This window comes from Elephas maximus, chromosome 8, assembly GCF_024166365.1.
Source record: "Elephas maximus indicus isolate mEleMax1 chromosome 8, mEleMax1 primary haplotype, whole genome shotgun sequence".
Classification (NCBI taxonomy): Eukaryota; Metazoa; Chordata; class Mammalia; order Proboscidea; family Elephantidae; genus Elephas; species Elephas maximus.
In genome coordinates this window covers 41,910,401-42,045,722 of record NC_064826.1, presented here as the reverse complement: position 1 = coordinate 42,045,722, position 135,322 = coordinate 41,910,401, and the positions used below count along the sequence as shown (strand labels likewise).

The following is a 135,322-nucleotide window of genomic DNA, read 5'->3' as shown; positions in this document are numbered from 1 at the left end:
CCTATGGGGCAGGTCTACTTTGTCCTATAGGGTTGCTATGAGTTGGATTTGACTAGATGACAAAGGGGTTTGTTTTTTTTTTTTTGGTTTTATACTCAATTCCCACCACTCGTCTGTAATTTTGTCATACTGTGAGGGCTTTTGTGCTGCTGTGATGCTGGAAGCTATGCTGCTGGTATTCAAATACCAGCATGGTCACCTATGGTGGACAGGTTTCAGCAGAGCTTCCAGAATAAGGCAGACTAGGAAGAAGGACCTGGTAGTCTACTTCTGAAAAACTGTCCAGTAAAAACCTTATGGATAGCAGCAGAACATAGTCTGATACAATACTGGAAGATGAGCCCCTCAAATTGGAAGGCACTCAAAATACAATTGGGGAAGAGCTGCTTCCTCAATGTAGAGTCGACCTTAATGACATGGGTGGACTAGAGCTTTAGGGACCTTCATTTGCTGATGTGGCATGACTCAAAATGAGAAGAAACAGCTGCAAAAATCCATTAATAATCAGAACATGGAATGCACAAAGTATGAATCCAGGAAAATTGGAAGTTGTCAAAAATGAAATGGAATGCATAAAGATCAATATCCTAGGCATTAGTGAGCTGAAATGGACTGGTATTGGCCATTTTGAATTGGACAATCATATAGCCTACCATGGTGGGAATGACCAGTTGAAGAGGAAGGATGTTGTATTCATCGTCAAAAAGAACATTTCAAGATCTATCCTGAAGTACAATACTGTCAGTGATAGGATAATATCCATACACCTACAAGGAAGACCAGTTAATACAACTATTATTAGAATTTGCACACCAACCACTAAAGACGAAGAAATTTAAGATTTTTACCAACTTCTGCAGTCTGAAATTGATCAAACATGCAATCAAAGTACCTTGATAATTACTGGTTATTGGAATGTGAAAGCTAGAAACAAAGAAGAATTGGTAGTTTAAAAATATGGCCTTGGTGATAGAAACAATGCTAGAGATTACAGGATAGAAGTTTGCAAGACCAACAACTTCTTCATTGCTAATACCTTTTTTCAACAACATGAACGGTGATTATACATATGAACCTCACCGGATGGAATACACGGGAATCAAATTGACTACGCCTGTGAAAGAAGAAGGAGAAGCTCAATATCATTAGTCAGAACAAGGCCAGGGGCTGTCTGTGGAACAGACCATCAATTGTTCACATGCAAGATCAAGTCAAAGCTGAAGACAAAACCTGTCCACGAAGCCCAAAATACAACCCTGAGTATATCCCACCTGAATTTAGAGACTATCTCAAGGATAGATTTGACGCATTGAACATTAACAACCGAACACCAGACCAGTTGTGGGAGGATGTCATACATGAAGAAAACAAAAGTTTATTAAAAAGACAAGAAAGGGTCATCTAAGATAGTCCATTGGTTTCAACCCATATGGAGCAAGGGAGAATGAAGAAAACCAGAAACACAGGAAAAGATTAGTCCAAAGGACTAATGGACCACAACTACCACAGCCTCCACCAGACTGAGTCCGGCACAACTAGATGGTGCCTGGCTACTACCACTGACTGCTCTGACAGGCAGCACAATAGAGGGTCCCAGACAGAGCTGGAGAAAAATGCAGAACAAAATTCTAGCTCAAAAAAAAAAAAAAGACCAGACTTACTGGTCTGACAGAGACTGGAGAAACCTCAAGAATATGGTCCCCCAACACCCTTTTAGTTCAGTAATGAAGGCACTCCTGAGGTTCGCCCTCAGTCAAAGATTAGACAGGCCCATAAAACACGACAAGACTAAATGGGCACACCAGCCGAGGGGCAAGGACGAGAAGCAAGGGGCGGCAGGAAAGCTGGTACTGGGGAACCTAAGGTCGAGAAGTGGAGAGCATTGACATGTTGTGGGGTTGGCAACCAATGTCACAAAACAGTACGTGTATTGTTTAATGAGAAGCTAGTTTGCTCTGTAAACCTTCATCTAAAGTACAATCAAAAAGAAAAAAAAAAGACCAAAATGGATGTCAAAAGGCACTCTGAAACTTGCTCTTGAATGTAGAACAATTAAAGCGAATGGAAGAAATGACGAAGTAAAAGAGCTGAACAGAAGATTTCAAAGGGTGGCTTGAGAAGACAAAGTAAAGCATCGTAAGGACATGTGCAAAAAAGACCCAGAGTTAGAAAACCAATAGGAAAGAACACGCGTGGCATTTCTGAAGTTGAAAGAACTGAAGAAAAAATTCAAGCCTAGTAAATTCACACAACAAAAGACCAGACTTACTGGTCTGACAGTGACTGGAGGAACTTTCGAGACTATGGCACCTGGACACCCTGCTAACTCAGAACTGAAGCTACTCCCCAAGTCCACGTTTCAGCCAAAGATTAACAGGCCTATACAACAAAAAATAACACACATGAGAAATATGCTTTTTAGTTCAATCAAGTACACGAGACCAAATGGACAACACCTACCCAAAGTAAAGACGGGAATGTAGGAAGGGACAGGAAAACTGGACGCAGAGGACCCAAGGTGGAAAGGGAAAGGGGGAGAGTGCTGACCCACTGTGGGGATTGCAACTAATGTTACAAAACAATTTGTATATAAAATTTTTGAATGAAAAACTAATTTGCGCTGTAAACTTTCACCTAAAATGCAATAAAATTAAAAAAAATTTCAAGCCTTGAATTGCAGCATTGAGGATTCTATGGGCAAAATATAGAACAATCCAGGAAGAATCAAAAGAAGGTGGAAGGAATACACAGAGGCACTGTACCAAAAAGAATTGGTCAATGTTCAACCATTTTAGGAGGTAGCATACGATCAAGAACCAATGGTACTGAAGGAAGAGGTACAGGCTGCACTGCAGGCATTGATGAAAAACAAGCCTCCAGGAATCCACAGGATACCAACTGAGATGTTTCAACAAACGAATGCAGCATTAGTAGTGCTCACTTGTCTATTACAAGAAATTTGGAAGGTAGCTACCTGGCCAACCAAGGAGAAAAGATCCATATTTGTGCCTATTCCAAAGAAAGATGATCCAACAGAGAAAGAAAACTATCGAACAATATCATTAATATCACAAGCAGGTAAAATTTTCCTGACGATCATCCAAAAGTGGTTGCATCAACAGAGACTGCTAGAAATTCAAGCTGGATTCAGAAGAGAACATGGAATGAGGGATATCATTGCTGATGTCAGATGGATCTTGGCTGAAAGCAGAGAATATCAGAAAGATGTTTACCTGTGTTTTATTGACTATGCAAAGGCGTTCAAATGTGTGGATCATAACAAATTATGGATAACATTGCGAAGAATGGGAATTCCAGAACATTTAATTGTGCTCATGAGGAACCTGTACGAAGACCAGGAGGCAGTTGTTGGGACAGAACAAGGGGATACTCCATGGTTTAAAGTTAGGAAATGTGTGTGTCAGGGTTGTATTCTTTCACCATACTTATTCAAACTGTATGGTGAGCAGATAAACCAAGAAGGTGGACCATGTGAAGAAGAACGAGGTGTCAGGAATGGAGAAAGACTCATTAACAACCTGTGATATGCAGATGACACAACCTTGCTTGCTGAAAGCGAGGAAGACTTGAAGCGCTTACTGACGAAGATCAAAGACTATAGCCTTAGGTATGGATTACTCCTCAACATAAAGAAAACAAAAATCCTCACAACTGGACCAATAAACAACATCATGATAAATGGAGAAAATATTGAAGTTGTCAAGGATTTCATTTTACTTGGATCCACAATCAACACCCATGAAAGCAGCAGTCAAAAAATCAAATGACGTATTGGGCAAATCTGGTACAAAAGACCCCTTTAAAGTGTTGAAAAACAAAGATGTCACTCTGAGGACTAAGGTGCACCTGACACAAGCCATGTATCTTAGCCTGAGTTCTCTAGAGAAGCAAAACCAGTAAAGCGTGTAAATACACGTATATATATAGAGAGAGATTTCTATCAAGGAAACAGCTCACACTATTATAGAGACTGGAAACATCCCAAGTCGGTGGATCAGGATAGGGCTTCTCCTGATTCTCGTAGCTGCAGGGCCTGGCAAACCCAAGATCAATAGACCAGAAAGCAGGGCTCTTGCTCAAAAGCTGTGAAGATTGACAAACCCCAAGATCACCAGGCAAGACCACAAGCCTTCTCCTGATTCACGTAGCTGCAGGAGCTGGGGAACCCAAGATCAGCAGGTAAGCTGTTAGCTCAAGTCCTAAGAACTGGAGGTTAGACAAATAAGAGCTAGATGCAGGACCAGAAAGTCCAAAAGCCTTGGCAAGATGAGCAGGTGGCAGAGGGCAGAGAGATGAAGGCTGAGGGGTCAATGAGCCACCATAGCTCTGCTCCTGCCGGTACCACTCAGCGGATTCCATCATGGGGTGATCACATATCAAATTTCAACAGGGAAGTAATCACAGCTGAGAATCATGTCCCAGTCAAGTTGACACACAATCTTAACCATCACAGCGAATCCTTTGTCACATCTCCCTAAACCATACATACATAATCTCTGAATAAAGACAAGTACAAAGTCATACTTGTGTCTAACATGATACAACTAACACAAGTAACACTGAAAATTCACTAGCCCTGTTTACATCTTATAAGTGAAGAAAACAGAAATATTTGAAGCACACATACAAAGCAGAAATACTCATAACAATTACAGTCCTGGTTTCTGCAACTGGTCATGTGGCCATAACTGGTATTTAGAACTACCTTCTTCCACCACCCATTCCACATTGTTTTTGCCCTCACCAAGTACGTCAGCTGGTCCTGGTTCTTTGCCTGGTGGGGTGACCCAAAACTTCATTCCTATAAGGGTCCAGGCCATTAGTAGTCATGTCAGAATTGGCTTGCTATACTTTTCCAATGACTTTAATCACAGGGTATGGTAGTACTAAGAGGCACCATAAGGGATCTCCTCCATCCAAGACATACTCTTCTTTACCTCCATTATACAATATCAATCCGATTTCTTCTTGGTAATCTGGATCCATCACACCAGCCAGTATGGTAACTCCCTTCTTTGCCTGTTGATCCAGAGGCACAAGGAGCCCAAAGTGGGCGGGTGGCATTCTTAGCTTCCAGTTCAATGGAATCAGTGATGTGTCTCCAGATGGGAGCATTCCCCCCTTTGGAACTAAGACCTCTACACCTGAAGAGCATAAGGTCGTGGGGACAGGAAGCAAAAATCTTGTGAGTGGGACACTAGATGTAGTGGTGAGTGGAGCTATTCCCATTTCCACTCCTTGATTCCTGGACCCATGAATCCTGGCTATGGCAGAAACAGCACCATACACTGGATGCTGGTTTACAGCATATACAGCCTCCCGGAGAACATTGCCCCAACCCTGCAAGATGTTGCCACCTAGGTGGTGGCATAATTGTGTGTTTAGGAGGGCGTTCCATTGTTCTGTCAAGCCAACTGCTTCAGGATGATGGGAAACACAGTAAGACCAGTGAATTCCATGAGGATAGGCCCACTGTTGCATTTCATTTGCTGTGAAGTGAATCCCTTGATCAGAGGCAATGCTGTGTGGGGTACTGTGATGGTGGATAAGACATTCTGTAAGTCCATGTATGGTAGTTTTGGCAGAAGCGTTACATGTAGGGAAGGCAAATCCATATCCAGAGTAAGTGTCTATTCCAGTAAAGATAAAATGCTGCCCTTTCCATGATGGAAGTGGTCCAATATAATCAACTTGCCAGTAGGTTGCTGGCTGATCACCTCAAGGGATAGTGCCTTATTGGGGACTCAGTGTTGGTCTCTGCGGCTGGCAGATTGGGCCCTCAGCAGTGGCTATAGCCAAGTTGGCCTTGGTGATTTGCAGTTCATGTTGCTGGGCCCATGCATAATCTCCATCCTTGCCACCATGACCACTTTGTTCATGGGCCCATTGATGGTTTTCACAGAATGCATCATCCTATCCACTTGATTATTAAAATCATCTTCTGCCGAGGTCACCCTTTGGTGAGCGTTAACATGAGACACAAATATCTTCACTTCTTTGGCCCATTCAGAGAGGTTTATCCATGTATCTCTTCCACATAAATTCTTGTCTCCAATTTTCCAATCATATTTCTTCCAAGTCCCTGACTGTCTGTCTAGCCAAACCATTGGCCACAGCCCATGAATCAGTATACAATTGCACATCTGGCCATTTCTCCCTCCAAGCAAAGTGAACAACCAGGAGCACTGCTCGAAGTTCTACCCATTGGGAGAATTTCACTTCATTACTATCCTTCAGGAAGTTCCCAGAAAGGGGGTGTAGTGCTACCACTGCCCACTTTTGAGTGGTGCCTGCATATTGCACAGAACCATCTGTAAACCAGGAACGAGTTTTCTCTTCTTCAGTCAACTGATCATAAGGAACTCCCTATGAAGCCATAGGTGCAGACTGGAAGATGGAAGATAATGCGACAGGAGTGGAGAACATGGGCATTTGGGCCACTTCCTCATGCAACTTACTTGTGCTTTCAGGTCCTGCTTGGGCCCCATCTGGTATATACCACTTCCATTTAATGACAGAGTGCTGCTGTGCATATCTGACTTTATGACTATGCGGGTCGACAACACTACGTTCATGACGGACAGCTCAGGCTGTCTTAGTGTCCCATGGTTAAGCGTTCAGTTTCAACTAAGGCCCAGTAACAAGCCAAAAGCTGTTTCTCAAAAGTGGTCATCTGCAGAGGATGGCAGGGCTTTGCTCCAAAATCCTAAGGGCCTGCACTGGGATTCACCAATATGGGCCTGCCAAAGACTCCAAACAGGATCTCTATCTGCCACTGACACTTCAAGCACCATTGGATCACCAGGATCATATGGCCCAAGTGGTAGAGTGGCTTGCATGGCAGCCTGAACCTGTTGCAGAGCCTTCTCTTGTTCTGGGCCCCACTCAAAACTAGCAGCTTTTCAAGTTACTTGACAAGTAGCCTGGAGTAGCACACCCAGATGAGGAATATGTTGCCTCCAGAATCCAAATAGTCCCACTAGGCATTGTGTCTCCTTTTTAGTTGTGGGAAGAGCCAGATGCAATAACTTTTCCTTCACTTTAGAAGGAATATCTCAACATACCCCACACCACTGGACCCCTAGAAATTTCACTGAGATGGAAGGTGCCTGAAATTTTGTGGGATTAATTTCCCAACCCCTAGCACACAAATGTTTTACCAGTAAGTCCAGAGTCATTGACACTTCTTCCTTACTAGGTCCAATCAGCATAATGTCATCAATGTAATGGACCAGTGTGACTGATGTCTTGTGGAAGTGAAAGGCGATCAAGGTCCCTTTGGACTTAATTATGACATAGGGCTGGAGAGTTGATGTAGCTCTGAGGTAGGCAAGAGAAGACTTATTGCTGACCTTGCCAGCTGAAGGCAAACTGCTTCTGGTGATCCTTCAAAACAGGTATGGAGAAAAAGGCATTAGCCAGATCAATAACTGTACACCAGGTACCAGATGTATTAATTTGCTCAAACAATGAAACTACATCTGGAATAGCAGCTGCAATTGGAGTCACCACCTGGTTAAGTTTTTGATAACCTACTGTCATTTTCCAAGATCCATCTGTTTTTTGCACAGGCCCAATAGGCAAGTTGAATGGGGTGTGGTGGGAATCATCACCCCTACATCCTTCAAGTCCTTGATGTTGGCAGTAATTTCTGAAATTCCTCCAGGAATGCAGTGTTGCTTTTGGTTTACTGTTTTCCTAGGTAGGGGCAGTTCTAATGGTTTTTCCTACCATAATAACCCTTACTTCATTTGTCAAGGATCCAATGTGGGGGTTCTGCCAGTTGCTAGGTATATCTATTCCAATTATGATTTCTGCAACTGGGGAAATCACAGGATGGGTTTGAGGACCCACTGGACCTACTGCGAGATGGACATTGGCTAAAATTTCATTAATAGCCTGACTTCCATATGCCCCCACTCTGACTGGTGGGCCACAGTGACATTTTGGGTCTCCTAGAATTAGTGTCAGTTCAGAGCCAGTATCCAGTAACCCCTGAAAAATATGATTATTTCATTTCCACCCACAAACAGTTACTCTCGTAAAAGGCCATAGATCCCTTTGGGGAAGGCTGGGAGAGAGATTAACAGTATAAAATTTTGGCAGTGTATTGAAGTCCTTCCTCAAGGGTACCTGGCCTCCCTTTCATTCAAGGGGTTGTGGGTCTTTAAACTTGCTCAATTCTGAGAATTGATTGAGGGATCGTTTCTCTCTATTCTGGCGATTTGAGTTAGACTACTGTTCACCTGACCTAGAATTCATCCGCTTGTACAGATCAAGTAAATATTTAGTAGATTTCCTATCTATTTCACTCCTAGGGACATCACGACTAAGTAGCCAATGCCATAAGTCCGTACAACTCAGACTATTCTGATTGCTGCTTTGACTCCACTGTCTATTATTATAAACATGCCCACCATGTGTTTGTTGATTAAGTGCAGCACTTAGTCCCTACTACCATGGGGCCCAATCAGCCCCGTTGTAGTTAGGTGTCTTAATTCAGTTAGGGCAGTTCCCACTGTCAAATCTGATTTACATAAAATAACAATCACAGCAGTCTTTAAGGGTGCCAGAGCTCCCTTCACAAATTTGTTCCTCACAGTTGTGGTAAAAAGTGTGTCCTGTGGGCATTCCATGTGTGGACCTGTAGATCTAACCTGATAAACCCACTCTAGCATGCCAATTTCCCTAAGCCTTTGGATACCTTCTTCTACAGTATACCAAGCCAGATCTGGTATTTCAACTTGATTTAGCATAGGCCACTTTGTAATCCATGCTTCAGCAACCCAATCAAATAAACTATTAGATCCTTTGCTAATTTCTTGAGCTAAAACATTGAAGGAAGAATCTGTGCTTAGTGAACCTATATCGATAAACACAGACCAGTATATCTTCCTGTTCCTTGCACCTTTATCCCACACCCTTAATAGCCATTTCCACACATATTCCCCAAGTTTGTTTGTACATATTAGAAAAGCCAAGCAGTTCTTTTGGAGTGTAGCATACCTCCTCCTAGGTCACACTTTGTACTTCACCTTTTGGGGCTCACTGAGACTTAAGTCTAGTTATAGGTCTAGAAGCCAGAATAGGTAGTGTGGAATTGTTTTGAGAACATTCAACATTGTCTTTTAAAGCATCTGCCTCTGGCAATACTTCAGGCAATGACTCAGGCAAGGGCTCTTTAGAGGCATCTGGGCTAGGACTAATCTAATTAGATGGGAGTGGAGGGGCTAATGGTTTTTCTGGGCAGGGTGGTGTAGCAGACAAACATGAAGCAATCTCTTCAGATGGGAGTGGTTCCATTGGCAAGAGTGATTCAATAGAATTTAGGGCTCAGTATCTCCAGCTTCCTGATTATCTGCCCATATGTCCCCATCCCAGATTTGAGGATTCCATTTCTTCCCAATCAATGCCCTCACTTTAACTTCAGACATCTCTTGAGGTTGGCAGTTGAGCTGGCATTGTAACTCAGCCACTCTTACAATAAGACTCTGGGTTTGGTTTTCAGCAATGTCAGCTCTGTTACTACAGGAAATAAGTCTTTCTGTCAAACACAAGTGGAAACTTTAAGGTTGTTTATGCGGCACTTCAGCTTTGGCTCTGAAGCCCTGAGCTCATCTCTTTCTTTCACCACTTTGTCTACTGAAAGTAGGACCAAACAACCAGCTTCCTTATACTTCTCATTATGACAAATTATAGGAAGGTATCAGATATGCAATCACCCAGAGCCTCACCTTTCACCACTACCTGATCTATTGGTAGTGATATTTTGCATATTTGAATTATCGCCTCACGCTGTGGATTAGCAGTGCCCTCTTTACTACTGGAAGCAGAATCATCAACATCTTTAAGACTAACCAGACTTGAGAACCAATTTAGAAAACTCATCCTTACAATTTTGTTTCTCTAGAACCACTCTCAGTACCAAATGTCTTAGGCTGGGCTCTCTAGAGAAGCAAAACCAGTATAGTGTGTAAATATATGTACATAGAGACAGATTTATATCAAAGAAACAGCTCATGTGATTGTAGAGGCTGGAACATCCCAAGTCCGTGGATTAGGATAAGACTTCTCCTGATTCATGTAGCTACAGGGACTGGTGAACCCAAGATTGGCAGGTAAGCTGCTAGCTGAAGTCCCAAGAGCTGGAGGTCAGACAAACAAGAGCTAGCTGCAGGATCCAGAACAAGTCAAAATCCTTGGCAAGGTAAGCAGGAAGGAAGTAGGTGGCAGAGGGTAGAGAGATGAAGACTGAGGGGGGAGTGAGCCTCCACAGGTCACCCTAGCAGGTACCACTCAGCATATTCCATCATGGAGGTGATTGCTTATCAAATTTCAACAGGGAGGTGATCACAACATTATACAACTGCCAAAACAGAGAATCATGGCTTAGCCAAATTGACACACAATCTTAACCATCACACCATGGTATTATCAATCTCCTCATATGCATTTAAAAGCTGGACAATGAATAAGAGAGACTGAAGATGAATTGATACCTTTGAAATGTGGTGTTGATGAAGTATATGAAATATACAGTGGACTGCCAGAAGAATGAACAAATCTATCTTGGAAGAAGTACAGCCAGATTGCTCCTTAAAATCAAGAATGGTGAGTCTTTGTTTCACATACTTTGGACATGTTATCATGAGGGACCAGTCCCTGGAGAATGACATCATGGTTGGTGAAGTAGAGATCAGCAAAAGACAGAAAGACCCTCAATGAGATGGACTGACACGGTGGATGAAACAATGGCTCAAGCATAGCAACTACTTAGAGGATGGTGCAGGACAGGGCAGTGTTTCATTCTATTGTACACAGCATCGCTATGAGTCGGAACTGACTTGTAGGCATCTAACAACAACATACTCTCTCCATTCTTCTCTTTTGTGATCAGAGGAAGGAAGGCGAGAAGTAGGAATATTTATTCCCCCAGTTCCCTCCTTGTTGGGCCTGGAATTAGCAGTGACTCCATTCCTCTGCTGAAAGTCACAGTTCTTGTTGGGCAGCCCTCTCCAATAGCACCTTGGACTCTGATAACAACTCCTTAAAAGAGGAGGCTAGGATTGTTGACAATTCCCTTCTGTGACCTCTGACAGCACCCTTCAGCTAATCCTGGTGTTTTTTCATGCCTTGTTGGTTTTCCTTGTCCCTGTTACACTGTTATAAACAATTCCTTCATCATCTCCACTTAAGTGTGCCATCTGTTTCTTGCTAGGATCCTGATAGATATAATATACAATTTTATATTCCCTTCATTTGTACATAGGGTCACTATGAGTCAGAACCAACTTGATGGCACCTAACAACAACGACATATAAATATGAGCATATCATTACCCACTTTTTGCACCTTGCTTTTTGTTTTTCATCTACAATACACCTTGGATTTCTTTCCAAGTCTGTATATATTGAGGTACCTTGTTAGTATTCCCTAGTATCCCATTGTCTGTATGGTGGCATGGTGGTTAAGACCTACCGCTGCTAACCAAAAGACTGGCAGTTCAAATCTACCAGCAGCCACTCCTTGGAAACTCTATGGGGGGGGGGGCAGTTTTACTCTGTCCTATAGGGTCTCTATGAGTCGGAATTGACTTGATGGCAACGGGTTTTTTTTTTTTTTTTTTTTGACTGTACTTTAAAATATTATATCAAAAGAGGGAAGTTAAAAGCTGAGACTTAGAGAAGGGCCCATGAAGCCTGGATTGGGTAATAGAATAGGGCTGGAAATCCTATGATAATATTGTTGAGGAAAGATGATGTTGCTAAACACCTGTATACTTTCATAGTATTTAAGAATGTGAGCTTTGGAGTCAAATTGCTTGGGTTCATGTTTCAGCTTGGTGAAGCTGTGCAATCTTGAGAAAATTACCTGGCCTTTCTGCATGTATCTCCTCATATGTAAAATGGGAGTATAATACCTACCTCAACATAATGCTTATGCTCAAAAGCTGTTTAGTTTTCAAATTAAGGTTCAAGTCAGACTACACTGGGCAATGTGGCACATCCAGTACAAATAATGCCACAAGCCTCCATCCTGGTCTCTCTCCCCTGTCTTGGTCTATGGTTCTTTCTCTTCTACCTCCCTCAGCTTCTTCCTTCCCTCATTCTTCACCGCCCACCTGACCAGCCTGTCTCTTTATGAGTGATAGGCTTTCTCTCTGTTATTATTTAAGATTCATTTTAAATGAAGAATTTGATAGTAGATTTTAGGATTGTGTTGTTACCAGTTTATAGTTCAATAAAGGAAATATGGATAAATTTATAAAGCATTCTTCATAAAGCGAAGTAGCTGCTAGCCAGCCAAAAAAGATAAACTGCCTCAGATGGTATGCTCTGCTGTTTTCTATATAAAGTAGTTAGTGTGACAGCTTGGATCAATTTCTTCTCAGATCTACATGAGTTACCTTGACTACTAAGGAGAACTTAGTGTAAGGTACCACCATTACTGAAAAAGTGAAGTTATTGATCACACATGTAATAATCAGAAACAATTGAATAAATTTTAAATATTAAGATTTTTTTCCTTTAAATGTGTCATTAAAAAAAAAGCTGCCAAAATAGTTTTATTTAGAGAATAGTTCTCCAAGGAGTTCCAACCTTTTTTAGAGCTTTTTTTTTTCTCACCATCTGAGTTCAAAGATTATCTGCATTTCACAGAAGAAAAAAAGCCTCTCTTCCTCCTCTATGTGACCTCTAAATGTTGGACTGCCCAAGGGCTGTGTGTTGTCCTTTTATCTGTCTACTCCCTCTCCTTAAATGCCTAGTTTTAATTGCCACATACATACCAAAGACTCCGGGTTTACTATCTCCAGATCTGAAGTATCTGAATATCAGCCACACTAGCTCCATTCAGCCTTCTCTGTCTCATCAGCGGGTCAGCCCCTTCTGTCTTTCTCATCCCCATGCACCTGGGGCTAGGCCAGCGGGTACCAGCCCATTCTGTTTTTGAAGACAGTCTCCTGTAAGGACCTACAAACTCCAAGGAAATGGCTATCCTTAATTTAGCAGAAAAAAAGGATACAGATACATAGGGCAAGGTCTAGGAGGGCTCTTGGCACAAAGTTTTTATGTCCCCATGAGATTCACTTATCCTCCCAAGACCCAGGAAGCCCCACTGAGCCTCCTTTTTCCAAGGCCTTTATTGGTCTCACCATGTGGCCATGATAGATTACATCATGGCTTCTGAGGTTTAGTCTGCACTGGCCTCCATTGGTCCCTCCTGGTCTGGTCAGCATTCATTGACCTCAGGTGCGGTACAGCTCTCAGGAAGCAGAACCAAAGGCCAAAACACCTTGCACTGGCCTTTTTTGTTTCTTAAACATATCAAGCTCTTTCTTGACTCTGGTTGTTTGCACTTTTTCCCTTTTCCAAGAAGGCCATCTCTTCATCCTTCAGGTTTCTGGTCAAATGTTATTCCTCAGAAAGAAAAAAGCCTTTCCTGACCACCCCATCTATAGCGGTCTTCCTTCTCCTAGCACTGTATACTACCCGCCATTAGTTATTCAGCAAGACAACCTCCTGTTTGTTTCTCCTATAGCTTTTATTATAATTGAATATTATCATTTATTTATTTGCTCATCACCGTTGTCTTCCACTGGTCTATAAGTCCTTTGAGTACAGGAACTTGGTCAAACTTATTAACTACAGTATCCCTTGCACTTATGGTAGATCTAACACAAATAGAGGGCTCAATAAACCCTCACTGAATGAATGAATAAATAAATGAAGAATGAATGAGTGGAATACTTAAACATCCCATGTCTGATCACACAGCACGTCACTGTTTACTTGAACTAGCCCTCAAATTTCCTTTTTCTCACTCTATTATCAAACCATCACCTACTGGCTGAGACATTTATTGTATTACATAAAAATTAAGTTTTATTTATGCTGAAAATTGTTTTAAATTGCAATGAACTGCTACACAAGGTTTAGAAAGAATTTATCTTTTTTTTTAAAAGATGGATTCTTATCTTTCTAAATTAGTTTCATTCTTATCCAACCATTTCTCAAGATCCCATCATTCAACAATCAATCAATAATTTAACAAGTATTTATCTAATACCTATTATATTGTCATAATTTGCCAAGGTACTGTGTAGGGATACAAAAGAAGAGTGGCATTATAATTTTACTTAAAATGTATATACATGGCTGCATAGAAAGAAAAAAAAAGATCAGAAGGAAATAAGCAAATGGGATAAGAAGTGATTGTATTTTCTGTTTTATACTTTAATAATATATTTTTCAGAATTCCATAACACTTAATTGTGCTCATGTGGAATCTGTACATGGATCAAGAAGCAGGTGTTTAAACAGAGCAAGGGGATATACTGTGTGGTTTAAAATTGGAAAAGGTGTTCGGAAAGGCTGTATCACTTTACTTACTTATTCTATCTGTATGCTGAACAAATAATCCAAGAAGCTGGGCTATCTGAAGAAAAACATGGCATTAAGACTGGAGAAATACTCATTAACAACTTGCAATATCTAAATGACACAACCTTGCTTGCTGAAAATAAAGATGACCTAAAGCACTTACTGATGAAGGTAAAAGATTGCAGCATGGATTACAATGCCTGAAGGTAAAGAAAACAAAAATCCTTATAACTGGACCAATAAGCAACATCATGATAAACGGAGAAAACATTGAAGTTGTCAAGAATTTTATTCCACTTGGATCAATAATCAATGCCCATGGAAGCAGCAGTCAAGAAATCAAATGATGTGTTGCATTGGGAAAATATGCTGCAAAAGAATTTTTTAAAGATCTAAAAAGCAAAGATGTCACTTTGATGACTAAGGTACACAGGTGCACCTTATATGCCTGTGAAAGCTAGACAATGATGCATTTGAATTGTGTTGTGAAGAATGTTGAATATATCATGGGTAGCACTGGTTGGGTTTAGTGGTTAAATGCTATGGCTGCTAACAAAAGGGTCAGCAGTTTAAATCCGCCAGGCGCTCCTTGGGAACTCTATGGGGGCAGTTCTACTCTGTCCTATAGGGTCGCTATGAGTCAGAATCGATTCGACGACACTGGGTTTGGTTTTTTTTTGGTTTGCCAGAAGGACAAACAAATCAGTCATAGAAGAAATATAACCAGAATGCTCCTAAGAAGCAAGGACGGCAAGACTTTGTCTTGTTTACTTTGGACACATCATCAGGAAAGACCAATTGCTAGAAAAAAGCATCATGTTTGGTAAAGTAGAGGGTCAGCAAAAACTATGAAAATCCTCAGATGGGTTGACATAATAGCCTCAACAATGGGCTCAAAAACCTCAAAGATCATGAAGATGGCACGAGACAGGGCAAAATTTCTTTCTGTTATATATAAGGTCTTCCTGAGTTGAAGCTGACTCCATGGCAACTAAGAACAACATATTTTTTCAAATTGTCCACTATAGTCCTTTTTTACTTTTTAATATAATAAAAGACATATAAGATTTAATTGCTATCCTTAGGGAGTATATCTTATAACTGGAAAGGGGAAAAAGTAACATACAGGAAACAAATAGAGAACAATTGAATTCAAAACTACTTGGTTACTGAAAATAAGCCCGACAAATTGTTCAGAGAAGGTGAGATCAGAATAGTTGAGAGAAAATGTAAGTTCTTTTTTTGAGCAGAAATTTAGCATCCATTGTCCTGAGAAAATTAATAATATAATTAAAAGTTCAGCATTAAGGCTTAATTTTGCCAGAGAAAAGGCCAATTTCCCAGGCCATTTTTTTTTTAGGACTTTAATTGATCAGTAATGCCACGCTAGAATATGAAGCATTTCTCTTTTAAATGTGGATAACAGTGGCCTCCAAAACCTGCCTCCAAACAGAAGCGATTCAATTCCATTCTACATAAAAAAATAATAAATAAGCTACAAATGTTATAATTCAAAGATACAGAGGGAGAAGAATCCGAATCTAGATTGCTTTTGAAAACAGAATTATTTTGGCATTATTTGCATATTCCCTTTCTTTTACAGTTCTTCTGATCAGAGGACTTTTGAAATTTTCTATTTATATATAAAGAAATTCACACCACAATATTTGTCCTTTAGGCCAGAAGAAAGTAGCAAGACTGACTGCCCTCAAATTAACACCAACCTCAAATAATTATTGTAACACACATAGTCACTCAAAAGCATAGGTATACTCATTAACTTAAAAAGACCCATATTTCATCAAATCTAGGGTGCTGTTAATTATAAAATTCACAACTATTTTATGAATTACCAAGACAGAAAAAAGTTCTGCTAATGAACTACAGTGTACCATCAATTGTTAGATGGATCCTAATAAAATGTGAATAAATGTGCATTTTAGAATCAGTGAAATAGTTTATATATTTTTGGGACCACACGTGAGACCAGGGTCTGTGCTTCTTTTGTTCATCACTGTATGGATAGCAAGCCCAAATAAATTCTAATAAATCTTTTTAATGAATAGGAGAGTGAGTGAATGAATGAGTAGATCTAACAGTAGATTTCGTCTTACACTCCAAATGCCTAAATGATAAATAACAAAAACATTTTAAATCAACTTTAGCTGCTAAAGAAGTACAGAAAAGTAACAGTAATATTGTCTGACACTCTTTTAAAGAGATACATCTATCATTTTTAGAAAAACGCTCTGGAAATGATTAAATTCTGATAAATAAGAACCATCTACCTCTACGTGAAACAGGTGAAGCTTGATTTGTAAAACAAAAATGAGTAATCTGCAGTGTTTAATATGACAAATTAACTGGGTGGGGAGAGCAGGCTGCTATCACCCCTACTCCTCTCTGTTTTTAAAAGGCAGGCACATTCAGACACTGTGTTTTACCTATATGAAAGCAGCTCTATGCTTCTATAAAAACCTGTGGGGGAGATGCCATTTTGTCCATGTACCACTTACGTCGGCTCAGAAAAGACATTTAACAGGTAAAAAAACAGTCTGCTCCCCCAGATACAGGAAGGGCTTACTACAATGTGATTACTGCACCTGAATTCTTATACGACCCACTGCCGTCAAGTTGATTCCCACTCATAGCAACCCTATAGGACAGAGTAGAATAGTAACCTTTACAAAGGCAAATTGTCAACTCTTTCTCCTGCACAGCAAGCAGCTGGTGGGTTCGAACCTTGACCTTTCAGTTAGCAGCCGAGTGTCTGATCATTGTACCACCAGGGCTCCTTGAATTCTTATATAGACAGGTACAGTCCAAAGCACCTAGAGAAGGATTCTGTCTATGCTCCAAAGGAAGTTACATCTTTGACTCCTAGTGCTATTCAGTAGCCTGTTTTCTTCTCTGCCCTTTTTCCTCTTCTGCTCCACCCTGTGAGTCCCTGGGTGGCACAAATGGTTAATCGCTTGGCTGCTAACTGAAAGTTTGGTGGTTTGAACCCACCCCGAGGTACCTCAGAAGAAAGGCTTGGTTGATATACTCCCAAAGATGACAACCATTGAAAACCCCATGGAGGACTGTTCTACTCTGAAACACATGGGGTTGTCATGAATGGAAATCCACTCGAGGGCAAGCGGGTTTGGTTCGGTTTTGTTTTTTACCCCACTCCTTCTTGCTTTGAATCACCATCACCACACCATCACCAAGTTCAGATGCAAAGTGATCCACAGGGCTGACTGAACCCAACTAAAAGTGTTCAAAATAGCAAGAAACAGGGAGCAGAAAGCCCTACCAGTGGGATGAGTTATATAAAAATGCTTCTACATCCATTCAATAAAGAGTAGTGAGTCATCTAGGTGAGTTACTATGGAATTATGAAGATGTTATAAAGATGAATCAATATTCTGGAATCCTGGGAAGCCATAGACAAGGTTAAGAAAAATCCATATGTACTGACCTGGAAAGATATCTGTGATATGGTCTTAATTGAAGAATAAGAAAAAAAAAGTTGTAGACTGATATGTGATTAATTATGGGGGCTTTAGATATGTCTGCTTAGAAAACATTCTAAAATGTAACTATCATTGGGGGAGGCACAGTGCTTGTCTTCAAGAGGTTTTTAGTATAGTGTGAGAGATAAGACTTGTCTGTATGGAAAATGATGATACTGACTGAGGTAGATAGTGAGATATGTTTTAACAGAGGACGAGATAAGATACTGAGAGGATCAGGAATGTTCATGGGGGAAATAATGTTTTAACTGGACCTTAACGGAACCAACTCCACCTAACAATCTAAAGTATGCATGAGGGTGTATGGAGTGGGTACAGCCAGAATCTATAACAAATAAAACCAAAAAAACCAAACCAGTTGCCGTGGAGTTGATTCCAGCTCATGGCCCCGTGTGTTTCAGAGCAGAGCTCTGCTCCACAGAGTTTTGAAGGCTGTGACTTTCCAGAAGCAGATATCCATGTCTTTCTTCCAAAGCATCTCTGGGACGGTTTGAACCGCCAACCTTTCAATTATTAACCCAGTGCTTAAACATCTATATTTCAGTGTAGTTGAGCTGCATATTCAGCAATCATATGCCATTTAAAGGTATACCCACTAAACCACTGCCGTTGAGTCAATTAGGACAGAGTAGAACTGCCCCATTGAGTTTCCAAGGAGCACCTGGCAGATTCCCTTTAAAGGTATATATACACACAAAGAGAGAGAGAGATGCATATGCTTGGCACATGTAACAATTAATAATTAAATAAAATTTAAAAATCACATACATAGCCTTAACGGGATGTTATAGGGTGTATAGTAGTGCCCCTGGCCTGTACCCATTGGATCCCAGTAGTATCCTCCCAGATGTGGCAAGCATAAATGTCTCCTGACATTGCTAAATATTCTCTGGGGCATAGAATAGCCCCCAGATAAATAAAGATCACTGATATATGTGAACAAAACATATACCATGGACTTTTTTCCTCTCCTTGGCAGGTGGTAAGAATTCCAGAGTTCATGGCCTGGATTATCTCACTTTCCTTTTTTTTTTTTTAAATAATATTTTATTAGGTGAAAGTTTACACAGCAAATTAGGTTCCCCTTTAACAATTTTTATTCAAATTGTTCCATGCCATTGGTTACAATTTTTACCATGTGTCAGCATTCTCATTATTTCCATTGTATTTGTTCTGTTTGGATTGATCTAGCTTCCCTTCCCCTCCTTGCCTTCTTGTCTTTGCTTTTGGGTAACTGTTTACTGTTTGGTCTCATATAAGTAGTTGTTTAAGGGAGCACATTACTCACAGGTGATATTATTTACAGGCAGCGCCCCTGTTCCGAACGTTCAACTTACGGGCAACTTGCACTTAATAATAGACTGCTATAAAGACTATTAAGTTAAAAGTTTGAGTTAAATACATATAATGGTTTGTAATAACAAATGCATGAACTACTTTGTGATGCTCATGAAAAGATTGCGCTGTTTGGAACTGTTTAAGCATTTTATATGCATAGAAAGGTAAAATATATGTTATATACTAAGACAAACATTTAACTACCTGAAGCTACATAAGAACCAAATGTACCTGTTCTGATTTACCTACAAATTTGTCTTAAAGACAGACTTAGTAACAAATCTTCATAACCCAGGGATCGCCTATATTTTACAAGCCAGTCTATTATTAGGTTGAAAGGTGACCTGTAGAAATAGCTTCAATTCCAAGTTTAAAGGGTATCTTAGGGCAATAGTCTCAGAAGTTCCTCTAGTCTCTATTGGTCCTGTAGGTCTAGCCTTTTTTAGGAATTTGAGTTTTCTTCTACATTTTTCTCCCATTTTATCCAGGACTTTGTATTGTGTCCCTGGTCAGAACAGACAGTGGTGGTAGCCACACACAATCTAGTTCTTCTGGTCTCAGGTTAGAAGAGGTTGTGGTTCATGTGGGCTATTAGTCCTGTGGACTAGTTTCCTCTTTGAGCCTCTGATTTCCTTCATTCTCTTTTGTTCCACGTTGGCAGAGACCAATAGCTGTATCTTAGGTGGTCACTCACAAGTTTTTAAGACCCCAGACTCTGCTCACCAAACTAGGATGCAGAACATTATCTTTGTGAACTGTGTTATGCCAATTGACTAAGTTGTCCTCCAAGACTATGGTCCTGAGTCTTTTGACCCAGTAAGCCAATCCCCTAAGTTGTTTGGATATGTCTAGGAAGCTTCTGTAACTGTGCCCCCAAGTGGATTGTTCTGTATGTGAATATATATGCAGCACACACAAACGTGTGTATACACATGCTTACAGATACACTTATACATGCATGTGCATTTACTTACATACGCCTTCATATACACACACATGCGTCCATATCTACCTACATAACCACACATTGTTTTTACTGCTGCTGCAAAATTGTGTATGTTATAGTATTTACTGAAATTGTCCTTTTATCTTATGTCTTCATTTACATTAGTCAAGTTGTGCTGACTTCACCCATACTGGGATTACCTTCCCTGGATTTTCTTTCCAGGTTCCTTCCTCAGTGGCTCTTAACCTCATTTGGGTCAAATAAGCCTTCGAAGATCTGTTGAAAGCTGTTGACTCATTCATTCCTCAGGAAAACACACATGCTCACTCCATGATGAATACAATTTCAGGGGATTTACATTAGGGTTCTCCTGAGAGTTCTGTTTCCTGGAGCTCGTAGAATTGTCATGGTCTACATAATCCTGCAGATAACAGAAGGCTGGTATCTAGAAGGTCCATATTTTGCAGCCTTTTCTGAATTTAAGAAAGAAAAAGAAACCTGTTGCTGTTGAGTTGATTCTGACTCATAGCAAACCTACAGGACAGAGTAGAACTGCCCCATAGAGTTTCCAAGGCTGTAATATTTTACAGAAGCAGACTGCCGCAACATTCTTCCATGGAGCAGCTGGTGAGTTCTAACCACCAATCATTCAGTTAACAGCTGAGCGCTTAACCATTGCACCACCAGGGCTTCATGCTCAGAACACTAATAACCTGGTGAGAATTTCCCCTTTCTTCTTCACCTAAACCCTACTTCAGTTCGTTTTAGTAAGATTCATCCCAGAAAAAGACAAAACACAGATGGAGTAAGACCGATCCAACTCCCCCTCTCCCTTCTTAGATCTGATTCTGGTCTAGTCCAGTTTATTGCCTCTCTAATTTTCCAGATAAATGAGAATGAAGAGGAAGGAGAGAGACAGGTAAGAAAGGGGCAACATGAACACTTTATTTTGATAAATATACGACACACATATACACAAAAAATGCATAGAATATGTATCTAAAATTTATGACTAATACAAAGTGAACCCCTCTATAACCACCACTCTCTGGGTACTCTTAAAGACTTTCTAGAAATCCAAAGCCAAACTGGTCACTGCTCTGATCCCCCTTTCCTCCCCACCTGGTATGAGCAGGCGTGCCAGAATATGGGGCACCCTGATCCTTTTTTTTCTTTTGATCCTACACGACTTAGGAGTCAAGGTGAACACTCCAGCAAATCTGACCCTTCCCCAAGGCGGATCAGACCTCCGGTAACAAGTGTCCCAGGACCTAGCCTGGCCCTGATCCTGCAGCCTGGGTTAGTAATTGAGGAGTGAGTGAGGATCCGGGTGGCCCCTGCGTGACAGTTAAGAAGCCTCAGCCTTCCTGGTTCGGGAAGGGGAAAGAATGAGGGAGGGGTAGGATTTCTTTCCGGGTAGAATAGGGAAAGGACTGCTTCTACCTGTGTCTTTCCTTTTCAACCAGGGTGTCTCTGTTGCTCCATAAATAAACGTCCCACTGCCCTCGGCAAAGGATATAAAGGCAGCCGAACAGCTGTCCTGGAGGCATTCCGGGCCCGGCGCGAGCCTAATCAGGTGAGCTCGCTGCGTGATGATGCGGTTCCCATACCCTCCCACCCGGCCCTGACTTAATTCCCGAGGAGGCCACGATGGTTGGGGCTGTGGCTAGTGAAGGGGCACGGAGCGGGCAGGCAGGGGCCAGAACAGCCTCCTTTCTTAGAAGCAGAGAGGGAGAAGGAGGGTAGGAAAACAGGCCCGGGGAGGTGACCTGCTCCACTTCTCAAAGTTCTGCGCCCTGGAGAGCTGCGCCCGGCTGTAGAAATTTGCCCGGAGCGCACGTCGCCTCGGGACCTGGGGTGCGCCCTGAGGGTCCCAGTGCTGGCCGGGGACTGTGCAGAGGGTCCAGAGCGGAGCTGGGTGGGAGTGAGGCTCAGGACCCCCTTCCCACCTCGCACGCGCCCCCTGGTTTAGGGAAATTTCAGGACGCGGACAGCGCCCCAGCTGTCCACCGGCAGGGCCTGGGTGGCGCTAGGGAAGCCCCCAAAGTGGGACTCACTCCCTCAGGTGCAGGTCATGGGACCCACAGATACCCCTGCATGCTGGCCGCGAGCGCCCAGGGCGGCAGGGTGCGGCTCAGGCTCTCCCCGATCTGCTTCAACAGGCCGGGCTGCTGAAAGGGGTCGTCTCTTCCTGCCCCTTTCTCTTCACCTCCGATGTTCCTCCCGATTCCATCTCCACCCTCATCCTCGTCGCACTCCGCCTCGTAGGTCATGGCTGCGCCTGGTAGCAGGTCCGAGCGGCCACAACTCCCAGAGTACAGCGGCAGCTACGTGGTGTCGCGGCCGGTCTACAGCGAGCTGGCCTGGGAGGAGCAGCACGAGCGGCGCCTGCAGGAGCGCAGGACACTGCGGGAGCGCCTGGCCAAGGGCTGCAGGTAGCGGCGCCTCGCTGCAGCGCCGAAAGCGTAGGCGGCCCCGGCTGCGGGGCGCGCAGCTCCTCCGCGGGCTGGACTCTGGGGATTCCAGGGCTGTTTCCCTTCCCGACGCGGTCTTTCCTGGGCAGAGGGTGGCTCCATCATTCTTGGCCCCGAAATGGACTCTCGGAAACTTGTCTTTGGGGAGATTGTGTTCTGGGAGCCTCGTCTCTCTCTTTCCGCTGGTGAGGAAACCCAGAGTGTGCCTGGAGATACAGCGATCCCCAATGCCTTCTTGGTGAAGTTCAGGCTGAGGAGAGCAAGGGAGGAAAGGGAATCATTTAAAAAGAGATGATGGGTAAGCCCATCACCTGACCGGGAGGTCTTGAAACTCCCAAACTAATCTAGGCAGGAATTCAGGGGCAGATTAACCAGAAAACAAGGTACGCACGGGTTTACTTACTAATCTGTAGTGCACAGTTTCACCACATCGCTAATATGGTGAAAAACAGGTGAACCTGTGCACTACAGATTAGTAAGAACAAGTAAGCCCGTGAGTGCCTTGCTTGTCTGGTAATTAGTCCCTGGGCAGGATATCATTCAGAGACACGGAATGAAAGCTAGAATACGGGAGAGGGCCCCGTGCTCTAAATTATTAACTGTGAGGCAGTAGGACCCTGAAGGGAACCATCATCCGTGCCTAAACCCAAATGCGCCACCTGTAATTAGTTACCGCAAACATAATTTAGAGAATAGTCAACTACTACCAGATTTTCTTTCTTTAACCCTTTTTTTATGGAACATTTCAAAGATAGACACAGTAGTATAAAGAACCTCCCCTCTTCCCCGAAGACAAATCATCAGGCATGAAAAGGACTGGTCAGTGGGGAGGAGAGAGATGCTGATGAAGAGTGAGCTAATTAAATCAGGTGGACACTGGAGAGTGTGTTGGCAACTCTTGACTGGAGGGGGGATGGGAAGATAGAGAGAGAGGGAAGATGGCAAAATTGGCACGAAACGAGAGACTGAAAGGGCTGACTCAATAGGGGGAGAGCAAGTGGGAGAAGGGAGTAAGATGTATGTAAACCTACATGTGACAGACTGATTGGAATGGTAAATGTTCACTTGAAGCTTAATAAAAATTAATTAAAAAAAAAAAGAACCTCCCCTCTAAGTTTTTAACCCCCCATCCAGCTTCACCAGTGATCAAACTCAAAGTTAATCTTGTTTCATCTGTCCCCACTGACTTGGTCGCCCCCTCCTGTATTATTTTGAAGCAAATCCCATAATTATGTTTTTTTCTGCATGTATTTCAGTATGTATCTCCAAAGACTAACTTCTAATATAGCCACAATTCTGCAATCACGCCTAAAAAAAAAAAAAAAATTTAACATCAGCAAATATTTAGTCATTGTTCAAATTTCCAATTGTCTCATAAATGCCATAATTAAAAAAAATTTATTTGAATCAGGAGCCAAGTAAGATTCACCTGCTGTTGATGATGTATTTTAAATCTCTTTCATATATAGGCTGCCAAATTTAAACAATACTAAGCAGCAAGGAACAACAAAGTATCCATTCATCACGCTAAGATTTCTGTAAAAACCGGCTCTAAGCTCATGATGCCAAAATATACACTGTGTTTATTTTTCTTAAAAAAAAGAAAGAAAAGTAAGAAGAAGGTGCCTGGGTTAGAAGTCTGAAAATTAATCTCCATTTAGAGACCCCGTGGCTGCACCATTAAATGGGTTCTCGTGTAGGGATATTTTCTCAGAGGATTAAAAAAGGTGGAAGTGGGGAGGGGACACTTAATCCTGTGTTTTCTAGTACAGTGCATTTAAAAGGATAGATACAGTTCTTGGCATCATGGTAAGCACTTCAGTGTTAGTATTTTCCATGTAATTCTTATTCTTTTTCTAAATAGTTATAAATGTAGAGTTCAGTTCATAACTTTTTGATTTGCAATTGGTGGTGACCAAGATTGGACTGGAAACCCCATCTGCTTGCTTTTTAACAGTTGTTCCAGAAAGAGAGCCCTTCATGTACTGAAGACTCTTCTGCCCATTTTGGAGTGGCTCCCCAAATACCGAGTCAAGGAATGGCTGCTTAGTGACATCATTTCAGGAATTAGTACTGGACTAGTGGCTACATTACAAGGTAAGATGCTGATGAGCCGGCTCCCAAGTGGCTGAGAGTCAGTCGCCAGCAGCAGTTCATGACTTCCCCTGGTTACCATGGAGATCTGTGCCAAATGCTTGCTCATCCTTCAAGGCCTTCATTTTTCCTCTAGAGGCCCTTAGTAGAGAGATTCACTTCTTTTCTTCTGTAGAATTCCCTTCCTGGGAAACCCTGTTGCTCCTCTCGCTGCATGGTTCCAACAGCAGGCATATCACCTAAGCAGTAGCTTCCCAACTTTCTTTGACCACAACCCACCCTGAGAAATACTTATGTTACATCATGACCTGCACACTCATATCTAAAGTTTTGTGAAATAATATCCTCACTACAAGTGATGCACTCTGAGCTTTTCTATTCTGTTTATTTTTTTTTATGATGATTACAGCCCTTTAAATCATTTCATATCTTACACATGGGTTTCAACCTACAGCTTGAAAGTGGATTAAAGAAAAGTGAAGGAAATATCTTGGCCTGGACCACACATGAGTGTCTTTTCTGCCCCCTCCTTTTTTTTTTCTTTTTAATCTCTTCCCTTTTTAAAATATCTAGAAAAATGTTCCTGCACGGGTAGTTATTATTTATCTATTTGTTTTTGCTAGCGCACCACAATTTATTTCATTTTGGTTCTGATAACATTTTTTTTTTCTGAATGGAAATGTTAACTGTAGAAAATATAGACGAAAACATACAGTAAAATGCAAATTATCCGTCATGTAATGTAGACATAAGGTGTATTAATATCTTTGGTCTTTTTCCTATTTGTTCCTGTGTGTAAAGATTGGGATCATATATACATAAGGTTTTTTTTTTTTTTATTGTGGTGAAATATATATAACAAAATGTTTGCCATTTTAACCATTTGAAGTGTACAATTGAATAACATTATACATTCACACTATTGTGCTACTATCATCACTATCCACTTCTAAAAGTTTTTATTAGCTCAAACAGAAACTCAGTGTCCCTTCAGCTGTAACTCCTTTTCCCCCTTTCCTTAGCCTCTGGCAAGAGTAATTATCTTTGATAATAGCTTTATACCATAATATTTCCATAAGAATCTTGGGAATCTCTTACAGAGTTGGTGCATAGCAATATGGCATTCTCCTCCTTTCCCCATCCCCGTCATCTTGTTTTTGCTCCCTACTTCCCACTTGCTAAAGCCTCAGGACAATGAAAGCAGAAATCTCATTTACTTACAAAAAATTTATGGAGCACCTAGTAGGGACCAGGCACTAGAAATGCTGGTATGAGTTAGATGCACTACCTGCTTTCAAGGAGCTCACAGTCCAATAAGGACATATATAATTACAATTCAGCCTGCTAAGGGATGGCAAATGAGTATACTTAACCCAGCCTTGGGGGACTGGGAATGGCTTCCTGAAGGCTGAGTTGTCAAAAGTGAATTTCCCTGAAGGATAAATTTGAATTTGCCAACCGATGGGAAGTTAGGTGGGGGCGGGATGTGTGTAGAAGGATGACTAGTTCAGAAGATTGAGCAATGTTGTGAGCCAAAATTTGACTGCAGAACTCTCAAACGATTACTCAGAGCAGGCCAGGTAGAGTCCCACAGAGAAGGAAGCTGTTCCACGGCCTCAGAGTAGAGCCTCGCCCTGATCATCGATGTTTGCAGTCTCAAAGGCAGATGGCAGATAGAGAAGGATGGAGCTGTGAGGTTCATAGACTAAACAATGCCAAGTGCCGGTGAGCATAGCAGACTCTAACAGCCATAACGAGGTACCACCCTGTGGCTTCTGAGAGACAGAAACCGTGCCTAATTCATGTTTAGTCAGTGCCTAGTACAGAGACTGGCACTTAATAGATAATGCCATAAATATTCAGTGAAAAGGATTAGATTGCATTCCTGATAATGAATCATCTTTGTACATGAAAGATGGTGTTTCAAGCCTCATGTCTACCAAGTTTTCATAAAGTATCTTATAATAATTAGTTTTGCTTATTAAGTATCAGACACTGTGCTAAGGGCTTTGACCAGTTATCTCATTCAATCCTCACAACAACCTTGCAAAGTAAGTACTATTATTATCTCCTTTTCAGTACATGAGAGATTTATAAAATCTTGCCCAGAGTTACAAGTTGGTAAGTGGTAGGGCTGGGACTTGAACCCAGAGTCTACAATTATCTTAACTAATGAACTATGTATTTCCTTCCTCTGTGGATAATAAATTTTCCAGAAACATCATCTCTATAAATTTTTTTTTTGAGGTGAATTTCCAGGAGGTTAACCTGCTTGCTTCATTCATTTAATAAATATTTGTACTTATTCTGTATGTAAGGTGTTTAGCCATGGGAATTCAGTGGTTAATTGACAGAGTTGCTGACCCGATGGAGCTTGTTTTTAATGGTAGAGACAGGAATTAAATGACAGGTAAATAGATATGATATCCAATATGGTGGAATGAATGTGATGCTGTCATAGGGATTAACTTGAGGAGGGAGTCTGTTTTTGATTGAATGGTCAAGGAAGGCCTTTCTGAGGAGGTGAAATTTAATCAGAGACTAGGGTAAGAAGGAAGACACAGCCATAAGATAAGCACAAGGGGCAAAGGCTCTGAAGCAAAAAGGAATTTAGTATTTTCAAGGGAAGAATGAAGAGAATTCTAGCTTGGGTGGAAAGGGTGGGTGAACAGAATGAGATAACTTTAGGGAAGGCTGGCCACTAGGGTGAGGCGAGTGAAGCACTCACTCTTAATGTGCTCCCTTAAATATTGCACCTCAGGCATCTTACTTGCCTTACCCTAGTCTCATCCCTGAGAATAGTTGTGTCAGCTTGAAGCCGATCAAGCAGGAAATGGAGAGAACTGCATGGATCTGAAATATATTTTGGCGCGGTAATCGCTGATATTTACTGTTGGATCAGGAGTATGAATGGCAATTGCACATGACTCCAAGGTGGTTGGCTTGAGCAAGGTGGTTGGTAGGTAGTTATGTCATTTATTAAATGTCAAAGACTGGGCGAGGAGCAGGTTTGGGATGGAAAATCAAGTTTCTTGTCTCGATGTCAAGTTTGAGATGTGTGTATGACATCTAAGTGGAGATGCCAAATAGAGACTTGGAGCTACTACAAATGTGAAGGTCAGAGGAGAGGTCTGGGCTAGAAATAAAAATCGGGGAGCCTCAGCTTAAAGGTGATACATAGAATGGGAATCCCTGAGATTACCTATGGAGAGGGAAAGATGAGGAAGAATGGAGGGTAGGAATACTTCGAGGTAGGACAGTGAGGAGGGAGCAACTAAGAACCTGAGAAAGTTGGACCTGGGACATTAGAGAAAAAGGACAATCAGAGGAATGTGGGGTCAGAAGTCAAGAGAGCTTTTTTGTTTGTTTTCGTTTTTTAAAAAAAAGGATAGAAGGGTTGATAATGTTGAACATTATTGAGGGGTAGAATACAATGAATGAATCCATACAACATTTTCCAAAAGTTTCGAGGAGCAGAGAAATATAATTGGAGGGAGATAAAGACATGAAGGTGAAGAGGGGATTTATTTTTCTTTTAACATGGGAAATACTAGCACATATTTGTGAACTAATGGGAATGACCTAGAGAAAGAAAGAGATCTGTGGTCCAAGAGATAGAGGAAAAACATGGAAAGAGTAAAGTCGTGAGATGGGGCAAGTGTGGATGAATTCTAAGACAAAAGTGGAAAGATTGCTTCTTCATGACTGGAAGGACATTTCCTGCATTTTAAAAGGAAGAAAGATGGACAAAATGGTGCAGGTGCAGGTAGGTTTGACAATTTGGTGAAAAGCAAATTGGAGGTATCTTTTATAGATTTTGATTTTTTTTTTATCATTGTAAAAAATATATAACACAACATTTGCCAATTCAACATTTTTTACGTGTACAATTCAGTGTGACCGATATATTAAGCATGTTATTCAACCATCACCAGCGTCTATTGCCAAGTTTTCTATTACCAAGACAGGTACTCTATGGTTTCTAGACAATGACTCCCCCTCCCCTCTTCCTCCTACCTGGTAACCACTAGTAAACTTTGATATCTATACATTTACCTATTCTAGATATTTCATTTAAGTGGGGTCATACAAAATTTGTCTTCTTTTGATTAACTTACTTTACTCAGCATGATGTTTTCAAGGTTCATCCATGTTGTAGGATGTATCAGGACTTTGTTTTTCTTTATGACTGAGTAATATTCCATTGTATGTATGTACCATGTTTTGTTTTTCCATTCATCTGTTTATGGACATTCAGATTGTTTGCACCTTTTGGCTGTTGTGAATAGTGCTGTAATGAACTTTAGTGTGTATGTATTTGTATGGATCTCTGCTTTCAAGTGTCTTGGGTATATACCTAGAAGTAGAATTGCTGGGTCAAATGGCAGTTCTGGAGTCATTAGGTGGGGTACTAACAGAAAGTCTGGTGATTCAAACCCACCCAGAGGCGCCTTGTAAGAAAGGCCTGGCGCTCTGCTTCTGAAAGATCGTAGCCTTGAAAATCCTACGGAGGGCAGTACTACTCTGAAACACGTGGAGTCACCATGAGTTGGAATTGACTCAAAGGCAACTTTTTTTTTCTTTTTAATGTTATATGTGCAACTTTTGGAGGAATTGTCAAAATGCTTCCCACAGCAGCTATACCATTTTGCATTTCACCAGCAATGGAGGAGGGTTCTGATTTCACTACATCCTTGCAAACATTTGTTGTTTTCCTTTTTTGTTTGTTTGTTTTTTAATCTTAGCCACCCTGGTGGGAGTGAAGTGGTATCTCATTGTAGTTTTGATTTGCATCTCCATAATGGCTAATGATATTGGGTATCTTTTCATGGACTTGTTGTTGGCCAATTGTGTATCTATTTTGGTGAAATGTCTGTTCAGATCCTTTGCCCATCTTTTGATTGGGTTGTTTGTCTTTTTGTTAAGTTGTAAAAGTTCTTTATATTTTCTGAATACTAAGCCCTTATCTGATATATGGCTCCCTCAAAAAGCCTCCCAGTCTGTAGGTTGTCTCTTCACTTTGTTTAAGTTCTTTGTTGAACAGAAGTTTTTAATTTTGATGAAGTTAAGTTTACCAATTTTGTCTTTTGTTGCTGTGCATTTGGTGTTGTATCTAATGGAGACTATGTTTTTAATGATATGAGTCTGTTAAATGAGAGTCTGTGTGGAGAAGGGATGGGCAGTTTGAGGAGAGTAGGGGAGGAGCCCTGGTGGTACAGTGGTTAAGAGCTTGGAATGGTTAAGTGCTCAGCTGCTAACCAAAATGTCTTCAGTTCAAACGCACTAGCCTCTCTGCAGGAGAAAGGTGCAGCAGTTTGCTTCTGTAAAGATTTACAGCCTTGAAAACCCTATGGGGTCAGTTCTACTCTGTCCTATAGGTTCGCTATGAGTCAGAATTCGACTCCACGGCAATGAGTTTGTTTTTTGATAGGAGAGGTTTGAGAAGTGGACTCAGAGAGATGAAAAGCACACTCATGAAGAAATGTAATTGGATTGTCAGACAGTGCTGAGTGCCCATTTGGGCCTTGTAAACACAAATTCTAAGTGAAACCGTTTAGCCAAAATGTAGATGTCTCCAGTTTCATTTATTTAATTGTCCAAAGGCTATCATGGATGGAAAAGGTGGATGTTTGCAGTCAGCTAGATTGAGGTTTTGCCAGACAAGGGAGAAAGACAAAGAAGCAAGGAAGTTAAGGGTATTTGAAAAATTCTGTGGAATCTGAGTTGGACAAGGAGGGAGGGCGATGAAGACAGAAGGGTACCAAGGACGGTGACAAAGTGGATCAGTTAGTAGATTAGAAGCCTCACGAGAAGAAAGTAATGTTGCAGCAGGGATTCTGGAGTAGGCCAGCTGGAAGGCTAGGAGGTGGTAGCTGGAGAGAGAGAGGCTGAAAATTGAGATTTCAGAGGGTGGGTCCGTTTTCTGATGATGATGAAGTCTATGATACAACCATGTGCTGGGCAGCTGAGGAGTAGGGGAAGAACTCATCAGAGGTGACATGCTCAAGTTACTGAGAAGCTAGGTTGTTGCTAAGGATAATGATCTTTTTTACTTTTGTTATCTGAAAGAATTCTCATCAGGCAGCAAAAGATCATTGCAGCTCTTTCAGTGCAGCTTTTATTTATAGCTATGGTCTGCTTTCCACTTTCTACTTTTGCTTTCTAAATGTTTCCAAATGTTTATTAGCATCAGCTTTATCTATATATATCAGAATTCTCTACATTATGTGTATCAACCCAGAGATCCCATGGTTTAAATTCATGGTTTAGATTTCTTTACGAAGTGTGTAAATTTCTAAATTGTTCTACCAAGTTCTCTTATAATAAAGATGCTGACAGTATATTTGAGCAGCATTTATCCATAAATAGGACACTATATAAGAAAACTGACAAAGTCCTTATTTTTCAGGCATGTGGAATTATAGAGCCCAATTTAGGGAAATGGAAATTTAGGACACGAAGCAAGTCCATAGGGAACAGACAGGTTGTGCTTTCATTTGCTGCTGCTCCTTTTTTTGTCTTCTCTTTGTGGAATCACCTTTCTATTCCATGTTCTTGAAGCTACTGATGATTGGAATTCCTTGTTTTAGCTTGTGTTAAAACAATTGATGTAAAAAAATGTTGAAATGACATATGTTTTGTTAGATATATATTTACCACAATAAAAAAAACTGCACCAGTAATACCTATGTTTCTAGAATGCAAACTCTACAAGAGCAATGACTTTATTTTTTCATTTCTGTATCCCCAAAGCCTAGAACAGTGCCTGGCACATGGTAGGTGCATAATCAACAGTTGTTGAATGAATATGAGTAAATACTTATTGTAGAAAACTAGAAAATACATGTAATGAACACGAAAAAGTACCTCCTCCACAAATTAGAAGTCACCTAAAATCCTATAACATAGATAGCCCATTAGTATTTTGGTAAATATCCTGCTAGGCACAAATACACGTTGTTGTTGTTATTAGGTGCTGTCAAGTCAGTTCCAACTCATAGTGACCCCGTGCACAACAGAACGAAACACTGCCCAGTCCTGCGCCATCCTCACAATTGTTGCTGTACTTGAGCCCATTGTTGCAGCAACTGTCTCAATCCATCTTTTTGAGGGTCTTTCTATATACCTATATAAAAAATATAAAGACATATCTAGAAACGATAAGCACCAAATTCAGGATAGTGGTTGCCTTCTGAGGGTAGAGGGAAGAAAGAAAATATGATAAGAAAGCTGCAACTGTAATGGCAATTATTTATTTCTTAAGCTGGATGGTGGATACATGGTGTTTATTATATTCTTTGTCTTTTTGTGTTTCTGAATTAATTCATCTTTATTAAAAATCTTTGCACATTTTTTATATACACAATATACATGTTTACTTTTACAAAAGTAATGCATACTTATTACACTTTGGAATCTTTTTTTTCACGGTTTTCCTTTTACTTCACGTCTCTCCGTGTCAGCAAATGTACTTTTGTAGATATCACATCCTTTTCATTTTGTAGAATTACAGTGTATGAAGCATAACTTACTCAATCACTTCCTTGTTTTGGGACATTTATTCAGTAAATAAATTTTGAGTGTCTGTGGGCCAGGACAGTTAGGTTGTTGTTGGTTTTTTTTGTTTGTTTGTTTTTTTAACTATCATAAACTTAATCCTTTATTAATGACTCAAGGGACAAAAGGCTTGGCTTTCTCTCACTTGATTGAGTGGGATGTGGGGAGATGATACAGAGTGAGTTATGACTGCCTACCTATGAAGCCTTCGGCCAAGAGGAAAAGAATGCGTTACCATCTTCTTGCAACCCTGTGTACACCAAAATATTGAGATTTCTCTATGAAGCCTGACATTCATGGACCCAGAGGCTGTTGGGATACCCTAGTGGAGGACTGGTCTCCTTCTCCAGGGTAGAGTTGCCTTGCCTGGTGTTATATAAAATTGTATTTTTTCTTTGCCTGGATCTAATTTCTCTTCCCTATCAAGGGGGAGGAAGGATAGTACACAAGAACTGTGTCCCTAGAACACAGAGACACTGACCTCAAACGATACTGTGTCTACGTGAAAAACTGGTTTGAGCCTTTGTACTGAATTGATCACGTTTTTAATCATCAGTTGACTGGTTTTTTTTTTTCCCACTGATCCGATCAGTTGAGCTAACTTATTTGAGCAGATGATGCATGTGGATGCGATCAGTGTCCCAGCTGATTGCGGCCATGGTCTGCATCCTGCCGTAGCCACAGACTGTGCACAGAACAAGGAGACCACTCAGGGCAGGCTGATGCATTGGAGCTGTAAACAGAACATACCAGTGAAAAGGTCTTTCTTTGTGTAGTAGAAATGATACCTTCACTTTTGTGAATTTAATAGTTTTGAATGTACTTTCAGGCATGGCATACGCTCTACTAGCTGCAGTTCCTGTTGGATATGGCCTCTACTCCGCTTTTTTTCCTATCTTGACATATTTTATCTTTGGAACATCAAGACACATCTCAGTTGGTAATTATAAACGTATACTACAATTACATTTGTTTATGCTTAAAGTGTTTTGGCTATGTTATGTGTATCACTCTTTCATAGCTTTTTAGATGTTTTCCAGGGAATTAGGGCTTCAGTGCTTTGCCTGCTTTTCCTATTCAGTGATTCAGTGGCTCTCCTCAACTTTCAAAATACTGTGCTTTTGGTTAGCTTTATACTTTATTTTTTTTTTAATTAAAAAATGTGAAAACTATAGTCTACCTTCAAATTTCACAATGTTTTCATTAAGAAGAAAAACTTAACAAAATTTCACTCTACCTCTAGAAAGTGCTCCTTTTCAAAATACAGAATGACAGAGGAAAAAGCCTTCAAGAGGTCTTTGAACCTACTGTTTTACTAGATTAAGTTAACATTCACTAAATTATGTTCTTCAAATGTATATTCATGATCTCCTTAAAAAAAGTTCTTATTTTACATCACTAATATTGGAAGACCAGCAAAGTCTTGCCAAAACAATTTAGAAGCAAAGCTTGGCTTTCATTCTTTGTATGGATCAAAATAGATTTACGTCCGGCTGTTCCCAAAATTTTAATTCTATGTTGTTAGACTGTTCTAGTAAATGAATGTTTTATGCTATTTTGCAACTTTGACATTTATACAAGAGGTAATTTTATTCTTACATCCATCTGCTGGCTAGATATGCCTACCTAGATGATCCTCTTGAAACACAAATACAACCATCCACTCCTCCCCCAACCCATACCCTCGTCCTTAGTTTTATCTTCCCCCTTATCTAGCATATTACCTTGTCTGTACAAGGAGATCAGCAATAAGTTGTTGATTGAAAGCATTTCCTCACATTGGAGAGTCAATCAGCATTAAATGCTTACCTAGGTGAGGAACACAGAAGCTGTTTTTTTCTGTGGTATTGCTACATGTTCGGACACTCCAGGTTACTGGATCTTGGTGTCAAGTCCTCTCAACCATAAACCCCTCCGTGATTATCTAACCATGGGACCATCATTATCATGGATTAAAATATCACTAGGGAATGGAGAAGTTGCTAGCAGGAAACAGTGTGCTTTTTTAACCTAATCCCAGGATGGTTAAGAGCTATGGCTAAAAAGCCAAAAAGTCGGTAATTCAAATCCACCAGCTGCTTCTTAGAACCCTATGGGACTGTTCTACTCTGCCCAGTAGGGTTGCTATGAGTTGGAATCGACTCGAGGGCAATGGGTTTTTGTTTTAATCCCATGAGAGATTCAAGAATAACACTGAAGAAGGCATAGCCCTTAACCAGTACACCACCACGGTTTCCACTGAAGAAGGTAGGCTTTGTAAATCATTGCTCTCAATTGTTAAACACCTATGATTAATACTTGATTAATTGATACTTTTTTTCACCAGGACCTTTCCCAGTGGTCAGTTTAATGGTGGGATCTGTTGTTCTGAACATGGCTCCTGATGAACACTTTATCAGTAATGAGACTACATCAAATGCTACCGTGATAGATTTTGCAGCTAGAGATAAAGAGAGAGTATTGATTGCAAGCACCCTTACTCTTTTGGTTGGGATTATACAGGTAATAAACTTATAAATAAAATGTAGAGTGATGTGATTTTTATTTGAAATAACTAACTGATTCACCTAAAAGCAAGAACAAAGCAATCTAATGGAACCCAAAATTATTTTCTAAGTTACATTGTTGTAGATCTGATGCTAAAATAGTCAACAGGACCCCAAATTTTTAAGGCTCACTTATCAAAGTCAGAGATAGAAAAAAAGACAAAAGCAGCAGAAGAGCATGTATGATTGAAATGGAGATAAGGGAAGGAAACTGCGAGAACCCGTAAAGAAGAAAAAAGTGTTCTTGTGAGCAGAGCCAAGGGACGTGAAAGTCAAAGAAACTATACGATTTTTTGCTTTCCTTAGGACATATCTAGAAATACTTCTAGATATTACACATGGTTTTAAAATTTTAGAGTGATAGAAGGGTGGGAAGGGATAGGGTATTAAATTCAAATTTGCTCTCCTACAAGTACTTTTATGCTATAGCTACAAGAGTTTTAGTTGGTGTTAGGCTTAATTTGTTAATATTTCAAGAGTGTTGATTCTTCTCCCAAGCAAACATTTCATTTTTCCTTCCTTTTTGTCCTAGTTGTTATTTGGAGGTTTGCAGGTTGGATTCATAGTGAGGTACTTGGCAGATCCTTTGATTGGTGGATTCACAACCGCTGCAGCTTTCCAAGTGCTGGTCTCACAGCTAAAGATTGTCCTCAATGTTTCAACCAAAAACTATAATGGAGTTCTCTCCATTATCTATGTAAGTATTGCCTCTTACTACAGAAAAAAAAAGAAGTGGGTCATTATTCATCCCCAAAAGAAATGTGTTCTTTCCCTCTTCAAACTGAGTCTGGAGAGTATGGATTCTTCCATGCATACTTTGGGAACCAAAAACAATGCTCTTCTCTGAAAGAAACAATAGATTCAGGAGTAACACTGAAGATGGCAGGTTTTGTAAATCATTGTTCTCAGTTGGTAAAAATGGCTTCAGAAATGTCACTGTACTTAAAAATTTAATAAAAATAAAGTGGTATGATGAAGTGAAGACTGGCCTGGGATTCTACAGAGTTGAGTTATGCTTAAGCTTTGCCTACAGTAAGCCGAGTAACCTTAGACACATCATGTAGGGTGGCTGAGAGCTCGGGTTTGAATCCAGGTGGACCTGGATTCAAAAGCTGACTTCTACTTACTGGCCATGTGAGCAAGTAGCCACGAACCAGTTCCCTCTCTGTAAAATGGGGTCGACAATAATATCTACCTCGTTGGATTGTTAAATAAGACAATGGATGAGAAATACTTGGCTCAGGGGCTTGCTTGTAACAAGTATTCAAAGTAGTCATTTTGAAATTGACATCTCAAGATCTGTTTTCTTTTTTATTATAAAATAAAATGGTTGGAGATGTGTCTTTAAAGCTCTTTCTAACTCTGAGAGTTTATGAAGTTTATAATGTAAATGTCTCAGCAATTATAGATGAAAACGAACATTAGATTCACACATGATTCAACATGCAAAAGAAGGATGAATAATCTTACTAGTTAGATTTGAAAATATTCCTGAATTTAAATAAGCGTTCTATAAAAAGCCTGTTACTGATGCTTGAAAAGCGGTGATTATAGTAACATATTCCTCAGCTTGGGGAAAATGAAACTATACAAAAATAATATGTCCACATTAAGAATGGAGTTTGAGTCCTTTAAAGATCTAGGTATTAGCTTCTAAAACAATGTATACATATATAAGATCTAGTGCAGTTGTCAGGAATTTGTTCAATTTCATAAAATGCCATAATCCCACATTATTCCATCCATCTAATAAATATTATCAAGTGCCTGTTACAGGCCAGGCACTAAAATGTGAAAATAGATCAAGGAGGCAGTATATCACATTGATTAAAAAAAATTAGGATCATGGATTTTGAACTTCAACAGACTTGAGTAGGTGTCCTGGTTCCACCACCTACTGTCTGTATAACCTTGAGTATTATACTATTATTATACCCATTTCCCTAAGTTGTAAAATGGGTATAATAATAGTAGCTACCTTGTAGAGTTAAGAGGAGTTGTGTAAAGCACTTACTTAGCACAGTGTCTAGCACATAGTAAGAACTCAATTTATTATTGTTGTTATCATGGATGAGTAGATTTCATGGAGCTTACTGTTAATTTCCAAAGACCCAGTCTGTTAGAAGATATTAACACAGGCTATTTTTTGATTCACCATTGTTTGTGTCACTGTTAACTTTTTTCCTTACCAAGTCCTCTGTTCTCTTTGAGACCTCCTGATCGTTTTATTCTGACGGGTTCTCTCATTTGTACCGTCTCTGAGTCATCTTTCTTTTACTTGCTTTCACACTTTCCTGTCAAGCGTTCATTCATTTATTCATTCATTCATTTAATACACCTGTTCAATAAGTACTTGTTGAATACCCACCATGTACCAGGTACTGTTCATTTCCTAAACACCCACTGACTCCTGACCACACCAAGACATCCCTTAATGAATTTACTCACTCCTTGTAGGAACATTGCATCCACACAGATCACAGGAAGCCTTGGCCAATGGCTAACCTGGGGCCCTGATTGTTGCTGGGCCTCTGAAGAACAGGAGGCTAAAATAGTCTTTTTGCTCTCTTATAACTATGCTTAAGAAGAAGCTTGCTGCAGTTGACCTCTCTTTTGACAGGGACAAAAGTGACTAGGAAACACTAGAACAAGGTCAAAAACTGTCTCTATACCAAAGGTTTTTCTTGTTGAACATTATTCTTTATTTATATATATATACACACACACGTTTTCTTTTTTTTAGAGTAATTTTAGGTTTACTGAAAAGTTGCTCACAAAGAAGCTTGGAGTTCTCATATATCCTACCCTCTGCATACAGTTTCTCCTATAATTATCTTGTATTAGTGTGGTACATTTGTTATAACTGAGGCACCAAACTGTTGGTGCGTTATTATTAACTAAAGTTCATAGTTAGTGTCCACTCATTGTGTTGTCCAGTTTTATATATATATGTTAATAATATTTTATTGTGTTTTTGGTGAGAGTTACACAGCAGCCTAGGTTCTCATTTAACAATTTTTACACGAATTATTCAGTGACATTGGTTGCATTTTTCACAATGTATCAACATTCTCATTAATCTGTTCTGGTTGTTCCATTTCCAATAATCTAGTTTTCCTGCATCCTTACCTTCTCATCTTTGCTTTAGGGCAATTTTTGACCATTTGGTCTCATACAGTTGATTTTTTAAAGAAGTGCAATACTCATGGGTTTTATTCTTTATTTTATGAGCCACTCTGTTATTTAACTACAATGTAACCTCAGGGGATAGTTTCGGTTCAGGGCTGGCATAATGGTCAAGTGCTACGGCTGCTAACCAAAAGGTCAGCAGTTCGAATCCACCAGGCACTCCTTGGAAATTCTATGGGGGCCGTTCTACTCTGTCTTGAAACCCAGACCCAGTGCCCTCTGTCTTATAGGGTCACTATGAGTTGGAATTGACTCAAGGGCAATGGTTTGGATTCTTTGGTTTTCCAGGGTGATAGTCTTGGAGTGCTCGAGTCACAACTGGTTCAGTAACTCTGGACTTTTTAAGAATTTGAGTTCTGTGCCACATTTTTCTCCCATTCTATCAGGATCCACCTAATGTGGCCTTGATCAGAACAGTTGGTAGTGATAGCTGGGCACCATCTAGTTCTGGTCTCCGGATAGGTGAGGTTGTGTGGTTCATGCAGACTGCTAGTCCTGCCCGCACGTGTCTGTCAGTTTGTCATACTGTGGGGGCTTGTGTGTTGCTGTGATGCTGGAAGCTATGCCACTGGTATTCAGATACGAACAGGGTCACCCACGGAGGACAGGTTTCAGCTGAGCTTCCAGACTAAGACAGACAGGAAGAAGTACCCAGCAGTCTACTTCTGAAAGGCATTAGCCAATGAAAACCTTATGAATAGCAGTGGAACATTGTCTGATACAGTGCTGGAAGATGAGCCCCCCAGGTTGGAAGGCACTCAAAAGATGACTGGGGAAGAGCTGCCTCCTCAAAGTAGAGTCGATCTTAATGACGTGGATGGAGCCAAGGTTTCGGGACCTTCATTTGCTGATGTGGCACAGCTCAAAATGAAAAGAAACAGCTGCAAACATCCATTAATAATCGGAACCTGGAATGTACGAAGTATGAATCTAGGAAAATTGGAAATCGTCAAAAATGAAATGCAACTCATAAACATCGGTATCCTAGGCATTAGTGAGCCGAAATGGACTGGCATTGGCTGTTTTGAATCGGAAAATCATATAGTCTACTATGCTGGGAATGACAACTCGAAGAGGAATGGTGTTGCATTCATGGTCAAAAAGAACGTTTCAAGATCTATCCTGAAGTACAACACTGTCAGTGAGAGGATAATATCCATACGCCTACAAGCAAGACCAGTTAATATGACTATTATTCAAATTTACGCACCAACCACCAGGGCCAAAGATGAAGAAATAGAAGATTTTTATCAGCTGCTGCAGTCTGAAATTGATCAAACATGCAATCAAGATGCATTGATAATTACTGGCGATTGGAATATGCGAAAGTTGGAAACAAAGAAGAAGGATCAGTAGTTGGAAAATATGGCCTTGGTGACAGAAACAATGCCGGAGATCGAATGATAGAATTTTGCAAGACCAATGACTTCTTCATTGCAAATACCTTCTTTCGCCAACATAAATGATGACTACACACATAGACCTCGCCAGATGGAACACACAGAAATCAAATTGACTACATCTGTGGAAAGAGATGATGGAAAAGCTCAATATCACCAGTCAGAACAAGGCCAGGGGCCAACTGTGGAACAGACCATCAATTGCTCATATGCAAGTTCAAGCTGAAACTGAAGAAAATCAGAGAAAGACCACGAGAGCCAAGATATGACCTTGAGTATATCCCACCTGAATTTAGAGACCGTCTCAAGAATAGATCTGATGCATTGAATACTAGTGACCGAAGACCAGACAAGTTGTGGAATGATATCAAGGACGTCATCCATGAAGAAAGCAAGAGGTCATTGAAAAGACAGGAAAGAAAGAAAAGACCAAAATGGATGTCAGAAGAGACTCTGAAACTTGCTCTTGAGTGTCAAGCAGCTAAAGCAAAAGGAAGAATTGATGAAGTAAAAGAACTGCACAGAAGATTTCAAAGGGCCTCTCGAGCAGACAAAGTAAAGTATTATAATGACATGTGCAAAGAGCTGGAGATGGAAAACCAAAGGGAAGAGCATGCTCGGCGTTCCTCAAGCTGAAAGAACTGAAGAAAAAATTCAAGCCTCGAGTTGCAATAGTGAAGGATTCCATGGGGAAAATATTAAATGATGCAGGAAGCATCAAAAGAAGATGGAAGGAATACACAGAGTCGTTATACCAAAAAGAATTAGTGGATATTCAACCATGTCAAGAGGTGGCATATGATCAGGAACCGATGGTACTGAAGGAAGAAGTCCAAGCTGCTCTGAAGGCATTGGTGAAAAACAAGGCTCCAGGAATTGATGGAATATCAATTAAGATGTTTCAACAAACAGATGCAGCACTGGAGGTGCTCACTTGTCTATGCCAAGAAATATGGAAGACAGCTTCCTGGCCAACTGACTGAAAGAGATCCATATTTATGCCTATTCCCAAGAAAGGTGATCCAACCGAATGTGGAAATTATAGAACAATATCATTAATATCACACGCAAGGAAAATTTTGCTGAAGGTCATTCAAAAACGGCTGCAGCAGTATATCGACAGGGAACTGCCAGAAATTCAGGCCGGTTTCAGAAGAGGATGTGGAACGAGGGATATCATTGCTTGTGTCAGATGGATGCTGGCTGAAAGCAGAGAATAGCAGAAGGATGTTTACCTGTGTTTTATTGATTATGCAAAGGCATTCGACTATGTGTATCATAACAAACTACAGATAACACTGCGAAGAATGGGAATTCCAGAACACTTAATTGTGCTCATGAGGAACGTTTACATAGATCAAGAGGCAGTTGTTCAGACAGAACAAGGGGATACTGATTGGTTTAAAGTTAGGAAGGTGTGCGTCAGGATTGTATTCTTTCACCATACCTGTTTAATCTGTATGATGAGCAAATAATCCGAGAAGCTGGACTATATGAAGAAGAACGGGGCATCAGGATTGGAGGAAGACTCATTAACAACCTGCGTTATGCATATGACACAACCTTGTTTGCTGAAAGTGAAGAGGACTTGAAGCACTTACTAATGAAGATCAAAGACCACAGCCTTCAGTATGGATTACACCTCAACATAAAGAAAACAAAAATCCTCACAATTGAACCAATGAGCAACATCATGATAAATGGAGAAAAGATAGAAGTTGTCAAGGATTTCCTTTTACTTGGATCCACAATCAACAGCCATGGAAGGAACAGTCAAGAAATCAAAAGACGCATTGCATTGGGCAAATCTGCTGCAAAGGACCTCTTCAAAGTGTTGAAGAGCAAAGATGTCACCCTGAAGACTAAGGTGCGCCTGACCCAAGCCATGGTATTTTCAATCGCATCATATGCATGTGAAAGCTGGACAATGAATAAGGAAGACCGAAGGAGAGTTGACACCTTTGAATTGCGGTGTTGGTGAAGAATATTGAATATACCATGGATTGCCAAAAAAGCGAACAAATCTGTGTTAGAAGTACAACCAGAATGCTCCTTAGAGGCAAGGATGGTGAGACTGAGTCTTACATGCTTTGGACATGTTGTCAGGAGGGATCAGTCCCTGGAGAAGGACATCATGCTTGGCAGAGTACAGGGTCAGCAGAAAAGAGGAAGACCCTCAACGAGGTGGATTGACACAGTGGCTGCAACAATGAGCTCAAACATAACAACGAATGTAAGGATGGCGCAGGACCGAGCAGTGTATCGTTCTGTTGTGCATAGGGTCGCTATGAGTCGGAAGTGACTCGGCGGCACCTAACAACGACGTTAGTCCTGTAGACTAGTTTCTTCTGAGTCTTTGGTTTCCTTCTTTCTCTTTTGCTCTGAACGAGTCGAGACCAAAAGTTGTATCTTAGATGGCTGCACACAAGCTTTTAAGACCCCAGATATTACTCACCAGACTAGGATGTAGAACATAAACTTTATGAGCTATATTATGCCAATTGACTGAGTTGTCCCAAAAGACTATGGTCCTAAGCTTTTAAACCCAGAAAACCAAACTTGCAAGGTGCTTGGTTACATCTAAAAAGTATTTGTAACTCTGCCCCCTTTGTGGCTTATTATATACGTGAATGTATATGAATTCGTACACGTACCTATATATACAAATACATATAGCTACATCTATATGTATATGGAGCCTGGGTGGTGCAGTGGTTAAGATCTATGGCTGCTAACCAATTGATTGGCAGTTTGAATCCATCATCTGCTCCTCAGAAATTCTATGGGGCAGTTCTACTCTGTCCTTTAGGGTCACTATGAGTCAGAATCAGCTTGATGGCAATGAGTTTGGTTTTGGTGTATGTGTATGAGTATGTATATACCACACACACACACACACACATATATATGTATGTATCCACACACACTTTTTGTTGTTGTTCTTGTTGCAAAATTATATGTTTTATCCTTTACCCAAAATATCTTTTTTTCTTGGATATTTCTTTGTGGCATAATTTACTTTGGTCGTGCTGTGCACACTTCACCCACATTTGGTGCTACTTTTCCCGTCACCAAAAATGAGAAGTGTCTACTGTCTAGACAGTGATTCCCCCTCCACCCATCCCTGGAAATCAACAATGAACATTGATCTCTGTATATATACCTATTTTTGTCTTCTTATAAAAGTACAATCATACAATATTTGTCCTTTTGCGACTGACTTATTTCACTCAGCATAATGTCTTCCAGACTCATTCACGTTATGATATGCTTCAAGAAGTCGTTGTTATTCTTTATGGCTGTGTAGTATTCCATTGTATGTATGTCCTACATTTTGTTTATCCATTCATCCATTGATGGGCACTTAGGTTGTTTCCATCTTTTTGCTGTTGTGTATAGTGCTGCAATGAACATAAGTGTGAGTATGTCTGTTCATGTCTCTTTTATTAGATATCTTGGATATATACCTAGGAGTGAGATTGTTGGATCATAAGATATTTCTATTTTCTAGTATTTTGAGGAAGTGCCATACTGTTTTCCGTAGTGGTTGTACCATCTTACAATTCACTAGCTGTGGATAAGTGTTCAAATCTTCCCACATCCTCATCAGTATCTGTTTTTTTTTTTTGTCAGTGCCATTTTAGCAGGGGTGAGATGCTATGTCATTGTAGTTCTAATTTGTGTCTCTCTAGTGGCTAATGATTGCGAGCCATTTTTCATGTGTTTCTTGGCTGCTTGAACGTCATCCTTGGTGAAGTGTTTATTTGAACATAATTCTTGAAACTTCAGTTTAGAATATGTTGTAAAATTTTGCAAGAAATTTCTTGCAGGCTGAATTGGATGAAGGATGAAGGCATTTCAGTTATCCCTGCATGACGAAAATGATTATATAGGGTTGGATGAGCCACTTAGTCTCTAAAGAATGTTCCTTATGCCATCGAAAGGTACAATCATTCATGAGAGAATTCTTCGGCAAATGGAGAGTAGTGGGGGATTCCTCCAGGGAAGATTGTAAGATTATTGTAAAATACTTTCCTGGAAGGTAGGTACCTTAATATCCCTTTTGTTTTAAGATTGTGTTTTGAGTTGTTTGTTCCCTTCCTTCCCCAAGGGGTACTGACAACTGGAAATAATGAATACAAAAAATTGAAGGAAGAAATAATAGAAAAGACAGAAAAATAAAAATTTAATTTACAGATGCCAGAGATGTTGGATCTATACCAGCTGGCAGAGGGGACAATGACAGGATGTTGGCAGTGATTTAGAATTAGTAATACTTTCGATGGCTACCAGATAACTACTCAATATGTAAGTAAATCTCAGAGTCTGTTTAAAAGTGATTATGTATCCCACCATTCATTTTGAGTGGAATAGTTTGTCTTCATAGATGAGGACAGCTTTTCTGCTTGCTTACTGAATCAATGCTATCTGCTGCATTTCTTCCCCTAAAGAGGAGGAAGACCGTATTAAAAAGTTCTACCCTAATGGTGAAAGTTTTGAAAGCCACTATTAAACTTGATCAGATTTGTTATTTTGAACCAATTTCAATATGTAAAATTTAAGCCATTGAAATAAGAGAATAACACTGTCTTGGTTATCTAGTGCTGCTATAGCAGAAATACAAGTGAATGGCTTTAACAAAGGGAAATTTATCCTCTCGTATTCCTAGGAGGCTAGAAGTCCGAATTTAGGGTGCCAGCTCCAGGGGAAGCCGTTCTCTCTGTGTTGGCTCTAGGGGAAGGTCTTTATCATCCATCTTTCTCTGGTCTAGGAGCTTCCCAGCACAGGGACTCCAGGTTCAAAGGATACACTCTGCTCCTGGTTCTTCATTCTTGGTGGTAGGAGGACCCCTGTCTCTCTGTTCCCTTCTCTCTTTTATATGTCAAAAGAAATTGACTTAGTATACAACCTAATCTTGTAGATTGAGTCCTGCCTTGTTAACATAACTGCCTGTAATCCTGCCGTATTAACATCATAGAGGTAGGATTTATAACACCTAGAATAATCACATCAAGTGACAAAATGGTGGAAAATCACACAATACTGGGAATCATGGCCTAGCCAAGTGGACATGCATTTCTAGGGGACACAATTCAATCCATAACAAAAACTTTAAGAATTGATCTATATATACACACAGGATCCAATAGCAGAAATACCAAATAGCAAAGAGGTTATTATGAAAAGTGTAGTATATTTATAGGAAAAAATGAAATAGAAGTAATTTGGCTTCTAAAGTTGTTGTTGTTGTTGTTGTCGGTTCCGACTCATAGAGACCAAATGCACAACAGAATGAAACACTGTCCAGTCCTGCGCCATCCTTACAATCGTTGTTATGCTTGAGCTCATTGTTGCAGCCACTGTGTCAATCCACCTCGTTGAGGGTCTTCCTCTTTTCCACTGACCCTGTACTCTGCCAAGCATGATGTCCTTCTCCAGGGACTGATCCCTCCTGACAACATGTCCAAAGTATGTAAGACTCAGTCTCACCATCCTTGCCTCTAAGGAGCATTCTGGCCGCACGTCTTCCAAGACAGATTTGTTCATGCTTTTGGCAGTCCATAGCATATTCAATATTCTTCGCCAACACCACAATTCAAAGGCGTCAACTCTCCTTCGGTCTTCCTTATTCATTGTCCAGCTTTCACATGCATATGATGCGATTGAAAATACCATGGCTTGGGTCGGGCGCACCTTAGTCTTCAGGGTGACATCTTTGCTCTTCAACACTTTGAAGAGGTCCTTTGCAGCAGATTTGCCCAATGCAATGCGTCTTTTGATTTCTTGACTGTTCCTTCCATGGCTGTTGATTGTGGATCCAAGTAAAAGGAAATCCTTGACAACTTCTATCTTTTCTCCATTTATCATGATGTTGCTCATTGGTCCAATTGTGAGGATTTTTGTTTTCTTTATGTTGAGGTGTAATCCATACTGAAGGCTGTGGTCTTTGATCTTCATTAGTAAGTGCTTCAAGTCCTCTTCACTTTCAGCAAGCAAGGTTGTGTCATATGCATAACGCAGGTTGTTAATGAGTCTTCCTCCAATCCTGATGCCCTGTTCTTCTTCATATAGTCCAGCTTCTCGGATTATTTGCTCATCATACAGATTAAACAGGTATGGTAAAAGAGTACTGCCCTGACACGCACCTTTCTAAAGTTAACTGATAAATTCCTCATACACAATATTGGATTTTTTTTTTCATTATGGTTCCATGCACCCAGATAATGCTGGGCAAGAATGAAGAAATTATCTAAATGAAATGGTCCTCAAATTCTCCAAACATGGTAGAATATGAAGTAACAATTTATCTGTTATTTAAAGCCCATTATCATGGTTTGAACTATTCGGAATACTAGGCTAAAGTACAGAATCATGTGTGTATCCATATTATTTTGAACATATTTTAGTAAATATTTTAATAGTAAACTAAATTAGAATTATGTTTCAGTGCTTTCTTAGAATCTCTTGTTTGTATCTTTGAGTTCAATCTATTTCGGTTTATATGGGTCAGTTTATTTCCACATAGATTATACTTTCTATTGTAAAACTTGCATAAGAGATCCTGAATGATTGCTCAATATATATAATTACTAACATAATTATATGCCTTGTTTGATGCAATTGTATAATATAAACTTTTTGTTTTTCACCTCAAATTACATTTTTAATATGCCAGAGGTACTTTTTATTCAGAGGTCTAAGTGACTTTCATAGATGTAAATGGGAATCCTGTAGTGAACACTTTTGTAAGGTAAAAATGTTTTTGTGAATGATATAATTATTCCAAAAGTTTTTTACAAATTTGAATTTTCCATTTTGGATTGAAAAGTAAGCCTTTATTGTGTAGCAATTAATCAAAATGTTATACCTGGCTCATTAGTTACTGAGGGTCATCATCAGAAAATTGATTACGTAGAGGGCCAAACAGCAATGATACCTTCACGACTGAGGTGTGTGGGACTGTTTGCTCCTGTGTTCAGTGCCCTAAGTTCTTGAGTTATTGCGTCTGCTTCTGGTGGGTTTCTGTTTTCTCTTTTTCACTGTGCTGTCAGCTGTTTTGGAAACCCTGGTGGCGTAGTGGTTAAGAGCTACGCTGCTAACCAAAAGGTCGAGGTTGGCAGTTCGAATCCACTAGGCGCTCCTTGGAAACTGTGTGGGGCAGTTTTATTCTGAGTCGGAATCCACTCAACGGCAATGTTTTTTTTTTTTTTTTTGATCAGCTCTTTCATCTTGTGCTGTCAGTGTATCTGTCTCTAGCAGTGTTCACTGTTCTGGAAAGCAGATAAAGTGAACTTGTTGTATTGGATTTAAAATAAAAGCAAAAATACTTTCTCTGTAAGTCAAATGCAGACTCTAGTTAAAGGACTTCGTGGAATGTATTATGATTGCACAATAACTGCCCACCCCTTCGCATTCCCTTGCTCTGAATGTGTTCAGGTTGCTGCCAAAATGACTTCTAGATTACTTAATGTTTACTATACATAATAATTGTTATCAGATTGCCATGATAATTATTTTAAGTATACCTATAAAAATAAGTAAGATATATGTTATAAACTATAAGATGCTCCATTACCTTTATCCTCATTTAAATGTGTATCTATGAAGAGACTCATTCAAAGAGAAGCAATCATGACTCAGAGATTACTTGTCTCAAATAACTGAGGAAAATCTTAAGTTATGCTTCCTAAGGGACCAAAATTAATATGACAAAGATGCTAGTGTTCTTCCCTGGGATTTTCCCTTGTTAATTTCCTTGAAGAACACTCTTGATTCCCAGAAACCTTCTGTTTACAAAAGAAAACTAGTTTTTCTTGAGCTGGTCCTGCTGAGAATTTGCATTTCCACCCTAAACCAAAAAGACCTGTTGCTGACTCATAGTGACCATATAGGACAGAATAGAACTGACTGCTCCATTGGGTTTCCAAGGAGTGGCTGGTGGATTTGAACTGCTGACCTTTTGGTTAGCAGTTTAGTAGTTAAAAAAAAAAAATTATTATGCCACCAGCACTCCGTTATTTCCACCTTAGATATACTGAAATCAGAATCTACATTTTTAAAAAGATCCTCAGGTGATTCTTATATATAACTTCCTGGGAACTTGTTAGAAATGCAAAATTCTCAGCAGGGGGTTGAACTACAGGGGCCTGGAGCCCTGGTTTGCCCACTTGGAAAGATTTATTTAAGCTACCTTGGTTCAAGATTTAACTAAGTACCAAATTAATTTCCAAAAAATTAATATGAGTCAGCATCAACTTGAGAGCAACAGGTTTGGTTTTTTGATTTAACTACTGTGCCTGTTGGCTCCCACCTCAAGCGGGTGCCCAGGGCATACACCCTACCTGCCTCCCACCCCCTAGTTAGGCCTCTGTCTGCATATGAAGTGTTTTAGGAATTTTTATTATTACCTATATCATCTGGGTTTAAGGAAGAGCTTTACCTAAAATACTGGGTAATTGTGACCAAAAAAAAAAAAATGGTTGAAACTTTTTGGTGTGTCAGCCTTTAGTCTCAATAATACCATATCAACATGGAGAAAATTGCGCCACTTAATAGAACCTATAATTCCACTTTAGAGTATAAACTTTTAGAGCTTTTCTGCAAGCAAAAAACAATGTATAGTGACATTTTTTAAAAAAGTTCTTCATCTTTATTGTAGAAGGTACCAAACCAAAAAAACCAAACCCATTGCCATTAAGTCAGTTCCAACTCATAGCAACCCTATAGGACAGAGTAGAACTGCCCCACAGGATTTCCAAGGAGCGGCCAGTGGATTCGAACTGCCAGCCTTTTGGTTAGCAGCCAAACGCTTAACTACTGCTTCCCATAGAAAATACAGACAGGCAAAAATAAGAAAGTAGAAATCGCCTATAGTTTTAGCACTCCAAGTTAACTAACCATCGTTAGTAACTTGGTATACATTTTTGGAGAAACTTGTTGCATTTAATGTTCTTTGTATTAGTCAACAGATTTTTATAATTTTACATGAAACTCAAGTGCTATTTGATGATGATGTCATGATTTTTCAGATAGATTCATGTAAGAACTAATTAAAAAAATTTTTTTTTTTGCAACAGGAAATACATAAATTTATTTTCTTTTAACAGACGCTGGTTGAGATTTTTCAGAATGTTGGTAGTACCAATATTGCTGATTTCGTTGCCGGCTTACTCACCATTATCATCTGTATGGTAGTTAAGGAATTAAATGATCGATTTAAACACAAAATCCCCATCCCTATTCCTATAGAAGTTATTGTGGTAAGTAGAATATGTAACTCAGAAAAGTCAACATTAAATGAATTGACAGGAAAGAAATTGTTAAAATCAGTAGAGGCTTTTTGTTTTTTCTCTCTCTGTTTTTTTTTAACCTCTTCTTTTGTTTTATTTCAGACAGTAATTGCTACTGCTGTTTCATATGGAGCCAACCTGGAAAAAAATTACAATGCTGGCATTGTTAAATCCATCCCGAGGGGGTGAGTATGACAATCTTAGGCAATACTAATGTATTAGGCCAGTAGTTTCTACTTAAAAATTACAAGCTTCATTTCACTGGTGTCCTTCAGTAGTCCTATTTGTGTGTGATCTTGAAGAAATACCCATTTGTGTAAACCATCAAACAAACAGTATGTGTGTAGATAAAGTTCAAGGCATTTATTTAAAAGCAGCCACCTTGTGCACTCTCTGTTTTCATTTTCTTAAATCTTGGCAGTACATGTACAGTTAATACTAGACTTTTGATTTAAACTCATATGTATAATTACAATTATACAATGGCATCTTGATTAGTAACATTAAGTGCACTGTGAACAATCTATTTAAGAAATCAGGAACATCTAGCTAAATTTTCCACCATTTAGTTTGATCTGTCTTAGATAATAATAATCATATCTTTTGTGCCTATCAGTAAAATGCATTATTTTCAAGAAGAGTTTCTACATGCTTGGTAGTTTGATGAATTAGAAGAATAAAAGATCAAGATCCTTCATCCACCTCTGTGGCCTTGGGAGGTTTTCCTATGAAACAAGGGTAATGACAGCTACCCAAGCCTCAGCTAGAGCTTGATGTGAAACACCAATGAGATCTCTCAAGAAAATGTGTAGAAGTGAAAAAAAGTGCCCTACACTATAATTTTATCACTTCGGGTTAAAAATGTGTAGTAGGCTTGGAACATTAACTTGTAGCCTTTATGACTAGCCTCGCTGTTAGATAACCAATAATTACCAGTTTCCTCTCCCTTAATACTTGCTAAGGGACATTATACCAATCTTTTTTTTCTCCATACTCTTATTAGAAACTCTTCAGGCAAGATAAGTCCCAGTGCTTATTCCACAAGGAGTTGTTGCCTTCATATTTGATTAATCTTATGATTTCTTCTAATATCTGTTCAAAAAATATTTTAAAAATTATAACTGGCTACGTGGGACTTTATTTATATATTATCTATTATAGTGTTTCTCAAACTTACCTTTTCAAAAGAATAATGTATGAGACTCCTGTGAAAAAAAATGGCTTCCCACCCCAAATCTATTCAATCAGACTCTCCAGAAGAGAGACCTGGGAATTAATATTTTTCAAGAGTACCCCAGGTGATTCTTAAGATCAGGAGAGTTTGGGAAACTATGTATTAGAAAGAAAAAACTATGTATTAAAAAAAAAAAAAGGACCAAAATTTTAATACTGAAATCTAATACAGGAGGAATTTAATGATAAAAGATGCAGTGTGGCCACTTGAGTTATGGGATTTTCATTCTAACAATTAGGTTATATGAGTCATTATAATTATGTAAAAATATTTTTTAGAGATCTCGTTGTCAGGCTTCATGATATATAACACTCATAGGTGGTCCACAGCAAAAGCCCTGACCCCATAAATCCATGTTCCATTCATTGATTAGGGGAACTTATTTTTGCTACCCTCAGTTACCCTTTCTGACCCTACAGAGAGGTTTTCCTGGCTATTCCTGGCTACTCTCCTCCTGGGACTCCATATATAGCCTCTTGTCCCCAGGCTTAATTAAGTTTAATCCTCTGACAGACCACCTGGTATGCTGGGTCAGGTAACCTTCCTGACCCCAAGGACTATAAATTCCTTCATTTGTTTTGCTCAACTTTGTCTCCCTAGAACAGTATCTAGCCCACAGTAGGCTCTCAGAAAATACCTGTTGACAGGATAAAATATGAAAGCCTGTGTCATTATAAGCAAGTCACAAGAGAGGCCTTTGTTACTTGTTCTCACTTGGTAGCACAGAAACAATTCTAATGATATTAGCAAACCTGAAAAACAGAGGGTGGCCTGAAGAGATTGGAAAAAGAGCAAGGAATGTAGAGTGGTTGAGGTGAATACAATAGAAGGAGGTGGAACAAAGAAAAATTGTGATATTCCACCCTTTCATCTCCCTTTTCCTAAAGGAACCAAAACAAGACTATGGTCAGCAGCTTCCTTTTATTCTATTGAGGGTCAGTATCATATGTTAGGGTTGCTTGATCCCCAATCACAGTTGGGCAGCCAGCCATAAACTATGACTCCATGCCCTTCTTTCTTGCTACCTTTTCTGGCAAAAAATATACAATTTCTCCATGTCCAGTCGGCACCTGAGTATCCTACTAGGATTCACCCAAACTGGGAGCCCTAATCTTCTTACTAAGGCTTTTTCTTAACCAGCAGACTCTAAGAGGGCCAGTCACAACATGCCTTTCTTCTTATGAAACTGATCTTTATCCTGTAGCTCTGAATGTGTCCAGTTCCTCAATCATCACAACCTCGGCTTCTCCTTTACATCTTCTGTCATTGTTTCTCCCCATAACAAGATGGATGATTTTCTGCTCTGTGTTTATAACCCTCTCCTGCCTCAGGGCGGAGCACACCAGTGACCAGTCCCCTCCTCACCAGTGTCAGGTTGTTATCATGTTTATTACCACTAGTTTTCTATTTCGTAAATGTTTTCAGCTTTGCAGGCCACAATGCCTCTGTTGCACCTACTCAACTCTGCCATTGTAATTTGAAATCATTCATAGCAAATGCATAAACAAATGAACATGGCTGTGTTCTAATAAAACTTTATTTACAAAAACAGGCAATGGTTGTTACCACTGTTTTCTAAAGTGATTTTCTCTACATTTGTCTTGAAAGTGTGGTACAGGGAAGAATAGCAGGGACAAGGACAACAAAATTACAGAGGCCCTTTCCTAGCTGCTTCTCAGGGGCCACTTTTTGTTTTAGCTGGAGTAGTTTTGCTTCAGTTTGGCCAACCTGAAGTAAAAATGTGCAGTTGGCATCATGTTTATCCTGCCTGCCTCTCTTTTATTGGCCCTTTGATCATTCAGAGGTTTACCTCTCTGTCCTCTTCTTTTTGGATAATTGTGTGCTCATACTCTTGTAGTCCTAGGTGCTATTGGTAATGTTATCTCATCAACAGGTCAGATAGGGAAGAGTTCCCTGCAGCCAGACAAGGCCACTGAGTGAGCATAGAATTTGGAAAGAGTTATGTCCACTGAAGGAGGGCAGGAGCTAGTGGAAAAATCTACTCACAGAATGAGATGTCCAGCCAGGGCATTAGGTTGAGTGGCTTGGGACAAATAATTGGCACTATTAAGGTTCAGCAAAACAGTACAGATGGGTGGCAGGAGTATGGCAGATTTAGGCTCTCCCAGCATTTACTGAGCACCCCACTTACTCCTCCTAGTAGCCCTAGGAGAGGAGTATGGAGTCTGTATTTTATAGTGAGGAAACTGGGACCTGGTAGGGTGAAATAATTTACCCAAAGTCATAAGGTTGCATTGTGGAATGATGAAGCCAGGATTTAGGCCCTTTGATTTCAAGTGTTTGCATTTTATCCTGTGTAGCTCTGGGAAACAAGGATCTGGCAGTATTTGGAGAGCTAGACAGGCAGGAAGGCAGTGGGCACTAGGCTGCTATCGAAAGTAAACTCCCTCTAGGACTGGAAAGTTATCATGACGAGCCCAAGTTACCTGAACTAGGGTTGACTGGGTCTCAGGAAAAAGTCAGGAGCCTGGTTTTAAAAAGGAAGGTCCAAGGTCACATTCAGACTAGCAGGTGATGTGATGCCAAGTCCTCAAGTGCTGAATCACAGCTCCTAACATCCTGTCTGCCTACAGATAGGATCCATTCCAGAGCCTACATGTGGGCTAAGATGGGAAGTGGTGAGAAAAGAAGTCTGAAAGTGGGGGGTCAGTTAATCTCGCCCATGGGGGGAGGAAAGATACAAGGGAAGAGAACCATGTAGATCTTGTAACCTAAGCAATCATCTAACATTTATACCTGCACTTACTAAATGGCCTTGAGCAAGTCACTTCATTCTTCTGGGTCTCAGTTCTTTTTTCAACAAAATGAGACAGGTTGATCCAACAATATCCTGGATGCTTGCTGGTTCTAAATTCCTATGATTTTCTATAAGAATCTTATTTCTAATAGAATTTTACCACTTTTCTCTAATTGTAGAGAAAAAATATGTATCGTTCCCTATTAATGGAACTTCAGGCATAAGTGAGGTAGGTGGTGGAGATATTTTTGGCAAGTAACCTCTAGAATTATACCATGTGGTTAGTCATCAAAATATAATTAAATGAAAGGTCATTTCCCGGATTTTCTTGCTTGGGGCAACCTCATGATTATAAACTTCTAGGTTTATTTCTAATTTCTTAATATGGCTTATACAGTAGCTCTGGTTTTGTCATTCAGATATAAGTATCTAACAAACAGTAGTCATTTTACCCTACAATTTTGGGGTATTTTAGTAACTGTAACTATGAAGTATTCTGAAGATTAAACAAATTAATTTGTGGGGGGGGAGGGACCTCAGGAAGATTTTAAATATCATGGCTCTTAAGATTTAGATGTTTCACTTAGCTCTTTTAGCATCTTATCTTTGTCTCTTTAACACACCTGAGAATACTTCATACAGAAGAAGTCTCACTTTATGGCTAGAATAGCTTTTAAATTCAAAGACTTTTAAGATGAAATTATATTTGTGTAAGGAGAAAGGGTCGGCAGTTCGAATCTGCCAGACGCTTCTTGGAAACTCTATGAGGCAGTTCTACTCTGTCCTATAGGGTCGCTATGAGTCGGAATCGACTGGAGGATGCTGGTTTTTTTTAAGGAGAAATGGTAATGTGTGAAAAGGCAGGGCATGGTGTTGTACGATATTAAAGAATCAAGAAAACCAGGTTTCTTCGTGGCAGAAGTATAGACTAGACAGCATATGTAGGCTCTCAAATAGCATACAAAGAAATCAGCCAGTGAGATACTATCAATTTTTAATTAAAAAGTGTAAAAATGATGCTACCACTTATGTATCTAATGTGCTTTTTTGTTTTCTTGAATCAAATGCTTTGACGTCTACCATGTGGCTGAGCTGATGTGGCATTTGGTGAAGTGGGAAAAGAACTGTGGTTGCATTGTCTTAGCACTCTTCATTTAAAAACTCACTAGGTTTTTGCCTCCTGTGATTCCACCTGTGAGCTTGTTTTCTGAGATGATGACTGCGTCATTTTCCATTGCTGTGGTTGCTTACGCTATTGCAGTGTCTGTAGGAAAAGTGTATGCCATCAAGTATGATTACGCCATTGATGGGAACCAGGTATGGTCGGTTTTTCTTCTGAGCTAGTTTTCTTTATAGGGCTACAAATGAGAAGAAGAAGGGGAAAAAAACTAAATGAAAAGAGTTTGGTGTCTGTTGAAGAAGGCATTGAGTTCTTCCTCCAGTCCTTATTGGGCTGGTTTCCCTTTGTGCTTGCTAATTTGAAGTTATTTTGGAATATGGAAGCTGCATCACTTTACTTTCACTTTTTTAAGAGATAAGTTGAAGTGATTGTCAGGGCATTCAAAATTAACGTATTAGGTCAGAGTTAGAATTCTTCATGCAACCCAGCATCTCCTCTAGGTCAGTTTTTTGCTAAGTGGCAGCTATAATATGACAAAATGGTGCAATTCACACTGTTAGTAATAGTTATGACCACTTTAAATTGAGGCAATTCAGTGTGCAATTAATATATACAGAAGAGTTTTTGTAGGCATATGATGCGTTGCTGATTTTATATTGCTCACAAATCTCCAAGGATGATATGTTCCTGGAAACACAACAGTTACAGCAGTTAAATGATTAGTAGTCAAGCAGAATAATAGCTCTCCTGGTCGTAATATACTTATTAGCAAATATTTAACCATAGAAAATGCCTTACGTTAGAGCAGAAAAATGCTTTATGTGAGGGTTGCAGATAAGCCACTCAACACGCAGTGAAATAAGCATTTTAGCAAAGGATCTGTTACTATCACTTGTCAGCCTTAAAAACTGTTGAGAGAAATGAGGCCTCTCTTGAATTCTATAGGCTCCAACCTCCTGATGTCTACAAGACCCCCAGGTACATTTAACAGTAAAGATTAAATTGGGGCCACCAGGAAGGTGGGTTTGGGAGTTTACTTTCTTAAACACTCCATGAGGGTCTTACAAAGGTTATTATATTTGTACTGTAGCATCACTGCAGCCCTGGTGGTACAGTGGTTAAGAGCTTGTTTGAATCCACCAACCATTTCCTGGAAACCGTACGGGGCAGTTCTACTCTGTCCTGTAGGGTGGCTATGAGTCATGATTGACTAGATGGCAACAAGTTTGGTTTGGTGTTTTTGGTAGCATCACCATTATCCAGTCTCTCTTTTAGGAATTCGTCGCCTTTGGGATCAGCAACATCTTCTCAGGATTCTTCTCTTGTTTTGTGGCCACCACTGCCCTGTCACGCACCGCCGTCCAAGAGAGCACTGGGGGAAAGACACAGGTATGGAACGACCTAATATGACGATTTTCATTTACGATCACAAAGAGCAAGTCAGGAAGGGTGTCTGAGAAAAGCTGGCATAGGAATTGAGCAGCACAGTTAGCGTATGAGAAGAAAGGGCATTGTGCTTCCTGATCTGATTCAACCTAGGTCTATCCAGCTCCATGGTCTGCTTCTTCACTGAAAACTTAAAAAACAACGTTTATGGTTTTCTGATGAAGCAATTCTTAAATCTCTTTGTGTTAGGGCTCACCTGACAGCTAAATTTACCTGAGTTTCTAGGCACAATAATGATTGACACGTAATTAGTAATAGAGAATGTTGGTTGTTACCAATTTGTTATCTGAGGATAAAGAGGGCCTAGTAAGAATACTTCATGGCTTAGTGAGTTATTATATTTATCAGGAAAATGACAAGCATACGTTGACGTTTCCTTTACAAGGATCAGTAATTTCCTCCAAAGGCCTTTGCTCCCACTGAACAGCAGTTTGGTAGCCAAGAATATATTTGTTGTAACATTTTGACATTTATTCTAAGTAAGGTTTTTGTTCCTAAACTTTGAATGCGGGATTAACCTTGTCTTTTAAAAAATCTCGTTTTAAGGTGTTAACTTCACAAGGTGACCAAAAATCCAGCAGCCCTGTTAATCTCAGGATAACCCCTCCCTCAATAGCACGTAAAGCTCAGGAGCTGTTCTTAAAGAACACCCTTTCTAGGCAGAGAGGGAGTTAGATATACCAAATCAATGGGTAAAGTCAGAGGCAGACTCTGGAATTATGTTTATGTTATGCCTGGAGAGCTTATTCCTTTAAACACAGAAAGAGCTATTATTTAAGAATAAGAGGTGCATTGAGAGCGTAAAGAAGAACAAACCAAAACTAAAGAGTGGTAATATGCGTACACATGCACGCACACACACACACACACACACACACACACACAGAGTCTTCAAATAGGGTTTTATTGAGGGAGAACCCATTGCCGTTGAGTTGATTCTGACTCATAGCGACCCTATAGGAAAGAGTAGAACTTTCCCATAGGGTTCCCAAGGAGCAGCTGGTGGATTTAAACTGCTGACCTTTTGGTTAGCAGCCAAGCTCTTAACCACTGTGCCACCACAGCTCCTATTGAGGCAGAGACACTTAAAAATAGCTACAAAAGGATATCATTGAGAAAACAAATGATTCCAATGGTGGCTTAGCCCAGGGAGCCTTAATTATCCTCAAGGTGCACTTGATGGTCTTTTTCCATTTGTGATAGATCTTTATGACAGAGTTGGAAGAATTGGCCTCTTCCAATTTCTTGGTTCTTTTTAAACAAAAATTTTAATTCTAGTTTTCAGAAATTTTCTCTTTATAACTGAGTTTACATTTTTTCTTCTTCAATTTTGTTTGTTTTTTTTTTTTGTAAACATTTCTAGATCTGAAGCAACAGGTAAAATAATACAGCCTTTTCCAAGGGGCATAACTAGAGATCTCTGATCAAGGGGATGAGGTCAGAGTTTATTGCTTAAGCAGTGCCCCTGTTCAGGCTGCAGCCATTAGCAGTGGGGGTTTCTGCTGCTTTCTTTTTAGACGGGGCATTGACAAGTTGTCCAGAGCTCATGGTCTTGAAATGGGTGGAGGCAAATCCTGAAATGCTGGTGTCCACTCACTGTCCTGCTATTACCTCCAGGCACGGGCTGGCCTCCGGAATAAGAATGCTCATGTAAAGTGACCTCCTTGGCAAGGGGCTTGGGGGATAATGGTCTTCTGGTAAGCTGATATCCCCTGTCACACACTAGTGTATTATACTGAGGAATGAAGGATGCCAGGATTTCAGCATTGAAGAATGAACCATGCTCAGAAATGACTTGATATTTAATTACTGAAATGTATACTAAGTTCTGAGGTTAAAAGTCTAAGTGTCTGCACTGAAATCCAGGGACTGAAGACAAATAAATTGGCAGGCCTCGCCTTATTGTGTAGCCTTTCATATTTTCTGTTATGTTAGAACCTTAGTTTCCGCATCTATAAAATGGGAAGATAATCGAATCCGCCTCATAGAGGTGTTGTGAGGATTAAATGAGGAAATGTTTGTAAAGTCCTGGCACATGCTTGTAAATGTTCATTTTTCCAGTCATGAGCAACTCCAGGGTAGGAACAGAGTCTTAGTACCCATGATACATATTTTGTGCCTGGCACATAAGAAGCATCCAGTGTCTATTTGTTGAATGGAAGAAGGAATATTGGTGGACATCAACTGTTTCGACACAAATACAGATTGTAGAAGAGCTGTTCTTCCTCTCCCTCCCCCATCTGATTCCTACTGACTCATGAAAAAATAATACTGATTAGCAAACTACTCTCTAGCTGATTATGCTCTCATTTAACAGAATAATTAATTTCCTAGCAATTGAATCTGCTCATAGATATAAAATCTATATTGTTTTCCTCAAACCAGCCTTATAAAGTACAGGTAACTGATTCCTGACAGATCTTAATACAGTGACCAAAATTAGCCTTTGGTCCCCATAATCGGGGGCTTATTGTTACGTATACTTGGTGAGTAGGTGACCACTCTCTTAATGTGAGCTGGGCAGTTGGCTGTGGTCCCAAATCTCCATATGGCTCTCCAGTTCGCAGTGAGATGCAAGTGGCATATGGGACACAATAAATATTGGTTAAGAAATTGCATGGAGGAGTCCCTGGGTGGTACAAGTGGTTAATGTGCTCAGCTGCTAACTAGAAGTTTGTAGGTTCAAGTCCACCCATGGGTACCTCAGAAGAAAGGCCTGGTGCTTTTTCTGAAAAATTAGGCATTGAAAACTCTATGGAGCACAGTTTTATTCTGACACACATAGGGTTACCATGAATTGCGGCCCCCATGAGTCAGAGTCAACTGGATGGCAGCTGGTGGTTTAACTGCATGGAAGGAAGAAGAGAAGGGAGGACGGGAGGAAGAAATGAAGGGAGGATATTAGCATCCTCGTAGCAGAGGGGAAAGCTCACCAAGGTGAGGGGAGCCTGAAGGTGTGGTAGTAGGTGGTAACACAGCCTAGGAAAGGGGAGCTAGCAAACAAAGCAATCTAGTCATATACATAATATTGCCTCAGGCTGGCCCAACTGTAATCTGAACATAAAGGATCAGTTTTCCAGGTGGAGCGAATGGGTGTGACTATGAAATTCCCTTACGTTTTCTAATTCTCTATTTCTGTTTCCTTTTCTCTGTCTCCTTTAACTCAAAAATCTTGCATGCGGCAGTAGCTGGGCTCAACGCCATCTTCTCTGTTGCTTCCTCCCTGATTGCTTTGCTTCCAGTTCCCTGTCTCCTCTTCTTTGTTTCAGAGCTTCTATTCTTCACTTCGGCCATGCCCCAGCTGTCTCGACAGAGAATTCACTGGTCATCTAATCAAACCAGAGAGTAGCCCCACCCCCTCAGCCTCTCTCCTGACTATCTTAGGAGAGCTTTTGGGCAGTGAAGGTAAAGTTTTTGAAGCTTCTTTTTCACCCCTGGTATTGCCTAGTCACTCTACAGTCGCCATTAAGAAACTGCCGTGGGGCAGAGCTGGGAGCCTGCTCAAAGCCTACATCCGTGGAAATGGCACAGGAAGCAGGAGACACAGCCCCACCTCTCGACATGCTAATGTGACATTTCGAATTTGTAATATGATTGGTAAATTTATTTTCTCTGAGACTTCCGTGGGAACCATGTGCTGTAAGTACAAAGTGTTACCAGGATTGCTAGTATGGCTGCTGCTTCAATAATTCAGAAGAATCGGATATGACATCATTAGAGCCGTGAGAATTTATTTTCCAAGAATATCACAATGATCTGTTATTGGGAGAAGGGAGGTGGTCATTGCTTCTTGGTATGGCAAACAACTAGAAGTTTGGTCCCCTGAATTGACACGAAGACTATAGGTCTATAATATATCCTGAGACCCTGGGTGTATAAATGGTAGAGTGCTCAACTGCTAACTGAAAGGTTGGAGATTCAAGTCCACCCAGAGGAGCCTTGGAAGAAAGACCTGGCAACCTACTTTAGAAAAAATCATCCATTTAAAACCCTATGGAGCACAGTTCTGCTCTGACCCACAGGAGGTCACCATGAATCAGCTCTGACTTCACAACAACTGGTTACTGGTAATATATCCAAATGAAAGTCAGGTCAAACTGGCTTTACTTTAGCAGGCTCAGTTTCCACGTTTTCTTTAGCTTCTCTGCCATAAACCGAACCAAACCCATTGCTGTCGAGTTGATTCCAACTCATAGTGACCCAACAGGACAAAGCAGAACTGCCCCATAGAGTTTCCAAGGTCGTAATCTTTAAAAGGAAGCAGACTGCCACAGCCTTTTCCTGCAGAGCTGCTGATGGGTTCAAAGCACTGACCTTTTCGTTAGCAGCCAAGCGCTTAACCTCTGCACCACCTGGGCTCCTTTCTGCCATAACTACTGTATTCATTTTCCATTTTTGTTCACTTCTGTATAGTTTTAGCAAATAATTCTCATTTCTCTCAGCAGTATTGAGCAGGAGGGGGAGGCAGGGAGTCATCAAGTATGCCTGTGAATGGGCCTCTCACACACCTTTAGCGAGCTGAAGAAGGAGGATGAGCCCTGTTCATGTGAGGTGTGTGTCTTTCAGATTGCTGGCATCCTCTCGGCTGTGATTGTGATGGTCGCCATTGTTGCCCTGGGGAAGCTGCTGGAACCCCTGCAGAAGGTATAACCCTGCTTCTGCGAACACTGATTGAATAATTTCCCTTCACTGCTTCTGAAACCAGAGAAATAACAGGAGATTTACAAATCATCACATCGTCACATGGAAAGCCATTCGCCTGAATAACACAACCTTCCCTGTCTCTCTTGGCAGTCGGTGTTGGCAGGTGTTGTGATCGCCAACCTGAAAGGGATGTTTATGCAAGTGTGTGATGTCCCTCGTCTATGGCGGCAGAATAAGGTTGATGCTGTAAGTCACCTACTGTTCGTTTTTCTCTGAAAAAATACTTTGGTGTTTATGCCTGCTGCCATATCACTATGTCTCCTTTTCTCCTAAATATTGTTAGCGCTTTGAGAACCCCAAAACAAAATAAGAATTGTGTGGATAAACCAAAGCAGAAGTCTTCCACAGGAACTGTCTTTTGTGAGATTCCTGTATCTCTGCGAAGATCCATGTCTAGCAAGACTCCCATCTGAGGCTTATTCATGCACTCCTGGCCTTCTAAAGCCAAAACACAAATAATATTTTTAAATACTGAAATTTAGAAGAACAAGCAAAAACAAAACACAAAACAATGCAAGAACAAAAATTAAAGACATAAACTCATGCCGATGATAATTCTGACCAAAGTAACCTTCATAGCTATTCTGAGAATTTACTGAAATCAGAAGGTAAATCCTTTAGAGTTTCACTCTGATTTAAACCAGGACCGATAAAAAGGGTGAGAAAACTTTCTGTATGCCAATACAAAAAGATCTCTAAGACAAACCATAATATGAAAAAGAGACCTATGCAGAGTGGAATAGTGTGTATAATATGATAAGAGGTGGGAATATAAGATACGCTGTATAGTCATATTTACTTACATTTGCAAAAAGAAATGCTTAGGAAAAGCATACATACGTACATACAAATAACAGAGGACACAAATAGGCAGGAGGATGGGGACTTGGTGGAGAGGAGAGAGGTTTTTCCAGTGTACGTTGTCTTAAGTATTATTTCCTTTTGAACCATGTGAATACACTACCTATTCAAAAATTAAAAAAAAAAAAAAGAAATGACACAGTTGGTCTTTATTCGGAAGGCTAATTTCCATTTTATGTAAATGTGAAACAAATAAAGTCAAAATGTATTTTTAAAAGGCCATAATTTGTTCTTAGATCATTGATCTTACTATTTTTACAGGTAGTCTCTCACCTGTTGATGATACCTGATGAATTAACGTAATTGTTTCATTTCTATCTTTTCGTAGGTTATCTGGGTGTTCACCTGCCTAGCATCCATCATTCTGGGGCTGGACCTCGGCTTACTAGCTGGCCTTATGTTTGCATTACTGACTGTGGTCCTGAGAGTTCAGTTGTGAGTAATATAAGAGACTCACATTTTCCCGTCGACAGGAAAATATACCCTGACCTTTCTTATATCATTTCGATAAGTGTAGTGAGACCATATTTCATAAAGTTGTTGTTAGCAACTCCAACTCATGTTGATATTAAGTACAACAGAAAGAAATGCTGCCCAATCCTGTATCATCTTCATGACCATTGATCATGAGACAATATTCTGTTGTGATTCATAAGGTTTTCACTGACTAATTTTCAGAAATATATCGTCAGGCCCTTGTTTTCTAGTCCGTCTTAGTCTAGAAGCTCTGCTACAACCTGTCCACCATGGGTGACCCTGCTGGTATTTGAAATAACAGTGACATAGCTTCCAGCATCATAGCAACATGCAAGCCACCACAATATGACATACTGACAGATGGATGATGGGTATTTCATAATAAACAAAAAAAACCCATTGCCATCGAATCGAGTCCGACTCATAGCGACCCTATAGGACAGGGTAGAACAGTCCCACGGAGTTTCTAAGGAGTGCCTGGTGGATTTGAACTGCTGACCCTTTGGTTAGCAGCCACAGCACTTAACCACTATACCACCAGGATTTTATAATAGTTATTATCTATTGAGTGCTTCTATGAATTAAGCATACAACATTTTACATGTGATATATTTAATCTTCAGAAAAAATGCTGTGAATAGGTTTTATTATCTCATTCCACAGGTAAGAAAACTAGAGCTCAGAAAGGTTAAGAACCTTGCCTAAGCTCACATAGCTAGTAACTGGCAGAGCTAGGATTTGAACCCAGGTCTATCTCACCCCAAAATCCATGCACCAGTCACATGCTCTACTGCCATGCTGTCCTTTGAAGTCATTGTGAGACTAAAAGACTCTGATTATTTTGTAGTTTCTTCTTCAAATGAGATGAAGTATATGGGGCCATGGCCCAAGGCTTGGGAAATGACAGTTGCTCAATATATTTAGCTCCTTTTCTTCTTTTGAGGCTAAGAGGTCACCAGTTCTGTAACCCAGAACAGGAGAACTTTACAACAGTTGACTCTAGGCAAAATTTGTTCAAATCTGCCACATAAGGCATATACCAAATAAACTGTAAGACAAGCTACACAATTATGTGAAGTAGGATAATTAGATCATATGCAGAGGGAAGCAGCAAAGACATGATTCAAAGAACGGGAAACAACCTGTGAGGAAAAGTTGGGGGCCTGTAGCTGGGTTTTTGTTGTTGATTTTGTTTTGAGTCTTGAAAGGGTTTAGGTATGTGCCCTCTGGGGCTAACGTGGGAACACAGTCTCTCCTCACACTTCCATGTCTTCCCAGACTTCTGGCCCCTTCTCTGCCTGCCCTGGGGCCATGAAGGACCAAGAAACCTGGAAAGACATCAACTCAGAAGTCTTCAGCTTAGCACAAGCCTCCCTCTCCTGCCCCACAAACCATTTCTCCCTCTTGCCCTCTTTCCTTACCCTGGCATGTTAGTGTTTACCCAAAAGGCTTGTGTTTACTGCCTCAACACCCTAAGTGGTTACCCAGAGGCCTAAAAGAGTTCACAAACTCCCAAAGTGCCCAATTTGCTGCTAGGGGATGACTTAGAAACTACTCAGAGGATGCTACATCTCACACTGCTTATTCTTGTGGGTGTGTGGTTGAGGAGAGAAGAGTATTATATAGAGACTGTTTTTTTTTTGTTTAGCTTATGAGCTTTAAGTTAAAAATTGGCATAGCAATGCGGACTGAAGAGAAATCGGTGGCATAATTTAGCTGTTGATTTGGTAACTAGGCTTTGATCCAACAAAAAGCAGTATCCTCTACGGTATTTAATTTCCTGTAATTATAATGAAGATCCAGAGAGCGCATTTTCAAAAGTACCCCAAACAGATACCCTTTCTTCACAAATTGTATTTAGCATTTGCCCCTAGTCACACTTGAAGAATCATGGAATTTACCTGATTGCATCAGGAACAGGAAATCAACAGTCTGGTTGACAGAAAGACTAATTTGATGGCCAACAGACTCTCCATACTTGTCAGGAAGTTATCATCATCCACAAGTGAGTGCCAGGCACTGAAGTCCCACAGGTTAAAGACTGCACTGCCACTCACCCCCAGGGCGAGGGTGAACCTTAGTTCACTTGCCTATAAAATGAAGATAATACTAGTGACCTTTCAGGATTATAAAAAACCAAGCCTGTTGCCATGGAGCCAATTCCGACTTGTGGCGACCCCATGTGTTACAGAGCAGAACTGCTACATAGGGTTTTCTTGGCTGTAATTGTTACAGAAGCAATTTGCCAGGCTTTTCTTCCTCAGAGCCCCTGGGTGTGTTCCAACTGCCAACCTTTAGGTTAGCAGCCGATCACAGACTGTAGCGCCTGGGGACATTTTCAAGGTTATGATGGGCCTTAAATAAGATTAAACATATGTGAAAGCATCTTGTTTATCCTATAAACTGTTATGCATGTGAACGTGCGATGCTTATTATTTCTCTCAGCTATCAGAAAAGAGTCACGGTTCGTCCTTCTCCCCCGCTTCCACACAAACACCAGCTGTTCATTTCAAAGTTAGCTACAGGAAAATGTCATCTGCAATGAAGAGGGAGTCCAAAAACACCAGAATGATGGGCTCTTTAATATCTTATTTCTTTTAACTTTTTATTCCAAAATATGCCTGTTTCAGAAAATCCTGACTTCATTTTTCTTCCTTTAGTCCCTCATGGAGCAGCCTTGGAAGCTTCCCTAACACAGACATCTACAAAAGTACCAAGGTTTACAAAAACGTGAGTGCTTTTGTGAGACATTTGCTGGACTTGGGTTTGACTAGCCTGGAATTTCAGGAGCTGCGTGTTCTCTTTTAGCCTATTAGGTACAGGTGGCCAAAAGGGAGACCCTGTCATATCATAAAAGTCCATGAGACCATTGAGACTATCATGGACTTTTGATCCAACATGCCCTCTGGTATCCAGGATTTATATAAATTTTATCCATGCTAATTGAATGTCACTAATCTTTGGAGCAGGCCATTTTAATGTAAAACCATTGTAAGAGGGGATTTTAAAAAATAGGCAATTAGATTATTTCCAGAAGTTGAATCAGAATTCTGTTTCTCTGCTATGTGAATCTTATCCTCTATGAAATTGTCTGAAATCCCTGTAAGATTTTCTTCATTCAATTCTAATAAGAAACTTTGTTTTCTGTCACTAAGAACCTTATTTGACATTTTGTTTTATCCTTGGAATATGAAAATGTAATATATAGTATTTGTTGTTGTTGTCAGGTACTGTCAAGTCAGTTCCAACTCATAACGACCCTGTGTACAACAGAATAGAACACTGCCTGGCCCTGTACCATTCTCACAATCATTGTTACGCCTGAGCCCATTGTTGCAGCCACTGTGTCAGTCCATCTCATTGAGGGTCTTTCTCTTTTTCACTGACCTTCCACTTTACCAAGCATGATGTCCTTTCCAGGGACTGATCCCTTCTGATAATATGATGAAGTCTCACCATCTCTGCTTCTAAGGTGTATTCTGGCTGTACTTCTTCCAAGACAAATTTGTTTGTTCTTTTGGCAGTCCATGGTGTATTCAGTATTGTTCTCTAACACCATAATTCAAAGACATCAACCCTTCTTCAGTCTTCCTTATTCATTGTCCAGCTTTCACATGCGTATGAGATGATTGAAAACACCATGGCTTGAGTCAGGTGCTCCTTAGTCTTCAAGGTGACATTTTTGCTTTTTAACACTTTAAAGAGGCCTTTTGCAGCATTTGCCTGATGCAATGTGCTGTTTGATTTCTTGACTGCTGCTTCCTGGGTGTTGATGGTGGATCCAAGTAAAATGAAATCCTTGACAACTTCAGTCTTTTCTCTATTTATCATGTCGCTTATTGGTCCAGTTGTCAGGATTTTTGTTTTTATATAGTATAGGAAATGAAAACAAGGAAGCTAAATGTCCCAATAGTGGGCCGTGCTCTCTGCAAATAAAATTTGCTTCATGACCACTACAGGAATATATTAAAAACAAAAATGAAAAAGCAATGAACGAAAATACCATTATAACAAAAAATGGTTTTTAAAAGCAAAAAAAAATTTTTTTTTTTTGTTTTTTGTAATATTTGGGCCCTAGGAAATAGTAGACTAATTCTACCATAACTTTAGAAGATGTCGAACACTAAACCTGTCATTTCAATAGGCGCTATTTTATTTATTTCCACAATCTATCTCATTTATATTGAGCCAACTGCCTTCAAAAGCTAAAAATGCTCCTGGAGAATCTTTTGGCCCTGGAGCTAGGCTGAGTTGGAGAGTTTTAGGTTCTAGACTCAGTCTTGGTGGGAGCTTACCCACACAGCCTCTCGGAGGCTCAATTTTCTCATTTGAAGGGGCTGGTCTAAAAATGCTATGCTTTCTAGAAATCACAGACTAGAAAAGTCTATGCTTCTATAATTTCACGGTTTCTACTTTTGGTTTGGCTACTGTGTGTCAGAATACAAACAAACAGATGACATCATACGCCTCAGTTTTCACAAATCTTCTTAGCTTTTGCTACTCTTTGCTAGTTAACATTTTAGGAGAATTTTAGCAAAATGAAGAGTGCTAGTGGCATGAACTTGAGGCAAATCATGTCACCATTCTGAGCTTCAGTTTCTGTATCTGGAAATGAGAGGGCTGAACAAATGGCCTCCTAAGGCCCGTTCTAACTTTGACCCTCTACCAGACTGTGACTTGTTGGGGTCCAGGAACTTTGGCAACTGAGGTGAAGCCCCTATTCAAGGAAAGCTGAGTGCAGCTGCATAATCCTCTGAGTGATTGTGAGTTGCCAGAAATGTAACTGAATATTTGAAATCTTAAATTGTGTAACTTCAGACTTTTTTTATTGTGATAAATATATAGGTAACAAAACATTTGTCATTTCAACAATCTTCTCATCAGATCTTTTTTTTTTTAATGTGTATGTTAGATTGCAGAACCTGAAGGAGTGAAGATTCTTAGATTTTCTAGTCCGATTTTTTATGGCAACATCGATGGCTTAAAAAAGTCTATCAAATCCACAGTAAGTATTTTATCCTTAGAAATTTGGATTCTAACCTCCGTTGAGACTTCACTCATTCATGGGTTTCCAACTAGGAGTAAGACTTTATGCCTTGTTCTGTTTGTGCTGGGCATTAAGAATTATAACATAACATCCTTGCCCTCAACTTAAAATCTATATGGGGATAGAAAAAAAATCTCTGCAGCAATAACTATGCCAGATAGCAATTCTAAAGATGCCTCCAGGCAGAATGTCTCCCAAATAAATAGTTGTAGTGAGTGTGTGGGAGTTTGGGGCTGATCAAGGAAAAAGATATGACCATGAAATAGCAGCACTGCACAAAAAGCTATTTATCAGGGCTGACACATTGACAGCTACATGCAGGGGGCAGTCCCCTACAGCAGAAAGTCTTCCAGAGGCAAACAGCGAGGAAGCCACCAGAAGGGAAAGAGGGCAAGGAAATCCCTGGAGAAGAAGAGAAGGGAGAGGGAGCGTACATGTGCCTATGTGATGTCCTTCTCCAGCAAAATGGGGAGTCTCTGGGTCTGATAGCTCCAAGGACAGCAGCAGCTTGGGGGTCCTTATAACTACAAAGTTTTATCTTATTTATGGCTAGCAGATGTTGGGTGCAGTTTCATGTAGTATGTAAAGCAGGCAGTCTTTAAGTGACTAAACATCTGCTCATTTGGGCAATTTTATTTATTTATATTTTTTATTGTGCTTTTGGTGAAAGTTTATAGCTCAAGTTAGTTTCTCACACAAAAATTTATACACATATTGTTATGTGACCTTAGTTGCAATCCATACAATGTGACAGCACATTCCCCCCTTTGCATCCTGGGTTTCCTCTGTCAATTCAGCCAGCTCCTATCCCTTTCTGCATTCTCATTCCACCTCTGGACAGGAGCTGCCATTTAGTCTCATGTATCTACTTGAACTAAGAAGCACATTCTTCACGAGTATTATTTTATGTTTTGTAGTCCAGTCTAATCTTTGTCAGAAGAGTTGGCTTCTGGAACGGTTTTAGTTCTGGGTTAACAGAGAGACCGGGGGCCATGTCTTCTGGGGTTCCTCTAGTCTCAGTCAGACCATTAAAAGTCTGGTCTTTTTAACGTGAATTTGAGTTCTGCACCCCACTTTTCTCCTGCTCTGTCAGGGACTCTCTGTTGTGTTCCTCATCATGGTGGTCATTGGTAGTAGCTGGGCACCTTCTAGTTCTTCTCGTCTCAGGCTGATGGAGTCTCTGGTTGATGTGGCCCTTTCTGTCTCTTGAGCTAATATTTTCCCTGTGTCTTTAGTGTTCTTCATTCTCCTTTGTTTCAGGTGGGTAGGGACCAATTGATGCATCTTAAATTGCCGCTTGCAAACTTTTAAGACCCCGGACACCACTCACCAAATTGGAATGCAGAACATTTTCCTAATAAACTTTGTTATGCCAGTTGACTTAGATGTCCCCGAAACCATGATTCCCCAGACTGCCGCCCCTGCTACTCTGTCCCTCGAAGTGTTTGGCTGAGTTCAGGAAACTTCTTAGCTTTTGGTTTAGTCCAGTTGTGCTCACTTCCCCTGTATTGTGTGTTGTTCTTCCCTTTACCTAAGATAATTCTTGTCTACCATCTAGTTAGTGAATTCCCCTCTCTCTCCCTTCCCACCCTCGTAACCATCAAAGAATGCTTTCTTCTGTGTTTAAACCTTTTCTTGGGTTCTTATAATAGTGGTCTCATGCAATATTTGTCCTTTGGTGACTGACTAATTTCACTCAGCATAATGCCTTCCAGATTCATTCATGTTGTGAGATGTTTCTAGGATTCATCATTGATCTTTATCGTTGCGTAGTATTCCATTGTTGGAATATATCATAGTTTGTTTATCCATTTAGTTGTTCTACCTCTGTGTTAGTTTAGGCAGGTAGTGTGTTTCTAGAAATTTGTTGTGCATTTCCTCTAGGTTTTCAAATTTGTTGGAGTACAATTTTTCGTAGTATTCTGTTATGATTCTTTTAATTTCAGTTGGTTCTGTGTGATATCACCCATCTCATTCCTTATTCAGGTTGTTTATTTCCTCTCCCGTTTTTTTTTGTTTTGTTTTGTTTTTGTTGTTGGTTTGGCCAGTGGTTTATTGATTTTGTTGATATTTTCAAAGAATCAACTTTTGGTCTTGTTAACTCTTTTGTTTTTCTGTTCTCTATTTCATTTAATTCTGCTCTAATTTTTATTATTTCCTTTCTTTTGATGCCTGAGGGCTTCTTTTGCTGTTCTTTCTGTGTTTGTTCGAGTTGTAGGATTAATGTTTTGATTTTGGCCCTTTCTTCTTTTTGGATATGTGCATATAAATTGACCTCTGAGCACTGCTTTTGCTGTGTCCCAAGGTTCTGGTAGGATGTGTTTTCATTCTCATTTGATTTTGTGAATTTCTTTATTCTGTCCTTAATTTCTTCTATAACCCAGTAGCTTTTGAGCAAGGTGCTGTTCAGTTTCTATGTATTTAATTTTTTTTCCGGTATTGATTTATACCTTTACGGCTTTATGGTCAGAAAAGACGCTTTGTAATATTTTGGATTCTGTTAAGTCTTGCTATGTGACCTAATATGTGGTCTGTTCTGGAGAATGTTCCCTGTGCAGTGGAAAAGAAAATATACTTGGCTGCTGTTGGGTGGAGTGTTCTGTATATGTCTATGAGATCAAGTTGGTTGACTGTGGCTTTTAGATCTTCCGCGTCTTTATTGAGCTTCTTTTTAGAATTTATGTCCTTTACTGAAAGTGGTGTGTTGAAGTTTCCTACTATTATTGTGGAGCTGCCTCTTTCTCTTTTCAATGCTGTTAGAGTTTGTTTTATGTATTTTGGAGCCCTGTTGTTGAGTACATAAATATTTATTATGGTTATGTCCTCCCGGTGTATTGACCCTTTTTAATCATTATATAGTGTCCTGCCTTATCCTTTGTGGTGGATTTTGCTTTAAAGTCTGTTTTGTCAGAGATTAATATTGCCACTGCTGCTCTTTTTTTGGTCGTTTGCTTGATATATATTTTTTCCATCCTCTTGAGTTTTTGTTTGTGTCTTAAGTCTAAGGCGTATCTCTTGTAAGCAGCATATAGACGGATTGTGTTTTTTTATCCATTCTGCCACTCTTTGTCTCTTTGTTTGTGCATTTAGTCCATTTACATTCAGCATAATTATTGGTAGGTATGAGTTTAGCACTGTCATTTTCATGTACTTTTTTGTGTATTGTTGACAGTTTCTTTGTTCTACTTAATTTTCTGTGCTGAGTCATTTTTCTTTATGTATTTTCTTTTTCATTGTTGTTGATTTTGTATTTGCTGAGTCTATAGGTTTGCTGTAAGTTGGAATTGACTCGATGGCAATGGGTTTGAGTTTTTTTTAACGTTTTTCTTATTTTTTATTTTGACGTGTAGGATTATTAGTTTCCTTTGTGGTTACCTTAATATTTACCTCTATTTTTTTAAGTTTAAACCAGTCTTTTATTTCTTTATATTGCCTTGACTTCCTCTCCATATGAAAGATCTGTGACTACATTATTTAGTTCCTCTTTTTTGTTTTAATGTTGTCATCTTTTATATACTAACATCTCTGTTTCCCTGTTTTAGCTTTGATTTATTTTTGTGACTTCCCTATCTGGGTTGATACCTGGTTGTTCTGTCCTGTGTTCTAGTCTTGGGTTGTTATCCGATATCATTGATTTTCTCTCCGGAGGATCCCCTTTAGTATTTCCTGTAATTTTGTCTTGGTTTTTACAAATTCCCTTCACCTCTGTTAATCTGTTAATACCTTAATTTTGCCATCATATTTGAGAGGCAGTTTTGCTGGCTATATAATTTTTGGTTGGCAGTTTTTTTCCTTCAAGGTTTTGTATATGTCATCCCATTGTCTTCTTGCCTCCATGGCTTCTGCTGCATAGTCAGAGCTTCATCTTTGTGCATGACTTTTCATTTATCCCTAGCTGCTCTTAAATTTATCTATCTTTGGTTTTGGCAAGTTTGATTACAATATATCTTGGTGGCTTTCTTTTGGGATCTACCTTGTATGGGATTCGATGAGCTTCTCGGATAGATATTGTCTCATCTGTCATGGTATTAGGGAAGCTTTCGACCAACAAATCTTCCATAATTCTCTCTGTATTTTCTGTCATCCTCCCCCGTCCACTTGTAGATTATTCCTCTTGATAGAGTCCCACATAATTCTTAGAGTTTCTTCTTTTTTCAAATTATTTTATCTGATTTTTCCTAAAATAAATCAGTGTCAGGTGCTTTATCTCCAGTCTCACTAATTCTGACTTCCATTGCCTCAATTCTGCTCCTTTGACTTTCTGTTGCGTAGTCTAATTCTGAAATTTTATTGTTAATATTTTGAATTTCTGTTTGCTGTCCCTCTATGGATTCTTGCAGTTGTTGAATTTGTCATTATACTCTTGTATAACCTTCTAAAGTTCCTCTGTTGCTTTGTCTGTGTGTTCCTTGGCTTGGTGTGTATTTTGCCTGATCTCCTTCCTGATCTCTTAAAAAGCTCTGTATATAAATCTTTTGAATTCTACCTCGGTAATTCCAAGACTTTCTCTTCCTCCAGGAGGTTTGTTGGCTCTTTCTTTTGGTCGCTTGCTAAAGTCATCATGGTCTGCCTCTTTATGTGATTTGATATTGGCTGTTTTCTGTGAGCTATCAATAAGTTAATATATTTATTTATTTTATGTTTGCTTACTGTGTCCTAGTTTCTTCTTTTCTTTTTTGGATATTCCTAAATAAGTTGGTCATGTGAGCTACTTTGATTATTGGCATCTTTGAAGCTCTCACATCCTGTCACCAGTTGGTTAGAGCTCTTACTAGGCATGTGGACCCAGGAGTTCATTAATGTTTCTCACGTGGATTCAGCTTACATGTCCAGGTTGTCAGTCACCAAGTATGTGGTGCAGGTTCTCACCTACAGTCCTAGGTAGACAGAGGTGATTGGAGTAGGCACAGGTATCTGGCTGCAGTAGGGGCTTATGTACTAAGCAAGGTAGAAGGCTGACAGCTGCCCCTGAGTGCCCAGGTAGAAGGTGTGTTCCTGTTCCCTAGAGTGCCTAGGTGGGTGGGTTTTGCAGCTGGGCTTTGGGCACCCAATGTTGTTGGCTGTAAGGACTCGGAGGCACCACCTAGTCCTGGACCTCTGTCACAGGTGGCTAGATGGGGTGGGTGGAGCCACCAGTGCTCAGATCCCTGATGTGGGTAGGTGAAGACCCTGCTTAAAGGGCAGGGTGGTATCAAGTGTCGTGAATCTGCCACTTCCCTTAGCTGAAAATAAAAACAAAAATAAACCAAACCTGTTGCTGTTGAGTTGATTCCAACTCATAGCAACCCTAAAGGATGAAGTAGAGCTGCCCCGTGGGGTTTCCAAGGAGTGCCTGGTAGATTCAAAGTGTCAACCTTTTGGTTAGCAGCCATAGCTCTTAACCACTGTGCCACCAGGGTTTCCAGCTGAAAATAGGCTTCAGGTATATACCCTGTTGTACCGTGGTAATGAGGGCCTATGCTGTTGAAATCCACCCATACAGGTCTAGGTAGGAGTGAAAGATACCCAGAGTCCGTGGACCCCTTATGCCTGTGCCTAGGCAAAGGGGCTGTGCCTGTCCTGAGACCCTGCTTAGCAGATTATTTTTTCCTGTTTGTTAATTTGTTCCATCTCCAAAGCCAGGAGAGTGGCTCAGGATATACAATAGGTCCTACTTTCAGGTCGGGGGCACAGCAATTGCTGAAGCTGGACCGAACCCAGAGCAGAGTGGTGAGGGGGCAGTTAAATGGGAGAGAGGTACTTCTCAGAGGGGGAACAGTTTTTAGATCCCATTCAGTAGATTAGACACTTTCACTTAACTTTTCCTGATTCCGCCACACTTCTCCCTGGTTCTGGAGGCTTGAGCAGACTCTCTGCTGCTCGTTGTTTCCTGATGTGGAAAACACATCCTGAGGGCTACTGCTTGCCTCAGCCCTCAGTCATCAGCCGATCCAGCCTACAGGGTAGCGGCCAGGTCAAGTCCGGCAAATCCTCGCTGCTTCTGAGCTGTCACTACCTGCCCCTGCCACTCAGTCTGACTCCTAAACTTTGTCTTTGATGTTCAGGGCTCTTAGATTGTCATATATAATCAGTTCACTTGTTTTTTTGGGTCTTAAAAAAAAATTTTTTTTTTTTTTTTTGTTGTAAGAGTGGCCACAGGAAGCATCTGACTACTCAGCCATCTCGGCCTTGCTTATTTGGGCTATTTTTGAAAAAATTGGATGTGTACAAATTTGAATTTGATGCTGGCAGGCTTTTGGGGGGCTAAAAGACCTCAGCCTGCTATGAAGAAATAAACAACCTGTGGCCAATACACAGAGACCATCTTTGGCTCATTTGTAGAACAGTATATAGACGTTAGGAGTCCCTGAGTGGTGCAGTTAATGGGCTTAGCTGCTAATCGAAAAGATGGTTCGAGTTCACCTAGCAGTACCTCCGAAGAAATATCTGGCAATCTGCATCTGAAAAATCAGCCACTGAAAACCTTATGGAGCACAGTTCTTCTAACACACATAGAGTGGTCATGAATTGGAATCGACGCTATGGCAACTGGTAGAATAGGTGTTAAGAGTTTAAAAAAGGCAGAAATCTGTGTTAGCTGGACTGACCAGGCTTTGGGTGGCAGTTGGGTGGAAGGAAGGAGATTATCTTGGGTGTTAGAGAACTAAGTGAGCTGAGAGGAGGAGGTGGGGACATTTATATAGGGCAGAGTTGCCCAGTTGGAGTAAACAGCAAAACATACTAGTTTATGTAAACAAGAAATTCTGGTCTTGAATGCTGTTCTCCACTTCAGATTTGGAGTTTACCTGTATGTCAGTATTTTCCTAAGTGAGTTCCAGGGCATACTGGCTTAAGAGGAATATTTATAGATTTTGGAATAACAAAAGGGTTCTGTAATGTCAAGGAAATTTGGAAAACACAACCCTAAATCGAAAGAGGTTATTTTTTTGCTGTTTTGCATTGTTTTTTTACTGTCTTGAATACTTTAACATCCTAATGTATTCCCTGAACCTCTGGGAGTGGGGTGGGTGGGGTAGGGTGTCCTGGTAGTGGAAAGGAATCTGCTCCATCAGACGTCAGAATTCCTTTTTTGGCAGAATATCTTTTTGAGAAATAACCTTTCTAGATTAAAATTGTCATTAATGAGTATTAGAAACCAGACATTTTAAGTAACTTGACATTTATTTCCAAAGGTTGGATTTGATGCTGTTCGAGTGTATAATAAGAGGCTCAAAGCACTGAGAAAGATACAGAAACTCATCAAAAAAGGGCAGTTAAGAGCAACAAAGGTGAGACAACATCTTACTTTTTCTCCTTCAATTCTTTCTTTTCTCTGATGAAAGCAGTTAGAAGGTCTAAAATTAAATCTACCCCCTTTAGTACCCAGAAGTGCATGAGCAGGTGACATATATATAATGGAGAACAGCTGGGCTGTTCTTGTATGCAAGAGGGAATGGGAGGAAATAAAATGAAATCATCAGAGCTCCCTGGAAACACAGAGTATGATATATATTTTTTTAATCACAAACAGTATATGCATTACTTTTTCAATTTTATTGTTTATTTTTAAATATACTTTATTTTTGTTGAAAATCTAAACAATAGAACATACACCAATTCAACAGTTTCTACATGTACAAATTTTGACACTGATTACATTCTTCAAGTTGTGCAAGCATGCTCACCCTCCTTTTCCAAATTGTTCCTCCCCAATTAACATAAACTCATAGCCCCCTAAGCTTCCTATCTAACCTTTTGAGTTGCTGTTGTCAATTTAAAATTTTGTTTTTATTGAAAGAAATGAAATAAGTGCTAACTCAATGCCAGAATATTACTCACAATAGAAGGCACTAAGTTCATAAACTTTTACAACCATTCCCTTTTATTCACATTCTCCTGTCAGTGTGTCTCTTGGCAAAGTTCCACAATCTTCCAGAAATTAACACTGACTAATCTTCCACAATCTTCCAGAAATTGTGGCTCCTGTGTTCTTTCGTTTTTCTTCCTAGAGAATATCAAAGTTTGACCTGAAGTAAACCTCATTTCTTGAGAGTTCATCCCCTGATATTTTGCTTAATAAGGAACTGAGTGTAGGACTTTTAAGTCATTTGAAGTGAATTGTTCAAAGACATTCCAAATATCGTTGGTAATTAAGTTGGCAGTGTTTTCCTTGTTTAGAATGGCATTATAAGTGATGCTGGTTCATCGAACAATGCTTTCGAGCCTGATGAAGATATTGAAGATCCAGAAGAACCTGAAATCCCAACCAAGGAAATAGAGATTCAAGTGGATTGGAATTCTGATCTTCCAGTCAAAGTGAATGTTCCAAAAGTGCCAATGCATAGCCTCGTGCTTGACTGTGGGGCTGTGTCTTTCTTGGATGTTGTTGGTGTGAGATCATTGAGAATGGTAAGGTCCTGGTTTTTAAAAGTATAGGTTTGGAGCTTTGGCGATGGTAAAATGATATGGGTTGCACAGGTTTGCAAAAGGGTGAATGCATGGGCTCTGTAATTTTTTTAGGTGAATGCTTTTGTAATAGAGTGTACTATTTTAGAGCATGGGCTCTGGAGCCATACTACCTGGGTTTGAATCCTGGCTCTGCCACTTACTAGTAGAGCAATCCTGGGCAAGTCATTCAGTCTGTAGGGACCCCAATTTCTTCATCTGAAAAATGGGGGTAGCGATGGTATCTTCACAGGGTTGTTATGAAGATTAAGTAAGGTAATAGATATAAAGAGTTTAGAAAACTATCTGACATATAGTCACTCCTCAGTAAATATTAATATGATGGATTTTTTTTTTCTGTGAATACATAGAAAATAGAATATGAAAACAGGGAAAAGTGGGCAAAAGTTTGTGTTAAGTATGATGTTTCTTTTGTTATGTGAACAGCAGCAGGATAAGGAGTACCAGGTACATGGTAAGACTGGAAAAGCCAGGCATTATTAAGCATTTGAGCAGAAAGCAGGTATGAAATCTAGGAAGTCAAAGCAACAGTTGAGGGGCATGTAGCATAGAAATATTCATGGTATCAGAAATCCAGTTATGCAAGCTTCAGTTCATTAATTCTTTCAACAAATAGATACGAAATGGCTAGTATGTACTAAGCACTCTGCCTGGCAAGGGAGACTTAGTGATGAAGTAGCCATAGTCCTTACTCTCATGAGACTAAGCAGTCTAGAGGGGAAGGTGGACAGTAAGTAAGTAATCTTATTAATAAGAATGTATTAAGTGCATTCTTAAGGAGAGTGTCACCAGAAGTGTCAAGTTTAGGTAAAGTTTCAGTTTTAAAAAAAAAGCAGTTGCTATCAAGCCCATTCCAACTCATGAGTAAAACTGTTCTCCACTGGGTTTTCAGTGGCTGGTTTTTCATAAGCAGATCACTAGGGCTTTCTTCTGTGACACCTCTGGGCAGACCTGAACCTTTAGACTTTCAGTTAGCAGCTGAGTGTGTTAAATGATTGCACCATCCAGGGACTCCTAAGGTTCACTTAGCGTCAAGAAAAGTAAGGCAGAAAAGTAAGCAGTCCAGTGCACCAACAATCATATGTAGTAATATGAAACTGACCGCTAACTGATGTTTAGTTTAGCAGGGAGCCTCTTGCCTACCCTCTGCAAGAGTAGGAAATGAGTCCACAGTGTGGGTACTAGGTAGGTAAGGTAAATGAGTGATTGTGTTTGGTGAAAGGATAGGAGAATAGGCTGCCTGGTTCTGTTCCAGTTCTCTTAGTAGACCCCTTTATTATCTCTTTTGAGAACACACTCCTGTTGTTCCTTGTGCATTTCCTCTGTGCATTGGCTCAGACCCATTGTTGATCCCATTGCCGTTGAGTTGGTTCCAAATTATAGCGACCCTATAGGACACAGAAGAACTGTCCCCATAGGGTTTCCAAGGAGCAGCTGGTGGATTCAAACTGCTGACCTTTTGGTTAGCAGCTGAGCTCTTAACCACTGTGCCAAATGGTTTAATGAGTTACTTTTGGGGAGAGTCTTGAAATATGTAATGTCGTAGTGTTTTCCACACATTGCAAGTAATTGCTATCAAATGCTAGAATGACTGTTATAAAACTAAAGAAAGTTTCAAATTTTATAATTGAATAGAGGCCTTGTTTTCTCCCCCCAGAAGTTTCTATTTCAATTCTATTATTGCCCATAACTCTTGTGTCTTGATTTTTTTTTAAATACAGTTTTTATTTCTAAATAGTTGTAGCTGAAATAATACAAAGAAGTCCCATGTACCTTTACCCTGCTTACCCCAGTTGTAACATCTTGCAAAAGTATAATATAAAATCACAATCAGGATATTGACATTGATACATTCAAATTACAGAGGCCTTGGTTTTTAGGTCAGTTTTTACATTCCAAACCTTGTGGCCACACATACACCCCATATCTCTTGCACTCAAAGCTGTAAACTCATGCTCTTTTCTCCAATCAGCAGGGGATATCTTAGGAAGCCTCCTGTCCTTTCCTTCCTTTCTCAAATATTTATTAAGTATCTTTGTCCTATAGGGTACTTTGCTATAGATGTTGCCACCTCTTCAGATAACTGTCATTTCATCCCTGATCACACCATTATTATAGGTGGAAAACCTCTATGTGTTTTCCAGTAATGAACTTTCTTCCAATGACAAACTATCCTCCAATAATGAACTTACCTCAAAGACCTGATTAACCATGAAAGTACTGAAGTTTATCCTGAGCAAGTAATTGGGTGCTACTGAATTATGGACAAATGAAATTACTCATTGTTACAAATTCTTCCCTTTTTTTAAAAAGATTGTCAAAGAATTCCAAAGAATTGATGTGAATGTGTACTTCTCATCGCTTCAAGGTAAATGCATATATGAACATATCTGTCTAAAGATTTTCCCTAAGGCCCTTTCCCTCCCTTGGAATGTGGGCGCATATCTGAGGGCCTTTTCTCACCTAGGAAGACCTTACTTCTAATTTGTGCCATAGAGCTGGTAATGCATGGAAATCTATGTTCTGACAGCTGTGCAGGATCAATGGGGAAATCTTATCATGGGGAGAGCAGAGCTGAAGATGACTTAGATCCTTAGAACAAGAGGATCCTCAAGGGTGTGAGTCTATGTGTCTGTCTGTGTATGAGTGTATGTGTGTAAGAAAATACTGATGCGTAGAAGCAGAGCCTGAGATGGGGAATTCTTGTACAAGTGATTTACTGAGAGAGCGCTCTCTGGAGAAAAATACATGGGAGGGGAGTGGGATAGGGCAGGGGAAGAAGCTGGGCAAACACATGGTTTCAGAAGTCTAGCCTCAGCCTGATTCCACAGGGAACCCCACAGCAGAAAGAGTACCAGAGGGTTATCTCTTCTTGAGGCCTTTGTACCCTCCTATCAGTCATTGGCTGCAGGCTACCTGTATGTGGCCGTGTAACCTCCAGGCTGTCTCAGGTGCGGCAGCTCCCATAGGCCTAGGAAAACTCTCCAGAAGAGGGCACAGCTGTGAGCCACTAGCAGCCAGGCACACAGCAGTTGGAGGATGGGGGACCAGCCTAGCCAGGCAACATGATAGGGTACCAAGACTGTCCACTCCAGCCAGTTATGGTATAACCATTCTATGTGCTTCTGGAAAAGAAACTCAGTTTAGAGCAGGATCACATTTTGGAAATAAAAGAAAGAAAAAAACTAAAAGGAAGAACTATAAAAATATAGTATTGGTTGATGTTAGAAAAATACATTTTCCTAGAAACTAACTGAACATTATGTGTCTCTTTCTTTTGAAGACCATGTGATAGAAAAGCTGGAGCAATGTGGTTTCTTTGATGATAACATTAGAAAGGACATTTTCTTTTTAACTGTCCACGACGCTATACTCTATCTACAGAGCCAGGTTAAATCCCAACAAGTTCAAGATTCCATTTTAGAAACGGTAAACATTTAACCTTTTTACATATATATCTTTCCTAAACTATCATGATTTCTGTAGATGGTAAAAATTACACAAACCTAGGTTTAAATCCCAGCCTAGCTGCGAAATTTGTCGGATATCTGCTTTACTTCTTAGAGCCTCAGTTTCCTCATCAGTAAAATAGGAGTGAAAACATTTATCTTGCTAGGTAGATGTGAGGACTAAATAAGAAAATTTATAGGGGAAGACCTGTTAGTACCTAGTAAGTAATAGTTCTACAATATGTAGTTTTACTAATAAAAGTAGGCATTAGCTGTAATGCCTTTTCTGAATATGGCATTGGATCTTGGGTCTTCTATGATTTGTGTACACAAATGACAGCTTAAATTCTCAGCAGCCTGGAAACCCCTGAATTACAAATGTCTTTAAATAGGACCCAACAAGCCATAAGTAATCTTTGAAATAGGAAAAAAAAAAAAAAAAGCCTATGAATAAGCCCCAGAGTTAATTTTTCCCCCCAAAATGGAATAGACTTCAGTTGCTAATAGGCCTCCTTATTTTGTGAGCTATCCCATCAAATACCCAGAAGAGTATTTGATCTGGTTCATTGGTCTGGGCCTACTGGTGGGCCTGGTATAAGAACCTCATTTCTCATGGATCCTCTCACAGTGAATTTGGGTAACAAAAATAAATACTTTTTAAAATATAATAACAATAATAATAGTGACTCCAGTGACTTTAGTGCATTATATTTTAAATTGCTTCCCTTTTTTCCAAAACAAGGATAAGTAGATCCTTATTGTAGATTGGAAGTTACCATCTGAAGTAAAACAAATTTAGAAAACAATAGTACATTATTCTTTTCAGGTGTTTTTAGTGAAGAGATTGTTCTGTTTAATGCTTGTGGGGTAAACTGTAGCCCTAAACACCAATATGTGGATCTTAAATACAAAAGAGGGAAAAAGAAAAGTAGTAAAGCCACAAATCTCGAAAGAAAAAAGCCACATGCAAGCTGCTCAGATTTGATGTTAGTCTCATCTTTGGAAACTCATAAACCTTTTAAATTCTCTAACTGGTAGGTGATAACTACAACAAAGCAGGATCATATAAAGCAGCCAGAAAAGATCCCACATTAAAAGTAAAATAGAACCAAGGTGTTAAGAAGTTTTTTAACATGAAACTAGGTATTTTGCTGTTTGTTTACACCCCATTCTCATTCAAGATCTCAGGCCATGAATGCCACAAAAACCACTAACCAAGAGTGTACCCACCAGGTTAAATTACATCTTGTTTGCAATCAGGGAGGCACTGTGAATGCCTAATGGATTTTTTGACCCAGAACAAATGTTAGACTGAGTAAAACTGAGTGCTTGTATTAATACACTTAGTGGTTCACTGGATATTGAGTATAGCTGGTGACCTGTCAGGTGAGAAGCCTTATACTTCTGAGTACTTGGTGTCTAGCACAAAGCCCTATGCATGGTAGATGTGTGGTAAATGACGACATATCTCTACCTGTGGTACTTTCATTTTCTTTACGTAAGGTCATTTGTGTATTATGGATATTGTAAATGCAGAGTTATGACCCTCTCCCTACCCCTTTATTTTGCCATTGCAAGGACTATCCCAAAACTAACCCAACTTGTAGTTACCCCTAGATTCTAACTTTAATACTTTATTCTCATTAATTTCCACACTAGCAAAGAGAATTGAGTTAATCTATTTTGTAAGATAAACACAGCTAAATTATACTTCAAAATATCACTCTTACCTTGGTATGTATTTGGAGTTGCTTTGGTAATGTCCTTCTTCAAGCATGAGACAAAGCCTGGGTAGTTGCTGGTTTCCACTGTGTAGAAGATTCAATTGCATAGTATTCTCAAAAAGCAGATTTCCTGAATAACCACTTTGGTCCATAGGCATTGGCTTCATCTCCAGTGAAAGTTCATCTTGGGACTGTTTGTTGCCATCCACAAGCCCTTCACTGTGTCTTCGTTGCATGTTCGATGCTGTACTAAGTGCTCTTGGCTTAGCCATTGAAGGAGAAGCGCTATCAACTGCTAAATCATTTAGGCAGAGGGGAATGACTTGTAAGAGGCACACAATTAAGAGGTTGGGAAAGAGAGCCAGAAAGGAGTTTAGATAATGGAGAACTCTGCCAGTTCACACTTGAATTGGGGAAAAAAAAAAAATATATGGGATAGGGAAAATTCAAAGAACAGGAAATCTGAAGAGGATTCTGATGTATGTAGATTATAGATGAGAGCCACTATCAAAGCTACCAGTCTCTTTCAATGGCATATCAGGTGGGTTGATGCTATTATATTTACAATAAATACTCTCTGTATTCTCTTTGTCAAGATAACCCTCATCCAAGACTCTAAAGATCCTCTTGAATTAATGGAAGCAGAGTTAATTGAAGAAGAACTTGATGTTCAGGATGAGGTATGATCATTACTTCCTAAGAAAATAATTTTAGGTTAAATCTTGAATAAATAGGATAATACAAACAGTAAACATATGATTAAGAACTGGGAAAATAATTTAAAGGAAATACCAAAAGAATGGCTTCATAGATGGGGAAGAAAGGCCTGCAGATCTACTTCCAAAAAATCAGCTACTGAAAACCCTATGGAGCACAGTTTTACTCTGACACTCATGGGGCCACCATGAGTTGGAATCAACTCGAACAGCAAGTGGTAATAGCCACTTAGTGGATTGAGATCTGCCTTCTGTAGCAAAAGAAACTCTCTCACTGAATACCTCTTTAAACATGTGAGAATAGCTTTCTTATCTCTACCAGACTGTCCTCCAGGCAAGACTCCTCCCATTCCCTCTATCATTACTCACAGTTGTGCAGTTTGTCAGTGCTTTTCTGGCCAAGAAGGGGACACTCCAGTTGTGGTCAGGCCAGTATGAGATTATGCAACTATGATCTACCTTGATCTCATCAAGATACTTCTATTTTACTGCAACTTAAAAAAGTGTTAGTTTTCATAATAGCTACATCAAACTATTGGCTTCAGTTGAGCAGGGGTCAAGTAAAGACTTGAACATTTTCACACAAACTGTGGTGCCCCTGGGTTCCCCATTTACATTTATGTGATTGGTTTTTGACCCTAGTGCAGTACTACATATATTTCTGCTAGATTGCATGTTGTGATTCCAGTTTATTGACATAGTTTTGAATTCTGAACCTGTCATCTAGCGTGTTAGCTATCCACCCCAACAAGTGTCATCTGCAAGTCTGATAAGCATGTCTCTTCTGCCTTTTTCCAGGTCCTGATAAAAATGTTGAAAAGAATAACTTTTGAACTCCTAGAGGAAAACCAGACAGATGGGGTGACAGGCAGGGACTGTTTTTGTGGAGGAAATAAATTGCTGGAGTGAAAGTCAGACCTGCATCTTAGCTTAGTGAGCCCAGGAAAGTCATTCTTAATGAGCTGAGAAGTCTTTCCAGCTTTAGTAGCTAATAAATGGCTATATGCATATAGGGCTGACTTAGTTTGAGTAAAAACTCATATATCAAAATTGGAACTTAAGAAATTGCCACACTATAGAAGTATTTATTGACTGCCCTATAAAAGGATTCATGGTAGAGCTCCTGTAGATAGTGAGGCAGTTTTCAGAGTAGTTTTAAGGGAATGGGCCTGGATGCTGTCATGATTCTGCCACTTACTGGCTGTGAAGTCCAGGGCAAATTACTTACCCTGATTTCATTTTAGATTCTTCATGTAAAATAGAAATAATAATACAGTGTTGCAATTAAAGTATGACAAGGTACAAAATTAAATTTTACTTTACTTGTATTGTGATGAGATACACCTAACATGAGCAAACGTAAGCAACCAATGCTATTAAAACGTGTATGTAAAAAAGATAATGCAGACTTGAGAACTCAGTTGCATCAACACTTTGTTTCCTCTTTGCTTCCACAGGCTATGCGGAGGCTTGCTTCCTGAGAGAGAGAGAGTGGGCTCAAGGAGATCACCATGAGCAGGGACTGTGAAGCAAAATTTCCCCACCCATGTCATTCTATGCAAACGTTTTCTGCTTTGACAATTTCTTTGGACTTGAAACACTCATTCTTTTTCCATTAGATTTTTAAAATCTTTGTCCCCACCCCCGCCTTAGCCATTGGAAGAGGAGCACTAAGATTGTTTCTAGGCTTTATTTACAAAATGTGCAAAATGGTTGAAGAAAATTATCAGGTAATGTAGCAATGTCCAGGATCTGCTGATGTCATAATACGCCACTGACCTCCACTGACAGATTAGGGGGTATCAGAGTATCTTGTTCAGTTGAATTCGCCCCAGGAGTAAATACTTAAAGCAGCAGCCCCAGTGGGCAGGTAAGTCAGGAATAACTAATCATAAGGAAAAATCGATTTCTGGTTGACCTTGACGCCCAGGAGCTGCACTGACCCCAGTACAAGGTCACATTAAGTAAGTAAATACTGAAACCAATTATAAATGCATCAATTAGTAAAGCCTTCAAAATAATTTTTTGGCAAATTAATGAAAACTTTAAAAAACATGTATGTGTGGCTACTTCTTAATAATGAAGTGTTATTATGTGTGATCGGATACATAACCGGAATTCAGAATCAATGAAATGGTTCACTTAAAAGGTACAGAACAGGACCGATGTATTTTATAAACATTGATTCAGAGAAGTAAAGAGATAAGGAGATATTGTGCCCCATGGAAATCATATTTTGATATAATAAAAACGAATCACAATTGAAATAAAAGAACGTATATGACATCCCCTCTAGCTTAAAAATGCAGTTTTAATTTTAGTCCTTAGAAATGATCATTGCATGAAGGTATATGTAGTGGTAAAAATCCACTGGCATCAAGTCAATTCATTCCAACCCTTATTTCAACCCTGTATGACAGTGGAACTGCCTCACAGGGTTTCCAAGGCTGTAAATCTTTGAGGAAGCAGACTGCCACATCTTTCTCCCAAGGAATGGCTGGTGGAGTCCAACTGCTGACCTTTCAGTTAGCAGTCGAGAGCTTTAGCCACTGCCCCCTAGGGCTCCTCTAAAAAAAAAAAAAAATCTATGTAGGTATAAAATAGGTATAGTCTATTTAAAATCCAACACTAAAATTGTGTTACTTAAACAAAAAACAATTTGATTTAGATGTTTATAAGACTGTGGTGATTAAAAGGAGATTATATTTTTCTAAAATTTTAGTAGTATGTACATAATCTTTGAATTCTCTCCACCTTTCAAAAAATATGTCTAAAACAGGAACTGTTTATAGTAATCTATGTTTAAAATGACTTTTTAAGATAAAACATTCAAATGAAGAAAGTGTGTTTGGACTATACACTTGAAAATAGGCAAATTTTTTAAAAAACCTATGTTTTAAGCCAGAAAGTTTTATTTTATAACTTTTATTTATACTTAATCTTTTCTGAGTGCCAATAATTTTGTAGATATTATATATAATATATAAGCTTTGGTCCAGTGGACTATTCCCATATATTTCATATTGGAGTGGATGAAGTTATACTTCATTTCTAGAGAAAAAGAAATACTCAGGTCCCCAAATGAGAATATCTTGCTTAACTTGATTGAGAATTATACTGTTCCTTTGGCATGAAACAAACCAAAACCACTGCCATTGAGTCGATTTTGACTCAGAGCAATCCTATAGGACAGAGTAGAACTGCTCCATAGGGTTTCCAAGGAACGCCTGGTAGATTTGAACTGCCGACCTTTTGGTTAGCAGCCAAACTTAACCACTACACCACCAAGGTCTCAAAACCTTTGGTACAGGCATGTGGAATTCTCGAATGCCTGGCTATCCAAAGGCAGAATGTTTTCTTTCTCTTTTCCTTCTGAAATACAATCAGAAATAACATATCTACTTCTGAAGGAATATGATCAGTGATTATGTGAGACTGGCTGATTAAAAGCATCATCACAGCCCACCCCATCCACTACTCAACATTAGAATTTGAATGAGCTGTAATGGATTATAATATTATAATATTCTTTCATGCCCGTGGGGTTGTATTGTTTCATTGACTTAGAACACAATTCTCCCTATGTTGGGCACAGCATAACCAGGATTATAATGTTCTCTTATTTTCATAATGCTACCTGCCTATAATGACAAGAAATCGTATCTCTACAGAGTGAATACAATAGTCTTGAAGAAAATTGATGAATACCTCTGTTCAATAGAGGAAATATGCACTACTTACTTTCTTATTTGTTTGAAGGAAACACCGAAGTTATATCTTACAGTAAGGCCAGAGTTTTGTAAAATCTTGGTTCCACATGTGCATTTTGTGAATAGTAAGTATACTTTTAATTCTGTATTGTTGATGGAGATTTCACTTGAAATTGAAGGTGCCTTTTGTTATGTTTTTAACCTATAGAATAAGTCTAGTATCATATATGAATTTTAATAACAAATGAAAAAAATCATATTTAGAAATATTTTCACCTTTTTTATTAAATGTTAGATTGCCTTTTAAAATACTCTGATGTGCCCTTTGTGAACAATATATAACAAAAAATGCTACTTTCAAATTTGTCATTATTCTTCTCAATCATCATTTTAGTGCCTCTTTGTAGCTCTATTTTCCATTTGTGTGCAATTTCTTTTTGTAAAGGAAAGACTTATCCGTGCAATAAACCATGTTATTCACAAATATCTCAGGTAAATCTTGTAATTCTTATCCAAATACTTCCAGCTTATTTTGTGCAATGACTTCTCATTATGTTGTACAAACATTTCTTTGTGCTACAGTATACAGACAAAAAGGATAGAAACTATAGCATATTACTTGAAGAATTTTCACAAAATAAGCACACCAGTGTAGCCAGGATGCAGATTAACAAGCAGAACATAACCAGCCCCCTAGAAGACTTTCTCTTGCTCCCTTCCAGTAATTGCCCTCAAGAGTAATAATGTCCTGACTTCTAACCCTTGTTTGTTGTGAACTTTATATAAATTAAATCAAAGAAGATTCTTTTTCTTTTCTCTTTTGTGCCTAGCTTTTACTCCACATCATAATTGTGAGGTACATCCATGATGTTGCATAATTGCTGTATAGTATTCTATCTATTGCCTGAATTTACCATCTTTTATTTATCCATCCTACTATTCATGGAAGGAGCCCTGGTGGTACAATGCTTAAGTGCTCAGCTGCTAACCCAAAGGTCAACAGTTTGAACCCAACAGCAGCTCTGGCAGAGAAAAGACCTCGTGATCTGCTCCTGTAAAGATTACAGCCTAGGAAACCCCATAGAACTACTCTGTTCCATAGGGTTGCTATGAGTCAAAATTAACATCACCCGACACGTTGTTCATGGATATTTATGTTGTTTCCAGTTTGGGGCTTTTGTGATCAGTGCTGCTAGAAACAGTCTTTTTTTCTTTTCTTTTTATTTTTTATAAATATATGCGCACAATCCTGATTGCTGTATACCTAGAGTTGCTGAATTACATTCGTATGTTCTGCTTCAGTAGATATTACAGTAGTATTTTTTTCAAAGTGGTTGCACCAATTCACACTTTTGTCAATTGTGAGAGATCCCTTAACCCCCTCCCCTAAGCCTATAGCATATACAAAGGAAACAAACAAAACAAACCTGTTGTCATTGAGCCAATTCCAACTCACAGTGACCCTATAAGATAGAGTAGAACTGTCTTGTAGGGTTTTCAAGGAGCAGCTGGTGGATTTGAACTGCCAACCTTTTGGTTAGCAGCCAAGCTCTTAAACATTGTGCCACCAGGGCTCCAGACGAAGGAGGCCTGGAAATCCGTCTACGCCTTGGATCCCTGGCATAGAAGTATTTGGTTGAACAGGAGAAGCCTGGATCATTAGAACACACTTGTGAGCCCATGACATGTCTCCAGTATGCTCCCAATTAAGTGGATAGGGGGAGGAAGTGGTAAGAAATGAGAATGGAAGGAAGACTGGGGCCAGATTCTGAGAGGTCTTGTACTGCATTGAGGAGCTAGGACTTTGTCCACCAGTCTGGTAAGAGATAAAGTCAAAATGGTTGAGTTACATTACTTGGCTAATCCAATCAGCTGACCTCGGTACCTAGAAATAAATTCAAAAGGTGAAATTAGAGATGAATGAGACTTTTGTTTTTTTAGTTTATGAGGAAAGAGTAAGAGATTAAAGTAGATATATTAGCCTTTGTGATTTGGAAATAAAAAGCTTGTTTCATGAATGATTTTTATTTTCATAGTTTATCCTTTTAAAACACTTGTTAGTTTCCTACTATTTATAATCATACAAGGCATTACTTTTATAATCAGGAAAAGAAATACATGTTATTTTTAAAACTTACAAGGCAGAAGTAGATACTGATTTGAGATTGTGAAGTTAATATTATAAACATGCTGCTGTTTCTATGCACGAGTCACTGTCTTTTCTGGCTTTATTTGCTCCTAAGTTGGTATAAAAACAAAAAAAAAAACAAACAAACCCACTGCTGTCAAGTCGATTCTGACTCATAGTGACCCTATAACAGAGAGTAGAACTGCCCCAAAGAGTTTCCAAGGAGCGCCCGGTGGATTCGAACCACTGACCTTTATGGTTAGCAGCCGTAGCTCTTAACCATTATGCCACCAGGGTATAGTCAGGGATAAATTTGCCTAAGAAAAATGTATATGGTAACTAGAAGAGAATTGTGGACTGAGCCTTGGTGACAACCAAAAAGGGCTAATCTGATGCCTCCTTTGCCATGAGACCAGAAGAACTGGATGGTACCATTACTGAACATTTTGATCAAAGATTCCATAGAAGCATCCTGATGAAAATGTGGAAAATGCAGAACAGAATTTAAAATTTTCATGGACACCAGACTTCCTGGAACCATGAAGGTTGGATGAATCCCTGAAACTATTGCTCTGAGGTAATCTTTAAACCTTAAACCAAAAATATCCCCTGAAGTTTTCTTAAAAGCAAGCAATAGTTTAGCTTAACTGGTAAAAAAAATCTACCTCGAGCACCATGCTCTTTTAAGAATTATCTATATGGGATCAAATTGACAATAGCAACTTTAAAGATTAGATAGAAACCTTAGGGGGCAGTAAATTTATGTTAATAGGGGAGGAACAACCCAGAAAAGGAGGGTGAGAATGGCTACACAACTTGAAGAATGTAATGAATGTCACTACATGGTACACTTACAAAATCCTCATGACTGGACCAATAAGCAATATCATGATAAATCGAGAAAAAATTGACATTGTCGAGGATTTCATTTTACATGGATCCACAATCAATGTCCATGGAAGCAGCAGTCAAGATATCAAATGACATTGCATTGGGCAAATCTCTGCAAAAGACCTCTTTAAAGTGTTACAAAGCAAAGACATCACCTTGACGACTAAGGAACTCCTGATTCAAGCCATGGTATTTTCAGTCACCTCTTATGCATCTGAAAGCTGGGCAATGAACAAGGAAGACTGGAGAAGAATTGAAGCCTTTGAATTGTGGTGTTGGCAAAGAATGTTGAATATACCACGGACAGCTAGAAAAACGCACAAATCTGTTTTGGAAGAAGTATAGCCAGAATGTTGCTTAGAAGTGAGAATGGCTAGATTTTGTCTCTCATACTTTGCACATATCATCAGGAAGAACCAGTCCCTGGAGAAGAACATCATGCTTGGTGTAATGGATTGAATTTTTTCCGCCAAACGTATTTGTCGACTTGGCTAGGTCATGATTTCCAGTATTGTATGATTGTCTATCATTTTGTCATCTGATGAGATTTTCCTACCTATGTGTTGTAAATCCTATCACTATGATGTCAATGAGATGGATTCGTGGCAGTTGTATTGATGAGACCTACAAGATTAGATAGTGTCTTACGCCGGTCTCTTTAAGATATAAAAAAGAGAAGCGAGCAGAGAGATGGGGAACCTCATACCACCAAGAAAAAAAGCACCGGGAGCAGAGCACGTCCTTTGGACCTGGGGTTCCTGTACAGAGAAGCTCCTAGTCCAGGGGAAGGTTGATAACAAGGACCTTCCTCCACAGCTTAGAGAGAAGAGAAAGATTTCCCCTGCAGCTGACACCCTGAATTTGGACTTGCAGCCTACTAGACTGTGAGAGAACAAATTTCTCTTTGTTAAAGTCATCCACTTGTGGTATTTCTGTTATAGCAGCACTAGATGGCTAAGACAAATTTGATGCAAGGAGTGAGATGCTGCTCTAACAGATTCCTAAAATGTGGGAGCAGTTTTGAAACTGAATGGATAGAGGACTCAGAAGGAAGTAAGTGATGAGAACTGTTAATACCGGAGACAGCGAAGATGATGAGAAGCAGCAGAGGACTGGCAGCTGAAGAGAAGCAGCAGTGGCAGAGAAGTGGCAGCAGCAGAACAAGGAGACCAGTACCAGACAGTGCTGGAGCCGACCCATGGGGAGAGAGAGCTGAATGCCTGTGCACAGGAGGCTTCCTGGCAGAGCGAGGTGCCAACAGGTGCTTATCGATTGAGCTAGGCTTGCCAACCAACGGAGAGAGAGAGAGCTGAGTGCCTTCCAGCCAAAGTTTACTGGCTGAGTGGGGTGCCTCCATGCACTGATCAGTGGAGCTACAGAGCTTTGGAACACTTCCCCCAGCAGGGCAGATGCAGTCGTGAAGCCTGAGGACCAAGAGGCTGAGGAACCAGGAAGCAGAAGCTGAAGAGACAAGAAACACAGGAAGCCAAGCTGTCTCAGTCTCAAAAGGTATGGCCAGGACCTCTGGGGTTTCAAAGGGTGGAGCCATGGCCTCTGGTGTTTCTAAGGGTGGGGTTGCCACTCAGACAGACTAGGAGAATGGTGCACCTAAAGCCAAGGAAGTGGAGTTGTCATCCCAGTGGGCCTGGACGGCACCTAACAACAACAACCGATATATGTAGAAACTGTTGAATTGATGTATGCTTTTTTTTTTTTTTTTTTTTTGCAGTGTATAGAGACCCTGGTGGAGTAGTGGTTAAGTGCTACAGCTGGTAACCAAATGATCAGCACTTTGAATCCACCAGGTGCTCCTTGGAAACTATGGGGCAGTTCTACTCTGTCCTATAGGGTTGCTCTGAGTCGGAATCAACTCGATTGCAACAGGTTCGCTTTGTTTTGTTTTGCTTTTTTGCTGTGTATATTCTCAACAACGATGACAAAATAAATAAAATTATATATTCAAAAAAGGGGGGGGGTAGTCTAAAAAAGAGCCTGAGAAGAGATAATCAAAGGTGGAGGGGACCAAGAATGAAATCATTCAAACTAAGGGAAAAGAGCTTTAAAAGGTGTGTGCAGTTCTGCTCTTAGCAAACTTGTCCACTTGTGCGATGGATCCTCTCCCTTTCTGCATCTTCATTTTCTTTTTTCCTGTACTGAATCATAGCTATTAGCACTTAAATATGCTCTAGTGACATCTCCCATCTTATAAAACAAGGCCTACCTCTTCCATCCTCCTTTCTAAACACTGTCATGTCACAAAGCTCTAGGCATATCAGTCTCCTTATAGTTCCTCCAACATCCCAAGCTCTTTCCTGCCCCAGTGTCTTTGCACTTACTCCTCCCTCAGCGTGGTAGACTTTGCCCCCTGCCCCCTGGTTTTCCTAAAGATTGACTCTTTCTCATCATTCAGGTCTCAGTTAAACGTCATTCCAAAGAGGCCTACTTTGACCACACTATGAAAAGCACTTCCCCTTCCCTTTCTAGCTCCATGGGTGCTTTCTGTCCCACTATCCTGCTTTATTTCCTTTACAGCACTTACTATTCTATGAAGCTGTTAAAAATAATCAAAACTCACTGAAATTTGAACATAAGACTCATTCTGAGAAGTATATGTATAAAGGGAGACTACTTTGATTCTAAAAAAAAGCAAATGGCACGAGAAGCTAGGTACAATGGAGCTTATAAAAAGAAGAGGAGGAAGAAATATAAATCAACCACTGGCTAATCTTAACATGACAGATTGAACTCCGTTATTGTTGATAGGTCCTTTGAAGTGACGACTCATAGTGACCTGCAAGAATGGCGTAGTGTAGCCATCAGACCTCCTCTAACTTCACAAGGTGGAAGGAGAATCAAGATCAACAGCTCAAGGCTGATTCCTGTGAGGTGGAGGTCAGACATCCCTCCTCTCTCCACCATCTTTACCAATTCTGACATCAACTCTCCCTCCCACAACACTTCTCTGCTGGGTTCGATAATTCATTGCATTGGCCCCACAGAATTCACAGACAATACTCAATGATTATGGGAGCTATTAGGGAAGTAACAGGTGTTGCAGGGTGAAAACATCACAAAGTTTAGTAAAGTAAAAAAGTTTTATTTGGCATAAAATCAAAGGGTCAAAAACAGGAAATGAACAAGCATGCTGCCAGAGCTAATGTCTGAGTCCAAGGAGATATTACAGAATAAGCAGAGGTAGGAAAACAGACAAGCATGTTGCTAGAGCCATGTCTGCCCAAATCCAAAGAAATATTACAGAATAGGCAAGAATGTAAAAAACGGGCAAGCATGCTGTCATAGCCCTGTCTGCGTAAGTCCAAGGAAATATTACAGAATAGGCAAGAGCCTGAGAAACATTACAGAATCATTAGTATATGTTAACATTACAAACCGGCAAAACCATCGAAAGCTTCACTTTTTCACAGATTGGCTGAAAACTGTTAAGTCACTGTGATTCTACATTTTGAATCATGTTTCTTAACAATCATTGGTACAGATTTCAGTAACGACAGTCAGATGGGTCTTCATTGGTCCAACAAATCTTAACCCAGACCCAGTGCCATCGAGTCGATTCCGACTCATAGCGACCTGATAAGACAGAGTAGAACTGCCCCACAGAATTTCCAGGGAGTGCCTGGAGGCCAACAAATGTTACTATTCATTAAATGCTAATAAAAAAGATAACAGTGGAAAGTAGGTGGACCTTTTGTGCTCTATTTATGATTTGTGAAAAATTCCCTAAAAGATGTTTTCCATGATTGTCATAGCTATTGTCTTTGTACCTCAGGGCCCATCCAGTTGATGTGTCCTTGTGAGTCCAGCTCCAGGGGGGCCACATTCTAGGACAAGGAATAATGGCTCCAATATTATCTCCTAAATCACAGGTTACAATTCAGGTTCAGGAACACTCAGGACACAGTTCTTCCATAAGGATATATAGCCTCTCCTCAGCTGTGCCCGGAGGCACACCTCTCTCTGGCCCTTTGGCCTCTGCCCTGTTTAGGAAAGTATTACAAAGCTTTTAGCTCTGCTGATAAATGCCCCAAGGCACCCCACTCCACCAGTAACCGTTGGCCTGACAGCACTCAGGTCTAGCTCCTTGGGCTGGCAAACATAGCTCTTCCAAGTACCTGGAGGCACCCTACTCCTCCAGCAAGCCTCCTGCCGTGTCTTAGTTATCTAGTGCTGCTATAACAGAAATATCACAAGCCGATGGCTTTAACAAAGAGAAACTTATTCTCTCACAGTCTAGGAGACTAAAAGTCTAAATTCAGGGTCCCAGCTCCAGGGAAGTCTTTCTCTCTCTGTCAGCTCTGGGGGAAGGTCTTTGTCATCAACCTTCCCATTATCTAGGTGCTTCTCAGTACAGGGACCCCAGGTCCAAAGGATGCGCTTCCCTCCTGGTTCTTCATTCTTGGTGGTAGGAGGTCCCCATGTCTCCCTGCTTGCTTCTCTCTTTTATATCTCAAAAGAGATTGACTCAAGATACAACTTAACCCTGTAGATTGAGTCCTGCCTCATTGCATAACTGCCTCTAATCCTGCCTCATTAACATCATAGAGGATAGAACTTATTACACATAGGATAATCACACCAGATCACAAAATGGTGGACAGCCACAGAATACTAGGAATCATGGCCAGGCCAAACTGACACACATTTTAGGGGGACACAGTTCAATCTGTAACATGTCCAAGGACACTCAGCTTTCTCGCTCCAAGGTCTGGGAAGCCCACTGCTCTGTCTCCTGTCAGTCTTTCCTGCCACTGTTTCTCTGCCACCACTTCTCCCTGTCTTCAGTGTTACAGCTCTCTCTCTTTCAATGAGTCTCCTGTTTCCAGGAGTTTCTCAGCACAGTGATCTTGGGTCCAAAGGACACTCTCCACTCTCAGCTCTTCTTCCTTGGTGGTGGTGAGATGCTCCTTCTGGTCTGGAATTGGCTTTCTTTTAAACCTAGTGGGATGGCAAAATTGACACATTCTCTTGGTGAGCCACAATTACCTTATTTGCACAGTTCCACCCAATGACTTGGGCGGGAGTTACAAGACCATGGTGAGAAAGGCCGCACAAAAGTGATACATCACATACAGACCAATCCCTGGCTTTTCTAGCCAGGGTTCGTTCATACTTGGAGGATAACATCCCCCTCCCGATCATTTTACCAGTCCAAAACAGTCATTAACAATTAGTCCTTCAGGAGGGTAAAGAGTCCACAAGGTGAGGTTACTCAGGTACCAGCCACTCAGGTCTGCTGCAGGTGTCTGTCTGATCTGGTCAGGTTCTCCAAAAGTCACCTTGGCTTCACCCTTTCTGGTATCTGATAAAATTTAACTGAGAGAAGATTATTCTGTTGCTCTGAGCCTCACAAGGTATTGGCATAGCAAAATCTTTAAGTGATTTATGTTTGGCCACTGTACTTGAGTCCAGCAGTGCCGCCTCCTTAGTCTACTCTTTCACACTTATAACCTCTATAATTGCAGTTTTTACAATCACAATTAACCCAGTTAACAATCAACACTCACAACTGAATCATATAAACCTATCAGCATCTCTTCTCACCCTCTCTTCCCCAGACCCATCAGGAAAAAAAGAATCTATTCAGCGGGGATTCTCCTTCACCCCCTTCATGTTGAGTGTGAGCACACCTGTGAAAGCATGTAAGCCAACCACTTCATGCCTTTATCTCTTCCCATTTTTGATATCCAATGTTTAAATTGCCCATTCCTATCCAGCCAGTACTCTGAGAAGACAAACATGCTCCTTGGTCTTGAAGAATCTTCTGTTCTAGTTGGAACTTTGAGCATAGGCATCCATAAGCAAAGTCCAGTCCAGAGCAAGCCATCAAATTGCAGCAATTTAGTGTCAAATATCTTCCAAACTTCATTTGAGTTCTGGTCAGCTCATCCCTAGCCAATCAAGCTACGTTATAATGCAGAGTCGTTCTCTCATCCCTAGCCATCTTGGGCTAGGTCAACAGGCTCCACCCATAAATTCAGGAGTCCACACAATTCCTTGCACTTCTGATCAGTCAGACCTTCCTCTCTCTCTCTCATTCCTAGCACCTATAGGCTAGGTCAACCGGTGCCAATAGAACATATCCAAACTCAGCCTGTCTTTTCATTGCTGCATTTCCCCCACAGCCACTTATTGAATGGACTCAGGTGGTCACCACAAGTGAGCATATCAAACTGTCTACTTACCAGCTCCCTTTAACTTCGAGTCCTGGAAGGGGGTTCCTTCTGACGGGCACTGAATTTTTCTGCCTCGATGCATCCAATGGCAAACCACTTGCTCAAAGTTAAAAAAGCAAAAGTCACTTTTTTTCCTCTGTGTGCTTTCTTCACATGCAAATCTCTTGTTCTCTCAGCAGTTCTGGGTAGGTCTGCATGTCTTTTCAAATGCACGTTCCTGAGTGGGGCTCAGGTTTTTTACCTAAGGCCTTGATACTCTACACATAGCACTACTGCATTCAAACCAAAAGCCTGTGTTTCTTTTGGGCAACTCCTAGCTCCCCTTTTAGCATATCCAATCAAGTATTGGCTGAAAGCAGAGTTATACACTCTCTGTAATCTGTAATACCCAATATTCATATCTATCATACATTTGGGTCTGCTTTACACTACTAGATAGGAGCAACATTCAATATCCATAGTACATTCAGATAAACACATAATCCTAAACACATAACTCTTTTTTTTTTATTAACTTTTATTGAGCTTCAAGTGAGCGTTTACAAATCAAGTCAGACTGTCACATTTAAGTTTATATACACCTTACTCTGTTCTCCCACTTGCTCTCCCCCTAATGAGTCAGCCCTTCCAGTCTCTCCTTTCATGACAATTTTGCCAGCTTCCAACTCTCTCTATCCTCCCATCCCCCCTCCAGGCAGGAGATGCCAACACAGTCTCAAGTGTCCACCTGATATCATTAGCTCACTCTTCATCAGCATCTCTCTCCTACCCACTGTCCAGTCCCTTTCATGTCTGCTGAGTTGTCTTTGGGAATGGTTCCTGTCCTGGGCCAACAGAAGGTTTGGGGACCATGACTGCCGGGATTCCTCTAGTCTCAGTCAGACCATTAAGTATGGTCTTTTTGTGAGAATTTGGGGTCTGCATCCCACTGATCTCCTGCTCCCTCAGGGGTTCTCTGTTGTGCTCCCTGCCAGGGCAGTCATCTGTTGTAGCCGGGCACCATCTAGTTCTTCTGGTCTCAGGATGATGTAAGTCTCTAGTTCCTGTGGCCCCTTCTGTCTCTTGGGCTCTTAGTTATCGTGTGACCTTGGTGTTCTTCATTCTCCTTTGATCCAGGTGGGTTGAGACCAATTGATGCATCTTAGATGGCCACTTGTTAGCATTTAAGACCCTAGACACCACATTTCAAAGTGGGATGCAGAATGTTTTCATAATAGAATTATTTTGCCAATTGACTTAGAAGTCCCCTTAAGCCATAGTCCCCAAACTGCCACCCTTGCTCCTCTGACCTTTGAAGCATTCAGTTTATCCCAGAAACTTCTTTGCTTTTGGTCCAGTCCAGTCCAGTTGAGCTGACCTTCCATGTATTGAGTATTGTCCTTCCCTTCACCTAAAGCAGTTCTATCTACTAATTAATCAGTAAAAAACCCTCTCCCTCCCTCCCTCCCTCCCCCCCTCGTAACTACAAAAGTATGTGTTCTTCTCAGTTTATACTATTTCTCAAAATCTTATAATAGTGGTCTTATACAATATTTGTCCTTTTGCCTCTGACTAATTTCGCTCAGCATAATGCCTTCCAGGTTCCTCCATGCTATGAAACGTTTCACAGATTTGTCACTGTTCTTTATCGATGCATAGTATTCCATTGTGTGAATATACCACAATTTATTTAACCATTCATCCGTTGATGGACACATTGGTTGCTTCCAGCTTTTTGCTATTGTAAACAGAGCTGCAATAAACATGGGTGTGCATATATCTGTTTGTGTGAAGGCTGTTATTTCTCTAGGGTATATTCCGAGGAGTGGGATTTCTGGGTTGTATGGTAGTTCTATTTCTAACAGTTTAAGATAATGCCAAATAGATTTCCAAAGTGGTTGTGCCATTTTACATTCCCACCAGCAGTGTATAAGAGTTCCAATCTCTCCGCAGCCTCTCCAACATTTATTATTTTGTGTTTTTTGGATTAATGCCAGTTGTTGGAGTGAGATGAAATCTCATCGTAGTTTTAATTTGCATTTAACACATAACTCTTTTTAAAACATTTCAGTTGCATCTTCTCTTCTCCATCCCTTGACTATCTTCCCATTCATTAGCATATGGCCTTTGGTTTCTGGCTGGGTGGAACCAGAAGACTCTGGCCCCTATCAATCATCTGTTTTAACTGGTCTGACCTTTTCCCTGGCCACTTCGGATGGGGCTTTTCTCCCTTCAGCTGCAGTATAACATTTCTTGCTTTCCTTTCAGCCATTACAGATAACAACAACCAAAACAAACATCTAAGAATCAAAAGTTTTACTTCCCAAGCCCGTTTGTTCTTTCTCTTACAAAGCCCCATGCTTCCATGAGTTCGGAGCCATTGCAACAAATCCCACTCCTGATGTCAACTGTAAGAATGGCATGTGGCAGCATCTGACCTCCTGTAACTCCATAAGGGGGTAAGAGAATCAAGATCAATAGCTCAAGGCTGATTCCTATGAGGTGGAAGTCAGACATGCCTCCTCTCTCTGCTATCGTTACCAATTCTGACACTAACTGTCCCTCCCACGGCGTTCTCAGGTTCAGATTAAGGGAAGTAACAGGTTACAATTCAGGTTCAGGGACACTCAGAATACAGTTCTTCCATCAGGACAACTTCTCAGCTGTGCCCACAGGCATACCTCTCTCTGGCCCCTCGGTCACTGCCCTGCTTGGGCAAGAGTTACAAAGGTCTTTTAGCTTTGCTGATAAGTGCCCTGAGATACTCCACTCTGCCAGTAAGCCTCGGCCCAAAGGCGCTCAGCTCTAGCTCCTGTGGGCTGGCAAGCCTAAGTCTACCAAGTGCCTGGGGGCACCCTACTCTGCCAGCAAGCCTCCTGCCCAAAGGCACTCATCTCTCTCACTCTGTGGCCGGCAAGCCCATTGCGCTGTCTCCTGCCAGTCTCTTCTACCACTATTTCTCTGCCACTGCTTCTCACTGTCTTCAGTGTTACAGCTCTCTCTGTCTTGGTATCTTGGTTCCAAGAGTTTCTCAGTGTGGGGATCTTGGGTCCAAAGAACATACTCTGCTCTTGGCTCTTCTTCTTGGTGGTAGTGAGATCCTCCTTCTGCTCTGGAATTGGCTCTTTTAAGCCTAGTGTAATGGCAAAATTGACCAATCTCCTTGGTGGACCACAATTACCTTATTTACACAGTTCAACCCAATGACTTAGGTGGGAGTTACAAGATCATGACAAGAAAGGCCATACAAAGCAATCCATCACACCACAGACCCCATGTATAACAGAATGAAACATTGCCTAGCTCTGCACCATCCTCACCATTGTTGCTATGTTTAAGCCCATTGTTTCAGCCACTGTGTCAATCCATCTCACTGAGGGTTTTCCTCTTTTTTGCTGACCCTGTACTTTAGTGAGCATGATGTCCTTCTCCAGGGACTGCTGCCTCCTGATAACACGTCCAAAGTAAGTGAAACAAAGTTTTACCATCCTTACTTCTAAGGAGCGTTCAGGCTGTACTTCTTCTAAGATGAGTTTGTTAGTTCTTCTGGCAGTTCATGGTCTTGAATCCTGTCCCTGCCCTTCTACTTAGATCAAGTGATATCAGTTCTCAAGATAACCTCTGTCCCTCCACCCAGCCATATATTTTGAGATTCCAATTTACTAAGTCTGGCTTCAAACAGGAAAGAAAGGACTTGCAACTTCAGATGAAAGAAAAGCTTCTAGCTGATTAATTTTGGTCAGGGATTTCTTTAAATATTTGGTTTTGTGGAGGAGGTTTTTAAGAAATCTAGGTACTCGGCATAAGGAAAGGCTTCTGCCAAAACTGCAGGGGGCCTCCATTTTTGCTGTTTACTGCTTATGCTAAGCTGACTTTCAGAAGTCAGCTAGCCAGCATACCCCAGGAAGCCTGCAGGCTCCTTTTCCCCCCTTCCTCCCAAAGCATGCTCCCAGGAAAGATATTCATTCAGAATGGCCTGTGAAATATCCATAGATTAACAAAATTTTCACTGACTCAAACTTTATGATTACCCATTAATGTTTACAGTAACTTAGAATTGTCTGGTGCCTGTTAAAGCATAATTTTGTAAATGTCAAGCAATCAGGATTTTTTCTTGTAAGTTCCTGGATTTTCTGTACTTAAACTCTGTGAAAAACTCCTTTCACAGGAGTGTTTTTGTGAATTCTCATGGAGTGCTGCCTGATCTAGATTGCTCTATTCCTTCAATAAAACTCTTTGCTTTAACTTTAGTAGAAACACCAGTTTTCTCTTTGACATTATTTGGTGATCGGAAGTGGGAATTCTAAGGTGTAATGCCTGGAGTGAACTCCTGAAGACTCAAGGACCAAAGCAGAGCTGTTTGGACTTACCACTCCACAAATTCTTTGGAGTCACCGCGAGGTAAATAACCTCTCGAATTTTGAGCTCCACTTTTTTGTGTTGCGCTCTTAGAGACTTATTGAAGGATTCTGGTGTTGTTTTGTCGTTGTCTGTTACATTTTGTCTTGTCCGTTTTAAATCTGGTCTTTCAAGAATTGTTGCTAAATTTTGCCTCCATTAGTGGCAGTAGTGTGAGGTTCCAGGCAACTTACTATTCCAGAATTTTTTGAGTTTATGTCGTCTCAGGCTCCATAAACCGAAAGAAACCAAGAGCGCGGGAAGGCCGATTAAAAGCAATGTGATGGTTAAGGTTGTGTGTCAACTTGGCTGGGCCATGATTCTCAATGGTTTGGCAATTATGATCTGATGTGATTAGCCAATCAATTGTAAGGGGAGTTTCTTCAGGGGTGTGGCCTGTATCCAATATGTATATGGATGTTTTGGCAAAGATTACTTGCTTGGACTTGATCCTGCGTCCAGTTCGTCATCATTTGACCTCTGGTTCTTGGGACTTGAATCGCCTGCCTGCTGTATTTCTGCTGATCTTGGGATTCTTTAGCTTTCCCAGTTTGTGAGCCAGCGGCTTGCCCTCTTAACTGTCGATCTTGGATTTGTTAGCCTCTGTAGCCTGTGAGCAAGTGGCTTAACAACCGACCTGCTGATCTTGGGTTTGTCAGCCCCTACAGCTATGTGAGTCAGGATAATCCTCCAGCCTGACACCTGACCCATCAGCTTGGGACTTGCCAGCCTCTACTATCATGTGAGCCAATTCCTTGAGATCTCTCTCTCTGTTTCTGTCTGTCTCTCTCTACACACACACACACACATATATATATATATACACATACAAATATGTTGTAAGTGGGAAGAAATGGGATCCTGAAACTTGGGTTGGGGATGTATGGGCAGATAATCAAGAAGCTGGGGACATGATGCCCGAAATTTTGTTGAATCATTCCTGTCAACACAACCATCCATCTTATTCCCATTTGCAAAGATTACTCCATCTTTGTCTGATAAGTCATGCAATCCAGTAAAACCATTATCGCCTCCACCCCCATCTGATGAGATTAACCCAGTTCTGTCTGAAGAGCCTTTATCTGAGGTATCACCTGGAGTGACATCTGAGTCATTGCTGAGCATGGCCTTCAAGTCATTGCCTGGGGCATCTTGTAAGCAGGATGTTGGTGAAAGTCCCCAGGACCCACTCCACCTCCTATTTTTGCTTCTAGATCTATAAACAGACTTAAGTCCTAGTGAGCCTGAGAAGGTGAATTACAAAGTGTGAACCGGGAGAAGATATGTTACACTCCAAAGGAACTTCTTGACTTTTCTAAATATACAAAAAGGAACATGAGCAATATGTTTGGGAATGGCTGAGTGTTGGATAATTGTGCAAGAAATGAAAAGTTGGGTCAGTTGAGTTTATTGGTGTAGGCTTACTAGGCACTGATCCTTCATTTAATGTTTCTGGTTGATAGGTTAGTGTCTTAGTCATCTAGTGCTGCTGTAACAGAAATACCATAGGTGGATGGCTTTAACAAAGAGAAGTTATTCTCTCACAGTCCAGTAGGCTAGAAGTCTGAATTCAGGGTGTCATCTCCAGCAGAAGGTTCCCTCTCTCTGTTGGCTCTGAAGGAAGGTCCTTGTGATGCATCAGTCTTCTCTTGATCTGAGAGCATCTCAGTGCAGGAACCTCAGGTCCAAAGGATGCACTATGCTCCTGGCACTGCTTTTTTGGCGGTATGAGGTCCCCATGTCTCTCTGCTCACTTCTCCCTTTTATATCTCAAAGGAGATTGGCTTAAGACACTATCTAACCTTGTAGACGTCATCAATATAACAGCCACTTATTCGTCTTATTACATCATAGTGATAGGATTTACAATACATAGGAAAATCACAACAGAAGATAAAAATGGTAGATAATCATTCAAGGGAATCATGACCTAGCCAAGTTGCCAGATATTTTGGGGGGACACAAGTCAATCCATGACATTTAGGAAAGAATGTAAGGGTTTATTGGTTAGTTCACTGAACCTCGGATTACGTGCCTTTGTATACTGTAGAAGAAGGTATCCAAAAGCTTAGGGGAACTGGCATGTTAGAGTGAATTTATCAGGTTAGACCCACAGACCCACATATGGATTGCCCAGAGGACACAGCTTTTACTACAACGGTGAGGAATAAATTTGTAAGGGAGCCCCAGCTTCCTTGAAGACTGCTGTGATTGCTATTTTATGTAAGTCAGATTTGACAGTGGGAACTGCCCTAACTGAATTAAGACATTAAGTACAATGGGGCTGATTGGAGCCCGTGGTGGTGGGGGCCAAGTGACAGCATTCAACCACCAAGGACAATGTGGGCATGGTTGCAGTAATGGAGAGCAGAGTCAAAGCAGTAGCCTGTGGACATACAGTGTTGGCTACTTAGTCATGGTGTCCCTAGGAGTGAAAGAGATAGGTAATTCTACTAAATATTTACTTGATCTGCACAAGTGGAAGAATTCTAGGTCAAGTGAACAGCAATCTAATTCAAATCTCTAGAATAAAGAGTCACAGTCCCTCAATCAATTCCCAGACTGAAATCTGGTCAATGCCTTTTTCTTAATTCCAGTGTCTAAGGAACACCAGAAGCAGTTCTCCTTCAGCTGGCAAGGCCAGCAATACACCTTCACTATCCTACCACAGAGGTATATCCATTCTCCAGCCCTATGTCATAATTTAGTTCTCAGGGACCTTGATTGCCTTTTCCGTCCACAAGTGGTCCATTACACTGATGATGTTATGCTGATTGCATCTAGTAAAGAAGAAGTGTCAATGACTCTGGAGTTATGGATAAAACATTTGCTTTGTAAAAAAAAAAAAAAATTTTTGTAGAGGGTGGGACATTAATCCAAAAAAAACTCAGGCGCCTTCCAACTCAGTGAAATTTCTAGGAGTCTAGCGGTGTGGGGCATGTAGAGATATTCCTTCTAAAGTGAAGGATAATTGGTTACATCTGGTCTCTCCTACAATTAAAAAGGAGGTACAAAGTCTGGTGGGCCTCTTTGGATTTAAAGGCAACATATCCCTCATTTGAGTGTGTTACTCTGGCCTATTTATCAAGTAAAGCTGCTGGTTCTTAGTGGGGCCCAGAACAATAGGAGGCTCTGCAACAGGTTCAGGCTGCCATGCAAGATGCTGTGCCACTTGGGCCATATGATCCAGCTGATCCAATGGTGCTTGAAGTGGCAGTGGCAGACGGAGATGCTGTCTGGAGTCTTTGGCAGTCCCCTACTGAAGAATCACAGTGCAGACCCTTAGAATTTTGGAATAAGGCCCTGCCATCTTCTGCAGATAACTACTCTGTTTTTGAGAAACAGCTTTTGGCTTTTTGCTGAGCCTTAGTATAGCCTGAATGCTTTAATGTGGGCACCAAGTCACCATGTGGCCTGAGCTACCCATCATGAACTGGGTGTCGTCTTACCCACAGAATCATAAAGTCAGACATGCACAGAAGCATTCCATCATTAAATGGAAACAGGCTTAAGCAGGACCTGAAGGCACAAGTAAGTTGCATGAGGAAGTAGCCCAAATGTCCATGGTCTAAACTCATGTCACATTACCTGTCTTCTCCCAGTCTGCACCTATGATCTTAGGGGGAGTTTCTTATGATCATTTAACTGAGGGAGATAAAACTTGTACATAGTTTTTAGATGATTCTGCGTGATATGCAGGCATCACTTGAAAATGGACTCAGTAGCACTGCAGCCCCTTTTTGGGACCTCCCTGAAGGACAGTCGTAAAGGGAAATTCTCCCAACGGGCAGAACTTTGAGAAGTGCACCTGGTTGTTCTTTTTGCTTGGAAGCAGAAATGGCCGGGTATGTGATTGTATGCTTATTCATGGGCTGTGGCTAATGGTTTGGCTGGAAGGTCAGGTACTTGGAAGGAATGTGATTGGAAAATTGGTGACAAGGAGATATGGGGAAAGGTATGTGGATAGACCTTTCTGAATGGGCCAAAGAAGTGAAGATATTTGTGTCTCGTGTGAATGCTCACCAAAAGTTGATCTCAGCAGTGGAGGATTTTAACAATTAAGTGGGTAAGATGATGCATTCTGTGGAAACCAGTCATCCTCTTTCCCCAGCCACTCCCATCATTGCTCAATGGGCTCATGAACAAAGTGGACATGGTGGCAGGGATAGAGGTTATGCATGGGGTCAGCAATAAAGACTTCCACTCACCAAGGCTGATGTGGCTACAGCCTCTGCTGAGTGCCCAATCTACCAACAACAGAGACCAACATTGAATTTCCAAATTTGGCATCTTTCTTTGAGGTGATCAGCCAGTAACCCGGTGGCAGGTTGATTACATTACATTACATCGTGAAAAGTATAGCGTTTCATTCTTACTAGAATAGACACTTAACTTTGGAAAAGGATTTGCCTTCCCTGCACTCAGTGCTTCTGCCAAAACCACCATCTGTGGACTTACAGAATGCGTTATCCACCATCATGGTATCCCACACAGCATCACCTCAGATCAATGGACTCACTTCATGGCAAATGAAGTATGACAATGGGTTCATGCTTATAGAATTTGCCGGTCTTACTATCATCCTGAAGCAGCTGGCTTGATAGAATGATGGAATGGACTTCTAACGACAAAATTACGGCACCAGCTAGGTGGCAATGCTTTGCAGAGTTGAGGCAATTTTCTGCAGGATGCTGTATATGCTCTAATTCAGTGTCCAGTATATGTTACTCTTTATCCCATAGCCTGGATCATGGTTCCAGGAATCAAGGAGTGGAGATGGGAGTGGCACCACTCACTATTGTCCCTATTGACCCACTCGCAAAACTTTTGCTTTCTGTCCCTGAGACCCTATGCTCTATAGGTTTAGAGGTCTTAGTTCCAAAGGAAGGAACGCTCCCACCTGCAGACACAACACGGACTCCTTTGAACTGGAAGTTAACAATGTCACCTGGCCACTTTGGGCTCCACATACCCCTGGATCAACAGGCAAAAAAGGGAGTTAACATATTGGCTGGTGTAAATAGGATTGATGTTGCATGATGGATGTAAAAAAAAGTATGTCAGGAATACAGGAGATCTCTTTGGGTGTGTCTTAGTTATCCAGTGCTGCTATAACAGAAATACCACAAGTGGACTGCTTCAACAAACAGAAATCTATTCTCTCACAGGCTAGTAGGCTAGAAGTCTGAATTAAGGGTGCCAGCACAAGGGGTTGGCTTTCTTTCTCTGTCTGCTCTGGGGGAAGGTTCTTGTCATCAATCTTCCCCTGGTCTAGGAGCTTCTCAGCACAAGGGCCCTGGACCCAAAAGATGCACACACTCCTGGCACTACTTTCTTGGTCATATGAGGTCCCTCTCCTCTCTGCTCAATTCCCTCTTTTATATGTCAAAAGAAATAGACTCAAAATACAACCTAATCCTCTAGATTGAGTCCCGCCTCATTAACATGACTGCATCTAATCCTGTCTCAGTATCAAAGAGGTGAGGATTTACAGCACATAGAATAATCACATCATATCACAAAATGGTAGACAACCACACAATATTGGGAATCACGGTCGAGCCAAGTTGACACACATTTCTGGGGGGTATAATTCAATCCATAACAGTGTGTCTTTTAGTGCTTACCATGCCCTGTGATTAAAGTCAATGGGAAACTATAGCAACTCAATTCTGATATGACTACTAATGGCCCAGACCCTTCCGGATTGAAGGTTTGGGTCACCCCATCAGGCAAAGAACCATGACCAGCTGAAGTACTTGCAAGAGGAAAGCGAATGCAGAATGGGTGGTGGAAGAAGACAGTTCTTAATATCAGTTATGCCCACATGACCAGTTGCAGAAACAAGAACTGTAATTGCTGTGAGTATTTCTTCCTTATATGTGTGCATCAAATATTTTTGTTTTCTTTGCTTATAAAACATAAGATGTAAATGGGGCTAGTGAGTTTTTGGTTGTACACATGTTAGTTGTATCATGTTAGGCACAAGTATGACTTTGTAATTGTCTTTATTTAGAGATTGTGTATGATTTAAGGAGATGTATACGGGTGACAAGGTGACAAGGGGTGGAATGTGATGGTTAAGGTTGTGTGTCACCTCTGCTGAGCCATGATTCTCAGTGGTTTGGCAGCTATGTAATGACGTAGTTTGGCAGTTATGTAATGAGGTCATCATCCGCCGCCATGTGATCTGAAGTGATTAGCCAATCAGTTGTAAAGGAGTTTCCTCAGGTGTATGGCCTGCATTCAATATATAGATGGACGTTCTGGAAAAGTGTGCTTGCTTGCTCTGGAACCTGCATCCAGCTCATCATCATCTGACCTCCAATTCTTAGAACTCGAGCCAGCTGCCTGCTGTATTACCTTCCAATCTTGGAGTTCTTCAACCTCCACAGCCTGTGAGCCAGCAGCCTGCCGTCTTACCTGCCGATCTTGGATTCATGAGCCTCCACACTCCTTGAACCAGTGGCGTACCATCTGACCTGCCAATCTTGAGTTTGTCAGCCCCTGCAGCTACGTGAGTCAGGGAAAGCCTCCAGACTGACCCACAGACTTGGGACTTCCTAGCCTCTACAAACATATGGCCATTTTCTTGAGATAAATTTCTCTCTCTCTCTCTATAGTTTTGCTTCACTGGTTTTGCTTCTCTAGAGAACAGCCTAAGACAGGATAAGCTGGTTCACAGGATGGGCTGGAAGCTCTAGGCTGTCTGCCAGCCTCAAGACAACCCCTCTCCAACTGTTAGCACACATGGTTTAAGCAATACAGTGTCCAAGCCCTGCAGTGCTCCCTGAGAAAATTTTACTGAGTCCAAGAGTCCTAAACTTTGAGCAAACTCAAAGCTTCTGTGAAAATGGGAAATGCCATATCTAGGGGCAACACAGAGTTTCCTTATGGGACTCCTGCCCAATATATAGACAAGCACTATGGCTCTGCCACTTGCTTGTACCTATCTGCTTGGCATAGTCTCACTAAGGGCAGCTGATAAAAAAAAATTGTGGTCACATTGGTGTTCTTTTGAACTATTCGAATTGAGCTTTTTGTGCAGTAAATTAGAACAGAAAGACTCCTGATTTAAGACACTTCTAAGAAACATTAACGACCTACGTTATGCAGATGACTCAACCCTGCTTGCTGAAAGTGAAGATGACTTGAAGCACTTACTGATAAAAATAAAGACCACAGCCTTCAGTATGGACTGCATCTCAAAATAAAGAAAACAAAAATCCTCATAACTGAACTAATAAGCAACATCATGATAAACAAAGATTGAGGTTGTCAAGGATTTCATTTTACTTGGATCCACAATCAACACCCATGGAAGCAGCAGTCAAGAAACCAAAAGACGCATTCCACTGGGCAAATCAGATGCAAAAGACCTCTTTAAAGTATTGAAAAGCAAAGGTGTCACCTTGAGGACTAAGCTGCTCCTGACTCAAGCCATGGTGTTTTCAATCACCTCATATGCATGTGAAAGTTGAACAATGAATAAGGAAGACCAAAGAAGAATCGATGCCTTTGAATTGTGGTGTTGGCGAAGAACATTGAATATACCACGGACTGCCAAGAGAACAAACAAATCTGTCTTGGAAGAAGTACAACCAGAATGCTTCTCAGAAGCAAGAACGGCAAGACTATGTCTTACATACATTGGACATGTTATCAGGAGGGATCAGTCTCTGGAGAAGGACATCATGCTTGGTAAAGTAGAGGGTCAGCAAAAAAAAGAGGAAGACTCTTAATGAGATGGATTGACACAGTGGCTGCAACAATGGGCTCAAGCATAGTGACAAATTGTGAGGACGGTGCAGGACCAGGCAGGTGTTTCATTCTGTTGTGCAGAGGGTCACTATGAGTTGGAACCAACTTGATGACATCTAACAACGACAAGAAACATCAAGAAAGCAGAACTGCTTTCCTGCAGGTTACTGTACCCAGATTAACAAAACAGGGAGCTGTAATGTAAAAGCCCTGCTCCTGCCTGCTCCCTTTAAAATCCATCCTAATATGGACCATGCAGGTACTTTCCAATTTGAAAAACTAGTGTGTTTAAAGTAAGAGGCTATGTTTATAGCTGGCAGAATGAATTAAGTTGAGAATTAAATCAGGTTTCATATAGCCATTATGAAAGAATCCCAAAGGATCAACTCCCTACTAGGAATTTTGACTCTGGGAAACCAAAATTTCAACCTAATTCTTAACAACCTTGATAAATGAGCCTGGATTTCCCCCTTACCCAGGTGCTGATTTGGGGTTCATGCTCAAAACACTATACTAGAAGTAATTTAGAATTTCACTGATCACTTTAGGAAAATGAGCTCCATCTACTCTTTTTCCTTCCATTTTAGGAAAATGAGTTCCCATATGCTTTGCCTTTTCTTTCCTCTGGGGAACCTTAATGCTCAGGATTTGTCAATCTATCTGAAAGGTGACTAAATAAATAGTTTATTTAATTGGTGTAACAAGGCCTTAAAGCAGACCAATTATTCTAAGTTGCTTCTCTAAAGGATCCAATAAAACATGCAAATACCAAAGCCCCATTGCTGTCAAGTTGATTTTGACTCATAGTGATCCTATAGGACAGAATAGAACTGCCTCATAGAGTTTCCAAGGAGCACCTGGTGGATTTGAACTAGTGATCTTTTGGTAAGCGGCTGTAGCACTTAACCACTACACCACCAGGGTTTCCATGCAAAGACAGGGTTATGAAAATATAATGCATTTCTACCTCCAAATGGCACTATTAAGTTGGTTTATAACTTTTTTTCAGAATTTTTAATCTGATTGGTTTAATGATAAATAAGCACTTATAAGTTTAGTAGTTGTAATATTCCTAGGAATTAATGGAAGTGATTTTTTTGTAGAAAAGGTTTTTATGTTTTGTGCTATGCCAACCTTAAAAACAGTTTCTTAAAAAAGCAGAATGTTTCTAAGTAATTTAAGATAGAGATTATATTAAGTGTGTTTTATTTAGAGAAAAAACAGTAACTTTGTCCTGAAAAGAAATTGATTCCTGGAAAATTGAATGTTTTTTATCTTTAAAATGACTTAGGCCAACCCAGACATATGTAAATGAACTGAGATTGCACAAATCTTGACTATGAGGCAGAAAGGGGTTGGGGGCAGGATCTGGCCTTCATGGCCCCACTAGGCCTGCAGCTTGCCTGTGTAGTCCCAGAACTACTATGAAAACAATTCAGTGGTCTTATTTTGAGTGATTTTTTTTTTCCCGAAAATATAGAATTCATTTTGTAGTAGTTTATTTTTCTTAATTTCAAGTGCTATAATTTAAAACTTAAGTTGTATATAAAAACAGCAACAAACCTGTGTGGAATTTTTTTTTTTTCCTTGTTGTTGCTATAATTAACTGTGTAAGGTAAACCTGGAAACCCTGGTGGCATAGTGGTTAAAGTGCTACGGCTGCTAACCAAAGGGTCAGCAGTTTAAATCTGCCAGGCACTCCTTGGAAACTCTACAGGGCAGTTCTACCCTGTCCTATAGGGTCGCTATGAGTAGGAATCGACTCGACGGCACTGGGTTTGGTTTTAATGTAAACCTAATTATTTTATCATGGTTTACATTTTTTGTATACCTCGCTTTATCTTATGCTGCTGATTTTTGTTTTTTTTTTTACTGAATTTGTAAGATTTTGTTTATTGAAGCAATTATTATGTGGTGACCTGTCTATATCATTAATTATTTAACACTTTTATAGTTTTTATTATAATTTCTTTCAGATGTCTTGTTCACGATACTATCCTTCAGGATTATGTGCTTATCAGTGAAATAACCCCAGAGGAGTAAGCGAAAATAACCTGTAGCCAGTTATATTCAGGAATAACTACTGCAAATGATGGTTATTTGGTCAGAGTCTTTCATTTTTTTATACACGATTTTCAATACAACACGCAATGTAGATGTTGAGTAGTAAAGAATGGTGGTGCTCCTGACAAAAATGTATGTTGCTAACTGTTCAGATTTTATATCTGCAGAATTTATTTCTCTGTAGCTGAACTGTTCCTAAGTAAAGTGCCATCGAAGTCTCATTATCTTTGAAATACATTGTCTGTAATGACCCTAGGCACATTTTGCTATCTCTGGAACAGGGGGGATTTCACATAGTGAATTGAGAAATGCATACTTAAGTCAGCGGCCAGGTTTTGGGCAGAAAGCCCATTGAAATAAGTGACAAATAAGAGTGAGAGCAGGTACAGCTCAATATGTGACGTCTGAAGGTTGGCATTAATTCAAATATTGACTGCAAATGTTAATGTGTAATATTTAATTTTATATATTTTGAAATAGCAAATTTGTTTTTGATGGTTTAAAGTCATGATTTCCAGCTTCTTTTGAAGTTGTCAGTCTTTTTATGCACCTCTTCCCTACTCAAACAACACGGTGCATTAATTTTGTTAGACCAATTAGAGCTTTCAGACTATAACACCATTTGAATTGAGAAACAGGATTGGATTCATGATATGAGCAAAAATTTGAGCACAAGTGTGTTCTTAGTTTATATTAGTTTGACAATTAATTAGCTTTATTTTCCCTAGGATAGATTATTCCTCTATTGTACTTTAACAACTAACATGCTTTCAGAAGATTTCATATCTCATATTTCATTACTTATAGGCCATCTCTATTAATAAACAAGGAAAACCAGGTAATCTTGTAGTATCATTTTTTGTAAGTGCCAGCTGCCACTTGCCAACCAACATATTTCAGTTGAATTCAGAGTTGAATTTATTAATGTAGGCTAAAATATTTATCAAATTGCATCCTGAAAACAAAGTCTTTTGTTAAATGTTACATGCCCTAGGTTTTTAAAGTACAGTATCTAAATACAACTTTCCCTCTTCACTTAAGTCAGGTATATATATATTTTTTAGAGCGTTTTTGAATCTTTAAAGTCTCTTAAACATTGTTTAAATAACTCATGTAAAGCCACCTTGCTCATTTTATAATTTTGGTTTTCCAACTTTATACACTTAATATAATTATCACCTTACTGTCAGAAAATTGTTTTGACCAAGATTTATTGTTCAACTTTGTAGGTTAGGGAAGGGACAATTTAATTCTTTCTACATGTATCTTACTGGTTACTATTCTCTTACTGTCTAATATACACTGACCACTTGTAAAATGATTGTGTGGTTGAGATCTCTTAGCTATAATACACACAAATAGAGCATATCGACTCTTTCTGTACAGGTTGCTAAACAATTCTCACACATCTGTGGCTGCTGATTGTTGCTGGTACTTGATTTTCCGAGTTGCTAAAGGCACAGTGCACTCACCCCACATTCCTGAGAGAAATGCCAGCCCTTCAATGGGAAGGCAACCACACAACCCCTCTGATGAATATAGACAAACTCATTCATATATAAAATAGCAAATTTTCTTGTGAGCCTTTTCATTTTTCTGTTCTATTCTGATCCTGCTGTGTTGTCTAAAAGGATGAAGGTGAAGAGGACATCATTGTCTAGGTGAGATCAACGGCAAGCAAGTGAAGCAATTTTTTAGGGTTACAGATAATGCTTGGTTTACATTATTGGCTGGTATCTGTTACATATATGAAGACTTAACTACTCAGTGTTGCCTAGGCACAGATCTGAACAACATTCTGAGATATCTATCTTGGTGACCTATGATAACTCCTGACAGTTTTGAAGCTTTGTAGAAAGCCATAAAATATTTTTTCCAGCCTTGAAAAGGGAAAGATGAAGATACAATAAGGTTTTTATGTGGTAAGTTACATAAAACGTGTTTTCAAATCGAAAGTGCCTGATTTTCATTGGGTTAAAAATTTAAGTGTCAGTATTTCCTCTTTTCAACCACTTGTGTGTTGGCTTGTTGTACTCTGGTGGTTTGTGTGTTGTTGTGATGCTGGAAGCTATGCCACTGGTGTTTCAAATACCAGCAAGGTCACCCAAGGTGGACAGGTTTCAGCTGAGCTTTCAGACTGAGACAGACTAGAAAGATCTATGCCTAAAAAAACTGTCCAGTAAAAACCTTACGAATAGCAGAGGAACATTATCTGACACAGTGCCAGAAAATGAGCTCCTCAGGTTGGAAGGCATGCAAAAGGCGACTGGGGAAAAGCTGCCTCGTCATGTAGAGTGGACCTTAATGATGTGGATGGGGTCAAGCTTTTGAGACCTTCATTTGCTGATGTGACACAATTCAAAATGAGAAGAAACAGCTGCAAACATCCATTAATATTCGAGAAGTGTAATGTATGAAGTATGACTCTAAGAAAATTGGAAGTCATCAAAAATGAAACAGAACGCATAAAGATTGACATCCTAGGCATTAATGAGCTGATATGGACTGGTAATGGCCATTTTGAATCAGATAATCATATGGTCTACTATGCCGGTAGTAACAAATTGGAGAGGAACGGCATCACATTCACCATCAAAAAAAACATTGCAAGATCTATCCTGCAGTACGATACTGTCAGTGATAGGATAATATCCGTACACCTATGAGGAAGAGCAGTTAATAAAACTATTATTCAAATTTATGCCCAAACCTTTAGGGTGAAAGATGAAGAAATGGAAGCTTTTTGCCAAATTCTGTGATCTGAAATTGATCAAACATGCAATCAAGATGCATTGGTAATTACTGGTGATTGGAACATGAACATTGGAAACAAAGAATGATTGGTAGTTGGAAAATATGCCTTGGTGATTGTCACGAATTGAATTATGTTCCCCCAAAAAGGTGTGTATCAATTTGGCTGGGCCATGATTCCTAGTGCTGTGTGGTTGTCCTCCATTTTCTGATTGTAATTTTATGTTGAAGAGTGCTGTGTGGTTGTCCTCCATTTTCTGATTGTAATTTTATGTTGAAGAGGATTAGGGTGGATTTATAACGCCCTTACTAAGGTCACATCCAATGTAAAGGGGATTGTCACCTTTTATCTTACAAGAGTTAAAAGGAAAAGGAAGCGAGCAGAGCGGGGGACCTCATACAATCAAGAAAAAAGCACTGGGAGCAGAAGGCGTACTTTGGACCCGAGGTTCCTATGCAGAGAAGCTCCTAGTCCAGGGGAAGATTGACAAGAAGGACCATCCTCTAGAGCTGACTGAGAGAGAAAGTCTTTCCCTGGAGCTGGCACCCTGAATTTGGACTTTTAACATACTTTCCTGTGAGGAAATAAATTTCTCTTTGTTAAAGCCATTCACTTGTGTTATTTCTGTTATAGTAGCACTAGATAACAAAGACAGAATTTGGTACTGAGAAAGTGGGGTGCTGCTCTAACAGATACCTAAAATGCGGAAGCAGTTTTGAAACTGTGAATGGATAGAGGAGTGGCAGCAGCAGAGAACCAGCAGCAGCAGAACCAGGGGGGCAGCATGAGATGGTGCTGGAGCTGATCCACCACCCACAGAGTGAGAGGGCTGAGTACCTGTGTGCAGGAAGCTTCCTTGCAGAGGGGGATGCCTCCAGGCACTTACTGGTGGAGCTACAGAGCTTTGGAACACTTGCCCCAGCAGGGCAGATGTGGGTGTGAGGCCCAAGAGCTGAGAGGCCAAGAAACCAGGAAGCAGAAGCCGAAGAGACAAGGAACACAAGAAATGGAGCTGTCTCAGCCTCAAAAAGTATAGTCATGACCTCAGGGTCTTCAATGGTTGGAGCCATGGCCTCTGGTGTTTCTAAGGATGGAGTCACCACTCAGAAGCACTAGGAGAATGGTGAGCCTAAAGTCAAGGGAGCAGAGTTGCTATTCCAGTGGGCCTGGAAGGCAGAGGCCAAGGGACCTCCACTCAGAGTCTAGAGAATGTGGCCAATACCTAGAGTCTGGAGGGTAGGGCCATTGTGCAAATTGTCTCAGAGAACAGAAGATTATCTTCAAAAGCATTGAGGGCTAATGTAATGTGTTCTGCTGACTTGCTTAGTGCCTGTTATCCCTTCTTTTCCTCCAGTTTCTCCCATTTGTAAAGGAGATGTCTAGTTTTTACCTGTTCTGCCATTGTACCTTTGGAAGCAGTTAAGCTGTATTCTAGATTTCACAGATGAAGAGGAATTTTTTATTTTGGACTTGGAGTTAAGACTTTTGCTAGGATATGATGGGGTGAGTATGTTTTGCATGTTGCAAGGATGTGATTTTTGGGGGTGAAAGGGTGGAATGTCATGGGTTGAATTATGTACCCCCAAAATGTGTGTATCACTTTGGCTGTGCTATGCTTCCCAGTATTGTGTGGTTGCCCTTCATTTTGTAATTGTAATTTTAAGTTAAAGAGGATTATAGTGAGATTGTAATACCCTTACTAAGGCCACATCCCTGTTCCAACTGAAAGGAAATTTTCCTGGGTATGGCCTGCAAGGCAATTTATCTTACAAGATATAAAAGGAAAGGCAAGCGAACAGAGAGGGGAACCTCATACCGCCAAGAAAGAAGCACTGGGAGCACAGTATGTCCCTTGGACTGGGGGTTCCTTCACAGAGAAGCTCCTAGTCCAGGGGAAGATTGACAAGAAGGGCCTTCCTCCAGTGCTGACAGGGAAAGAAAGTCTTCTCCTGGAGCTGACGTTCTGAATTTGGACTCTTAGCATACTTTACTGTGATGAAATAAATTTCTCTTTTTCAAGTCATCCACTTTGGTATTTCTGTTATAGCAGCAGTAGATAACTAAGACAATGATAGAAACAACAACAGAGATCACATCATAGAATTTTGCAAGACCAAAACTTATTCATTGCAAATACCTTTGTTCAACAGAAACAGTGACTTTTACACATGGACTTCACCAGATGGAAAACATAGGAATCAAATCAACTGTATCTGTGGAAAGAGATGATGGAAAAGCTCAATATTATCAGTCAGAACAAGGCCAGGGGCTGACCACGAGACAGGCCATCAATTGCTTAATTGCAAGTTCAAGTTGAAGCTGAAGAAAATTAAAACAAGTCCAAGAGAACTAAAATACAATGTTGTGTATATACCACCTGAATTGAAAGACCATCTCAAGAACAGATTTGATACATTGAACGCTAATGACCGAAGGCCAGACAGGTTGTGGGATGACATCAAGGACATCATACATGAAGAAAGCAAAAAGTCATTAAAAAGACAGGAAAGAAAGAAAAGGCCAAAATGGATATCAGAAGAGACCCTAAAAGATGTTCTTGGATGTAAAATAGCTAGTGAACAGAAGAAATGCTGAAGTAAAAGAGCTGAAAAGAAGATCTTAAGTGGTGGTTCGAGAAGACAAAGTATTATAATGAAATGTGCAAAGACCTGGAGATAGAAAACCAAAAAGGAAGAACACACTCAGCATTTCTCGATCTAAAAGAATTGAAGAAAAAATTCAAGCCTCAAGCTGCAATATTGAAGGAAGAATTGAATGGGGAAAATATTAAATGACACAGTAAAAGTCAAAAGAAGATGGAAGGAATACACAGAGACATTGTGCCAAAAAGAATTGGTTGACATTCATTTCAGGAGGTAGCATATTGATCAAGAACTGATGGTACTGAAGGAAGAAGTCCAAGCTGTCCTGAAGGCACTGTGGAAAAACCAAGCTCCAGAAATCTGTGGAATACCAATTGAGGTGTTTCAACAAGCGAATGCAGTGCTGGAAGTGCTCACTCGCCTATGTTAAGAAATTTGGAAGACAGCTACCTGGCCAATTGACCGGAAGAGATCCATATTTGTGCCCATTCCAAAGAAAGGTGATCCAATAGGATGCAGATATTATTGAACAATGTCATTCATATCACACGCAAGTAAAATTTTGCTGAAGAGTTTTCAAAAGCAGCTACAGCAGTACATCAATAGAGACTGCCAGAAATTTAGGCTGGATTCAGAAAAGGATGTGGAATGAGTGGAATGAGGGACATCATTGCTGATGTCAGATGGATCTTGGCTGCAAGCAGAGAATACCAGAAAGATGTTTACCTCTATTTTATTTTATTGACTATGCAAAGGCATTCAACTGTGTGGATCATAACAAATTATGAATAACACTGCGAAAAATGGGAATTCCAGAAAACTTAATTGTGCTCATGAGGAACCTGTATGTAGACCAAGAGGCAGTCCTTTGAACAGAACAAGGGGATATTGTGTGGTTTAAAGTCAGGCAAGGTGTGTCAGTGTTGTATCTTTTCATCGTACTTATTCAATCTGTATACTGAGCAAATAATCCAAGAATCTGGACAATATGAAGAAAAGCATAGCATCAGGATTGGAGGAAAAGTCATTAACAACCTGCAACAGGCAGATGACACAACCTTGCTTGCTGAAAGTGAAGAGAACTTGAAGCACTTACTGATGAAGATCAAAGGCCACAGCCTTCAGTATGGATTACACCTCAACATAAAGAAAACAAAAATCCTCACAACTGGGACCAGTAAGCAACATCATGGTAAACAGAGAAAAGACTGAAGTTGTCAAGGATTTCATTTTACTTGGGTCCACAATCAACAGCCATGGAAGCAGCAGTTAAGAGATCAAAAGACTCATTGTATTGGGCAAATCTGCTGCAAAAGACCTCTTTAAAGTGTTAAAAAGCAAAAGATATCACTTTGAGGACTAAGCGTGCCTGACCCAATCCATGGTATTTTCAATCACCTCATACGCATGCAAAAGCTGGATGATGAATAAGGAAGACTGAAGAAGAATGGGCATCTTGGAATTATGGTGTTTGTGAAGAATATTGAATATACGATAGACTGCCAGAAGAATAAGAAAATTTGTCTCGGAAGAAGTACAGCCTAAGAGCTCCTTAGAAGTGAGGAAGGCAAGACTTTACCTTATGTACTTTGGACATGTTATCAGGAGGGACCAGTCCCCGGAGAAGGACATCTTCCTTTGTAAAATAAAGGGTCAGCAAAAAAAGAGGAAGACCCTCAATGAGATGGATTGACACAGTAGCAGCAACAATGGGCTCAAGCATAGCAACGGTTATGAGGATGGTGCAGGACTGGGCAGTGTTTTGTTCTGTGAAAAAAAAAAATTTTTTTTTTTTTCTACCTAGGGTTGCTATGAGTCAGAACCGACTCCAGGGCACCGAACAATAAGAACATTTTCTCTTTTTTTTTTTTCTGATATTAGACTACAAGTGCATAATACTGTCATAATTTTACTATTTTAACTGCTAACTTAATTACTACTCTATTTCTCTTGTTTTTTTAAACTACTCAGTTGTTTAGATACTTGATAATTCTAGTTTATCCTTGGTATATCCTGAGTATTTAGTATTATTTCTTAAGATTATTATATGTTGTATCTAAAGCTATTTTAAAACAAGGTTAATCACTCTGTTTAAAGATATTTTCATCTAAAGTTCTTTTTTGTTTTTGAATTAACATTATTTGGCTTTGTATTACTTTGTAATTAATTCCTATCAAAGATTTCACTTTTAAGAAGTATTACTGTTATTATTATAAGTTAATCATAATCATTTCAATTTTGTCATCTGCAGATAAGTTTTACTTTGCTTGACCAAAATATTTCAACAATAATGAACTATATCAGACTTATGAAGAAGACTGTAATATATGAAACATAGACACAGTTGGCTAAATCAAGATTTCTAGGACTCTTACATAGAAACTGGGAACCCTGGTGGCATAGTGGTTAAGTGCTATGACTGCTAACCAAAAGGTTGGCAGTTCAAATCCACCAGGCACTCCTTGGAAACTTTATGGGGCAGTTCTACTCTGTCCTATAGGGTTGCTATGAGTCAGAATTGACTCCACGGCAATGGATTTTGGTTTTGATATGTAGAAACTAATGAGGTTTTCCTGAGTGCTGTTGATCCAGAATTGCATGGAACCAAAATTAACTACATAGGATTGGGTAAACTAAAAGAATTACTATAAGATTTTTATGAGAATATTACTGTTTTAAATGTTCTATTTTCTAAATATAAGAAACCATTTTTATTTTCCTTTTCATCTTTTAATGTGAGAATAAGTTATTTCAGTAACTAATGACATTATGTTAAGTGCAGAATATCCTGTGGATTAGACGTTATGGCACATGTCAAAGTTTGTACTAACTATATTCAGAGTGACTTAAATGATTCCACCCTTGGACTTCAAGGAATGAATACTGAAATTGATGAGAAAAATAGTTCTTCAAAATCAAACGACCCTCAACGTTCTTACTACTGCACAAAGAAGCATCTATATACCATCATTAAAACTGTTAACGTTGAAGTTTAACGACCCTGTTGCTTCCTTAACTGATACTATTCTCTATTTTTTATAAAAAATCTTTCTCATCATCGTCATTATTATAAAAATACTGCATCTGCCATTCTTAATTTTGCTTTGAAAGAATATTTTTCACAGGTTAAAGAAGGCTTTGATGACCAGAAAATTAGAATTCCAAAATCTCCCTCATATTGCCCCAAACCAAACCCATTGCCATCAGGTCGATCTGAATCAGCGACACTATAGGACAGAGTAGAACTGACCCACAGAGTTTTCAAGCAGTGCCTGGTGGATTTGAACTGCCAACTTTTTGGTTAACAACTGTAGCTCTTATCTACTACGCCACCAAGCTTTCCAATATTGCCCCAGGAGAATATACATTGGAAAACACAGCAATTGAAAGAGTCCTTAAAAGTTCACAGGAAAGGTCCATACTTGGTCCTTCTCACTAGCCCATGTGAACCCAAGCCCTAACTTCCTACAGTTTAGCTAGTCCTTCTCGCTAACTAAATTGCAGGAAGTTGGGGCTTGGGTTCACCTGTCTCAGTTAAAAAGGATTAAATATCCTAAATTACTCAACCTACTGAAGGACTTAAGCTGAAGTTCAGGTGCCCTTGAGGCCAGAAGCAGCGGACAACCAATCCCAAGATCACGGAACAAGACTTCTTGCAACCTGCTGTGGTTTTTGGACTTTGTTTCTTGATTACTGCTGTTCTCATGATAGTTGCTGAGCTACACTCCTAAAGTGTTAGTCATTGTTTCAATATGTTTTTTTAATACAAGTAATTGAAATTGTTGGACTCTGCTTAATACTATAGCCTTTGAAATAGCTTTATTTTGCCAATTTAAATTAATTTCTTCGTAAGGTTACCCTTATGACTGAAAGAAGAGTTTTTCTTTACCATAACTATTATTTTTATGATATTTGCTTATTTGTGTTACTTTGTAGTTAATGTTCTTATGAAGCCTTTCTTTAGTATTCTTTTAACTGCATATTGTGACTTTGGTTGATGCCTCACATAATGATGCCTTTGTTAGATTAGCTCAATCAGTAGCTAGTGCTAATAATCTATTAGATTTGCCATCAAATCTCAAAAGCTGGGCATACTAATTTATACCCTTTAGTTATGCCTGTGTTTAACTATAGCTCTGTACCTGATTCTATTGTAAATCCTAATATTTCCTTTAAGGAGGCTATATGTATCAAATTGTGACACCCTCCAGAATTGTTCACAGGTCCGCCAGAAAGCTACATAGCTTCAACTACCCACTATATCCAACTCCCCTATCTTTGATATTTTTAGTTGTCTACCTACTGAAATTAGTTCTTAGCTAAGTTCAATTTTACAAACCAGGTTAATTCTCTTAATCATTATAATTATTATTATAGAATTAATCAAAAGTTTTACGAAATGCCTGTACTCGCAATGCAACAATACTTGCTATGCAAAAGATTTGCTTTTATGCAAAAGATCATCATTTCTAAGAAACAGCAATTCCTTAGAGAATAGCTTGGCCCTTCACCTTGGCCGGTGCCCCTCTCTGCCAAGTATTCCTATTAATTCAGCCCTGCTGTTACACATCCATTCTTAAAAGATCACAGAAGCTGAGGTACAAGCTATAGCATGGTAAAGACTGTGACGGTGGTGCCCAGCAGTCTGCATTATAAGCAACTGGATGGCACTGGGTCTGGGTGGGTGTCTTAAGGCTTATCAAGAGAAGCAGCCGCCAATAAAAGATAGGGTCCAACTACATGTCTGGGGTCTGAAAAGTGTATTTAGAATAGGTGGCCATCGAATAAACATGCCATCTATAACTAACAAAAGGTCCCTCACAGAAGACGAGTTACTCCTTTGTGAGCAATAGGAGACCTGCTCACTCTGAAGGTAAGGCTCCACAAGGAGTAAGGTGAAGAGCTGGCAAGTCTATGCAGAGGAAGGCACTCACATGGGAGTATGATCAGCAAATTTCTATAGAAATCCTTGATCAAAAGGCCGGGGGGCTGTGAAGGAGCTTTTAAAAAATCTAGGTACTCGGTATAAGGAGAGGCTTCTGCCAAAACTGCAGGCTAGACTCCATTTTCTGAGCTGACTTTCAAAATTCAGCTAGCCAGCATACCTCAGGAAGGCCGAGGGCTCCCCACTTCCCCCTTCCTCTCACAGCATGCCCCCAGGAAGGATATTGACTCAGGCTGGCCCCTGAAATATCCATAGATTAACAAGATTTTAACTGACTAAAACTTTGTGTTTATCGAACAACGCTTATGGGACCTTAGAATTGTCTGGTGTCTGTTAAAGCATAATTTTGTAAATGTCAACCAATCAGAATATTTTCTTATAAGTTCCTGAATTTTCTGTACTTAAAGCCTGAAAAATTCCTTTCAGTGGAGTGCTTTTGTGAAGCCTCACAGAGCAATGCCTGATCCAGATCGCTCTATTCCTTCAATAAAACTCTTAGCTTTAATTTTAATAGAAACTCCAGTTTGCTCTTCGACGGTTTTGTGGGTAAGAGAACCCAAAAATCAAAGCAAGATATCTGCTATCAATTTCTCTTTGGCAAAGCTATTGTTTGTTTATTTACATATATACCGTCAGTTTAAGGCAGAGCCTCACACAGCTTTGCATCAGAATCCTGTTTTCTTTGCTTGGAAGTTATACATAAACCCCATTGTGCCCGTGTAGTATGATTAAGAATGTTGCTGATGTAGCTTGTATGAACTCCCTACTTGTAAACCCCTTAAAAGTAACTCTTCTCCTCGCCCTCAGAGAGCAGTCTTGGTGGCAGCAGCTCCAACTAACTCCTTTCCTTGCACAATGAAATAAAGATGCCTTTCCTGCTCTCCCACCTCAGTCTCTCATTTATCAGCCAATCTGAGTTATGCTGAGCAGAGCCTGGGGTTTCCATCCAGTAACATTTCTACCCCACAAAAAAGTAAGCTCCAAGGGTATATGAGGAAGGCATAGCTGGGGGAGGGTTAGAGAGCACAAGGAGTGGTTACTTCCTCCCAAAGTGTCACCTTTCCACTAATTTTGAGATAGTACGTTATATGGTAGCTAGTAACTATGATAAAAAAAATATTGAGCAAACAATGTGAAATTCAGATTCTGATGCAAGCAGAAAAGTTAGTTAAACTGTGGTACCTTTATAAGTGCTTGCTATTCTACCAACCAAAATTGTTAGGCTTACCACTCCCCTCGTCCTGGCCCTAGGATATATACCCCTGCTGTTATAACCTGGTTACCCCCTCAGAGCAGGGACCTCATCATCTATACATCACAGTGCCTAAAACAGTGTCAAGCACATAGAAGGTGCTGTCAAAAACCTAAATGTGCAGAGGAACACCAAAAATTAGTGTAACACAATGTATTTCTTGTGAGTAGATATGATTGAAATCAGGCGGCATCAACCCAAACGTATCAGGAAGGCACTCCTGAGAGGGGACAGTGAAAACGCATTACTGGTAGTCCCCAAATTACAATGGTGTTCCATTCTGACAATTCTGCCTTAAATCGGTTCTGATGTAAGTCTAATACCTCATTTTAAAAAAATTTTCATTATTATTGCCTTTTATTAGTAGTAGCTTTATAAATCGGATCTCTGTATTTAGGGTTGGCATGAGAATGGTAACATCAGCAAATTACATGCTGCAACATTATATGTAATACATATTACTAATGACAAGATGGAGCCTTGATAGTGAAGTGGTTAAGTGATACTAACCAAAAGGTCAGCAGTTCAAATCCACCAGCCGCTCGCTCCTTAGAAACCCTGTGGGGCAGTTCAACTCTGTCGTCTATGGTCGCTATGGGTTGGAATGGACCCAACCGCAACAGGTTTTTTTTTTTTTTCCAGTGATAAGATGTACAAAAAAAAAAAGGAAGGTCATAAGTGAGGTTTGTCATAACTCAAATATATCATAAGGTGGAGATTGCCTGTGTAACAGGTCATTATCACATTAATTTCTCAGGAGATACTGTCAGAACATGTGCAGGGGTCCAGGCGGTTGGAGAAACAGTCACTAAGGATGTGCCATATATTTTCCAGTCAGACTTGGGTTCCGGCTTCTTGAAACTGGCTGCATGTAGATAGTCCTCTAAAAGAGCTCAATGCCTAAGGCAAAAACTATCTCAGCTAAGCTGCTTGCTAGGGTATTGTTTGACTTGAAGGTGACTTTAAGAAAACAGCCACTTAAAAGCTCAAGTTTCAAAAGAACACCTAAGGGCAGATGGCCTGGATGGATCACCCCAATTCCATGAACCCAGAAATCTGGATTCCAGAAAAATCAAAATAGTTTGTCAGTGCTCAATAATTATTGAATAAATGATTCTGAAGTCAACAGTTGCAAATGTTACAGACAGCTTAGTTAGATTCAGGCTGAAAAGCACTCAATGATTTTGACAAGCACGTTATGGGTAACCTCAGTGTGGGCACTTAGAGTTGAGTATTGGCAAAACTGGCTAGATTGCAGGGAGTTAAGAGAGGAACAGAAAGAGAGGAGAGAAAGCAAAGCCAGCGAGACTGCTCTTTCTAGAAGCTGGTCACACAGGGAAGGAAAAACAGAATAGTTGCTACAAGAAGACATAGGATGAAGGGAGTGTTTTGTTTTAACAGGTAGAGACATCAGCATTTTTTTTTTTTTATGTCTAGTGAATAGAACCAGCAGTTGAAAGAAGAGTTGAAGATGTGCAAAAGGGAATAGATAACTGATAGCATGTGGACAAGAGACAAGAGGGGGGTTAAGCAGGTATACCCAAACCAAACCAAACCCATTGCTATTGAGTCTATTGTGATATAGCAACCCTACAGGACACAGTAGAACTACCCTACAGGGTCTCCAAGGCTGTAATCGTAAGGAAACAGAATCTCATTTTTCTCCAGTGGAGCAGTCAACCCTTTGCCCTCGAGTCGATTCTGACGCATAGTGACCCTATAGGACAGATGGTGGGTTCAGATTTTTGACCTTTTAGTTAGCAGCTGAGCGCTTAACCACTGTGGCACCAGGGCTCCAAGCACATATTGTTGTTGTTAGGTGCTGTACAGTTGACTGACTCATAACAACACTACTAGAACAGAAAGAAACAATACCCGGTCCTGTGCCATCCTCACAATCTTTGCTATGTTTGAGCCCATTGTTGCAGCCACTGCGTGAATCCATCTCATAGAGGGTCTTCCTCTTTTTCACTGACTCTCTACCTTACCAAGCATGATGTCCTTGCCTTATCTTGAGACTATTTTCTCAGATCTCAGAAAGTGTATCTAACTGCAAAAGCATTGTCGGTATGACTTATTACATAGAAAAATTTCCTAAAGACCCTATTTAAACGTCTCCATTCTTCTGACCAAATTGCTGTCCCTTTTCTCTTCTCCCCCACAAATGTCTTCCCCCAAAGCATCTTAGCCACAAAATCTCTGGCCTGATATGGGAGGCTGCACCTCTAAATCAGACTCTGTCAGGCAAGACAAAACCTGGAGGAAACAAAGCAATTTCTGCAAAACAAAAGTTCCAGTTGATAGCCATTATTTCTTAATTATGCTCTAGAGGCCACAGTTTAGATGCATAGTGAGGGTAACAAGTGCCCAGCGGCAATCTCTAAGTTTTCGCCCTCCCATCTCCCTTTGTCCATGAAGGGGGTGATTCGCTGGCCAGCCAAGTCTGGAGCCCCTTTGGAGTTGTACCCGGGGGCAAATGCCCCAATCTAACCGCACCTGCCTATGCCTCTGCCACAGTTTAGTGTCACTCTACTACACCTAAATACAGAATAAGACAGTTTCTCAAAGTTTGTCAGCTGACCTCCTACAGCGGAATCTCCTGGGGCCTGAGAATCATAAACCAGGACGTGTTTGGCTTGTGATTTTTTAAGACACGCTTTAGGTAGTTATGGGGCCCTGGTGGCGCAGTGGTTAAGAGCTCAGGCTGCTAACCAAAAAGTTGGCAGTTCTAATCCACCATTTGCTCCTTGGAAACCCTAAGGGGTAGTTCCACTATGCCCTAAAGGGTGTCTATGAGTCAGAATCCACTCCAGGGCAACAGGTTTGGTTTGGTTAGGTAGTTATGGGTAATTGTTACAAATAGAACGCTTAGTTTTCAGGTCACAATGTATCTATAGCTGCACAATGCCTGATTAGCATTTCGGCTTTATTTCTGTCTTTTATGATTTACACTGCATTTCATCGAAATCTTTAAAGTGGGAGATTTTCTTTACCTATGTCTGGCGCCACCTAGTGGACTCATCTTATAAACAGCTTTGAGTCTACGCGTCAATGGTGCTAATAACGGTGAAAAAAAATTAATTTCATGGTTATTATTTGTTAGGCGTTTGGTTAGGTGTGATGCTAATCCATTTAAACTCATTGCTAAGTTAATCTTCAAAACAGCATTATAAGGTGGGAGCAATTGTCGCCATTTTACAGATAATGGAAACTGAGATGAGGAAAAGTTGTGAGCTGCCTAAAACCACTCAGGAAGTAAGTGGCAGAGTTAAAATTTCAGATTCCAGGCTCTTAACTACTATGCCAAAACATTCAGTCACTTTTATTAATGAAAGAAATCAGTACAGTGTGTTTGTACGATGGGTGGCGAATGGATATTAACAGTATAGTTTAACTCCCTGGAGATGGTTGAAAATAATTTAAGTACTAGCGGGTTCCAAGGAAGTAGCTTGTTTGTCCTTTGGAGTATTCAGAAGGGACCAAATAAGTGTTCTGCACTGGACATTGAACAGACAAGGTTCATTCTGATTTCCTCTGCTGCCCTAGGCAAGGATGAAGGTGGACTAGGCCACCATCTTATTGCCTCTTGTTGTAGAAGATATGCAAACATTCACATTAAATGGGAAACCTAAGGCAGGGCAAAGACTGACAGTCCTCCCTCCCAGATCAAATTAAAACAAGTTGCCTCTGAGCCAATTCCAATTCATGGTGATCCCACGTATGTGAGAGTAGAACTATATTCCACAGGGTTGTATAAGGGAATTAAAAAAAAGTTGAGGTACCTGATAAGATCTGAAATGGCTGGCTTGATGTCTGGGTACGATTCCTTGGTTCTAGTTCCATTTACACCCTAACAACAGCAACCTTCCATGCTCTTTCTAAGAGAGAAATGTCTGGTAATGATGATATAATTACCCTGCAGCCCCCTCAACCCCCGTCACATACCTTTGTAATCACCACGCTGTAACCAATCTAGGAAAGGCAAATAGCCATATGAACTTCTGATACAGAAAGTCCTGCCTTATGAGTTCCTGCCATAGGAAGTCCCATCTTACAATGATCTATTACCAATCAAGAAATGTCTTTCAATGATATAAGCCTATAATTACCAACCAAGTAATGTCTTTTGATGATCTAAGTTTGTAAATACCAAACAAGTAATGTGCTTCATGTGTCACCATTTTGGATTACTTGGTTCTACCATATGGAATTCAGTCTGTCTCTGGCTCAAGCTGTTTCTTTATTTTCAATGAATCTCTCACTTTTACTTTAATCAGAGTAGAGGTAACTACCCTTAGACATTCTTTGGCATACAATTGCAGGATTTGTTGTAATCATGAGGATTCTGAAGGAATATTATCTTCTGCATTCCTGGGAAGTTGTGAAACCAGCTTGCCTTGGTACCAGCAAGGGCCCCTTGTGCCCAGCACTGCCTCCTCAAATTTTCTGGGTTTGCTAGAGGTAAGCCTCTCAGATTGGAGCCTCCACTTAGTGTGAAGATGGCTCTTTGAGAGATTTATTGGTTACCTTTTCTCTATACTTTCATTTTATACTCATCTCCTGAGCATCTTGCTGGATTCATTACCAAATTAAGTTTGGTGCGACTGCCATCTCATGACCAGTCTATTTCACTGAACTCCTCCCCCCTCCCTTTTTTTTCTGGTGCACCATAAGGTTTTTGTGTGCATTTAGGTAGGTCTAATACTTGCAATTTTCTCCATAAGTTGAGGAATGCCGCATCACAGACTGAAGCAGGACCCCCCTAAAGGAACTCCTGCAGATTATATGACTAAGCATTTTGACCCCAGTTCAGTCTGGTACTTAGGTCACTGGCATACACTTAAAGAGGGAAATCTAAAAGATCAGTGGCCATTGTGGGGGTTGTTTAACTAAGTTAAATTTTCTGCACAGTAAATTAGAGGTTAAGGGCTTACAAATAAAACTAAAACGATGGAAGGCAGTTTGTAATTGTACTTGGAAGTTGCCAAAAGAAACCATAATGATAAATTCACCTCCTTTCAGGAGACAGAGCCCTGGTGGTGCAGTGGTTAAGAGCTATGGCTGCTAACCAAAAGGTTGGCAGTTCAAATCTACCAGTTGCTCCTTGGAAATCCTATGGAACAGATCTACTCTGTCCTATAGGGTTGCTATGAGTAGGAATTGACTTGACAGCAATTGTTTTTTTGTTTTGTTTTGTTTTTTTTCAGGAGATGCTTCAAAACAAGCTAAACAAATTAAAGTATTACAGCGTCAGAGCTCTGTAACCTCAATGACTACCTAGGCTGGAGCAGTCCCTATATCTTCCTTTCCCAAAATGACTCCGTTTCCCAAAATAGCATCCTTTCTCAAAATAGCTGTCTATTGAAAAATGATTTCATTTCCCACAATAGCTCTGTTTCCCAAAATGGTGAAGTTCTCAGCATCTGTAGTCCACCCCCAGCTTCCAAAGCCCGGCTCCCTTCCTCTCCTTTTGCCCCTCCAGCAGTTATTTTTCTGTGCCCCTCTTTGCCTACCTACTCCACTGAAACCACCCCTACTAGATTTCCCTATTATCTCAAGGAACCTCTAGAAGAGGTAAAGCCTGTTTGTGAAATGCCTTTTGAAATTAAATATCCTGAAGATGCTCAGAAGCTACAAGTTACTTTTTCCGTGTCAAAAGCAGAACTTTGGGCTGTTGTTAAGGAATTTCCTAACCCTCACGAAGATCCTTAAAAATTCACTCAGGAATTTAGAATCCTGGCTGATACCTATGAACCTGGTCTGGCAGACTTATATAATTTAATAAATTCACTGATAAGGCCAGGTAACACTAAAAGGTGGATTGAAAAAGCCTGATGTAAAAATATTACAGAATTTTTAAGCATCCAACCTATCATTCCTGGCATGGAACTAATAGCACAGACCAGAACCATTGTCACAAACCTTATTGAAGCTATCCCAAAGAGTTTTCCCCAAAAAATAGATTGGACCGAGATTCAGGGTTGCAAACAAAATGAAGATGAAAATGTTTGATTATAGGGACCATTTGACTAAACTTTTTCAAGAACACTCCAGTTTAAAGTTAGAGGAGTCTAGATCCCATATGGCTTTCAATTCCCTTTTTGTCAATGACCTCACTGGAGCTTAGTGAGTTAGTCAAATGCCACAAATTAGACTGGGAAAATGAAAACACTCCACACTTAGTCACTTGTGATCATTAAGGTTGTGTGTCAACTTGGCTGGGCCATGATTCTCAGTGGTTTGGCAGTTATGATTTAGTTTGGCAGTCATATGATAATGTGATCACTTCCATGATGAGATTTGATATAATGTGATCACCTCCATGATGGAATCTGCTGTAAGTAACCAGTCAGTTGAAAAGGAGTTTCTTTAGGGGTGTGGCCTGCATCAAATATAAATGGACTTTCCGGCAAGGCTCACGGGCTTTTGCTCTCTCTGAATCCTGCATCTGGCTCCTGTTCATCTGATCTCTGGTTCTTGGAACTTGAGCTAGCAGCTTACCTGCCGTCTTGCCTGCCAGTCTTGGGATTCATCGATCTTTGATCTTCTCAGACTGTAAGAGTCCAGCTGTCTGACCTGCCAATCTTGGGTTCGCCAGCCCCTGCAATTACGTGAATCATGAGAAGCCTCTATCGTGATCAAGGGACTTGGAATGTTCCAGCCTCTACAACCATGTGAGCCATTTCTTTGATATAAATCTCTCTCTATATATGTTTATATGTTTTACTGGTTGTGCTTCTCTAGAGAACCCAGCCCAGAACATTTGGTACTGAAGGTGTTTCTAGAGAAACAAAATTGTAAGGATGAGTCTTCTAAATTGGTTCTCAAGTCTGGTTAGTCTTAAAGATGTTGATGACTCTGCTTCCAGTGGTTAAGAGGGCACTGCTAGGGCATGGCATGAGGTGGCAATACAAATATGCAAACCACCAATAGGTCAGGTATTGGTGAAAGGTGAGGCTCTGGGTGATCACATGTTTAATATCTTCCTACAATTTTGTCATAATGAGAAGTTTAAGGAAGCTGATTGGTTGGTCCTACTTTCACTAGACAAAGTGGTGAAAGAAAGACATGAGCTCAGGGTTTCAGAGTCAAAGTTTAAGCACCACATAAACAATCTCAAAGTTTCCACTTGTGCCTTGAAAGAAAGCCTTATTTCTTTTAGTAACAGAGATGATATTGCCAAAAACAAACAAACAAACAAACCCAGAGTCTCATCATAAAAGTGGGTGAATTATAACACCAACACAATTCCCAATCTTGAGTGGTGTCTCAAGTTAAATTGAGGGCATTGATTGGGAAGAAATTGGATCCTGAGACACGGTATTGGGACAAATGGGCAGATTATTGGGAAACTGGGGACACTAAGCTCCTAAAGTCCATTGAATCACTTCTGCCAACAGAACCAGCCCTCTCATTCCTATCTGAAGTGATTACTCCATCTTTGTCTGCCAAGCCACCCTATTCAGTAAAACCATCAGCCTCTCTACTCCCATCTGATTAGATTAACCCAGCTATGTCTGAAGAGCCTTTGCCTGAGCCGTTGCCTGGGGCATCAGCTGAAGTAGATGCCTTACAAGACGATGGTAAATGTTCTAAAAACACATCCTCACCACCAATTTTGGATTCTAAACCTCTTAGACTTATATCTCAGCAAGCTCCAAAACGTGAAGTACAAAGTGTGACCAAGGGGGTAAGCTATACTCCAAAAGAAGGCTTGATTTTTCTAATATGTCCAAACAGAAATCTCAGGAATATGTGTGGGAATGTTATTAAGGGTGTGGGATAATGGTGCAAGGAACATAAAGACGGATCAGTCTGAGTTTATTGATATGGGCCTAGAAAGCACAGATTCTTCAATGTTTCAGCTCAAAAGGTTAGGAAAGGATCTAATAGTTTTTTTGATTTGGTCACTGAAGCATGTATTACCCAGTGGCCTATGCTAAATCAAATTGAAATACCAGACCTGCTTTGGTATACTGTAGAGGAAGCTATCCAAAAGCTTAGGGAAATTGGCACATTAGAGTAGATTTATCAGATCATACCCACAGACCCACATATGGAGTGCCCAGAGGACACACCTTTTAGCACAACGGTGAGGAACAAATTTGTGAAGGGAGCCCCAGCATCCTTAAATACTGCTGTGATTGCTATTTTACGTGTCAGATTTGACGATGAGACTGCCCTAACTGAATTAAGACACCTAACTACAATGGGTTGATTGGACCCCCTGGTGGTAGGGCCCAAGTGGTGACAGTTGCCAAACAAGGTGGGTGTGGTTACCGTAATGGACAGCGGAGTGAAAGCAGTAATCAGAATAGTCTGAGTTGTATGGATTTATGGCATTGGCTACTTAGTCATAATGTCCCTAGAAGTGAAATGGATAGGAAATCCACTAAGTATTTACTTGATCTGTACAACTGGAAGGATTCTAGGTCAAGTGAACCTCAGTCTAACTCAAATCTTCAGAATAGAGTCACTGCTCCTCAATCAATTCACAGACTTGCGTTTGAGTTTAAAGACGGGCAATCCCTTGAATGAAAAGGAGGCTGGGTTCCTTTGAGGAAGGACTCCAATGAACTGCGAGAAACTGATACTGTAAATCTTTCTCCTAGCCTTACCCAAAGGGATCTACAGCCTTTTATAGAGTGACTGTTCGTTGGGAAAAAGGAAGTAATCAGAATTTCAGGGATTGTTGGATACTGGCTCTGAACTGATGTTAATTGCAGGAGACCCAAAACGTCACTGTGGCCCACTAGTCAGAGTGAGGGCATATGGAGGTAGTTATTAATGTAGTCTTAGCTCAGGTCCATCTCACAGTAGGTTCAGTGAGTCCCTGAACCCATCCTGCCAGTTTCAGAATACATAATTGGAATAGATACACTGAGAAACTGGCAGAACCACCACACTGGATCCTTGACAAATGGAGTAAGGGCTATTATGCTGGGAAAAGCCATTTAGAACTACCTCTACCTAGGAAAACAGCAAACCAAAGACAATACTGCATTTCTGGAAGGACAGCGGAGATTACTGCCACCATCAAGGACTTGAAGGTGCAGGGGTGGTGATTCCCACCACCAAAAAAAAAAAAAAAAAAAACAAACCCAGTGCTGTCGAGTTAATTCTGACTCATAGCAACCCTATAGGATAGGGTAGAACTGCCCCATAGAGTTTCCAAGGAGTGCCTGGTGGATTCAAACTGCCGACCCTTTGGTTAGCAGCCGTAGCACTTAACCACTACACCACCAGGGTTTCCCACCACAGCCCCATTCAATTAGCCTATTTGGCCTGTGCAAAAAACAGATGAGTCTTGGAAAATGACAGTGGATTATCGAAAACTTAACCAGATGGTAACTCCAATTGCAGATGCTGTTCCAGATGTAGTTTCATTGTTTGGGCAAATTAATACATCTGGTACCTGGTGTGCAGCTGTTGATATGGCAAATGCCTTTTTCTCCACACCGGTTTGAAGGACCACCAGAAGCAGTTTACCTTCAGCTGGCAATGCCAGGTGTGCTACTCTGGCCTGTGTATCAAGTGACTCAAAAAAGCTGCTAGTTTTTAGTGGGGCCCAAACCAAGAGAAGGCTCTGCAACAGGTTCAGGCTGCTGTTCAAATGCATCTGCCACTTGTGCCATATAATCTGGTTGATCCAGTGGTGCCTTGAAGTGTCAGTGGCAGATAGAGATGCTGTTTGAGTCTATGGCAAGCCCCTATTGGTGAATCATAGGACAGACCCTTAGGATTTTGGAGCAAAGTCCTGCCACCCCATGCAGATGACTACTCTCCTTTTGAGAAACAGCTTTTGGCTTTTTACTGCATCTTAGTAGAGAACCTAAAAAAAGGCCTCTTTTTATAAGTACCACTTTTAGAGAATAGTTGTATTTCTTATGACCTGTCTGGAATTGGAATCCATATTAGTTCTTTTGTTTTAAATTCTAATCACATTTTTTATAACTGTTACAACCATTTATATTAACTCTTGATATTAATGCCAGTCACAGTTTAATTTAGTAAGACACAGGAATGTTGAAATAACATTGTATCTTTTTATCATTAGCATTCTATTTTTATTATATATTGGTTAGTAGCATTTTTATCCTCCTTTATACCATTCACTGCTGAAATTTATTTTGTCATCACTATATGCTAGTCGCCCTTGTCTATTTCTTTTAGGCTATGTTTCTCCACCATGAAGCCCTTCTTAGACTTTCTGCCCATACTGCTGCTCATCACAGCCCCTGTTAATTCTTGGCATGAGAATGCCTTTGTGAAGCTCACTCAGGCAACTGTACGATCCACAAATCTTCTGAGTGCTGGATCTGTCATCCTTTACCCAAAATTGTATATGAGAACTCATATCCATTAGCTACTCCCATACTGAATTACAGTTTTGTTTCCCCTGATACCATCAATTTAACATCACCTCTAGGTGAGCCATACGTGTGAGACTGTGGTGTCCTCCCAAGATACCAACTCAACCCCAGGTTCCATGATTCAATCTGACTTGAGTTATAGTTAAAGAGTGTTCCAAAATGCCCTGGACTGCCTCTTCAGATTGTGAAAATGAGCCCTTGATTTCATATAATGCCTCTTACAGATATTGGAACATGGCTTTTACAGGAAATTTAACAGCATGTCTATAGGGAAAAAAGTCTTTTTGTGTCCAAATGTGGAATTGACTAAGGTTAGGACAACTGTTTGCAACAACTCCTTAATAGAGAATTGACTTGAAGAGATGAATCAAACCATCTCTCTCCCACGTAAAGATGGCATAATATGTGCCCTATATAGAGACATATTTTATGTGGAAGATCAAGATATCCCACCTTTGCCATTTTGAATCCAAATAATGAGTCCTATACCTGGGCTTTATCTAGTTTGGATGGCTGGAATATGACAAGTCAATGTATCTTAGGCCATATACGAATCCCTTTAGACAGTCATTCTTACAATAAGAGTTTACATTGGACTGACTGCCTGAAACTATTGGAAAGGAGGAGAAACAAATGATCAAAAGATCAGCAAGGGAGAAATGGAGGAAACTCCTTAAAGGAGTTCCCTAGTTTAGGTTATAGTTTTTTGAGGATAGTCTTCCCTTGGTACACAGTAGGAGATTTAGAACATACCATTTAAAAAAATTTTTTTTTATTTATTTATTGTGCTTTAAGTGAAAGTTTACAAATCAAGTCAATCTCTCATACAAAAACTTATACGCATCTTACTATGTACTCCTAGCTGAATATGCCATTCTTAACATCTCCAGAATCCCAGAAGGATGTTGCCCATGCTATGACTGCTCAAGGGCAATGACTGAACTCACTGGCCGAAGCAGTTTTAAATAATCAAATTGTCCGAGATTTCCTGTTAGCCCAGCAAGGAGATTCTGCGCCATAACCACCACCTCTTGCTGCACCTGTTTCAACACCTCTGGAGAGGTAGAACAAAATATCAAACTAATTCACCAGAAGGCTACTTGGCTCCATATACCTCCACCCTCAGACTTCCCTTTTCTAGATATTTTCAACTAGCTACCCTCAGGTGCTGGATTATCAATTAAGTCTATATTGTCAACCAGACTGATAACACTCATTGTCAGTGTAATAATTATAGGAATTATTAAATATTATATGAAACTTCTGACAAATGCGATTACCCAGAAGACCAATTTAATGCCTATGAAAAGAATAACGTACATTGACAGTGCTTATATTTCAGATGAACTCGAGCCCACTCCTTGAGTAAGCCTTCAGATGTCAGGTTATTCCTCTAATGTGACCTGCCCTACACTAACCTTCAAACAGTAAAACCAGAGAAGCAAGAGGCTAAAGCTATGGTATGGTGAAGATGTCAAACAGTGCCTAGCTACCTTTTCACAATATCCTGCTACTATTGATAGCTGCAATTCATAATCTGATCTCCTTTTCCTTGAATCTGCAGTCAGTGCCCCTGGAAACAACAATCAAAAACTCAAACAACATGTTTATAAGTAAATCTGAACAAATTTGCAAAAACCTTTTAAAAATGTTAAAAAGCAAAGATGTCACATTGAGGACTCAGGTACACTTGACCCAGACCATAATACTTTCAACCACCTCATATGCACATGACAGTTGGATGGTGAATAAGACTGAAGAAGAACTGACACCCTTGTATTAGGGTATTGATGAAGAATATTAAATGTGCAGTGGACTACAAAAGAAGGAAAAAATCTGTCTTAAAGAAGTACAGCCAGAATGCTCCTTAGGAGAGAGGATGGTGCAGGGCCAGGCATGGGTTTGTTCTTTTGTACATGGAGTCACTATGAGTTGGAGCCAACTCGATGGCACCTAGCAATAATAATAACCTCTTCACACACATAGCATCTGAGATCTTAAAGACTTGCAGCCACCCAGAATAAAAATATGCTCAAAGTCCACATAGAAGAAAGCCTTCTTTCAGAATAGCGGTTAGTGAACTGATTAAAGAATTTCTTTCAAAATACTTTATCAAAAAGAGGGAAATGTAAGAGAATTGAAAAAAAATTGAGGTACTTAATAAGATCTGAAATGCCTGGCTTCAAGTTTGAGTATGATTCCTTGGTTGCTAGCTCCGTTTTCACCCTAACAAAAGCCATCTTCTGTGCTGTTTCTAACCCTAGACTAAACCTACCTGATTAAGGTAACACAGAACCCATTCCCAAATGGGATTATAATCACAGGCATAGAGGTTAAGATTTGCAACACATATTTTAGGGGGACATAATTCAATCCATGGAAACCCTGGTGGCGTAGTGGTTAAGTGCTACGGCTGCTAACCAAAGGGTCGGCAACTCGAATCTGCCAGGCACTTCTTGGAAACCCTATGGGGCAGTTCTACTCTGTCCTATAGGGTCGCTGTGAGTCAGAATTGACTGGACGGCACTGGGTTGGAATTCAAACCATAATACTATTTTTTAAAATTAAGATAATACAATCGCATTATTTAAAAAATTCAAATAAGAGATGAGATGAATAAAATTCAGATTATGGTGAAACCCTACAGACCAGGTTTCTTCAACAATTAAAAAAGAAAGAAAGAAAGAAAAGGTGGTGGGAGAGTTTACAGATTAAAGGAGATTTGAAAGACATAACAACCAATCACAACCTAGGGATCTTAAACAAGTGAACAAAAAATTAACATTATGAAAAGCTGGAATACTGAAAACTGCCTGGATATTTGATAATATTAAGAAATTATTATCATTGTTTTTTTGGTGTGATAATGCACCTAATGTGCTTATATTATCTTTAGAGATTCATGCCAAATATTCACCAGTAGGACAGAGGAAAAGCTGTCAAAAAATACAGTACATAATTAATTTATCTCAGATTGAATTTAAACCTCTTACCTGAGTAGAATCAAAAAGTTCATCAATTGCAGAGTTTAATATATTGAGTTAATATTCACAGTGATAACCCTTAATAAACACTATATGTTCATAATTCTGAAACGCTACCTAAATTTACCATAGTTTTAAACTTATGCTCATCAATGGCTCAACTCACCAAAATGTGGGTGGGGGAAAAAAAAAGCCAAGTAAAATGATTCTCAAAAAATGAATAAAAATACAAAGATGGAATTCTAAGAATCACCCCAAACCAGTCTATCGAGAAATAACTATTAGTGCCAAGTGAACAGCATGCCCAGCTCTTTATATGTATGAGTAGATAGGTAACAATACTTTTATAAAAATAGGGTGTCAACGCAAGGCCTGTGAATCCTTAGACCCATTCCTGCCTCTGCTCTATCTGTACATGGTTTGGCCCCTGCAGCTGCATTTTCCTGGCTCCTGTGCTGTCATCTGACTGGGGTCAACCAATGGGAGACTGGTAGGAGACTGCAGAGCAGGTGAAAGGGAGAAGCCAGGGGTCTGGTCTTCACAGCAGCTATGTCTCCTCTGGGCCCCAGTGGTTTGGCAGGGACAGACCACCTAAGCAAGGTAAGCACGTGCTTAGGGCATCAACAAAATAGGGGCACCACTTGTCCACTTGTCAGCAAAACAAAGGAAGACCCTCAACAGGATGGACAGACACAGTGGTTGCAACAATGGCTCGAGCATAACAAGGATTGTGAGGATGGCACAGGACTGGGCAGTGTTTTGTTCTGTTGTACATAGAGTCCCTATGAATCAGAACTGACTTGACGGCACCTAACAACAACAACAACTTGTCCAAAGCAAAGACCCATAGGTACCATGCAGACATGACACAAGGAAAAGTGAGCACTGCAGTAGAAGGTAAACAAAAAGTAAATAAAATTGATACAATCTCCAGTGTGTGAGAATGTGCTGGCAGGAAATAAAGTTCACACAGGGTCACGAGGGTGCCCACACCAAGGTTGTTTAAGCTATGAGGCCCCTGCTACTTCAACACCTTCATTGACATCTGTCTCCTATGGTCCCCTCCCATGTAACTGAAATGCCTTATCTTGGTGGGTCTCTTGGGAACACATTATTTCTTTCTAAAAAACAAGAGGTGGGGGTGGGCTGTTGTCTTAGTTATCTAGTGCTGCTATAGCAGAAATACCACAAATGGATGGCTGTAAAAAAGAGAAATTTATTCTCTCACAGTCCAGTAGGCTAGAAGTCTGAATTCAGGGCGCCGGGTCCAGGGGAAGGCTTTCTCTGTCAGCTGTGAAGGAACGTCCTTGTTATCAGTCTTTCATTGGTCCAGGAGCATCTCAGCGCAGGAGCCTCAGGGTCAAAAGACGGCTCTGCTCCCAGCACTGCTTTCTTGGTGGTGTGAGGTTCCCAATTCTCTGCTTGCTTCCCTTTCCTTTTTATCTTTTGAGAGATAAAAGGTGGTGCAGGCCGCGCCCTGGGGAAACTTCCTTTACATTGGATCAGGGATGTGGCCTGGGTAAAGGTGGTGTTATAATCTCATCCTAATCCTCTTTAACATAAAATTACAATCACAAAATGGAGAACAACCACACAATACTGGGAATCATGGCCTAACCAAGACAACCCATATTTTGGGGGGACACAATTCAATCCATAATAGCTGTTGAGTCTAACTCTTGCTACATTCACCCAATATGCAACTGGATCCAACATGAGCAGCTACTGGGCAAAGGCAGATTATATTAATAGAGAACAGGGCTCTGATCCTTTTTGAAAGAACCACTGTACATCCACACTTGCTGATCCAGCAACTCCAGCCAGGAGGGCCAGCAATGCTCTTTGCTGTAATACCAACACAAGGGTATGCTCTTGCACACGTCTTGTAAACAACCAATGGGAACTCCAGTCCCAGATGATGTGCAAAGTAAGGGAACGCAAATGAGTCGACCATTGTGATAAACTCAAACAAGTTACTTTTTAACTATATAGCATTTATGTACAGTTACACCCTAAGTTTTGCAAACAATATTTATAACTTTAAAATATGTTTGGCATACACATGGACACAATCTAGCATACATTTAATATACTAACATAGGTAATAATTTAATACTATTCCAAAAAATACTGGAAATATTAATACTTATGTAACATGAAAGCTTTATGTATCGAGTGAACTTTTTTTTTTGTCTGATATGTGGAACACAGTGCTTGTTATAACTCTATACCAAAAAAAAAAAAAAAAAACCAAACCAAACCCAGTGCCGTGGAGTCGATTCTGACTCATAGCGACCCTATAGGACAGAGTAGAACTGCCCCATAGAACTTCCAAGGAGCGTCTGGCGGATTCGAACTGCCAACCCTTTGGTTAGTAGGCATAGCACTTAACCACTACGCCAGCAGGGTTTCCTATTACTCTGTATATACTAATAAATGAGGTATTAGGCACGTTAACAAGATATAAAATTCAGTATTTATAGTGCAAAATATGTTTGTTTTGCAACAATGTGTTTCTAAATTCATCTTCCAAGAAAGCAACAAACGGTGTTTAT

General features: G+C 40.2%; 1 protein-coding gene across 1 annotated transcript; it reads left to right on the top strand.

Moving 5' to 3' along the window:
• The first annotated feature begins 22,476 nt into the window (after window positions 1-22,476).
• On the top strand, window positions 22,477-82,370 carry SLC26A4 (solute carrier family 26 member 4). The gene is made up of 20 exons (XM_049893060.1): window positions 22,477-22,640; window positions 24,637-24,776; window positions 33,160-33,270; window positions 34,657-34,832; window positions 35,409-35,573; window positions 48,573-48,725; window positions 48,858-48,940; window positions 53,917-54,064; window positions 55,143-55,256; window positions 59,880-59,957; window positions 60,108-60,203; window positions 61,207-61,313; window positions 64,016-64,085; window positions 66,268-66,360; window positions 73,575-73,670; window positions 74,560-74,790; window positions 77,161-77,215; window positions 78,131-78,276; window positions 80,617-80,700; window positions 82,194-82,370. The coding sequence occupies exons 1-20, from the start codon at window positions 22,477-22,479 to the stop codon at window positions 82,215-82,217; spliced, it is 2,334 nt and encodes a 777-aa protein (XP_049749017.1). The 3' UTR covers window positions 82,218-82,370.
• The last annotated feature ends 52,952 nt before the right edge of the window (window positions 82,371-135,322 follow it).

Excerpts from the sequence above, each read along its gene's own strand:
- SLC26A4 (XM_049893060.1), top strand. The coding sequence starts at position 22,477 with ATGGCTGCGCCTGGTAGCAGGTCCGAGCGGCCACAACTCCCAGAGTAC. Across the intron at positions 73,671-74,559 it reads GGCAGTTAAGAGCAACAAAG|AATGGCATTATAAGTGATGC; the intron begins GTGAGACAACAT and ends TTCCTTGTTTAG. Across the intron at positions 78,277-80,616 it reads AAGATTCCATTTTAGAAACG|ATAACCCTCATCCAAGACTC; the intron begins GTAAACATTTAA and ends CTCTTTGTCAAG.